This window comes from Carya illinoinensis, chromosome 5 (assembly GCF_018687715.1).
Source record: "Carya illinoinensis cultivar Pawnee chromosome 5, C.illinoinensisPawnee_v1, whole genome shotgun sequence".
NCBI lineage: Eukaryota > Viridiplantae > Streptophyta > Magnoliopsida > Fagales > Juglandaceae > Carya > Carya illinoinensis.
The window spans coordinates 13388395-13532573 of record NC_056756.1 but is presented as its reverse complement, the minus strand read 5'-3'; the positions used below and the strand labels follow the sequence as shown (position 1 = coordinate 13532573).

The window sequence follows — 144179 nt, the reverse complement described above, 5'->3', positions numbered from 1 at the left end:
AGGGAGTTTCAGTGACCTAGCTTGTCTTTCATGGCATAGTTCACGGTAAGCCAGAAGAGGAGGCAATCGGCAACATACCTCCTAATAGTGAAGTAACGAGACGGTGAAAGTCTGAAGTTGTACCTTTCCCAATTCAACCAAGAACTCGTGATCACAAACAACCAGGATGAGAAGATTACCTTGGCGGCCTTGCTGGGGGAATCTAGTCCGCAACTCGTTCATGGAAAAATAGCGTGAAAGACCCCCATAAATTTGAAGGAGTTCATGGACCAATCTGACGGGTTTATTAATGTCAAAGACACCCTTGAGGCCCTAATAGCTTTGCATCAGATCGAGATGGAGCAAGCAGATCAAAAGGCAATGAGGCAAAGAATGAGCCATGGTTGCCAAGGGGGAAATAGGGGAGCGCAGGATGCAAAAAAAAGAGGGCAATGCACCGGCTCGGCCACACAGCAGTCCCCAAGCCCAATCAAGTGTGGTGGTGGAAGGAGATCGCGAACCGAGCTCGTGGGGGGAACAAGGTCTAGCCAAGAAGAACGACCAGTATTGTGACTATCACATGAGGAGTCAGCATAGCGTCAAGAACTGGGCTACGCCCATAAGAGAAGAAGGGAGGAAGGCAAATGGAACCAAAAACTTTGGTTGGAGGATTGCCAAGACAAACACCAAGGCGGTCGACAAGGCACCCAGTGGGGTAAAAGTCCCGGGTGGCAGGGCACAAGGAGGAAGATCTGATGAAACCCGTGCCGCAGAATCCCCCCTTCCCCCGGGGCAGGGGCGAATACACCAATCAGAGAGATTCGCATAATCGACAGGGGTACCCAGGAGGAGAAACCATGTCTTCAGTCAGGAGGATGCACGCCTAGAAAGTCACTACGAGGAAGTGTTCACAGTTGGGAGGGCTCCGCCAAAGCTCGAAAATGATTCGGGAGTACCATTATAACATTTGGCGAGAAGGATGAGGTAGGCATCCGCCACCCCCACAACGATGCCCTGGAATAACAATGCAGGTTGCGAACTTTATGACCAGAAGGATCTTGGTAGACAATGGGAGTTTGGAGGACATCCTATTTCGGGAAGCCTTCGTAAAGATGGGGATCAGCCTCGACCAGTTGTGCCCGGCCCTCATGCCACTAACAGGACTCACATGTGACATTATTCAACCAATGGGGGCCATCACACTATCCATTTTGGCAGGGAAGGCCCCCAGAACGGCCATCACCATAGCTGATTTCCTGGTGGTGAAGGCACCCTTCTCGAACAACGCAATATTGGGGTGCCCCACCTAGAATAGTTTGAGGGCGGTAACTTTCACCTATTACCTCAAAATGAAGTTCCTAACCAACTTGGAGGTAAAAGAAGTTCATGGCGAATAGGTTATGACTTGGGAGTGCTACGCACAGGAGCTTATGCAAGAGGTCAAGGTAGTCGCGGCGATCAGAGAGGTCAGGCCATTGTTGCCTCCTATCCTGGCCGAATGGGATGAAGAGGTCCATGATGAGCAAGCTCTCCTATAGGCGGAACCAAATACACCCTTGAAGCTAGTTTCAGTTGGCAAACAGAGGCCCAAGCGGACAGTGTAGGTCGACACCAAGCTAGACATAGAATTTAGGCAATCTTTGAAACGCCTTCTCATTGAGCACCAGGACATATTCACTTGGAGCCACGAAGAAATGCCCAGGATGGACTACTCCATCATCCAACATTGACTCTTCGTCGAACTAGCTGCTCGGAAAGTCAAGCAAAAGTAACGGAGCTTTATTGCTAAGAAGTATATGGTAATAGCTGAAGAGGTGGTCATCTCCTGGCAGCTAAGTTCATTTGGAAGGCCCATCACCCACGCTTTCCAACGTGATCCTAGTAAAGAAGGCCAATGGAAAATGGCGTATGTGTGTCGCTTTCATCGACCTGAATAAAACCTGCCCAAAAGATAGCTTCCCTCTGCCGTGCATTGACCTGATCATGGACTCAACGACAGGACATCCTCTCCTTAGATCATGGACACCTACTCTAGATAAAATCAGATCAAGATGAGCTTGGAAGATGAATAAAAGATGGCATTCATCATAGACCAAAGGCTTTACTGTTACAAGGCCATATAGTTCGGCCATAAGAACGTTGGCGCCATTTACCAACACTTGGTCAATCGAATGTTCAAACAAAAATCAGTTGGAACATGGAGGTGTATGTGGATGACCTGGTGAAAAGCAAAAAGCCCAAGCATCATTTGGTGGATTTACATGAAACTTTCTCCATCCTCCAACGATACCAGATGAAGTTCAATTCGTCGAAATGCGCGTTCGAGGTAAAGTCAGAAAAATTCTTAAGGTTCATGGTCTCTGAGAGAGGGATTAAGGTGAACCCCGAGAAGGTTGAAGTAGTAGTAGGGATGCTCTCCCCTCGAAGCCTCCATGAAGTTCAGAGGTTGGCCGGCCGGGTAGCAGCCTTGAACTGCTTCATCGCCTAGTCGACCGATCGATGTCTTCCCTTCTTCAAAGTCCTAAGAAAGGCCCAAGAATGGGATGCCACCTACAAAGAAGCCTTTGCCAACATGAAAAAGTATTTGGCTCACCCATTGCTCCTAAGCCAAACAAAACCAGGTGGGGACATGATGGTGTATCTAGTTGTATCTCTGCATGCTGTGGCGGCAGTACTAGTTCAGGAAACTGATGGGGGGTAGGGGCTTTTCTACTACACGAGCTGGGCCTTCAGCGGAACCAAAGTTAGGTACCCACAAACTGAGATGTTGGTGTTCAAGCTAGTTGTCACCGTGAGGAGATTAAGGCCCTACTTCTAGGCCATCCGATGAAAGTTTCACCGATCTTCCCCTCAAGAAAGTCTTACAAAATCCGGACACTTTGGACTGGCTCGCTAAGTGGGCAATCAAGCTCAGTGAATTTGATATCGAGTACCTACCTCGAGCCACCATCAAGGGGCAAGTGTTGGTAGATTTCATCGCAGAATTTACCAGCTTCCCTGAAGAAATCCTGATTGCACCCTAAGGTAAGCTCTGGCAGGTCTACATAGATGGCTCATCCTGCCGGGTTGATGGAGGTGTGGGGGTGCATATAGTGATGAAACGGGGAGAAGAGCATGACTATGAGATCAAACTTGCCTTCAGGGCAACTAACAATGAGGCTGAGTACAAGGTGCTCTTGGCTAGGATGACAATTGCTCATTTGTTGGGAGTTGAGGAAGTGGAAGTAAGGGCCGACTCCCAAGTTGTTGTTAGCTAGGTGCTGGGACAGTTCGCCAGGAAGGGGAAAGGCTGAAAAGGTACCTCCAGCTTGTCTGCATTGACTGCAACCACTTTCGTTACTTTCAAATCCAACAAGTCTTGAGAGGAGAGAACCAGAAGGCAGATTGGCTAGTAAAGGCTGCACCAGGAGAGGAAGAGCTCCCTTTCCCAGAACAGACCGTCGTTAGGACGATCAACACCCCATCCATCGAGGCCAGCTTGTCACTGCCCCCGCAACCCCTGAATGGGCTGCAAACATCAAGGAGTTCCTACAGGAGGGCAAGTTGCCCAATGACGCGGAAGAGGAGATGAAGGTCGGAAACAGAGAAGCCCAATTCACATTTCTAGAAGGATCCTGTACAAGAGAGGCTTCTCCAAACCTCTTCTCAGATGCCTCTTTCCAAATGAGGCACAGTTTGTGTTAGTAGAGATCCATGAAGGAACTTGCAAAAGCCACACTAGAGGGAGGGCACTGGCCGTGAAGGTGACTTGAGCCAGATACTAATGGCCTCATTCACTCAGGGATGCCGAAGACTTCACAAGGAGATGCCCAAAGTGTCAAGAATACAGCCAGTCCCTCACTATGCCCCGAAGGAGCTAACATCGATCACTGCCACGTGGCCCTTCGCCTAATCGGGCTTGGATTTGATCGGCACGTTCCCGGTGGCCAAAGAAGGAGTCAAGTTCGTGATGGTGGCAGTTGACTACTTCACAAAGTAGGTCGAAGCAGAGGCCCTCGTGAGCATCATGACTCGGACCATCACAAAATTCCTGTGGAAGTCAATAGTATGTAGGTTCCTCAAAGCTTTGTATCAGACAATGGAAAATAGTTCAATTGTTCGCACTACCAGGAATGGTGCGCAGAGCTCGAGATTAAGGTGAAGTACTTCTCGTCAAGACACCCACAAGCAAGTGGCCAAGTCGAGGTGACCAACAAAACTCTCATCTCCACTCTCAAGAAAAAGCTCGAAACACATGAAGGGGCAATGGTTGAGGAGCTCGCAGGTGTACTATGGGCTTACCGAACGAATATATGGACTCCCATGGTGGAAATTCCCTTCGCCCGTACTTACGAGAGTGAAGTGGTAATTTCCATAGAAGTCAAAATGCCTACATTTCGCTTCAAGCATTTTGACCCAAGTGCCAAAGATAAGAAGCTAATAGAAGGGCTAGATCTCCAAGAAGAGAGAAGGGAAGATGCAGCAATACGAACGGCAAGCAACAAGCGAAAGGTAGAATAGTATTTTAACAAACGGGTCAGGCTGCTATCCTTCAGAGTGGGCAATCTTGTGCTGAAACAAATAGGGGTAACTACCTACAAAGAAGAAAAGCTAGGACTACAATGGGAAGGTCTATATGTGGTAACTACAAGTAACTGACCCGGCTTCTACTGTCTCAAGAGCAGTGAGGAAGTCAAGCTCCCCCACCTATGGAACGCTGAGTATCTGAAGAAATATTTCATGTAAGGACAAAGAGCAACATCCTATATGTAAACTCCAAATTTATGAATAAAAATGCATAAATGTTTGTCCCGGACTCTTTTTCACTTGAGACTAGAACCAAGCAAGTCCCTAGACTCGCTGCGGGGTAAGGTCAGGTCTCAAAGACTCTGCAACCCTTGTCCAACAAAGTCGATTCCCTTACTTGCCATGAAGACGAGTCCCTAGACTCCCAGTGGGGTAAAGCCAAGTTTTTTAGACTCGCCGACCCTTGTCCAACAAAATTGAGTCCTTAGACTCACCATGAAGATGAGTCTCTAGACTCAGGGCGGTGTAAGGCTAAGTCTTCGTTGACCTTATTCTAACAAATCTGAGTCCCTACACTCATTGCGGGGTAAGGCCAAGTCTCCTGAACATGCCAACCCCCTGCCCAACAAAGTCGAGTCTCTAAACTTACAGTAGTGTAAAGCCAAGTCTTCGAAATACGCCGACCTCCCACCCAACAAAGTTGAGTCCCTAGACTCACTATGAAGACGAGTCCTTAGACTCATTGCGAGGTAAGGCCAAGTTTTTGAGACTCGTTGACCCCCTGCCCAACAAAGCCTAGACTAGCTACAAAGATGAGTCCCTAGACTTGTTATAGGGTAAGGCCAATTCTCTGAGACTCATCGACCCCTCGCCCAACAAGATTGAGTCTCTAGACTCGCCATGAAGACGAGTCCTTAGACTCATTGCGGAGTATGGCCAAGTCTCCGAGACTCGCAGACCCCCCAACCAACAAAGTCTAGCTGATAGACTCACTGTGGGGTGAGGCTAGGACTTGCCGACCCCCCATTGCCAGGGCACTAACCCCAAGCAAAAAAAAAAAAAAAAAAAAAACAACAACAACAAAAGAGGGAGATAAAAAGGAGAATGAAAAGAGGAAAGCAGAAAGAGAGTCATAAACAAGACACAAGCAACTGAAAGAAAGGAACTTTCATTACAGTTTTGCACGGCATGCATTCTTTACAAAGTACAAGGATGAGAAATTTATACAGGAAATTCTATAAAAAATAAGGGAGCCTAGGCCCATCACTAAGGAGGCGGAGGAGGAGGAACGCAGGTCCAGGGTCCAGGGTTTGCAAGTTCAATTTGGGGTGCGCCAGCAAATGTTCGCGCAACCACTTGAGACCTTCCTTGTAGCCATAAGCCTAGGCCACGTACTGAATGGCGTTGCATTTCACAATCTAGGACCTTATCTCCTCAAAATGTTGATTGATGTCACCTAGTTAAGACCTCAGGCCTAAGATCTCACAATCTCGAGCCATAAGGTCGAGGTTTTTCTTGATCATTGCCTACACAAGCTCCCTGACCCACTCTTTGGCCTTTCGCAGCTGTTTCCTCCAGTGTTGGGCTACCTTGGTAAGGTTGAAGGTCCTGGACAACAGCTGCAAGCATTGCCTGGCTGTGTTGGCCAAGTCCCACTATACCTCCCGCAACTCAGTCCAAGAAGACTCCAGCTCCCCATCCTGAGTAACAAGGTCCCACTAGATTGCAGCATGAACCTCCTCGAGGCAACTGTAATGCTTTCCCCATCGACGGTTGTCTTCCTCAGCCTCATGCAGCACCCTCTTCAGCACCTTCTTCTTCTTCTTGGGCCTTAAGGTGGTCGTTGCTGAGTGTTGGATCTCCTTCCACATGTCCTTCGCCTCCTCCACCAGCCCCTTATTCTTAGTAGAAAGGGCCTCATTCTGTTGGACCGCTTGCTTCAGCTTATAGTACTCATAGTGAACTAGCGTCGCAAGCTGGTAATTAGCCTATGATAGCTCCCCCAACTCCCCACCAGTTGGTCTGTGACCCACATAAAGAGAATGCTGGGGAGTCAAAAGCTAAAGGAAGAGAAGACCCGACATAGTGAGTGGAGTACGGGAAGGCATACTTGGGCTAAGTAAGGGCATAGCTTTTAGGTTGTCTGCTTGATGGTCGTGGCCCGAGCCTTGTCAAGGTTTGAGTCAGGGGATTGGTTCTCCTCAGCCCCAGTGGAAGAGGAAGGGCCTGCAACTCCCAACGCTAAGGAGGGATCCACTCCCCCTGCTTTGGCTTTCCCCTCTTCAGGAAGGGGACCTCGCGAGGGACCTTACCAGTCGAGTTGTGAGAGGAAATAGAAAATCTCCCCTAAGAGTTGTTGTCATTGTGCAGCTTGACGATCGGGGTGGACTTTTGGGAATCTTCCGCGAGGTTTGGTCCTACAGAGGTGAGCCTAGGGGAGACAAACCTAGCGCTGGGAGAGGCAGACCCAGAAACCCCTCACGATCCCTGACCCTAGTAATGAGGGGAGGGGGAAAGGTGAGGAGGGGTCACTTGCCTAACCCCACTGCCCTCGACTCTAGCAGCGGTTTGGGGAGGCACTATAGGGAACTTGCTCTTCCTCTCTTTCTTCCTCTTCTCTTTCGTCTTCTTCTTCTTCTCCTCTCTCTCTCTCTCTCTCTCTCTCTCTCTCTCTCTTCTTCTTATTCTTCTCTTCCTTCTTCTTTCTCTTCTCTTTCTTTTTCTTCTTCTCCCTCAACTTGGGTTCTAGTCTCAAAGATGGTTTGGGAGACCTCAGGAGGAATGCCCGACTCTCCTCCCCTGCCTTAGGCTGCAAGGAGGTCTCGAGGCTTCGTGGATATGTACGGCCCAACCTCACAAGGAGCAAGGCGCACGAAAGCAATGAAGAAGGCAGCCTAGTAGTCACCCTCGTCATCTTTTTTTTCCAAGAAGGTAAATGGAACCCCAGCAAATGTGGTATGAGGGCCAATTGAAGAAGAAGTGCAGGTGGCGGAATGCGAGCAACTCAAAAACAACGTTGTACTTCCCCAAGTTGGTGACTCCGAGTCCTCTTGCCCACGAGCTTCCTGTGAAATCTCTTGGTGCGCGTCATGACTCACATTCGACCGCTTTCCCTTGCCCAGAAGAGTTCGAAGGGCGTTTTCGACCCTAGGGTGAGGGCCCAGGAAATCCCCACAAATCACATATGAACAATTGGGCGCGCACAGGTAGTCGCATATGTTAGTGTCGGTGCACTACTCCTTGGGACGGGCCTGCACCCCAGTAACCAAGTGGCGAGCCGAGCCTCTTCCCTTTGATTCAACTTAATGCTAAGGCACTAGGGGGGAGGAAAGCCAAAATGGGCAGAGCCGGGTACTCTTGGTAGACCTCCTCCTTTGCAAGATACTCCCACCTCAAGCCTGATACGAAAAAGAATTCCGATTCCACTCCTTGACGCTGCTCGAGGGCGACGATCTTTTTGTCAGGGGATCGGGCCTAAAAGCTACATATGCTCCCCTCAATGTGGTTCACTCAGTAGGCATATAGGAACTTCTGAGTAGTCAGGTCAGGATACCCCTTTGCGATTGAATAATGCAGTAGGATAATAGGATCTTCTAGGCATTGAGATTAGGCTGGGCAGGGGCCAAGCCTAGAAAATCAAGGACTTCGTGGACTGGGAGGCGAAAGGGGAGGCACATGCCATTTGCGAACATGAGGGGGGTAGAGTGCCACCCCAGACGCCATCCCATTAGCGTCCACTACATGCTGCCCTACCTTGGGAACTTCGATGACCTTGGAAGTGGGAAAATCGTACTTCAAGCAAATTGCTTGAAGATCCGCGAGCATGATGGACAATACCTAGTTTTTTTCCCCACAAAGTATGGAGTAGGAGTCTTGGAAGAGGTTTTGGGGCTATAGGAGTATTTGGAGGTGGCAGAAAAGGGGGAGGTGACAGGCGTAGTCGAAGAAGTGGGGGGAGGACAACGGCGGAGAAGAACCAGGGAAGTAGAAGGAAGAATGAGGCACTGTAGTAGGATGGGGCTCAAGGAGGAAACGCTTGAGATGTAGAGGTTCGAACGAAAGGGTATAGAGGTTGAGATGCATAAATGAGGGAGAAGAAGGAAGGTGGGGGGATTATATAGCAGAGGATGGTTAGGAATGGCATGAGAAACGGAGCGACGCTGACATTGATGATGCTAGCGAAATGGCGTGCGAACCCCAACAGGTGCGAATAGCAGCGGTTGTGTCATACGCGTGGGAAGTACGGGCCAATGCACCTCCCAAGACTTGGGAAGAGGAATGGTCAGCCCGTACCATCAACGGGGAACCCAAACGTCCTCCTCCTTGTCTGAAGCGTTAGTAGGCAACAAGCCACATGTTAGAGAGCAGCCTAGGACATAAGATATATTGAATTCCTACCACACCACTGTGATGAAAATTCGCGGGGTAATGTGAGGGAGAAAGAGCCCCAAGCCTAATAGTTCAAGGCCATAGGAAGCAATGAGGCCTCGGGCCCATGAAGTGGGAAACAAGGCAGCCTAAGGCAGAGGAATTGCACCACTCTTGTGAAACACCTCCCAGCTTGAAGGGGACCCATACCGTAGCCTGGGTCCATCAAAAAACCTACCACGAGCAATGATCGCCTAAGGCCTCGGTGGGGGATTGAGCCCTGCAGGAAGGTACATGTCAAGGAGTTGGCATAGAATCCCGACGACAAGGCATGGTTGATCGAGGGTGCTTCAGGCCAAGGACAAGCCACATTTAATGCATATCAAGGGGCTCGAGTATGCAACAACGTGCAACTTGAAACCCGTAGGACAGCACGACTACAACCTGACATGTCGTTGTGGCAGCAAGAGGGTAGTAGGTCTGACCAAAGCACGACCTAACACCCCACGATCTCCCTTGACAGTAGAGTTGAAGCTGGGTATAAATACCTTGATCCTACCCACAAGGAGAGATCTGATTTTCTTTCTCTTTTATTACTTTCTTAGCTTTCTCCATCACTAGATTCCTAACTAACTTTGGCATTGGAAGGTCCCCGGATCACACCGGAGCCTACTTTTATCCCCTTAAATAGGATCCCTAGGTTGGGTCTCTGTGGAACTGCCAGACCGCGAAATACAACATCAACAATATTATTGATTAGATATTTGTTTTAATCTTAGTATATATTATTAATTAGTTATTTGTTTTAATCTTAGTATTATTATTAATCACTTATTTGTATTAATGTTATTATATATTATTCATTACTCATTTGTTCAAAATATTAGTATAGATTATTAATTAGTTATTTGTTTTAACCTTAGTATTATTATTAATTAGTTATTTATTTTAATCTTAGCATGTTATTCTTATTCAAAATCTTAGTAATTATGCCATGAAAAATTAATTTATGTCATTTAATTTTGTATTCTTTACATGCTCAAGTGAAAATTAGAGCTAATCACAATATAATCACAAAAGTCACACATGCCAATCACAATATAATCTCACAAATCATAATATAATCACAATATAGTTACAAAAATCACAATATAATCTGCATATAATCCCTCAAGTGACAATATAATCCCACAATTAACAATATCAATTAACTAGTGTATATTATGTTAGTAATTTTTAATAAATAATTTTTATCTATTACGTTTTTTTTTTTTTTTTAAGTGATGATTGTTACTAACGGTTTTTTAAAAGTCCATTAACATTTTTACGTCTTTACTGACTCTTGTTAATAGTCTCTTAAGTTCCTACAGTTGGTTTTTACATTTAAATTTGGGCGATGATTGCTTTTGATGTTTCTTATATTAAAACATCAATTTATGGAAAATTCTAGTTGCAAGCCCCGTATACGGGACTGCAATACAGGCCTTAAATGAAACGGTGCGTTTCATTTATATTAAATGAAACTCACCGTTTCACTTAAGAAATAAATCAAACCCCCATAATCGATCTTCAAAACACAAACACCAGATATCTGCCCAGATATCACTGCCCATCAACGAACCACGGCCCTCCCCTCCCTAGCCCCATCACGGCACTGCCCAGATTTCGCCCGTCGCCGTCTCCACCTGGTACGTCGGTTTTCGTTCGCTCAAGGTTTAAAAATATGGTAAATCCTTTCGGGTATCCCTTCCCATTCCTGAAATTGTGGTATTGAATGTGAATCCGTGTGGATAGTAGATTTTGATTTCAAAAAATTTTTGAAATCTATGAGTATATTTAACAAAATTTGTAGATTTTGTGTATTGTTAATCTATGTTATTCTAGAAACACTTGGACTGGACATTGTTGTATAATGGGTGATTAGAGACTGCCGAATCCATCGATGCCCAAAATGTTACCGTAATGCATGCCAACTGTTTGTGTAAATGTTTAGTAGAGAGAATTTGTCTCAATCCAGCTGGGTTTACAGCTTTATCTGTACTGATCCTAGAGTTACAGCTTTATCTATTTATTTATTTATCATTAGTGATAATCTTGAAGGGGAATTTATTGTGGATTTCAGTTCAAAGGCTGTGGAAGTAAACAAAGAGCTTTCAATGGCACATGCCTTTGTTTAGTTGCTTGTTCTTATAATTGCATTATTTTACAACAAAGGCCAATTTATCCAAAATCCGCTGACTTATCTTTCATTAAAATTCTGATTTTCCACTTTTTATTTTTCTTTGCATCATTAAGATTTGGATGTTGGAGGCAGAGTTAGTCTGATTAATATTTTTAGATGTCGTACCTAAATGTTATGACCCACAACGAAAAAGAGATAGAAATATGCTTAAATGAGTTAGATAATATGCTTAAATATGCTTATTGTTATTCATGTACGTGAGTCCTGAGAGCAATATTAAATGTTCAAAACATATTAGAGGACACATTACATGTGTGTCTATCATATCTTGGATAAGTAATACAAACTTTTATTTCATAAGCTTGCCTCAGCACTCATGAGTCATGAGGAAGATCACAAAGAGGTCAATGAAACCCAGGAAGTTGAGTGTATGTCTGGCTTTGCTTCTGTAATTAACTTTATAGATACACATTCTATGTCCTGCAACAGTCTCGATATCAAGTTCATCATGATGTTTATCGATCTTAAAAAAAAATCCTGATAATGCATGTTTCCATGAGGAACCTTTAGCAGGCTCATTAAAGTGACTTCAGTTGATTCTCTAACTATTATCATTAAATTTTAATGCTGGAACTCACCTTCCAGCCAGTGGAGAATGTCCTAGCTTTGTCAAAGCACGCTCCACTTCTTCACTGACCTGTATTTATGAAAATAGCAGAATTAATGAGAAACCTCAACATAGTTGGGCCAATGTGGAAGTATTGATGCCTAAGAAAAGCTAGACTTAATTCACGTTGGTCTATACATGTGAATGTACAATCCATGGAAGAATATTATTGATTTAATGTGGTATATTCCTTGATCTGTTGTGGATGCTGTAAAATGATTAAGTAAAAGAGCAGCAACTGCTTTCTGTTCTTATGATTTGCCATTTCTTAGGGCTTAAAAGTAAAGAAACAAGCACGATATGAACAATTACCTGTTGGCTCCCGTCCATTAGGTGATTGATTGATAACTTTATGACTCACAATTTTGCGGAGAAGAGGCTCCAAAGATGAGCAAAGTCTTTGCAAACTATCTACCTTTTAATTCACCCTGACTATTTTAATTCACTTTTTCAGGGAAAAAAAGAACCAACAAACTGACTATTACTGTTGAAAACGATTACAAAAAACAATATATGCTGCCAAAAAAAATTAAAACCTAGTCCTACATACAAAATCTCCTAGTCCAAAAAACAAATCTTCAAAATTCTTTGGTATTTATTGAATGCTCTTATCAACATTGGTATTTTCTCTTAATTTGGATTTTCAAAGTTTTGATATGCAATGTCCTCATCACATGCTTCATCATCTTTGAACACCCCTCCAAAATGTTTATGCGGGGAGATGACACGTCTAAAATTGTCGAACACCCCTAGAAATCCAAGGCGACCTTTTTATTCGTGTCCCAATTACAATAGAGAGGTAAATACTACGTTTGTGCTATCTTTTTTCAGATATTGAACTTGATATTTTAATTCCCATAATTAATCCTCATAAGTTGTTTGCTGCTGCAGGGAAGGCCATATTGCGAGTACTTTTTATGGGCAGATATCGAAGTGGAAAATGAAGCTAAAGTTTCCTGTGAAAGAGAACGTCACCTCGAAGAGAAAAAAGAACAACTCCGAAAATGGGAGGAAGAACTCCAAAAAAGGGAAGAAGAACTCGCCTCCGATCGGGATGAGCTTCATGCTATAATAAACAATGATAACAATCCACGCATGCGACCGTGCGTGTATTGGGGACTTGCAATTATGTTATTTTGTTGTTGGATAGGATCAAGAACAATTGAAGATTAAGTAAAGTGTAACTTCAAGTGTAATGTTGTTAAGTAGGTTGTAATCGATTGGTTTGTCACCTTTTTGAATCCGTGTACAAAGGACAAACCCAGCAGTTATGTATGAAAATTTTATGATTTTGTGTTATCTAATGTGAACTTTGCACCATGTATTTTGGATTACTATATATTCAAGGGTAAAAATGTTTACCATGGCAAATAGTTCATGCCGAAAATTTGAAAATTTCCTGTAATTGGTTCTTATATCCAACGTCACAACAATACAAGAAGTGAGGCAAATCACCAAGCTAAAGAGACCATGCACTTTTAAACAACAAACAGACTTTGTGGAATCTAAGTCTTCAAATTTCATTAAATAAATCAAACCCATCAACAGTCTACAATGTAAATACACAATCCAAACCCATCAACAGTCTACAATGTAAATACACAGTGATCTATCCCATCAACAGTCTACAATGTAAATACACAATCCAAACCCATCAAATCTCATTAATACAAAAGTCTACATTGTCTTCTGCAGCAGTCTACAATGTCTTCCATTAATCAACCTGAGGGCCATGCATGTCGAAGTTCACCTACAAGAAGTTCATGCAATATTTAAAATCAACACTTTTGAGAATGATTTGTTTGAAAGACAATTGCAATAGGGAGTATGAAGCTAAAGTACCTGGAAAATAACACTTTGTTGTGTACCAGGCAGTTGCGATGGTACACTTTGTGGTGTACCAATTTGGTTTACTGAATCTGCGACGTTTAGTACATCTTTCAGTTGTGAAGTTGCCTACATTTAAATAGTCATTGGTTAAAATTCAGCTGATGCTTAAATGCTATAAAACTATATCAAAATCGTAACTGCTTTAAATCTTCTTACACTTTTTCTCTGTCGCTTGCCACCAACTTTATTCTTGGTTTGCAACTTCTCTATGGTAGGTTGTTTCCTCTTTGATGGGGGCCTACCTTTGCCTCTGACAACACGAGGACTCAACACTTTTTTCGAACTTCCAGTTTCAGCATTAGCGGAAATATGAGTGCTTGCAATAGTCGCTTGGGGCTTTGATTTAGTATAAATCAAATTCATTGCCTTAAGCTTCTCTGTCATATCCAGGGAATTTTCTTCGCTTTCACATGCATTTGTAGCAACTTCATAACATATTTTAATCAATCCAGAGTATCGAGTAGCGGCTGGTTTACCACTTAAGTCATCGTAACTGCTTCGAATGAGAACATATCTACGTTTAATGTCCTTCCTCCACCTCTCCATAATGTACTTCTCTGGCAACACTTGGACATCCCTTGCGGCGAATATTGAAAGCATGTGCCTACATATAATTCCTCTCATCTCAAATAACCCACACATGCACTTCGCCTCACACTCTTCTTCATTAAAGTACGCCTGCACAGTTGACTTCTTGATGCCGTCTTCAACCTGTCGACTGTCATTAACTTGATACGTGGTAATAGCCCCTTCTGTTTTTATGATAACACAGTGAGAGTAGATAATCCCCATTACCTCTGACTGCACTTCCTTAAATTTCGAATTCGTGTACACTGCCTGAAATTTTTTCTCCAATGGTAAATGAGATATACAAGGTACTGTGGCATTGAATGAGTGAAAATCCGCTGCCATCTCATTTTCTACTTTCTTCCTCAGTGCATTGTCGAATTGATCGACGAATTCTTTCAAAGTAGTCCCTGAATGTACATATCCATCAAAGAAGGCATTCATGCTCTCACTCCTCTGAGTTGTGCTCATCCCGGCCCAAAATGTATTTTTCAGATATACAGGAACCCAATACATTCGCTCACTATAGAGACTTTGAAGCCATGCATTTTCCTTCAAATTGTAGGTATCAGTGAATACCTCCCAAGACTTCTCAAACTCGTCAGAAGTCTGAGAATCATAAACACATCTCTGCAATCCACTTTTTAAACCAGACTTAAATTCAGCATGTGAACCCAACTTCTCTGGTAGTTTTCTCATTATGTGCCACAAACAGTATCTATGTCGAGAGTTTCGAAAGACTATTGCTATAGCATTTTTCATAGCCCTGTCTTGATCAGTAATGATAGCTTTTGGCGCCCTCCCATCCATACATTTCAACCAAGTGTCAAATAACCAAACAAATGTTTTAGTATTTTCACTTGATATCAAACCCGCTCCCAAAAGTATAGACTGACCATGGTGGTTAACACCAACAAACGGGGCAAATGGCATACCATATCGGTTTGTCAGGTATGTTGTATCAAATGTCACAACATCCCCAAAATACTCATACGTTGCTCTGCTGCGTGCATCGGCCCAGAAGACATTTTTTAATCGACCATCATCATCCAAATCCATTGATGAGTAAAACCCATCATTTTTATACTGCATTCTCTCGAAATAACCACGAAATGCATCAGCACCTCCTTTGCCAAGTCTAAGGTGTCGAGCTTTGTCAATATAATTCCGGGCATCTTTTTCAATAAATGGAAGTTTCTCAAAACCACCGGCCTCGACAACTAATGAGTTAAAACTTTTGGACATACCTATGCCTGCCTTATCGTTAATATCTAACTGCCTCTTTACGGAATCATCAATTGCGCGATTACATCTAAAAAATCTTGCCTTTTGTGGACTTAACCCATGGTTATGTGTATTGCAGACAGTAGTTATACGTAAGACACCATCAGCCAAAACTGCATTAATTCTTGCCTTACAATCAGTCTTCGTTGTTGGGCAGGGTTTAGAAATGTTGGTAATACGTTTTCTTGCCTTACCACCACGAGCACAACCAAGTGTTACATATCTAACACTCCCATCATCTTCCCTTTTACTTCTTTGTGTCATTATGCCGAATCCAGCCTGTCTCCCATATTGCTTGTAGTAGTAAATGAGTTCTTTCTCAGTTTTAAAAAACATCCCCGGCGTTGGCTCTGAAACCCCACCATCACCATCATCATTTCCCAGCGTTGGAAATGAAACCCCATCATCATCATTTCCCGGCGTTGGTTCTGAAACCCCATCATCATCATTTCCTGAGGTTGGCTCTGCTAAAATATCTTCTCTATCATTTCCCGGCATTGGCTGTAAAACCACCACATCATCATCATCATTCCCCAACACTACACCATGATTATCAATCACTACCTGATCATCCCCCGGCGTTGGCATATCCATATAATTACTGTTTTCCACTCCAAACAGCGATCGCCTAGCAGAAGTGCATTCTTCCCCTTTCTCCATCAAGAACAATTTTGATATATTTAAGCACAACATGAAAATGAAAAAATCAAAATAAAAAAAATTATAGTTCTCCACAACATTTAAAATCATTAGAATTCGAAAGGAAACTAAATGTCTATTTTATGAACTTCATGACATATCGTGACAACATATCCAATCTCATTAACCAAGCTTAATACACAATCATGTATACACTGTGTATATATAACACCCCTCAAAAAATCATGGCAAATAAGAATTGCAAAAACAACAACGGAAGAAAAACACATAACCTACCATGCATTAGTAGAAATGAAGCAAATTTTTAGCATATCTCGGAATTGTGAAAAAATATAAATAATTTGTTGCTTGCTCCTCCCATTATGCCGAATATATAAGCATAACATTTCCTTTCTTCAAAGATGAGAATACACATCATCTATGCACAAACCAATACCGTAAGTTTGACAAACCAACTATGAGACAATTGACTAGAAAAAGGGCAAATAGAAAGCCTATACAACATTCAAAGCAAAAAAAAAGATGTTGACAGTTTTAAGAACCCACTAACGACAATAAAAAACAGATGTTTTACCCAACCCACTAACCCACTAATCGGCTTCTGTTTTACCAAACACAGATTCATGCAAACATCCAAGTTTAAGAACCAAACTTTAGCCACTGCCTCCCACCCTCTCCCAAAATGACAATAAAAAAAATAAAAAGGAAGAAAAAGAAGAAAAAAGATGTTGAGAGTTTATGCTAGTAAAAAACGTTACAAAAATGACAAATTATTACAATGTAAATCAGTAAAACATGAGAAAACTACATTTTTACCAAGGAAGTAATCGGCAAACGATGGTGGAGCAGGTGGTGGTTCCATGTGCTGCCTTCAACAAATGGGTTCAGTTCAGTCACGCACAGGGGAGAGGAGGGAAATCTGTCCAGGAGTCAGTCACGCAGTACACGTTCAAATGCTCACTTTCATATTGGGTTTAGGTTGTAAGGGTAATATTGTAAATTTATGCTCAAAAGTAGGGATAATATAGACATTTAGCATGCTGGGACTGCAATTCAGTCCCCTAAAGGGGATTGTACGTAGCAGCACCCGTCATTTATTTTATGGCTTTGGTTTACCGAATCTCTAGAAAAACGGCTAATTTGTTTTTAAAATAAATTGAGGTTGGAGTCCAGAAAATAGTTTTGAATTACGAGAGATGTTATTTCACTGTTGGACGTAAGCATTGTGTTGTTTATTTTGAGAAAAAGAGAAAGAAAAATTGTGTATATTTTTGAGAGATTTTCTAGACAATAGAGATATTTTTTTGAGTGGAGTTTTGGGTTCAACCACTTGGGCTCGGGCTATACGACGATCAGTTGAGATATTGTATCCTGGATGAATCAAGTCAAGAAAAGTTTTGTTACACCGGTGAATTTGAGACTTTATACACTGCAAAGGGCTTAAATCTCCTTAACAAAAGTGAGATTTCCATGCCTCAGTCCAAACTGACTTCGTTTCAATTTTAATTTATTGTAATTTTCATTACATTATTATGTAATTTCACCAACATATTATTAACTAGTGATTTGTTTTAGTCTTATTATAGATTATTGTTTAGTTTTTTTTTTATTATAGTATAGATTATTATTTATTTATTTATTTTTTAAATTTTCATATATTATTAACTTGTTATTTTCCTTAATCTTAGTATATTGTTGTATATATTTTAAATGCATTTTCCCCCTTGAGAATATTTTTGACTAACTAACTAGTTGTATATTTATTAAATAAAGATTTATTCTTAAGTTCCTTCCTGTTAACAAAAATACGTAAAACAATATATTAACAAAATTTATGTTGAATTTCTAACTTCAATTATTTTGGCAATTTCACGTAGCAATTGCAAAATGATTTACCTTATTTTCTCCATTGTTTGGAAACTAAATTTTGGAAATTCCACAAATCACAATATATTTACAAAGAGTGAAGCTACAGGTCGGATGGGTGGTTTTCACATTTTTACACCCCCTAATGACCATAAGCCACGTAAGAGTTGCAGCTTGTAGCATTCTACACCTGCATGTATGATAAAATGTGACCAGAAACATTACCAATAAAAATCTTTCCCTCGAGTAGTGATATTTCCTTTTCCCCTCACGAAAATTTTTTTCACATCAGTTGAACACATTTTGTAACAGCCCGCTAGAAATTTAATTGTGAAATTTCTATTAACTTTAGGAACCTCGTGAAAACCTTATAAGTTTTCACGAATCCATTAATCGTATAGTTAGTGTTATTATTTACTATGGTATCATAAGTGTATTTTTGATTATTGGAGATAGTTAGAAGTGTCAAAATGTATTATGGTTTGTGTCATTAGACTCGGAGGATTATTTAAAGTTTTATGGCACAATAACATTTTTTCATATTTTCGGACAAAACGTCTGTTCAAAACTGTAGATATTATTGGATAAAAAGAAATATCTTGAGGTAATTTTCATGAATATTATTGGGTAAAAATATTTTGAGTTGATTTTTATAGATATTATTAGATAAAAATATCTTAAGTTGATTTTTTTTTTTAGATATTATTAGATAGAATATTATAAGATAATCATTTATAGATTTTTTTTTGGTAGGAGAAAACTACACTCAACTCTCAAGTCCAGCCTCATCTCTTCCATATGTCATCCATAAGTATCTCCAGCCACCTCTCCCCACGAAATTATCTTCATTTACACTTTCCATTAAAAGAATATCAAACACTCTCTCTCGGACAGCTTTTAGGAGGTCTTTTGTACACCCATTTCGAAGCTTTTGTAAGTGTTTTATCATAAAGTCTCCTTCATATAAGTTGTTCCTTTTTTAGTCTAGTTTACATGGATATCTTATTTGCCCCATTTGAAGATCATTTGGTCAGTAAACTATTGTGTAAACTATACAAAGGTCATTCTGGGAGATAAACTGGAGAATATGTTATAGTTTGGAGTTTTTGACCAAGCTAATGGATAGATATTGGTCCGAAATTTTTATGGAGTATTGTTAACATGTATATATGACTATTGGTTGAGGATTTTTGCATGATTAAAGGTTTTGATGAAATATTTTCTTAGATTTAGAAACTTAGAAACTGGAAGAGGAAAAACAGTTTCTGTTTTGAGAAAGTTTAACTCTTTGGTGGTCTAAACCTATTCTAATGATTTTGATAATTTTATTGGAGGATCCTAAACATCTTATATACATGTTATATTATTATTTTGAAGATATTTGATGTTAGTTTCAAAGATATGAAATTTTATGCAAAGAGATATTCAAATAAGCCAAAGTGTGGATATTCTTGGCTAAATTTATGTTTTGGTTAATTTCTAACCATGTGATCTTGAATTAGAAGCTTATATATGTTTTAGGACATCTTTTTAAACCATGTGATGGTTTGGTTTGAAGATCATATATTTATAAGTCATAGATCAAGAGATTTATCAAAACTAGTTGAGAAAAAAGTTTCTGTTTTTGGACTAAGTGTAAAACCAAAAACTCCAAATGTTATTTTGTGATTTTGGTGACTTTGGTTTGATGATTTAAAGCATGGTTGATGTTAGGATGATATTATGAATATGTTAGAAGTAAGATTTGATTTTTGAAACTCTTGGAGATGTTTTGATTCAAGGTCAAAACTTGTGATTCAAGTGCTTGGATCTTTTTACAGAAAAGTTTGGTGTTAATTATTAGCTTTTTCTAAATGGATGTTTTAAGTATGGTTTTGAACTTAGGATTGGAAGATATTTGTTGCAAAATTTTGGTTTAAGCATGAGTTTTGAAATTGGAAGGAATTGCAACAAAAATCAAGGGAAATGGCCTATGGATGTTTCGGCCATAGTGTGTTCTTCATAGTTGTGTTTTGTTTTAAATTTTTCTGAGTTGATATTTAAGTTTAGGACAAAATTTACATGAGGAATGTAAATTTTGAAAACTTTTGGAGTTAGTATGCAAAATCCTTAAGTTATGGGTAAAACGGTCATTTTCCTACATGTAGAGAGTAAACTGAAACTTTTACTCTTTAAGTTAGTATTTTCCATATTTCAAATTATTAGTGATTTAGTTCTAATTTTTAGAATCACTAATTACAGTTCCTCGTGATCGTACTTGAAGTTTTATAAGAAACGCGGAGATCGAGGTAAGTTAGCTTTTAACTTACTAGCAGTCTACTGTGTATGTGTGCTAAGTAAAAGAATTACAGTGTATGTATGTATGTGTCATGCCATGTCAAGTTATCATGTAATTGTCTATTATACAGAATTTATTCTGTCATAAATTTTTATCTGTTACATAATATATTCTGTTATGTATTACTGTACATTACAAGTACGTCATGCTAAGTATGTCATCTATTACATGTAAGTCAAGTCATGTAATATTCACTGTTGCAAGTATGTCATGTTAAATATGTTGTCTATTATATGTTATGCCATGTTACGAAATGTTTCTATCTCAAGTTGGTCATGTATTCTAAGTTATGTTCAAGTCACGTTATGTTACGTCAGGACTTCAGTCCTTTCGTATTCCAGTCACATTTCATCTTGAGTACATTATGATGTGTAGAATACATGGGGCCACAACAACTGTGGAGTATGTATTTAACTACAATTGTGATGCGTAAAATACATGGGGCCACAACAACTGTGGAGTATGTATTTTTCATGTTAAGTCAAGTTTGTGTAGAATACATGGGGCCACAACAACTGTGGAGTATGTATTTTTAATGTTAAGTCAAGTTTGTGTAGAATACATGGGGCCACAACAACTGTGGAGTATGTATTTACACGTAGAATACATGGGGCCACAACAACTGTGGAGTATGTATTTTTAATGTTAAGTCAAGTTTGTGTAGAATACATGGGGCCACAACAACTGTGGAGTATGTATTTTTAATGTTAAGTCAAGTTTGTGTAGAATACATGGGGCCACAACAACTGTGGAGTATGTATTTTTAATGTTAAGTCAAGTTTGTGTAGAATACATGGGGCCACAACAACTATGGAGTATGTATTTACACGTAGAATACATGGGGCCACAACAACTGTGGAGTATGTATTTTTAATGTTAAGTCAAGTTTGTGTAGAATACATGGGGCCACAACAACTGTGGAGTATGTATTTACACGTAGAATACATGGGGCCACAACAACTGTGGAGTATGTATTTTTCATGTTAATTCAAGTTTCAGAGCAAGTTCATGCTAAGTCAAGTTTCAGATCAAATTCATATCAAGTCAAGTTCAGTTCATGTTTCAATTTAAGTTATGTCAATTATGCTATGTTGTACGCTAAGTTATTCTTTAATTACTTATGAATTTGATTATGCATTTATGCTTTTACTGTCATCCATGCATCATTAGTCTGTGTGGAAGTTTTTTGTTAACTTGCTGAGATTTGTAATCAAATCTCACTGTGGTAGTCCCAACTACCATTCCTCCCGAATGGTAGATCTTGTTACAGGACCTGAAGGAGGATCAGAAGCTGACCAACTAGACACAGTCGACTGAACGACGGTGCGTCGTTAATGTTAATATAGTAGTTAAATTACTACTTGTACGATGGAGTTGCATCTCCAGTACTTTTGGATCATAACTATTTTGGAATAGTGCTGTGATCTTAGTTATTCAATGGATCTTTATGTATGAAGTATGTTTTAAGTATTGGGATATTTTCAGTTTGGTGCATAGTATTGCTAAAGAAAAAAATTATCCGCTGCGAATATTGCATAATGTTAGATGCATGTTAGGATTATTGCATCTTATATGTCATGAACGGGGGCAGGTAACCTTGTGTTGCATGTCTCGACGCTTCAAATGTCCGTCCGATCCCAAACGGAATTTGGGGGCGTCACACATTTCCCTCCATCCTCTCCCCATAATCGATTTCCTCTACCTAGTGAAAAAAATGGATGAAGCTAACTTATTGAAACTTGTATGCAGGGTATGGATGAAATGGATATATTGGTATGCAGGGGATGGATGCAAAATAAACAACCCAGCAAGAAAAAAAAAAAAACACAACCCAATGCAAAAACAACACAAATTTTCAACCAAAAAACAACACAATTAACTGGAAAACACAAGTAAATATAGAAGTCTCTTCTCCAAGCCCAGACCCTAAATCGCCAACAAGAGCCCCCCCAGTGGAGGAAGAGCAAGTGGCAGCATTTTTTCGTATTGGCGGCCGTAGCGGCGAGTCCATCGGAAATGAAGTTCAACATCACAAACTCAAGTACCGGGTGCCAAAAGAAGCTTGAAATAGATGACAATACCAAGCTGTAAGAACCATATGCTCTCTGTTTCTTTTTCTTTTTGGAACATCAATTTGCCTTTGCATTTTTAAGTTTTATAGTTGGTGTTGGAATCGATTTTTTTTTATCTGATATATACCATTGGTTCATACTTGTGATTATCAATTTGTTTCTTTACTTCCCGAATTATGGGTTGGTTGCTGTGGTGTTCCTTGGAAAGTTTGTATGTAAAACTGTTGTTAGTGACAGTCCAATGCAAACTTCCAAATGAACCATATCCCTTAAAAAAGAAAAAAAAATGGAAAAGACAATAAACCAACTACTCTAGCATGAGGAGAGAAATCGCTGTGCGAGGGAGGGAAAGTGTTCAGTTGATATGAAAAAAAATTTCGCGATGGAGGATAAAGAGGAAAGATAGCTGGGCAAAGAAGGGATTAGTCATTGGTGTAGAATTTCATGCATGCAGGTGTAGAATTTCACAAGCTACAACCCCTACGTGGTTTACGGTCATTGGTGGGTGTAAAGGTGTAAAAACCACTCGTTCGGCCTTGAGCTTTTCTCATTTACAAATCCTATAAATCACAATATAATCCCAAAAGTCCCACATGCTTAAGTGAACAAAAATATAATCATAAAATATATAATTCAACAATTCACAATATAATCACACAAATATATTCCAACAATGCAACAAATCATAATATAATCACACAATCAAGTTTAGAAATATACCTAGCTAAATCACAAACTTTTTTCTTCTCACAACCTTCAACAAACTCCAACAAATATTCCTTCAAAATAAACACAATATTAGTTAGTTCAAAGACAAACATAATAAATATATAAACACAACAAATATTCAAAAACAAAACTACATTTGGTGCAAGCACTCTCTCTCTCTCTCTCTCTCTCTCTCTCTCTCTCTCTCTCTCTCTCTCTCTGTTTTAAAGTAGCGAAATGGGGAATACCTCTTATTACACATTTCTTAAACATGCCCCGGACTTGTCTGGGTGTTATTATTAATTTTTTTGAAATTTTATACCTATTGCGGCTACTTTTGTTGCTACAATAGGTTAAACTAAACAGAACGACAACATTCTGTTTAGTAAATTAACCTTTTGCAGTGACTTTTTAAATGCAAAGTCGTTGCATCAAAGTGTTGCAACATTTGAATGCTTATAGTAAAAGTTTGACTATTTCGTAAAATTTTCCACTTTTGCTAAGTGTCTTGCCAAGTCTGCTTCCACAGATAATATTCTAACGTAACATTGTTGACATGTAAACGTAAATGAAATTACGTTCCCGTGTATGCCATAGAATTAATGCGGGAAAGGTCTTGCCAATTTTTTTTTATTATATAAACATTCGAATGTAGATAAATTTAGGTCCCTGCATATGCAATAGAATTAATGTGGGAAAAGACTCGCCAATTTTTTTTATGAACATTCAAACGTAACTATTTCACATTCGAACGTATAAAACTAACATTTGAACGTAATACAGCTCACATGCGAACGTAGATGAATTTAGGTCTAGTATATGCCATAAAAGTAACGCAGGAAAGGTCCTGCCAAATTTTTTTTTTTAAATGTTCAAACTTAAAGTACAAGACTAACATTCGAACTTAAAGTTGTTGACATGCGAACATATCTATTTATTAGGTCCCCGTATATAATAAGGTAATAAAATATAATAATATATATAGTAATCTAAATAGTAAGTAAGTTATAACATATAGTATATATAGTGTTAGGGGCTTTTTTCCCTTAGGGATAGGGTCCAGGAATGCAGGCCTAGCCACAAGAGGCCTAAGATAGCCAGATAAATCTCGGCCCATGGAGGGCCCTCAAGCCCAAATAAAGTGGAACAAGGGACACTCTGGTTCCCTGCGGTGCCATCTAACACTGAAGAGGTAGAATTGGCAAGTAGTCGATACAGGTCAAAGACTCATAATCCTCTGACAATAAGCAAAGAGGGAGGGGCGATCCAATGACACCTGCAACAGGTAGACGGGATAGGGGGCCACCCTACATTAAATGCGGCCCCCCAAAAGAACACACTGCATTAAATACGCATGGCTGAAGAAGCTGCAGAGGGGATGCCTCCCCCTACCGCAAGGCATAGGCTCATGGTCCCAGGGACCAGGTATAAAGACAACTCCTAGACACCTAGATAAGGGTTAGACTCTCTGAAGTCTCTCTACTCTTACTAGTCTCCCGCACATTTCCTATAAAGAATTTTACTGACTTTGGCATTGGAAGCTCCTCCAAGCACCACTTCTCAGTGCTTTTTTTTTTTTTTTTTTACAGGCTTAAGATCGAAAACCTGAGTTACTAAGAGTCCGGCCCAAAAGAGTACAAAGCACGATGTTAATATATAGTATATATAGTATAGTAATATATAACATAGTAATATATAATACAGTAATATATATAATAAGGTAATATATATAGTAATATACAATATATTAATATAATTAGTTACGTTCGAATATTACAACACACATTTGAATGGTATGAGAAAGTGTTGTGATGTTCGAACGTTATATATATATGTTGTGTGTCTGAACAACGAAAGACATTTCTATCCAAAACCAAAACTCGAACCATCACATCAACCATCTTCTTTGTTGCACGCCGCCATCAATTGCCACCACAACCGTCATAAAAGGATTAATGTCTATCCGACTACCATGAGTGGTCAATGGCCAACGTAGATAGTCTATACTCAGTATATACTTCATTTCTACGGTGGCTATTACAAGATTAAATATATATTTTAGGAAATCAAAAATGGCTGAGTTGATTCAGCCATTTCTAGGTTGAAACATTCGAATATCCCTTTGGAAACGTTTGAACGATTATCTTTACATTCTAACGTATATTAATCTACGTTAGAATGTACTGTTATGTTCAAACGTTTATACACTTAAACATTCAAACATAACATTTCTATAGTTTGAATGTTTAAGTATGCATTTGAACCTTACACACCAAACATTTGAATGTAAAGTCTCGTATGACGTTTTAGTTTTAAGGTTTAAAAGTATTCCTAGATAAGTTCGAACGGTAAGTTAAATAATCACGAATGAACTCGCATGTTTGAATGTAATGTTTCATGGGTTTTTTTACTCCTAACATTCGAATGTGGTAAACTAAATGTTCGAATGTTATTTTGTTACGTTTGAATGTTAAGTTCAACATTCAAATGTATTTAATTTAAAACAGATTTAATTTGTTTCATATATCTATTTACATTTTTTTTATTGCAGAATATGGATCATCCTTTGACAATTAGGAAACGGGGGAGGGAAGAAACCCAAGACACTTCTCTGATGGGCTATAAAATTGTTATGGCCGAATGCGAAATATATATCAACAAGTTCGAATAGCTGATGTGGGTGGGGGAGAGTTTGAGGTCCATCTTTGTTTCTAGAGATTAGACCAACATCTACGCATTGAGGGGGAGTATATACCCTCCCTCCATAGTCCATGAGTTTTATATAGAGATGTCATCCATGCCTCATGATTCATCATCTCACCTTGTAACTGTATGCGGTGTTTAGTTTGAGGTTTCAAAGGACATCATCACCTAGCTACTTGAGCTTCATCACGTATCTAAGGCATTGAGTATAGTTGATGCTTAGGCTGCGGCCGCACCAGATGTAGGCCCATCTACATCACCTACTGGCCCAATCGAATCTATGGCCAGAGATGTTGACCGGTCAGAGGATATAAAGGAGGATATACTCGACGTGAACACTCCTTTGATTGGAGGTGTGCCGTCATGCATTTTGGTTGATTCATCATAGCATGTCGGGAATAAAGAATGATATACTCAACGCAAACACTCCCTTGGTTAGGGGTGTGCCGTCATGCCTTTTGGTTGATACACTATAGCATGTCGCAAATAAAGGAGGATATACTTGATGTAATTTGTAAACACTCCATTGGATGCTGCCATGCCTTTTGGTTGATACATAGTTGAGTAAGCCAATCACAAACTCTACAAACGTGGAGCGCTATAAATTTAGACTGAACACAATTAGAGAAATTGATTTTTTTATCCATGGTCTTTTATGACTTTGACATTTAATTGGTTAGATTAAGTACTTTGTAAACCAATTATAACATTTATTACAAAGAAACAATTTTATTCTACAAAGAAATTTATAAAATAAATTTGCAAATTGAGGTAACATAAAATACTTACCCGGCACTCAAAATTAAGCCGAGAGGATTGAGTTTGCCATTCTTATTGGATGGGTTGGATCCTCAACGGGTTATTCTTTTCTTACATCTTCCACCAATCTGAACTTTCTTCTATGGACTCATTAAGCAGTCCAACCAAATTAGGTTGGTGGCATGGTTTATTTTCAGAAATCATCTAATTTTATTTAATTATTATAATTATTTTAAAAAATATAATAAAAATTTTATTTTTTTTAAATTTTAAAATAAAAATTATATTAATAATATTTTTATTTAATTTTCATTTCAACTTATCTCCTCTCAACTCGCTATCCAAATTCAATAGCCAAACCAAATCTTGTTTACAAGTAATTTCTAAGGCTTGTGTCGTAGTCCTTTGTCTTCCAAGAATCAAAGTAAGGAAGACTCCATCCTATTCAAGTTTAATTCATTGTCAGGCATCAGAAATTATGTTTGTTAAATATAGAAAAAAAAAAAATTCTTATGGAGAGAATAAGAATTTTAATTGAGTAATATTAAAGATAAGTCTCAAATATATAAGTTTTGTATAATATTTTTATTGAAAAAGTGGATCTCACTAATAAAAAATGAGTTTTTAACGCTTTTTTATAGTGTAATTAATTTTTTTATAAAATGCATACATGAAATTTATAAACTTATATATATTATTATTCATTTCAATTTAGGTCATTTTGCCGCTTAAAATCTCATTAATTAAACAAAAATGCAAACATAATTACGTGTTCTTTCTTTTTCTATTTATTTCCTATTGGTGTTAGGTTGTGAGGTATAAAATTATAAATGCGGGTGTTAAGTTGTGAGGTATAAAGTATTTGAATCATACATGCTGAACATATGTCTCTCTCGAAATAATATTAAAAAGAGAAATACTTTAGTTATAAAATGATTAGATAAAAGTAAATTTATAAATTTAAATTTAAATTATAAAATTATTTTTATCGTAAAATAAATCTAACAGATAATATGAAATTGCATTAATTTATAAATTTATTTTTATATAATTTTTGTACGTGTATTTTTTTATTAAAAAAATGTTACGGATATAATTAATATGGTTCTAGTATTGGGTAGAGTAATGTTATGCACCATACTCTTATCTTATTAAATAAAATGTGATATATTTATCATTATTGAATGATAAAGAAATATATAATAAATAATTATTTAATAGTAATAAATATATCATATTTTATTTAATAGAATGAAAATAAGATAACAGTATAGTGTATAGAATTTTTAAAAAATAGACGTTTAATATTTAAATAGTGAGATAATTTTAGATATTTTGTGAATAGTAATTAAAAAGTAATAATAAAATATTAAATAATAATAAAATAATAAATATGGTTGATTATTCTCATAAAAGATTGGATAAAAAAAAAGTTTTGAAATTACAATTGGGATATGACGGTGGTGAAGGACAAATGGCAAGTGGAATGAAAAAGTCGGTCAAATATTAAATACAATTCTGCTACGTACAGTCGCCGGATGTAGTCAATGCACAGTCGGCTGACGTAGCATAATGACACGTAAATTGCTATTAAAAAAATGAAAAAAAAAACTCAAAAAGAACAAAACAGAGTGCATTTTTGGATTCCCGCTTCTCTGGTGAGAGGTCTTCGAGCTCATCTTCGGCTTCGTGGTGTCATTGGTATGGTCTTCCTCTCCCACTGTACGTTCCCACTTGCAACAGCCACAAGAGTTGCAAAAGAAGCAATGATTCCAAACACAAGAACTCCATTAATAGCACCAATAAAGCGCTGGCTTCCGAAGTAATAAATGCATCCAAAAATCCATGAAAACAAAGTTGCACTTTCACATTTGCAACCATAATGTTGCTATCAACACAATGGAATGTTTAGAAAATTTGTCAAAACAAGCACTAGACAATGCCAATTCCAACTTCCGTCTTCCTCTTGAGCTCGTCTTCAGCTTCATGGTCTTCAAGCAAACAAAACCCATGTTAGTTTTCAACCTCATTCGACAAAACAAACAGGAAAATGAAAACCTTCACAAAATCGTACCCCCCCCCCCCCTTCCCCCCCAAATCAAAACCAAAAGAGACCAAGTTAAAGAATTGGAGAGAGACTTGGATAGTAAATAGCATGAAATCAAAGGCCCAAATCCTCACCTCAGTTACGAGCCCTCCCGTCTCCACATTCCTAAAACCCCAAAAAACTAAACTCTGCGCAAATAAAAATCAACACAGAGTTAGGATTTAGCAAGTGATAGAAAGCAAAGGAAGGCCAAATAAGGCAGAAAAACACAGAAAAAATAGAGGAATTATATACAAGAAAGAGGGAGGGAGGGACTTCGTGGAAAGATCTAGGGAGGAAACATAGAGAGGGAAGGAATTGCAAATGGAAACTGAGGAGTGAAGGGAGGAGAGCTCGTGGCTTCATTGTCCAAAACGGTTTTTGTTTTTTTCCACATCATCAGCTTCTTACGCAGCGCTTGCATGAGGCGACTAAACTAATCATTTTTCTATTAAATAACAACAGATTGGCCAAAGGGGGGCACCACAAATGACAAAACCTCCAAATTCCAATATTGATCTTTGATTGACCTTTCAAAACCCTGGAACATTTGAATCCTCCATTGTTTTCTCGGAGTACACATACACAAGGTGAAGCAAAGGCACAACTGGCACAGACATTGCTAGAGTGAACGGCTGTGGCCGATTTTCTGGAGAGGAAAACATGTACGTGACAAGGCCTCTTTCGATGTACATAAAGTCTCCAGAGGCCCTCTTGCTGCCTCCACCAGAGGGTCCCAGCTCTGGGATTTTGGTCATTCTTGATGAAGAAGCCGAGCCTACACGTTGTTTCAGCCTGTGCAAAACTGGTTACATCAAGGACCTTCCTTTGCCTCAGAACAAGAGTCTAGAGCATCGATACACAACTGGCATCGGATTCGAGAGGTATTTTCATTTCCAGAAAGTTTGTCTTCATTCCAGTCTTTGATCAGCCTCTGTCTTCCAATCACTACTACGCCATTCAACCCTATGGCAAGCATAGAGGGTATGCTCTCGATCTCAAACCACGGTCCCTTAGTGCCCATTGCCCAAGACTGATGCAGCTATGATCTCTGCAACCCCTTAAATTTCATGCTGGCTTGTTATGCAAGATGCCATCTTTAAGCCAAAACTTTAAATGGACTGGCCTTTTAGGATTTGTTAAAACAGATCTGTGTTTACTATGGATAACCTTGAGTTCTAGGTCCAGCATTCATTAACATGAATAATGAATTGATGAACATTGTTCAGTACCTTAAGGCAATAATATTATTGGTGACATGTTTGAAATTGCAGGGAAGCGTAAACAAATTTTGAGGAGCAGGAAATGCCAACCTGCTGTTTCGGCGATATGTCTGCGATGTAACACCACGACCGTTGGATCCCACTAACTTGAATCAGCAATTTATTATTTGTCGTAAAGGAGGAATCGTCAATAATTGGGGTGGATTTATTGCCAAGAGTTTTGCTACATACAATGACAGTCGCGCACTAATCTGTGTACCAACATTGATTTATTTATACTTAAAATTTAAATTAACATTGTTTTCAATAAAATCTACTTTTTGACCAATCACATCATATTAGTACACAGATTAGTACACAATTATGCTTGCAACTATACTTTTCCTATTGCTAAATCTTTAGCTCCAGATGGATTTCCTCCATTCTTTTTGGGAGTAAAAGGTGGAAAGTTTGTGCTGAGGCCTCCCCTGAATTTGAGTTTGGAGAAGCACAACGCCTGGACACTACCCTCCATGCCCGCTTACTAGAATTCAACTTTTCATTGACGAATACGACCTCCAATCCCGTGGTTCTGGGAAAGTGGTATTGTCCCTTTATATTTATTAAGGAAGGAACACCGAAATCATTGAAGGACAAAATGAGTAATTTGATATATTATGAGATAACGCTCCAGCAGAAATGGGAACAGATATTTGCTAGTGAGAATAACGATAGTCAAACTCAAGGCAACTCTGTGGCTGTGGATGCTCTTGTTAAGATAGAAGTGGTTAGAGTTGCCGGGTGGGAAGCTGTGATTGATGAGAGAAATGTGGCTAATGGGGTTTTGTGGTTCAGGAGTTGTAGCAATTTGGGAGAAGAAGCCAGTGTGGCGTTGGGTCTAGCAGTGATTGAAAGAATGAAGTGGAAGCAGGAAAGGGTAGGGTGGATTGGGGAAACATATGGAAAGCAAATGAGAATAGAGAGATTAGAGGGGTTTGGGGGAACAGGTGGGTGGAAGAGATTTGGTTGTTATGTTTTGGTGGAGAGTTTTGTGTTGAAACGACTGGATGGAACCTTGTTACTAACCTATGATTTCAAGCACACTCAGATCAGGAGCAAATGGGAATGAGAATTACTTTTGGAACATTCAAAAGGCAGGCCTACTTCACTCCCGTACTCATAAATTTGTGATTTCTGTTAGTTGTTAAAGGAAAGATTCCATTTGTTTATTTATTCTCCTCCTTTAGAATTGTGAAGATGCAAAGCGCTGGAAGGTGGTTCCTATTTTTGTCACAGTTCTGTACCCATTTTACTTTTACTTTTCCTCCCCCTTTCTCTTTGATGTAATTGCTTGTTTGGGAAAAATAAAACTAGCATTAACATCTACTTAAAAAATAATAATAACTTGCACTAACATCTAATAATCAAGTTTCATATTAAAGTCAAAATAATAATATAATATTACATATTTTAATAATAATATTTTTTTTCATATTTTGCAAAGACACTCCAATGCTAATTAATGTCCATATTTTATAAAACAAACATTAATTTATCTTACCTAAAATTATTATTGACAAATTTGGAATTGTCTTTACAATACTGTCCAATACATGCACAAAATTGTCCAATGGAATTTTTTTTGATAAGTTTTTTTATATTTTTTATTTTTCCATATGAAACACAGAATATTAAACAAAACTACATTAGACTACAAAGGATAAAAATACATGTAATCGGGCAAAATAATATATAATAAAAAGTCAGGATGATGGTTTATAGACAAAGTTTTGTGAAGACGTGCCATGGTGGGAATGAAGAATTATTAATTATTAATTATTTTATCATATATCTATAGATAAAATTATATATATTTTTAATTATTAATTATTTTATTTTATCATATTTTATTAATTATTAATTTATTTTAATTTTTCATATTAGTAAACCTACGGTAATGTTGTAGCTTGACATTGGGGAATCAAGTTTATTGAGATGGAAGTAGTAGTTGTGAGAAAGGAAAAAATAGTTTTGAAAATTACTATATTATTTGGAATTTAGCTAATCCAATGTGCATTGAATTTTATTCCAATAGCTCTCAACATCTATATTTTTGACATTTGGCTAATCCTTTACACTACTGTAAGAAAATACGATAGTTTGAATTTTTGTTATTTCTTCTCCATGCAAACTCTTATAAAAAAAATAAATTCTACCTAAAAAAATATAAGAAAATTATTCATTATTATTGAAATTCACTTTTTTAGAAAAATATATATATATATATATATATATAAAATTTATCTATTTAAAACTTATAACTAAAATTAAATCTTTGTTAGATGATTGTTTGTTAATAACCATAAGCGAAAAATTAAAATAACTAGTATAATCAATCATACTACGAGCTTTATGTAATCATTTGAACTGCCACGTACACAATCAGATCCCAGCACATGGCGTCCCAAACGTTGTCTCGTTGTAGTGTGATTTTTTATGATAAAATAATATTAAATAGAATAATGAATTTTACATACATCTGCATTCTATTTTAAAAGGAGGTAAAAAATAAAATTTAATTTCTTATATGAATCCGGTACTAGATCTCCATTGACCATTCAATACATTAGGCGCGTAAGCCACGTAAGAAAAACGAGTCAGTGGGGTCCATAGACTGGAAGCCCTAAAAGTCAAACTTCTCCGTAACGTGCTCGATCGGAGTCATCCACCCGGCATGGATTTCTTGTTCTTTACCCAATCTTAAAAACGCGAAAACTGTATAAATCATAAACCACGTATACAAAGAAAGTAGAGAGTTGCAGAGGCAAAGATATCCCGAGAACATCACCATGTATGTGACGAAGTTTCTTTCTCACTACCTAAAGGATCCTTCTTCCCTCTTCCTGCCACCCCCTGAAGGCCCAAACTCCGGTGTTCTGGTCATCCAAGATGAAGAAGCCGAGCCTACTTGTTGCTTCGGATTGTGCAAGAGTCATATGATCACGGACCTGCCTTTTCCTCAGAACAAGAAACTCACGCTCCAATATTCAACGGGAAGCGGCGAGCACCGTCATGTTGAGAACTTTTACGCTGCCTTGATTCCGGTTCTTAATCAGCCACTGTCTTCCAATCGGTACTATGCCATAAAGACACGCGGGAGGCATAAAGGGTATGTTTGCATGCATATAATTAATTTTCAATTGCCAAGATATATAATCAGACTGAATATATAGTTTTTCTCCCATATGTGATATGCCAGTATGTAGTTCCTTCTCAGTTTTCATGGATGCTTTTATCTTATCTGACATATATGGTGACTCAAAATTTTCATTTTGTAGTTAGAGCCCTGGATATTTTAAAACTTTTTCCATAAATTTGTGTTAGTCACTAGTTATTTGATTATTGATCGGATTATAGTATTCGAGTTAGTTAGATGGTATTGCTAGGTGGTGGTTGTGGTAGAACATTCATGGCTAGCTTGCAATATTATAAAATAAATGACTGCTAGAATGACTGCTAGCTCATTGGAACAAAGAAGGAAGACTATGATCTCTCTCTCTCTCTGTCTCTCATGAGTCTCTTTTTTCAGTCATTGCCCTTTCTTCATTAATATTGTGCCCTATCGTATCAGCTCTATATATCCTGATCTCTTCAACTTAAATCACTTCTTTGTTTTATTTCTCCACCTTAGCAGGTTTTTGTCTCTTCCTCTCTTCCTTCTAAGCATGGTGGCTTTTCAAGTGCAGTTTTAATATTGAGTTGAGATGAAAGTTGAATAAAATAGTGTTAAAATATTATTTTTAACATTATTATTGCTTTGATATTTATTGAATTGTTTATTATGTTTTATGTGAAAATTTAGAAAAGTTATAATAATGAGATGAAACAATTTTTGTATCAAAACAAAACCTTATTCTTTCGTGGGTTGGACTAATACTATCATTTTATCACAATTGATCCCCTACAAACTCAAAAGATTTAAATTAATTCACTAGCTAGCTATATATCTTGCTACAAAAAAGGTATATGTAATTAATTTTAATTCAATTTCGATTAATCTAATTAAGGGATTAAACTCAAATTAAGTTAAGTTTATCATGTAAGTTGATTCTGAATTGCTTTGTATAATTCGACACATGTACCATTCAAAATGGTCTTGTAGGGAAGCATATGCAAATTCCATGGAAGATGACAAGGGAACCTGTTGCTGCTTCAACTATATCAAGGATGTATAGCCAAAACCTCTGGATCCCAACGAGATGCACCAGCAATTCGAGATTCATTCCAATGAAACTTCTTGTGGAAGGTCTGGTTTTGTTGCCAAACCCATAGCTCCAGATGGATTCCTTCCACAGTTCCTCGCAAAAAGAGGGTGGCAAGTGCATACCTCAACTCCCCGAAATTTCAATTTAGGTGAAGCACTAGGCCTAGACACTACCCTCCGTGCTCGCCTTCCGGATTTCAACTTCCCGCTATCGTATAAGAGTTCTCAAAACGTGGTTGTAGGAATGTGGTATTCTCCTTTCATGTTTATAAAGGAAGGAACGCCGAAAGATCAAATGACCAGATCGATGTATTATGAGATAACCCTGGAGCAAAAATGGGAACAAGTATTTTCATGTGAAAACAGTGAGAGCCAAAGCAATGTTGTGGTTGTGGATGCTATTCTTCAGAGAGAAGAGGTCTTGATTGCTGGGATGGAAGTTGTAGATCTAAATGTGGTTGATGGGGTGATGTGGTTCAAGAGCTTTGGCAATGGAGGAGGAGAAGTCAGTGTTGGTTTGAGCATGTTAGTGGTTGAGAGGATGAAGTGGGAGCAGAAAAGGGTTGGATGGGTTGGGGGAAATGAGAGGCAAGTGGCACTGAAGAGAGTAGAGGAATTTGGAGGGTCAGCTCACTACAAGAAATCAGGGTTTTTGCAGCGCTTTTATAGCTGTTGGAAAAAAAGTCGCTGTAATAATATATTAATAGCAGCGATTTAGGTACGTTGTAATGTTTTTAAACAGTAAATTTAATTTTTGACTTTCTGCAACGATTGAATATCTTTTGCAACGAAAATATTCGCTGTAACAGAAAATCCCTGTTCACTGTCGAAATTGCAGCGATTATTTTAGTTATTACAACGATTTTGGATGTCGGGGTTAGGTTTTAATTTTAGCAGCGCTGTGTTCTTCGCTTCATTTGAGACTGCCGCGCCAAACATCTATTTCACTTTTAATTTCCCCCCAACTTTCTTTTCCTCATGTTTGCTCAGTCCGATAGAGTTTAGCAACCTAATTCTGCACTTCGATTGAAACCCACCAACACTTTTGAAACTCAATCCACCCCAACGAAGACAAAGTTATCGCGTTGGAGAGTGGCTTGAGCTCCTCCACCTCTAGGCACATTCGTGTTCCTCCCATTCGGTTTCTCCCATTCGTGCTCCTCCTGAACTCAATTGCAGTTTTTGATCTCCCAATCCTAAACCCTAGTGTGCACACGACCTTCCAGCTAGCAATATTTGGATCAGCTTTTTGTTTGGAAAAACGCAAGGACTACGTTCCCACCTTCGCTGTTTTGGACGAATCCAGCGCCTCCATTTCTAGTCCGAAGTTATCAGTCCTCTGTTCTCAAGCCAGATCAAAGGAGGCTCCAGGTATCTCCTGATTTCTTTTGAACTTATGAAACCCTTTACGAGTAGGTTGCATTAGAAAAGTTGTCATTTTTATCTGGACACTTGTATTATTTCGTGTTTATTGGAATTCATTATTTATTGATGCTGGAAACAAAGACAAATACATGAAATTTGGTTGGGGATGTGGCTGCTTGTTTAAATTACCACCAAACCTAAAAAAATATATGGACCAGAATATATGGACAGATTTAATGTATGTATCTAATGTGTTGGTCTGTGATTGGTTTATCTGAAGTTGTGAAGTGATGGGGATCATTGTGCAGTTGTGGTGTGGTTGGACGTCATGTGAAGTATCTGGATGAGCCATGCATGTAGTTTTAGGACGATGCAAAATGTAAAGTTTTTATAATTTTTTATTGGTTGATGTTTATAGTTTAAAAAGGCAGAATGTTCTAGCAAAAGAGATGAACATTAAATAACTTATGCTAAAAGGTTCCGCTCATACAGGTCCACCATCCAGTTTCCACAAAAAGAGTTCATGGATAAAACAATAATCCACAACGATTTTCATGCAAACCTGTCTTATTTCTCACGAGAGAAGTCCAGATCAAGACTTATTGTTGGGGAAATCTGAATGCTTTCTCCGCTTATAATGCCGTCTTTTTGGTGGAAAAAGAGACCTTATGTCACCAATAATATACCTTATGTCTCCCATGAAAGAAATTGGTGATCAAAGCGCTTCTTTTCACTAAGGTCATACTTTTTCCAACCACAGTCCCTCCCGGAAAAAGGCAGTATTTGCTGTAGTGTAATTAATTTATGAATAAAAATTGATTACTTAGAAATGAAGGGCATATTAATATTAATCATGTTGTCATAAAAGTTCCTTTCCGTTCCTTCTTATCAAACTTAATCATAATTTGAGTTATTTACCTTTCGTATCATGATTCTATTCTTTTTCATTCGTTATATTTATTCCAATATCGCACGCATTCATTTCTTTTTCTTTACTCGATCTATTACTTTGTTCATTCTATTACTTTACTTGTAGACTAATTTCTCATGGTTTTAACCAGAAAGCTTGAAGTTTGTAAGCACGAAAACAGCACCCTTTATATCTGCATTTACTGTTGGTGTTATAGTGCATTTTAGACGTTTCTCACACACACGAATATCTCCTAACAGCTCTGAGAAGGCTGGACCTTGATATTTTCAGAGCTTGTAGTAGGGGTTATCTTGGAAAGTTGTGAAACATGTGGTTGGTATTATTAGAAACCAGTAGTAATGGATTCCCTAACTTCAATCATCCTTCTCTCACTGTCTCAACATCTCCTTTTTATTTTGTTTTGTTGTACCATTATTTTTGTTTTTGAAGCTGGAAGATTTTACATATATACTATGTGATTTTATTTGGGGTAGGGACAAAGGGTTTTGGTTTACTGCTAAAGGCCTCGTCTATTTTTTTATGCCTAGGATTAGAAGTATACGAATGCCTTAAAGGCAAGGATCACCAAACCCTTAGCCAATAATTTGGGACTTTTTATGATGATCACTAAAAACTCCCATGCAGTAGAGTTTCTGCCACCTTTTCCCGTAGCTGAATAATATTTGAGGAATGAATGTGTTGAGTAAAGTGCTTCCTATTATACACTTATAAGATGAGCTGGAATTCCATTGCTATTTATACATTAACTTTAGTGCATTTCTCTTTTTTTTTTTGGAGCAATGAATGTCATTCCTTATATGTTCCTCTACATTTGTTTAATAGTAGTTTCCTATTTCAAATTACTAAATATTATATCGATAATATTAATTGCAGAGAAGTGGCCTTCCTCTACTATTTTCTGCATTCTACTAGCCTTTGTGACAGCTTGATCTACAAACTGTATCTGTTGTGTTGATTTTTTGGATGTGCTCTGGGATTTTAGTGCACATTACAGTTGTGGTTTTGTTTTGTGCATCTGAGTTGTGGTTCTTTTCTGTGCATTTGTATGGTGGGTTTGTTTTGGGGGTAGTTGGTTGCTGTCATTTGCCTGTTACCATGACTATTGACTTTCATTTTCTGTTCTTTTTCTTGGTTTTTTGTGATCTAATCTCTTTTCATACAGTTAATTTGAATTGATATTAATGCTTGTGGGGAATCAAACTCAAAAGCTTAATTTATGTAATTACGCATGAGTTAGATGGCAAGACAAACTATTTGTCTTGCCATCTTTTTGCATACTTATTATGCAGATCACTTAGAAATCCCCTGCAGTAAGAAGATGCCACACTCCAGGGACGAATAATATTATTCATATAACTGCATAATTTCTGAAAATTTCTATGTAGTATATTAGAAGAGCTTCCATGCAATAAGCAGATTATTGTGAATTTGTTTCTTCCTATACATTCATGTATTGGATGTATCAGACTCCACCCATTAATACAAAATAATCTCGGGTCTTTCCTTAGAGCTGAGATTAGTATTAAGAGCAATATTGACACTCTTAACTTGGACCTCCACTAACAGAACCTAAAATCCTCCAATTTTGGCAATCATGACTCGAGAACTCTAATTATACCAATCTGTCATATATGCATCAGAGCAAGACTTCATTCTAGAAAGGCTCAAAAATTGTCTTCCTTTCAAGTTAACTTAGAATTCATACTTTTTTTATCGCTATTACAATCTCTAGTTTTTCCTAAAATAATCCTGTTATTGCATGGATTTTAAATGAACTTCCAAATTGATTCCCGTGATCAAAGAAGATAATTAATGAAATGAGTAAAGCCTTTCGGCTTTCTGTGTGGGAAAAAAGTATTTCCTCATTTAAATCCTATAAGTAGGGGAAAGGCTTTATTATATTAGTAGCAAATGGAAAAATAAAAACCATTTAGTCTTAAAAGGGAAATTAAAAAATAAGCCCTTAGATTTTTGACATTGTAATGTTGGGCATTGTTGAGCTGCTCAACTCACAACCTAAATGATCAAGCCATTATGCATCCATTTTCCATCTCTCAAACCTACTTATTGTACCATAACTAGATTGTTTGAATGGAATTATTTCCATCGTTTGATGATCCCCATCATCAATCCAACAATTGCAGTTTAAATACGTCCCAGATCTACAGTTATCAATTACTGTAATTTCAAAAGATAACTGTAAGAAAAATTTGAATACCACTTTATGTCCTGACCTTTGTAGTCTTATCAACCTAAACCAGAAGTTTGATATGAAAAACCACTTTCATATCATACTAATCAGCCTCTAATTTACTATAGAAATGCTTGTTCTTTCTATATATATATATATAATACTTTTTGCTTTTTCTCAAGTTTAAGAATCCTGATAAAAGATTGGGAAAAAAAGAATTCCAGCACTTTTCCTAATGATGGTTGAAAAATGTAATCATTCCTTTTTTCAGTTGTCTTTGCCCAGGTTTTTGATTTGACATGGTCACCAAAACTTTGTTCCTAGATCAATTAGGCCTTGACCATAATCAAGTCTAAAACATGGCACGTCCCATGTACAGCCATGTTTTTTTTTTCACGTTTGATAGTGTTCCAAAACTGTATATCATTACCAGTTTTTGGCAATTACATGATGTCCCAAATGTTTGTCCAACCTTAACCACTTTCTCACTTTAGCAATGCTAAATACCCCTTGATACTTGCATACATGTGGAAGAACCATCCATGGTGATAATAATATTGACATGTTTTATTCTACTCAATCCCATGTAATCATCAGAACTCTACTGACTCCTTCAGTTACCCTAGGTAGCTGTCTGTCGCCATATCTAGCTTATACCATAAATGCTATATAACTGAGGTTTGCATCTTTTTCGGTCTATAAAAATTACTAAAAGTAGTTTGAATTGATAGTTCGGACTAGGTTCTTTTAAAACATTCAGGTGAGATGTGGCCTAGCGTGTGCCCATGAAAATCTTTGATTTCTGTGCAGCTCTATCCTGCCTGACAGCAGGTGGGTGCAATGTACAACTATGCATACGAGTCAGCAGTCTTGCCATACCCAGAATCTTAAACTTTTTAATTTTCAGATGTATAGTCTCCATTGGATATGCAGCAGGGGCATTTGTGATTGTCCCCAAATATCGCTTCTAGGGCACATTGGGTATTCGAGTAATTATGTGTAGCAAGGTCATAGACATAGAAAAATGCAATCTGTAATATGTAATTTTCACGTAGAATGGTAAATAGAGGGACATTTCAGTTGGAGACTTAGTGTAGCAATGTCTTGATGTCTGATGGGGTAGGGTCCAAACTCTTTCTTTTATTATATAGACAGTCTAATCTTTTTTTAATACCAATCTTGTTATCACCCTTGCTTGACATATATTATTGAACCCAACCTGCAGATTGGGTTGATTGTCAACAATTCTGCAACAATCATTGGACATGTTTAGAAGTTTCATACTATGATTTTAAACCAAACACATTCTATGACCAAACACATTCTATGACCAAAAAGGTTTTTCTTTACAAAAACCTGCACTTACATGCATGTTTTCTCGTGTAAACATGCATGTATATATCATTGACTTAAAGTTTTTTAGGTCTTAACTAGCGCATATAAGGCTTGGTGAAGTGAAATTTTAAATATATTAGAAATTTTGCCAATTCCATTACTTTGTTTTCATTACTTTGTTTGTTTCCATTATTGAGCATGTCAATAAGATGTAATTATTTTGACTCTGTTTCCATTACTGAGCATGCTGTTTGGTTGGGAAAGGGGGCAGGGAGGTTTATGGTAGTATGAGAATATAGCAGCATGGATGGTTTATGGTTTCATTGGTTTGAGTGGGTTACAAAACCAGGGGTGAAATATTTAATGGTGGAGTTATATATGAGAAGTGGGTGGAATTCCTGGGCTTTTTTTTATTCATCTGATGCTGTTATATGTTGGATTGTATACGTTGCTGTTAGTATTTTGTGAACTCCAGTAAGTCAATCCAATCTATATGCTACTGTTATATTTTGGTTTAATGTGGTAATAGTGGAACTGCTCCTTTGCCACTGTTGTTTTTCTCCCTTTGCATGTATTGTGATTTGATTTATAGTTGTCTTAGATTGGTTGTTTTGGGTTTCAAGTGGGAAGAAATCTTGTGTCCATACTGTTAAATCACTTCTCATAGAAAAATTGGAGCAGTTCGTATCCCTCTTAATGTGTTGTTTTTGGACGTGAGCTTTCCATACCTGATTGTTGGGTTGTTGTTGTTGTTTTTTTTTTTTTTTCTGTTTTTGTTCCATAACACAAAAACACTACCCTAATTCTTGAAGTTGTTTTCGACTGGAAGTTGTCCATTATTAAACTTAAAAACTCTCAACAATCTCACCAAATTCAATTCATTTAGATTTTGTGGTTGGCCAACCACATCTTAGCAAAATTTCTTTCTCTTTCCTATCTTTAATATTGTTGTCTATATATTTGTTTGTTGTATTAAAATTAGATTATTCGAAATATATAATGGCATTTTCTTTCCTCTTTGATTATTGCTTACAATTAGCTGTGTACTAAACAAATGATATGTCTACAATTAGGCCTTGTTAAAGGATGAGGTGACCAGGTTTCAAGAATTTGAGAGCAGGCAAGTAATTACAATTACTTTTGTGGGCCCTTTTGAGGTAATTACACTATACATAAATCCATGACATCAATTTTATTGACTTTCATATTTTTCTATATTTGAGTAACAAGCTACATTTGTGTGATTCAATTGTGCGTTGCTTGTCTTGGCCCCACATACTTGTTGAAGAATGGCCACCTTTACATGTATATGTTACTTTTATGTAAAGCACTTGGTTTTAAAACTTAGTTTTAAAACTATGTCTTCAAAATAAACATACCAAGAACTAATTGGTCTTACTTTGTATTACTAAGTTTTAAATACACAAGGGGAATACATAATGCGGTATGTTGACTTAAATATTTTGCTTGAATATTGATAATGTTTTCATAATTGTGGTAAGATTCACGTGTATACTTGAAGACTTGGTATTATGGTGTGTAAGTTTGTACACGAAGATATGTTTCATGGTTGGCATCATGTCAATTGAGGTTTCACTTGGTTTTGAAGCATGGGTTTTGCAATACATTACTCTTAGTGAAATGATTAGAATGAAATTCCAATTACATTCTATGTTTTCTGAACTTCGATTCGTGAGGCTTTATTATTAAGTGAAGCACCATTTAGAGTATATACAAGTAAAATTAGGAGTGTTGGTAATGTCGGTAGGTCACAGTGCAACTTCTCATGTTGGTTTATAGGTCCAATAGCAACGTCTAGGAATTAAAGTATATCACCATATTGGTTTTTTTAGAAGAAAATGTAGTGAATACATTTTCAACAATTGGTTGTATGAAAAACCCTCCCCCCACTATTACTATAAATTTTGGTAACTCCTCCAAAATTGGTTAGCCTCGTCTGATCTTATGGTTACCTCTTGCCATCTACCTATCCATGATCAATGCAGGGAAAATGCATGTCCATGAAAACAATGGTTCATTTTAAATTTACATATACAATAGTCCTTACTCGTCACACCATTAAACAATGCAACCACATCGAGAGAACCGTCCTTCCTTCTCACAACTTCCCTATTACTGCCCAAGCATCGTCATTTATAAGTCAAGAAAGAGTGAAAATTACGCAATTCATAATGCAACGACTACTATACCAACTACATTATTCCATAACCTTCAATAAATCGTACCAAATATTGTGTAGGTGGACCTTCTAGTTAGCATCTTTATATGCAATAGTCTGCCCTATACTAACAAATATCACATATGGGTGACCATTTTTAACATGATAACATATTCTGCAGCACTTCAATACTTCTGGCTTAAACACAATTTCCTGTTCAACACTACCTTCATCATTCCACAACGATCTGCAATATACAACTCCGGTTAGTATTGTTTTCTCCATCTTCTCTTGAGCTCCATTACCTGTTGTCCCGCCTCGGCTTCTTATTTGTTTGTTAGCCAATACACTATCTCAATTTCTTCACCCGTCCTCCCTACAACTTTAGTGATCACTATTATCCGCATCACTAATATATTGTTTTTTCCACGAATTTTAGATGGACAAAAGCTGGATGAACTTGACGGATAGATTTCGATCGCCTGCATACGCAGAGGGGGTTAACACTTTCCTCACCCTTGCACGAAACCATTCCCGAGGAAGTGATCGCATTCGGTGTCCATGCCGTTCATGTTGTAATATGATATTCTTACCTATCTATGATGTGGAGTCTCACTTGTTCATTAAAGGGATCAATCCAAATTATACCCAGTGGATCTTTCATGGGGAGGAGGAAACCCGGACTTTCAATGATCCCGACGATGATTGTGTTGCTGATTATGCTGACGAGTACATTGATGACATGGACCATATGTTAGATGACGTTCGGGCAAGCACATTCGTTGATGTTCCCCAAGATCATCACAATCCATTGCCAACTGGTGGATCAGTACCAGATCCTTATCCAAGTTCATCTTTTGATCAGTTACTAGAGGATGCCCGTCGTCCACTTTTTGCTGGTTGTACAAAGTTCTCAAAACTGTCATTTATTGTGAAGTTGTTACACATTAAGACAGTCGGTGGATGGTCAATAAAGTCCTTTGATATGCTAATTAACCTATTGATGTCTGCATTTCCTGATGCTGAATTGCCAAATTCATATGTGGAGTCAAGGTCATTGGTTAGGGGTTTGGGTTTCAATTACCACAAAATTCATGCATGTCCCAACGACTGCATCTTATTCTGGAAGGAAAATTCAGATCTTAATGAATGTCCTATTTGTAAGGCTTCAAGGTGGATGCCTAATACACACAGGACACGTCTTATACCTAAAAAGGTTTTGCGGCATTTTCCTTTGAAGCCAAGATTGCAACGTCTCTTCATGTCTGCACAGATAGCTGGAGATATGAGATGGCATAAAGAGCATCGGCCAAACGACAATGCTAGTATGAGACATCCTGCAGACTCAGAGTCATGGAAGAGATTTGATGATGAACATAGTTGGTTTGCTCAGGATGCTCGTAATGTAAGGCTTGGTTTGGCAAGTGACGGTTTCAATCCCTTTAACAATATGGCTAAACCGTATAGCATTTGGCCAGTAATCTTGGTTCCGTATAACTTGCCACCGTGGTTGTGTATGAAGGACCAATTTTTTATGACATCCCTCATTATTCCAGGGCCAAAATCTGCAGGTAATGATATTGATGTTTACTTGCAACCGTTAGTTGATGAGCTGCTTGAATTTTGGGAACATGGGGTACCTACGTATGATGCCTCCACAAAGGAAACATTCAAATTGCATGCTGTTTTAATGTGGACAATCAATGACTTTCCAGCGTATGGGAATCTTTCTGGCTGGTCAACAAAGGGAAAATTGGCATGTCCATCTTGTAACGAAGGCACAGACTCCAATTGGTTGACGTATGGCCGAAAATTTTGTTACATGGGACATCGGCGTTTCTTGCCACAAGATCACATGTGGAGACTGAGAAAACATTTGTTCAATGGTAAAGAAGATCATCGCATACCACCAAGAGTTTTAGAAGGAGCTGATATTGTAGCTCAACTACAGATGCTTGGGGATGTGCAATTTGGTAAATCTCGTCGAAAAAGGAAGCGCACTACTGAAGAGTTGAACTGGACTAAGTATAGCATTTTCTTTAAGCTACCGTATTGGTCAACACTGCATCTTCGACATAATCTAGATGTCATGCATATTGAAAAGAATATATTCGATAACATATTCTATACTTTAATGAACATCCCTGGTAGAACTAAGGATAATATCAATTCTCGACGTGACCTGGAGATCTTGGGCTTTAGAAAAGAATTACATTTGAAGCATGAAGGTGAACGTGTTACAATGCCACATGCATTGTACACATTAGCAGGATATGAAAAGAAGAAATTTTGTGAATGGTTGGCTGATGTGAAATTCCCAGATGGATTTGCTTCGAACATCTCGCATTGTGTTTCAGTACGTGATTGCAAAATCTCAGGATTGAAAAGCCATGACTGTCATGTTTTCATGCAAAGACTACTTCCTATTGCCGTTGCGGGGTTTTTACGGACTGATATTGCCTTGCCTTTGATTGAACTGTGCACGTTCTTTAAGGAGTTGTGTGCTCGAACCTTGGATGTTAGCCGACTATCCCAGCTCCAAGCTGATATCGTCACAATTCTTTGCAAATTGGAGATGATATTTCCTCCATCTTTTTTCGATGTCATGGTCCACTTAGCTGTCCACTTACCCCGTGAGGCCATACTTGGGGGTCCAGTACAATACAGGTGGATGTATCCATTTGAGAGGTATCTCGGCAAGTTCAAGCGGTATGTTAAGAATAAAGCCCGCCCAGAAGGCTCAATAGCCGAAGCCTACATACACATCGAATGCCTGACTTTTTGCTCAATGTATCTCCAAGATATTGAGACGAAGTTTACTCAAACGGACCGCAACATTGATGGTGGAGATCCCGAGAATATAGATGGATTCAAAATTTTCAACCAGAAAGTTCGTCCTATGGGTATAGCTTCCAACTTTCAATTATCAGATAAACTCCTAACAGAAGCAACCTGGTACGTCCTCAACAACTGCGCTGAGATTGGTCCCTACCTAGAGTAAGCATCCATTATCTCTCATATTCAAACGTTCTTTTATGATTTTATGGAGCAACCCATTTATGTTGTATGTCCATAGGAGTTAACTTAGGTATAAAGCTGAACGATTTTGCATACGCCTAATGCAGGGAGCACTATGAAAAATGTAAAGCGCATAGCCCAAATTGTGTCGATCGAACACATCAAACTGAGTTCCCAGCTTGGTTGAAGAAACGTGTAAGTTAGCTTGCTGCCTCCCTAGTTAGATGAACTCGGGCCTTTTTTCCCACTGTTCAAGAAACTATAAGTAATGACTATTTTTCAATATTGTTATAGGTTCAGGACCAGCGTATAACCAACCCACTTGATGTGACAGCTGATCTGTATGCGTTAGCTTGCGGGCCTGAACGGAACGTTGCATCATATGCTGCGTGCATTATAAATGGCAAAAGGTTCCATACGAGACAACGTGAATTTCGGCGGCGGACACAAAATTCAGGAGTGTTGGTGATTGGGGATGAAAGTACTAATAATGTTGACTTCTATGGTGTTATTACTGATATCATGGAGTTACACTACATGGGTTGGCGTCGGGTGTACTTGTTCATGTGTGATTGGTTTGACGTGGGTGATACAAGACGAGGGGTACGAGTTGATAACCATATGACCAGTATCAACATGGATAGGACTTGGTATAAGGATGAACCATTTGTGTTGGCATGCCAGGCTTCCCAGTGTTTCTACATTAGAGATATAAGGGCGAAAGGGAGATGGTTTGTGGTGCAGAAGTACATGAATAGGAATGTATACGACATTCCACCAGTCCCAAGGGTGTTAGGAGATATTGATGGATCATCAAGTGATGATGATGTCTATCAAGAAAATGAGGCATCATATGATTATGAACCATTACAGTGTGAAGAATGTCCAATGTCCACTCCATTGAATAGGAATGATGTCGAACCTATGTTCATTGATGCACAAGAAGTGACCAGTCCGGCTGGTCAAAACATACATGTAGCAGACTTTATTGACGATGACATGATTGCTTCTGGTTCCGGCTATGCTTCTGATGATGGGGAATATTCAGATGAGGATGACCTATCCACAGACGACGAGTCTAGGTCATCTTAGACAAGCAGCCCATTTGTTGACGCACTTTCTTGCCATCGTTTATCTTAGACATAAAGAGTATGTGAATATTATATATAACAAAGAAAAACATTTGACATATGTTCGTTTCAACAAGGGGCAACAGTTAGTTTTACTTGAGAAATTTGGGTCAAGTAATGAAGCATTTCTTAATCAATGTATTGTTCAATCTATATATCTTGAATGCCCCCATTATGCATATAGTTGTAATGATAGCTAATCCCGGTGTGCAGATTGGTTGCCTCTATTTATCCATATTGAGTCATACATTGGTTGGGAACATTTGACAATTTTAACTGGAAAAAGTGTTGTTAAAACTCAAATGAGCTTGTGATGTCTAAGTTCAAAATTAGGAGTTAACATTAACTATACATATGATATTCAACACTTTTGACGATTAAGTACTTGATAAAACCAGGTATTCCACCTAGATGTTTGCATGCATGCTGTTCTTATTTCATCATTTGGCGAAAAAAAAGATAGACCATGAATAAGTGAATGCATCACTACCTTGCTAATGTTAGAAATATAAAGGGGTTGATATATAGGTGTATTGCACAAAAAATCCTACAATCATCTGCAGTAGAGTTTAGTCAAATAATAACTGGGTATTCGAGTTATGTTTTTCATATATATGTTTGTGCTATGAAGAAATATTTATTGAGTAACACATATTTGTTACTTAAATGGTGGGTCGTACGAATGCAGGTTTTCCGATGGGAGAAAGTGCTCGAGGAAGAGGGTATAGACGAGGTATTCGTGCAAGACGATTTGCACCTTACCAGAGTAGAATACAGGGACCACGAGGAGCAAAAATCGCTTCATACCACAGCCACTCAGAGGCTGATCAGTCAGGTTCAGATGACTCAACGCAGCCTCCCAGTCATCCATGGGAGCCGCCATGTCCCAATCCATTGCCCCCACCTGAGCCGATTAGAGAGCCCCCACCTGAGACGCGTAGAGCACCCTCACCCGTAAGAGAACCCCCACCTGAGACGCGTAGAGCACCCTCAACCGTAAGAGAACCCCCACCTAACGGAGACAATACCGGTACAATAATTATTGTGGTTCTTTTCTCAAAACATTACTCATATAAGTGTACATAAAAAAGTTTTTATATTCAGACTTATACTGAATTTTTGTTTGCTGAGAATACAGATTTGACTATCCCCACGATGCCCAACGCAAACGAAGAACAGCCCAAACGGAGACGTGGGCCAGCTAAGTGTCTTGAGTTCGAGAAGTTGAGAAAGTATGGCCCCGTGATTTTGAAGATCAATGACGGTGAAACAGCGCCGTGCTGTTCGAACGCAGCGATGTTCACGGCACGGGTAACACAACTAATAAAACAGCATTGCGACATGAGCTATGCGAGATGGACTAATGTGCCGCAAGCACAGAAGGACGAGTTGATTGACCGTGTCAAAGTAAGAGATATTGCCTTTTATTTTGAGAAAAGGTAGTGGGTGTACACAACACAAGTTCAAAATAACGTGGATGTTCATCCATGCAGGGTGACTTCGTTTTAGATTGGGATCGGGAGAATCATAGACTGGCCGTCAGGAAGCAGTTGCGTAAGCGGTTCAATGCATTCCACCATGAATTACACAAAAAGTATGAATCATACGGTAGTCACGAGGAAGCATTGGATGCTGGGAGTATGATGGTTGGCTTGGAAGTCTGGGCTAAGTTGTGTGAGAGGTGGGGAACCGAGGAATTCAAGGTATATATTAGTTAAAGATATATCAATCTGTCAGAATTTAATTAGTCTATCCTTAGTGTGCAATTTGTGTAAGCTGATATTGGGTGTCACGTAATGCAGAAAATTGCAAGACAAAATCGAGAGAATAGAAAGGCGCAAATCATTAACCACACTGCAGGCCGCAAATCTTTTGTTAGGCTAATGGAGGAGAAGGTATAGTCTATTAGCTGATTTCACATTGGTCATGGTGTGGGTTGACGTTTAGTAGGGGTCCTCGTCTTGATTGGTCGTTGCTTTTGAATAAATATTGTGTAATATTTAATGTAACTGATAGAACATCTTACCTGCTACAATCATGGACATTTGTAGCGGGCTACTTCTGCGAATTTGGTGGAGTTCTATAAGGAGAGTCACTGGTCAAAGAAGAATGGTAAATTTGTCACCGCAGCAACTGAAAACACTTATGTGAGTATATGTATTTCTTGCTATTGTTTGTTGCATCAAGGATGGTACGACCATTTATCATTGAAACTGTAAGGATCACCTCTCAAACCTTGGTATTAACAAAACCCATTTTAAATATTACACGTGCAGAATGAGATGGTCAGGAAGATGGATGGTCTAGAGCCTGAGCAACGCAACGACGAGGCAGCAGCAAGTGTATTTAGAGAGGTGCTTGGGCATAGACCAGGATACGCGAGGGGGCTAGGAGAGATGGTCATTCCGGAGTCGACAAGACAACGGAACACCCAAAAAGAAAGAGAGTATCAAGCCTTAATTGAAAAACACAAGACAGATGCTGAGAATTACAAGAAAGATGCTGACCATTACAAGACGAAGCTTGATGAAGTGATGGGTCAAATGCAAGTTCTTCTTGAGAGGCAAAATGCTACTGATGCTTTGATGCAATCATTTTTTCGAAATTTCCAAAGTAACCCCGAGTCTCTCCAGGCTATCCAGTCTCTCCAGTCTCGTGGAGAGACTTAGTGAGCATGCTAGTAGTCTATTTATTTATTTTGGGCATATTTTTGGTCGTGGGAGATGGTGGGTGGCCAAATTATAAATGAAAACATATATATATATATATATAAATGGCTTTAAAGAGGATTTGCTTTTTGAGTTGTGGTTATTGTGGGAGGCATTTGGGCAGTGGGGGGATTTTTTGTGTACGGAATTTTCTGCTTGAATGTGGGCTTTCCTAGAATTGTAGCAGCTTGAACAGCCATGAAGAGAAGGTTCTTATTATCCGTGCAGGAGATGAAGACTCTATAGAAGTTATGTAATTGCTTGATCCGTTCTCATACTTTTAATTTACACAACAATTGTGCCTATTCCCACTATAGTTATTGTGGTTATATTTATATTACATTTTTTGATAAACTAACAGGCTGTATGAAACCGCTCAAACAATTGCAGGAGCTGTTATTATTGATGGAGTAGTTGGACCGCCATCATGGATGCACACCAGCTTAATGTGGGTGACCATTTGCTTTCATCTATATATATCGTTTTATGATGCTTGTTCATAAGCTTGGTGTGTTGTTATGTTTCTATGATATGTTGAACAATGATGCATAGGTTTCAGATAAATCCATAGTTTGGACAGTTAATGTTTCTGGCATTCAAGTTAAGGGTCATAGAAAAACATGTTACTAATATTTGCGAATCCAGTAAAGAAAGGAAAAAACATACAGCTGATCACCCATAATTATTAGTTCCCTGGAAACTGAACTGTTTGTTTCCCAAAACACAAGTCCTAGAGTGCCTTATGGATACTTCCCACATTTTCTCAGACATTCCAGGACCCAAAAACTGTTCCAAAAACAGTAAATAGAAAAATAATGAAAATGTTTTAGAATTATGTGGAAGTAGGAATTAAGATTAATATTCTGAGTTTTTGCCAATTTTTAGTAACCTCTGTTTTCATATAAATGCTTGATATAAAAACCATTTATATATATACATTGTGGAGGTACCTCTCTAAGCCTTTGATTGTCGACAACAGACAACAGGATTAGAAATCTTGAACTATGGTAAGGCCTTGAGAGCTCAGCTTCTCATGGAACTTGCCATGTCTTCCAATCTTCTCTAGACGCAGAACTTCGTCCTCCAACATTGGTGGATGAATAATCATCCACCAATGTTGGATGATTAATATATATATATATGACCAACAAATTTAAGTAGTCAGTCATGAACACCGCTTGCAAATAGAAGGACTCTACGTGTGGACAGTTGACTAGTACACTCAGGCCGGGTTAGACTAGAAGTAGCTGTTCCATTTTTCTCCACATTCAATTGAGACTTAAGATGCATTTAGCTGTTTGGTTTGATAGATGTGAAATATCTTAAGAGGTAATATTAAAGGCTTTGAGGATAACTTATAAGGACGAGCTTTTATAACATAAATTCTGTGGTTGAGTAATTTATTTGCTCTACTAGTTTCATTAGCATGTCGATCATCCCTACCTATTGTGCAGGTAGACTGTATAAACAAACTTATAACTGATATGTGGGCCACTGGTCATCAATAGCATCATAAGGCTGGAAATAAGATCCAGCCCCTTGGGCTCTGTTTAATGTTATTGTATACAGAGTTATATATGCATGCTCTCTATAGGTATATTGGTTTTTTTTTTTTCCCTTTAAAGCCTGCAATTACAAAGTAAATCAGAGTGTACTCGGTTTCGGGTTTTTTTTACCCGAATTCAAAACCATAATCCTCTGTTTCTCACCAATGGGTCTTTATGATATTTTTGCTAAATGCCAATGGATCGGACCCATAGAAGTGAATTTGGGGGGGCTGAATGTGGGTGAAAACTTACATTTGTGCAAGTTTGTGTTATGTTTGTATGCATATGTGTTGCTGATTTTGTTGATAATAGTAAAAAATATATACTATAACCCTATATGGTTAATATATTCATTTAATGTATGACAGAAGATTATAAATCAAACTATCAATTTTGGGTAGAACTCTACAGATGCACACAAAATGACGCATATGTTATTTCCAATCATTTTTGGGATCTTACCTAAACTGATGGATCAGATTTATTAATACTTTCATGGGTTATTGGTTTACACTTAATTGCAATGTAAGATGAAGAATTATGTTGTAAAAAATATTAGCATCTCACCAAATGCAGATTAAATTATCATTTAAGTTTTCATATTTTGTTGGAGACTTTTAGATTAAATAGAAAGTATGTTTTCAGCATGTATTATTAGGGTTCAGTGAAGGAGCATTCTTAGTGTTTATAGTCAGAATATGGTATAAGTTAAGCAGTATCGTGCATGACAAGTCTTTACTTTATTCATTCACAGATTGTTTGATGCGGCAGCAGCAGAAATTTTGGTATTAACAAACATAGTAAGGTGCCTTAAGATCCACCAACATCACATAAACATTTTGATTATCTAAGTTATATATATATAATAATATTGGATGCACGCTGGAAACATGGCATGCACATTGAATGAGACTTAGTGTAACTTGGTTTTGCAAGTCAATTGGGTTGTAAAATGGTCATTTGGTCGTATACCTCAATGAGTATGTCCTTATATGGCTTGGTGATTGAAACTAGTAGAATAAGCCATGTCCATGGAAAAAATACCCACTTGCAGAAATAACATGACAATGAAAAAACAAAGCCACATACAACTAAATGAAATTCCAATACTGTAAGAGGATTAGCAATCCATGGCAAGACATAAACAAACATCTTTTTCCTTCCATCGCTCATAAGCCACCTGTTGACTTAAATTAACATCCGGATGGTGTCATTTGCTCTATTACATGTTTAAGTAGACAGGGCTTGTTTACTTTCTAGCTATGGGAATTGTGATTGTCTAGCCATTATGCTACTCAATATTAATGCACGGAGAAAGGAACTGTAACCTGACTTTAGATTCAATCTTTTGGTTTGTTTGTACCATTATTGCAAAAGCTTAAGAGTCGTCATCATATGGTGTATTAGGATATAAATTATGGTGTAAAATGTACTTAACCTTGCTGTGCAGGAAATATTTTCCTGGGTGAAGGAAAATAGATAGCTGTGCAGCTGTATTGCCATACAGCAAAATAGATTGCTGTTCTGTGCAGGTGTATTGCCATACAGCAAAATAGAGACCTGTGTTGTGCAGGTGTATTTACTAGAACGATTTGGGTTCAGCAGATGTAGAAGAAAAATTGATTGCAAATGAAATCAATGCTGAAGATAATCAACATAGCTAATTTTAACATAAATCTGTACAGCTATACTGTTAAAATGTGACTACTGCATGTATACACATGTAATTGCTTGTAGATTAAAAATTAGTTTCAGATGCATATATATATAGATAGACTGGTTGTAAATCACAAGTAAAATATATAGAACTTGGGTGAAGTATCATACACATCATCTTTACAGTCTATGTAATTACAGGAAGCTTTATAAGCCAAAATTGCTATGGGCATTGTGAAGAGTGTTTTGCCTTCAATGACAGTTTAATTGATGACAGGGTGTTGTTTAGCATACTTTATGTTTGCCATTAAATTATTTGGCGATGATGAAGGAACATTAAAGTTAGTTTTCAAATAAAATCCATCTTTTTGTTTAAATGGAATGTTTGCTCTGAATAAATTAATCGGTTTAAGTAACATAGCTATTGACATTCATTGACAGCTAGGGGTTGGAGAGATTGAAAGGCGGACTAAAATGATTAGAGGATGAATCATCCCCCACATGATGCAGACGTGTTGAAGGTGTTCTACCCATGCCACGAAGCTCAGGTGCCCATTATACTATAGATGACATGAAGTAATTTTAGTCTATAGAGGAGCATTTCAGTTGGGAAATTCTGGATTTCATGTGTTTTAATCAAATGTGTAGTTTGTAAGTTGTAGGAAGAAATTGGTCCACCCGCAATGTATATAGCCCAAAACTAATGTGAATTTCCCACTGGGTTTAGAAGTATGAATGTGAATGATTTATAATATTCGATCAAAATGTTAGATTTAGCAATGAAAGTGCAAGCAGATTTTCCATAAATGTTTCCTATTTCTTAATTAGGTGTTTGATTTGCTATAAGTGCTATATAAATATGTGTGATCGTTTCATGTATGATCTTGGAAACTTGTGGTGATGCAGATGAATTAACATGCATTAAATGACTGAAATTATTGAAGTTAAAAAGTTATTTGATTATTTCGGGCCAAGTCAACAATTGATGTCTGCATGTGGTTAGTGATTGACATGAACAGGATAAATAAGAAACATATTTCAGATCACATATGTCTGCATTAATGATGGTTATTTATATAAAACCAGCATAACAAGCGGCATCGGAAAAAAAAAAAAAAAAAAAAAAAAAAAAAAAAAAAAAACCTCAATAAATTCTATTCCAGCGATTTTATAGTTCCATTGCGATTGATAATGCTGGAATAATACTTTAACAACAGTTCGTAAAATGATGGTAACCACATTTGCAACAGTTTATCCAATTCCAGCGCTTTTCTGTTATATTTTCAGCATCTTTATTACGCTGCAACATCATATTTGCAACACATTTTTAAAACATCGCTGCAATTGAGCCAATTTACTGCAGCACTTCTAACATCAATCGCTGCAATTTTATATTAATTGCAGCAGTTTTTAAACAAATCGCTGCAAGTATATCCATTAATACCAGCACTTCTTTAATAAATCGCTGGAATAAATAGTGGAATGGTTGACTTTTTTGTGCTGAAACCGCTGCAATTACAACACTTAATTCCAGCACTTTGTAAATAACTCGCTGGAAGATATAATTTAATTGCAACAGTTTTGTAATAAATCGCTGTAATTAAACAATCAATTCCAGCACTTTTTATGATAATTGCTGGAAATAAAGCTTTGATTGCAGCAGCTTTAAAAGGAATCGCTGCAATTAAACTATCAATTCCAGGAGTTTCTAAGTTAATCGCTGGAAATTCCAATTTAATTCCAGCACTTTTTAAGCTAATTCCAGCGCTTCTTAATGCTGCTATTTCGCTTTAACAACGATTTCCCATAGAGCGATGACAACAATTGCAACAGTTTAAATTCATTGCAGCGCTTTTCATTTTAATTCCGGCATTTACGGTACGCTGAAATGGCTTATTTCCAACACTTTTGAAATATATCGCTGTAATATCAATTTTTTTTGCAGCGATTATTAAGTAATTACAACGCTTCAATATGTTGGAGTTATACTTTAACAACGATTTTCGATAGTTGGCTGATGACAATTACAACAGTTTTTTGTAAAATTGCAGCGATTTTGGACATATTTTCAACATTCGTAGGACGCTGGAAAAAGTAATTTGCAACAATTTTAAAAAGCTTCGCTGGAAATATATACTATGTATTGCAGCGATTTTGGTATAATTTGCAAGGATTTCTGAGTGCTGTAATTAATTTTTCTCAGCGTTATATCTTTATTTCGCAGCGGATAATTACAGCGCTTTTGGGCGTACTACCAAGGAAAAAAAATCGCTGGTAATATGAGTTAATGCAGCGGAATTTTTTTTATCGCTGTTTGAGGCAAAAAAGACGCTATAATAACGGCGACCGTGCAAGGAAGTTAAAAACGCTGGAATTGAGTATATGCAGCAATTTAGTCGCTTATTTGCAACGAGTTTAAGCGCTGCAAAAACCCTAATTTCTTGTAGTGGCTGGGGAATGGATCAACTTTGGTTTTTATGTTCTAGTTGAGAGGTTTGTTGTGAGAAGAATGGATAGAAGCGTGGTATTGACCTATGATTTCAAGCACATTAATCAAACTCGGACCAAATGGGAATGAAAGTCACATTAGTTTGTTTTAGAACACTTTAAAACTCTATTGTTTGATACCTAGTTTGTTTATATTTGTGTATACTTTACTGATTGAAGTTTGTATTAATTTTGTGTGTGTGGAAAACTTGAAGCAGTTGAATCGATATTTGTTTTGATCACCTTTGTTTGCTTTCAACACCTATGTTTTGCTCATCTCATTGCTTTAGATATGCATTCAGATATTTCAAAACAATAAGAGATAGAAAAATAAGGCTAATATGAGCAACAAATTGTGTTGGTTTGATAGGATGGTTATGTAGCATTTGTTTTTTTAAAAGGAAGAAGATCAAGAAATTTTCATACATAACCATGCAAAAATGGGTCTGAGCAAGCCTCAGGACATCTCTAAAGGAAAAAAGCATCCTCATTCCTTGATAGAATAGAAATTCATTTATATCTCAAGCAAGCATTGCCCATCCAAGAATAGAAAAATTACATAATAGAAAAATATGCTTTGACGAGATATGCAGTTATCATTGCCATGAATCCATGCACTATCAATGCACCATATATGGTCTTACAACTACAATAGAATTCATTTATTGTGACGGTTGAAACCGTCACAAAAAAAGCCTGACAAAAAGTATTTTGTGATGGTTTACTATACAAACGTTACTAAAAGTTTTGTGTGTGTGTGTGACGATTGGAAGTTTGTCGTGAGATACAAGGTTCAAACACAGAGATTTTGTGACAGTCGAATTCCATCACGGAAAGTACGTTCGAATATAGTAAAATAACGTTCGAATGCTTGCCTAACCAATTAGAATTCGAATAATAAATATCTAATATTTGATTTTTTTCTTTCAAATGTTTGATTTTTACGTTCGAACACGTTCTATCGTTTGTGATTTGATGTTTGAATGTTGCATTTGCATGTTATTGAGTAATTGTTCAAACATAATAAATTAAACTTTTGCATGGTTAATATATATGTTCGAGCGTGAAGAAATTTCATTTGATCATAACAAAATGAGTTCGATTGTTTGGGTATAAACGTTCGAACATAATACTTTTCATTTGAACGTATTTATCGCACCTCTGTGTAATTATGTTTAAATGTCGATTCGAATGTAAAGCCATGTTCAAATGTTCTTTGTTTACGTTCGAACATACTGATCAAAACTAATAATTTCATAAAATTAAAAAGTATACAACTTATATCATATTGCACCACAAATAGTACTATCTGATAAAACTGTTTTAGAGAGTTGCAAAATTAGATGACAAAAGTTTTGAAGAATGATAGGATTTATTTCTTCTTTTTTCCTCACCCACTGCAATCCTGTTGCAGTGACATAACACGTTCCATCTGGGCCAGCATCTTCCTCTGTAGTTGTTCTTGAAACTCAATGCGTATTCTTTCCTTCTGGTGTCTTTGTCACTTCTGCAAACCCGTCTCTAAATCGGACTGTCACGATAGGAGAGTCTCCAACTCCTGTTGTCTCAACTTCACTTGCTAAATTTCTTGGCGTGTGGCATCCAAATCTTTAGTAAGAAAGATTATTAACTTTTGAAGTCGAGGATGAACCAACAAGCACTACAAGAAATTCAGCATTTTCCCACAATGACTTTTGTCGCAAATAGCAAGGAAAATTGCCGTAAATCTCCAATACTGACAAAAATTGATGGCCGAACGTTTGCAGATAATAAACTTCCAATTTTACTATCAAATTCGGCAAAAGTGTAATTTGTCACAAATGTAGACTTATTACAGCAAATCCAATTGTTGCATATAAGAAAAAAAATTGCCAAGAATTAGCCTATTAGATCATTCACCATCGCATGAGATACTTATTTGCTAAGATGATACATTGTACAAAAAGGCTTTTTTCGTTAAGAAATTATGTCAGTAGATATAGAATACTACAAATAGTTAGTGCCATGTATAGAAAATATTGGCAGTACATTGTCGCATGAGATACTTACTTGCTAAGATGATACATTGTAAAAAAATATTTTTTTCGTTAAGAAATTTTGTCACTAATTGTGCAATACGACAAATAGTTAGCACCATGTATAGAATATATTGGCAGTACATTGTGCCAATATAGAAGTATCATCATCAAAAGAAGCATCTAGCAATGAGAAGTGGTTGTTGTAAATTGGTTCTATTAACATTTTGGTACAGGTACTAAAACACAATTACGGCAATGGATAACATAAAAAAAAAAAAAATTATTGGAACTGAGTTATTGTGGGAAATAATTTTTTTGACGATCCAACCATGTCACTAAACAAGAATGTCTGCAAAGGAGCATAATGATTAATGTGTATTTCCAACAAAAACTTGTTTTGAAAATAAGCTATTGTCATGTTTATTTTATGCTAATAACAATGTATTTCCACAAACATACATCTTCAATACAAAATTAATTGAATGATAGGCTTATTAACCATAAGATGATTATTGAGTATGCAATATTGCTGCTAAAAGTCTCTTTCCACAAATTAGCATCACAAAAAATCTGGAAATTGACCAAAATGTATAATAATTTCCACAATTAGATGGCGTAAGAATTTGAGATTTGCGACTATAGTGAACGAAGTAACATTCAAGCATTAGCCCAGTACGTACATAAATTTGTTGTAAATTCCATCTTGCACTATTAGCTGCTTATAACATTGGCCTGCTCGATCCTATTTATGTATATATCTATATTTTGGTTGTTTGTAGTCAACATTATTATTTCTCTTTACATATTAGCTAAATTCCTGACACATAATGATCAGTATGCATGTGCATGGATGGCCATTAAAGACCCAAGATCTGTTATCAATTCACACAATGTAATAACAAATCTATGTATAAATACTGTTGCATAAATGCCATCATCATGATAAAATCTGATCAGTAATATAAACTCTATCAACCCCAAATTTCTGCGTAAAGTACTTCTATATGCACACATTTTATATATTACGTCTGCTATCATTAAACATGATCCACATAAACCATATAGAGCTGATCTATCAGCCATATAAATATCATCCTAAAACTGAAATTTCCAATAGTTAGGCAACTTTCGAAAGCAGTTCATACATCTAGATTCAAAAGAGACTGACTTATACTTTGATAAGTTATTAGACAAAAGCAGGTGTGGTCTTGGCTCAAAAAGCAAGTATTTGAACATTTCTGGAAGTGTCTCAGGCATGCAGCAGTCCTTTGTCTCTAGCAGTAGTCCCTTTCAGTCCCTTTGCTAATTGAGTCAAACAATGCTGCATAAAAATATCATGTTGATGGCTTGCAAAATTTCATATTGCAGATTTTACAAGTTCGCTCGAGCGGAGGCTTTTGGCCGCTCGAGCGAATTCAGGCAGATTCAAACGCTCGACTGCCGCTCGACAGGGAGCTCGAGCGGGTTGCTGAAAAACGAAGATCGCTCGAGCGGAGACATTTGCCGCTCGAGCGAAATCAGGCAGAGTCGAACGCTCGACGCGCGCTCGACACCCCGCTCGAGCGAATATCGTATTTTGACAGATTTTAGGTTTTCCGCCGTGGGACCATATAAAAGGCCATTCTTCACTCTAGAGCCGCGGTTTTTGACTGGAGAACACTCTTTGGGAGAGAAAAACATAGCTAGAGGGATTCAAATCATTTGTTTTGGAGACAGAATTCCAATTTATTGCACGTACGTTGGATTCATACACGAGCACGGACGGGAGAAAGGCGTTGAATCGTTCTCTTGAGCTTTTGACGACCAGTTGAGGCTGCAAGGAGGATTTTTCAGTGTTTATTTTCTTCTTCCCATCTTCTCAGAACAATTATGGTGAATTCGTTTATGTTGAATTCCAATTCTAGCATGAGCTAAATTTTCTTCTTTCTAGGAAAACGATGTAACCTAATTCCGAACTATGCTTGTTTGTCCATGCTAATTTAATGCAAATTCTCTCTTTGTTTATCTGATTTATTCTGAGTTTAATGCTTCTAATTAACTGGCCATTGATTAGATGATTATTAATCTTGTGATTTGCTATCGAAAGAGGGAATCATAGGGTAGATCTTGGATATTTCAGCATAGGTAAGTATAGAGCTCGAAAGACTTGTATGAACCTATGTAGTAATTAAATCATTGGTCTTATTGCGTTCTTGATTATTTAATTTGCATATTCTTGTGTGAATTGATAAACTAGAACCACTTCCAATTGACTATCGAAAGAGGCTTTTGGATGAATTAGAGATTTGCTAATAGACAAAAGAGGTTTAAGTTAAATTAGCTGGATGAGAAAAGCATAGTGAAGGATTATGGTGAAATCGGTTTCCTAGAAGTTTTCTTCCCTATTGAATTTGATCTTCAAACATCAGTTTTATATTCTAGCTTATTTCTCTTTGAGTTGATCTAGTTTTATTTGCTACTACAAAAACCTTAGCGATTCCTCTAGATAAAATTGAGATTAGCATAATTTTGGTATTTGGCAAGAGTAAGGTACCAATCCCTGAGGACGATACTCTTCTTATTACTTTACTATAAAACTACGATACTGTGCACTTGCAGTTTTGCACCGGTCACATGTTATCTAAAGTATTGCTATCATGGTATTAATAAAGTCTCCACAGAAATTCCTACATTGCAATTACAGCAGGAAGTATTAGGCTTAAATCACTCAGTAACTATCCACCTATATTACCATTTTTTGCAACTCATTTAATGATTCCTAGTTAGGTATCCAATGCCAAAAAATATTTCCAACAAAATATGCTATCTTAAAGTCCCAAAAACAAAACCCACCTTTTAAGCTAGCTAATAAATAATCTTGTTGGCTCTACTACTTGCACACTAAGGACATAAAGCTGCTACCAATAAGCTATGTAATAAATAAAAACGGACCAAGTTATTAAAGGGATGTATTATGCACCTGTCAATATGCATGTCTGGTATGACTTTCCTATCACTTCCAACCAATCCACATCCTAAGTTGCTCAACAAAAGTTGGAACTCACCACAATCATCCCCATCTACTGTCTAATCAACCCTCAACAGCAGTTCAAAAAACATTTCAAAAGTAGGGATGATTTTGGAAAACTAGCGATGGCTAGGCATCAATGGGAGTCCCGTGCTGAGACTCCCTCCGAGACTCATAACGAGACATCCGAGTGTTCATCACTTTCTCATAGTCTTTAAATTGGTTCTTGAATTCCAGTAAATCAGATCTCAATGCTTCTAACTGGTTCTTGTACAAATTTGCTTCATTCTTGTTCTTCTCGTTCTCCTCAACAACGCGTTGATAATCCCTATTGTTGAGCAATGAAGGAGATGGTTCAGGTATAACAGAGTGGCCTAGACCCGTTGCATAACCTGGTCGATATCCTAAAACCTCCTTAAACACTGCATTAGCTGTTTCATCCATGTTCCCATCCAACTCAGTCTCATTCAACCGCTCAAGCATCAGATTCTACATCCATAGATAATGCACACCATTATATAATATTTAAGAAATTTTAAATTAAATACTGCTTGAGATTTGGAAACTTACATAATTTTGTTCTGCAGTGTTGGTGATAAATCCACCTTTCTTTTTTGACCAATGCACTTCTTTGTAAAAAGCTACCAAGTTCGGGGCTTGTTCATTCTTTATAAGTAATTTTCATACATTGCTCTATGTAGTCGTTAAAATCAAGATCCATTGCTGTTCTATAAAATCAAACTGATAACCTGCTTATGTTGTAACAAAGCCTGAACTTGTTATACATTATTATTTACCTTGAAAAAATAAATAAATGCACATGGTTATCAGTTCAACATTCTATCACATGATCCCTACTGCTATTCTAGTAATAAAAACAGACTGTGTACCCTTTGTTGAATTAGAAAGAAAGAAATTTATATACATTAATATTTACCATTAACAATTAAATTTTCTAACATTTCTTCATGCCTCTATTTGCTATTAAGCCCTACTACTGTTCTAGTAATACAACATTCCTCTATGAATTGAGCTTTTAACAGAGAAATAACTTTAGATCCATTACTAGCAAATAGAAAGCAGTTTTGAAGATTGAGTCATTACTTCATCTTATCTATACAATTCTACCTACTGCATTAGCTTTAAAAAATCTGGAATAAACCATTATTCCAACTAACAAAGAAATAACGTACTACTAATTAACTTTGTACCTTGAATGGTTCACCCGACCACAATCCACATAAGTATTCCCAAACAGGGTTCTCCACCCAGGTTGTCCCGCCAGAAAGTGCGGCTTCATGTGAGGAATAGTCCAAGTATTGCTTGCGTAGTAGGTAGTGGAATGCATTGTATTTTCGATGGAGAGCATTTATCACACACTCACGATGGGAACTTTGTGTCCAATCTAATATAAAGTCAGCCTATGAAATAATGCATTAGTGAAATATCATAAAGCTGTAGAAGGTTTTACTAAAAATAAAAAATCTGACAAAACAGAAAAATAAAACTTGTATACTCGAACACGGTCAATTAGCTCCTCTTTCTCCTCTTTAGATACTTGTTTCCAGCTTGCATAGCGTATGTTTGCATGAAGTCTAACAATCGATGTCACTCGTCCAGAAAATATGTTGTAATTCTCACAAGATGGACCTCTTTGTCCATCCTTAATATTCAGAGATATTTTCCCAAATTTCCGAATGCGTTCAAAAAGCGTGTCTTTTGCTGGTCCCCGACCATGTTTTCAAGTTGGCAAATCTCCATTATCTGAAATTGCAAAACATTATCTCTATTAGGTCTCCCATGACAAAAGATAATAAGCGGAATTTAAAATCTACTATTATGAAATTACTTAGCTCGAATCTGTCAACTTACGTTCAGTGCTCACAACCCTTTCAGCCTCATTCCCTATAGCTTCCACTGTCTCATCACCACCAACATTTGGTGGTTGAGTTGGATCGTCCGAAGGTAGTTCGTGTTCCCTATCTTGTATATCACTCAAAAGTGGACGTTGTTGGACACGTATGCCTCCTGCTCTATGTATTCCACCTGGTCCCCGCCATCGTCCTCTTACCCATCTCACCATTGTCGATATATGGGTGCAATATATGTGCTGAAACTTATGACAATGAATGAAAAATGCATCAGACTGTGTATATTCTGTATTCAATCACAAGTAATTGAGACTATGTTACAGCTGAATTAACAAAGCAGTTTCTGCAATTTGGTTTATTGTCAAATCCCTTACCTTAAACTCTACAAGATCATTGCTAAATTTCTGATTGTGAAATGTGAAAATACTCAATGATTGCAACATTTATTCTTATTGGTACAATAACTTCCAGCATGGTTTTATTCATGCCCAGTTTTTAACCAAATGTCAAAATATTCCAACCTTTTCCCTATATATTCTGCCACAAGAAAATATAAAGTTAAAACACCTACTAGTAGTGACTCACTTTCTACTTGCAAGTCTCCAACGTTGCTGCTAGTCACTTAAACAAGTAGTTGATACATTAATCATTGATTTGCATGGGTGAGTAGGTAATAATTCTTCCTCTTACCCATCTCACATTTTGGGCAATATATGTGTGCAATATATGTGCTGAAGCTTATGACAATGAAGGGAAAATGCATCAGACTTTCCTGTATTCTGTATTCATACACAATGTGAGAATAATCCAATAGCTGAATTAACAAAGTAGGCAAGCATTTTTTAAATGTAAAACCCCTTACCATAAACTCTACGTGTCTCATTGCTTTAGCTAATGATTGTGAAGCGTGAAAAATACTCAGTCATGATGTCCATTTATTAATTTTTTTTATAAGTAATGTACATTTATTTTTAACAGTTTTAGAAGTTCCAGCATGGTTTTATTCATGCCCAGTTTTTAACCAAATGTCAAAATATTCCAACCTTTTCCCCTTTAGACTGCCACCAAAAAAAAAAATATGTACTTTAAACCACCTAATGGTAGTGACAGACTTTCTACTTGCAAGTCTTTCACTAAGCTGCTAAGCACTTAAATTTCCAGCTGATACCTTCTTCCTGATTTCCATGGGTGAGTAGGTAATAAAAAGCTTCAACCTTTTTACCTCCCATGAGCTAAGAAACATTTTTTTTTTTTAAACAAAAAAAAAAATCAAACTGGTCCAGCATGTTGGAGCATCGATGTGTGGTCATGCTTGATTCATGCTGTATACCAAATTTCTACTCCATTGTTACAAGCAAAGGCTGTTTTTTCCCCAGCCACAATGGCACACAAACTATAATGAAAAATACAAATGTTCCGATTACTATATGAAGAACCTGCCTTCTTAAAAAATAATATACCATATTTCAGTAACTTGACTCAAGAAATGCAGTTTTCTGCTAGAGAGTCAGAGTAGGAGAGGGAATTTGCAAAGCTAGAAAGTTGGATTACTAACCTGGTGTGTATTCCTGGATCTTTGTTACAGCCCACGTTGGAGTGCTTGAATAGCTTGTCTTCCTCTAAGGGAACCTTCCAGATCACCTCCCTTCTGTCCCACTTTCCCTCCACTCTACTGATCACTTGGAGCTTTCACTCTGATTGTGTATCTGTGGGATGATATTTACGTTCTCCTTAACCTAACCAATGTTAGGAATCTGTGGTATAGTTACTCAATTTCTTTATTTAGCCTTCAGATTTGAAAACATAATATTCTCTCTCTTAACCTGTGTTAATTTTTGGGCTTACTTTGCCTGCGTGAAAGATGTACTACTTCCCGCTCACAATTTACAATATTTTAATGGTAGCTACAATTTAACTAAATTTTATCATTTAATTGATTTTTTTTTTTACATCAATTTATCAACCTTTCTTTATGCGATATATATCCTGGTCTCATTTCTTTATGATCCATTCTAGCAACATCAATACGTTCCTCTTTAGTTCTGAATTGGTTCTCTCAATGTCACGTTATATTCTTTCTTTATTTACTATTAGCATATGGATTATTTCAAACAGCTAATTTGACAATTTCAATTTCTACCACAAGTGCTCTCCAAATTCTTTCTTGGCACTGTATTTTAGGAAATGCCATGCATCTCCCATGTTGCATCTCTTCAAATTTTGAGTATATGCAACTATATTGTTTATTCACCTTTCTTTTTGTATCCCACTCTTTATTCTCTATGTATTCTACTAATCATAATATCTTTTATCCTCTTTCATTATTATTTGTTTCTCTCACTTCACTTTATATTCTTTCTTTATATACTATTAAAAAATGATGATATTCTCAATACAAGTATCCTCATTTATTGTGAAACTTATACCCATATTGCTCCCCAAATTATAGATGAATGGGCCTCGCATTGCTGGGAATTTTATTCAGCTCCCATTGCATTTGTTATCACCAATAAAAAAAAGAATTTTTGAAGATTCTCTTTATTCACTTGTTGAAGATTAGACTGTATCTATTCTATTATTACCCTTTATGGTTTCTATGAATCACCAATATTTGAAACCATCATTATTATAATTTGTTGCTCTCACAGATACTTTAAATTCTGTCTTTATATACTATTAGAATTTAAGTTATTTCAATACAATATCAAGAATGATTTTGGATTGCCTTACAATTGCTCTCCAAATTTGGGAAGTGTAACTGTAATTGAGTCAATTCCATTCAGCTCTCATATGCCTAACTTAAATATGTATATATTGAACCCTAAAATACATCTTATAATTGTCATTAGGGAATGGGTTGCTGGTGCTCTTACTGTTATCCGAAGTTGAAATACATTATTCAGTTTTCAGCATGCTATGCTTATAATTTTTCTTATCACACTTGATTCAAAGAATTGAGTCTATATTCACAATGTTTGAATTCTAGCATAAAACTTACGTTCACATACAATTGTTGGAAATGACCCATAGACTAGTTTTGCAACTACATTGCTCAGCATGGATATGACCATATCCATCATTAATATTAGCAATGTAGAAAACACTATCAGCTCACCTTATATCATAATATGTTATAAATCAGACTGTGTGGGTAATGAAGCTAATTGAGCATAGAAGTATAATAAATAACATATAATCATGGATTTATAGCCAATGCTGATTAGCCCATTTTTTCAATTTTCATTTATTTGATTGTCATCACCCCTGTATTGTTAATCAACATTATACCCTAAATAGATCGTTTAAATGTTTTTCAGATTTACTAATCACTTGGCTTTTAATTTGTGGCATTTATAGGAGGCATGCATGTAGAAGGATAAGGTAGTCACCTGGGGCTAACAAGTTTATGTGTTCTTGTACTCCTTTTGACCTGTCAAACCATCTTAATTATATAAGAAACACATCAATACTGTATAGAAGTTTAACTTATAATAGTAAATTGAAATCTCAAAGTCTTGCTAGTTGCATATATAAGCAGCAGTACCCCTTCAATACAACCTAATCATATTAAGACATGCTCATAAGTTTGCCCTTAATAATTGAGGAAACAATCACACCCTGGGTATTTCATAGTAAATACCCAACTGGAAACCACCTTCGTTCAGGCATGTGGCTGCCACCAAGTAGCTTCATCTGCATATAAAAGTATATATTGTTCAGTCATTTCTTAATTCATGTATCTCTTGGCTTATTTTGCTCTGGATATATGCTCCTTCTATAGTATAATATTATTCAAAAGTTCATATTTTAATGTTGTCCATAAACCACATATTATAGGGACCATTTTACAATACACCATTAACTTTGCTGGTAAAGATGAACACTGGATGCAGTAAAAAAGTATGCCCAGATCTTGTTGTACATTCCTATACTGGATGGTGAATTGTCTTTTTGTATATGAATTAAGCTTCATATATGTGGTTTATGTCATGCTTGATCCTTACTTATTTGCTGAGGGACCTACCATGACATCAAAGTATATCTCACTACATTTATAGCCAGCTGAAATATAAACCACTCACATGCAACTACACAGCATGTGAGATCGAGTTTGTACTAAGTTTTATCATCTAAATAATTTAAAAAAAAAAAGATTTCAATCTCCAATTTTGGTGCTGCATACACCCACCCGAATGTCAGCCTAATTTGCTGCAACTATAAGAAGTTTATCACCATTTGACTCACTCTCAAACTGTTTCTATCCATTGTTTGATCAATAGCAGTTGTTATTGATGGCATTTATACTGTTCTATGTTCATGAGTTATATGTGAGACTAAACTCATACTCAAATCCCATCTAATGCAATCATAACATTTTGAGCTATCCCAAACCTAGGATAGCAGTATATGGTTATTCAAAATATGACCACACTGCAATTACCAGCCATGTTCCAAACACTGCCCTAAACATATATATAGTAGTATGAACATTCTGTAGTGCATTGAAACAATACTCAAAATAGCACTATCATGAGCATAGATGAGAACTTACACCAAGTTTGTCATCATGACCCCATTACCCCAACTCTGGTCCTTTACCTCCACATGTGGAACCTGCATAATGCTCAGAAAGTGGTATCAGTCTGACAATCATTAACTTTGCATTTTCTTATCCTTGGTTCAGTACATTATATTATGGTGTTATTAATGTAGTTTGCTTAATAAAGAAGTCAACATACACAATATGAGAACGCTGACTTTTAACAATAAATAATGACAAGAAGTCCTCATTTTCGAAATTCCCTATATATACATGATTATGAAAAACATACCGTCATCTGAATTTGATGTACTATCATCGGCAACTGCAATACTGTCTTCTTCACTATCCTCGCTATTAGCGGAGGCATCGTCAACTCCCAGCTCATCATCAACGACAGCATCCTCAACGTATTCCTCGTGGTCAGGTAGTTCAGATGGTTGCTGTTCTAGCATGATTGAAGGGTCAAGCAGCAATGGTTCTTCATCTACCCTGTTCAACGGAGTCATCAAGTCTGGGTCACTGCATTGGGCATACGGCACGTTTGTGGCAATGTTTTCATCCTCTTGTAAAGCGTCATCCTCACCAGAATCGGCACTATCATCCGCCTCCTCAGCTGTTGATACTAAAGGGATGTTGTATACATTTCTATTCGTTATCTTACGGACCACATACCAACTACACGCCACACTCACGTCTTTTACATAAAACACTTGTTGAGCCTAGCAAGCAAGAGCAAAAGGCTCATCTTTATACCATTTTCTAGACGTGTTCAGGCTGGTTAGATGGTCCCCAACGCGAATCCCTCTTCGTTTATCACCAACATCCCACCAATCACATTGAAACAAATACACCTTACGCCAACCCATATATCGTAATTCTATGATATCATTCAACGCCCCATAGAAGTCTATGGGATTTGATTGATGTTCACCTCGGACAACCAAACCGCTATTTTGCGTTCGCCGGTGCCTCTCTCGATCCTTTGTTTGAAACCTAATTCCATTCATTATACAACCAGCATATGACGCAACCCACTTGTCAGGACCACATGCAAGTGCATATATTTCATCTCGTACACTAGTTCGATCCATTGCACGCTTCTCTCGAATCTAGTGTCCAAGCAAACAACAATTCGAATCATGCTTAGCAAAATAGGAGATACAACTATCTGTTTTTAATAATATCTTAAAAGAATTTTTATTTTAGACAACGTGATTACAATCAATTAAAGTTTACAAACTTTTATGTCGGATTCAAATGTAATGCACGCCAACCGGGGTGTTTATCATGAAAAGGTTGTTTCTTCATTATGCAAGAGAAATACATACATGTTTCTTGAACCACCCGGGAAATTGAGCCTCGTGCCTGCGCGCAGTGTTGGTTGTGACTTCCCTTGTAATCAATGTTATAATGCTCACTGCAAAACAATGTCTTATAGTTACACGGTGTTTTGATGATGAGATGAACACTTCGGTAACTGCAAATAATTCACCACTTACTCGAGATAATGCTCGATCTGGCCACAATTATTTAGCACATACCAGTGGGCTCTTGCAAATAATTTCTCGGCTAGCATGTGAATGTTGGCTGCCCCGAGCGGACGTACCTTTTGTGAGAATACAGAGAAAAATTCTTCATTACTCTGTTCTGGAAGGTCTACGTTTCTTTCAACCCGTTGATATTTGGTCTTAATGTCATTGAGATACATTGAGCAAAACGTCAAACACTCAACATGAACATATGCTTCGGCAATTGAGCCCTCCGGGCGGGGTTTGTTCCGAACATAACGTTTGAAATTCCCTAGGTACCTCTCAAAAGGATACATCCACCTATATTGCACTGGTCCAACAAGCAATGCCTTGTCCGGTAAATGAATTGTGAGGTGCACCATTATATCAAAAAATGCAGGTGGGAAGATCATCTCAAGTTTACATAGGATGATAGAAATTTATGCCTGAAGCTGATGCAATGATTCATAAGTCAATGTTCAAGCACACAATTCTTTGAAAAATGTACTTAGCTCGATCAAGGCTAGCCGAATGTCAGGCCGCAGATAACCACCAATCACAACCGGAAGCAATTGTTGGAGGAAAATGTGGCAGTCATGACTTTTCATTCCTGAAATTTTTCCCTCACGAATATTCACACACCGAGCAATGTTAGAGGCGAAGCCATCTGGGAATTTAACTTGTGACACCCACTCACAGAAGGATATTCTTTCATTTTGGTTTAGGGTGTAACATGCAAGACTCATTCGGCAACGATCGCCATCCGGACGTAAGTGTAATTCCTTCCTCAGTCCTAGATGTTCCAAATCTATGCGCGCATTTGCAGTGTCCTTACTCTTTCCATCAATACTCAGCAAGGTGCCCAACACACTATCACAGATGTTTTTCTCAATATGCATTACATCTAGGTTATGCCTCAACTCTAAGTCTTGCTAGTATGGGAGATCGAAGAAGATGCTTTTCTTTGTCCAGTTTAATTCTTGTGGTGCCCGTTTCCTCTTCCGTGAACTTTTCCCGAATTGCACGTTCGGGACCACGGATAATGATTCAAATATAGCTTGGGCCGAAAGCTTTGCTGGCTGAATCTGAACCTCGTTGGCACCATTGAAAGCACGTTTTTTCTTTCTCCAAGGGTGGTCCAGATCCAACCATCGACGGTGGCCAATATAACAATGTTTACGCCCAAACGCCAACCACATAGAATCGGTATCAACATTACATACAGGACATGCTAACTTCCCCTTCGTGCTCCACCCAGAAAGATTGGCATATGCAGGGAAGTCATTTATAGTCCAAAGTAAAGATGCATTTAATCGGAAAACATCACAACTGAATGCATCATATGTCTCAATACCAACCTCCCATAATTCTTTCAACTCATCAACTAAAGGACGCAGGAAGACATCGATATCATTTCCGAGTGATTTAGGACCAGGTATCAAACAGGTCAACATAAAGTATGTGTCTTTCATGCAAGACCAAGGTGGCAAGTTGTAAGGTAGAAGTATTACTGGCCATATACTATAGGGCTTGCTCATGTTATTGAACGGGTTGAACCCATCACTGGCCAGTCCAAGACGGACATTACGAGAATCTTTGGCAAACCAATCATGTTGACTGTCAAAATCTTTCCAAACTTTGGAATCAGCTGGATGCCTCATACAGTTCAAATCATCAATACGGCCCTCTTTATGCCATCGCATGGCTTCTGCTGCCTTCTTTGATAGATAAAGGCGTTGCAACCTAGGCTTCAATGGAAAATAACGCATCACTTTCTGAGGTACCCGATGTTTACTCGTCATTGAGATCCACCTAGATGCGTTGCATTTAGGGCATTCATCTTTGTCTTCATCATCTTTCCAAAACAACATACAGTCATTTGGGCATGCATGGATTTTGGTGTAACTAAATCCCAACCCACGCTCTAGCTGACGTGCATCATTATAGTCTTCAGGTAAGATAGCACTCGGGAATGCAGACTTCAATAGCTTTAGCACCATGTTAAATGACTTCACGTTCCAACCCCCGATTGTCTTGATGTGAAGCAACTTCACTATAAATGATAGCTTTGAGTAGGTTGTACACGATGGATATAGTGGACGTCGTGCATCCTCGACGTACTGTTCAAACGTATGGTGTCTAGAAGTCCCAACGTTGGGCTGTGCATTATCATCATCACTGCCACTAGCATTTAAACCGATAATATCATCCACGAAGGATCCCACACGAATGTCATCTAACATCTCATCGACGTCATCAATGTACTCTCTAGTATCATCTCCATCATCCTCATCGTCTGACCGGTTGGCATGAAAAGGATCATCTTCTCCATGAAATATCCATTGAGTATAACTTCTATCAATCCCTCTCAAAAATAGATGATCCCTCACAATAGTAAATGGCTAGAAGAAGTTATTACGACAGTCCTGACAAGGACACCTAATTGAGTCACTGGAAGGAGCATTGGATTGAGCCATTGATAAGAATTGATTAATGTCTTCGGCATATTCATGAGACCGCAATCTATCTTCAATATGCATCCAAGATTTATCCATTTAAATCTTGGTAGCACAATAGTAGGCCACGGTAACTTTTCTCTTGATAAAAGTTAATATGAAGTGGACTCCATTAAGACCCTGATAGAGTTAAATGGATAGAACAACTTTTAGCAATGTAGTTTGTTAGCAAAGAATTGTATGAGAAGTTGAATGGGTGATGAAGATAGGAAAAATGCAGCTTGTTTCACACTGCAGTACATACTAAAAACATACTGGAATGAGTAAGAATGGGCATCCACATAATCATGCTTGCAGGCATGATTATATCTATTGGTTCAGTACATTACTTATAGAAAGCATATGACTTATAACTAAGAAGCAAGCAGATTCATGTACAAGCATCTAATCTAGTGTCAACACTTTATATGCATCGATTCTATAAATGAGTATTGTCTACTGTGTAATTTCAAAATCTGCTCCCAATAAATTAGAGGGAGGGCGCACGCAACGACATTAAAAAAGGCAGTCCAATTGTGTAGTATATGCATGGCCCTATAATTCCCAAATAACAAGTTTGTCACCTAGATGCTTGAATCATATCCTCAAAAGCAAAGAATTTTCATACCCTACTAACTTGTGTGGATTATGCATGCTAGCAAGGAAAAATAGAATGGAAAACACAAAATATTGAACCATAGAAAATATTAAAACAAAAGCTGAAAAAGGGAATGCTTTTTCAAAAATTCAAAACAAAGCAAAACAAAAAACAAACTGGAGACCAAATAGGATAAAACAAATCCAATGGCACCCAGGGGAAAAAACCTAATCACTAAATTGAGATGAGAAAAACAGTCTATTTAAACAAATAAAGCATCAGAAAGAACAAATTCACAGCAATACAGTCAACCACTTTGTTATACAGCCATAATAATTCCCTTACATGTAGACTAGTAAGAGATGTTTACTGCATACAACCACCCGCTTAAATACAGTATTGCTGCAGCAAACAAATAAGTTTATCATGTTTTGGAAACACAAATTGAATCCAAACAGTTTCGATAGAAGTAGGTGTAAAGGCATTGAATTGGTTAAGACTATGTTCATGAGTTAGATTAAAACCATAGGCATCTATAAAGACACTCACATGCCAAAGACTTATTCATCCGGTCCATTAAACAATATATAAAGTTTCTACAACAAATTTCCTGCTGAAAATCATACCAACAACAGTTTCATAACAGAGGGCCTACTGCATTACATTTCCACCCTGTTCAATGTCACACATTCAATTATGCATTCATCATTTGAATGTTATGGTTACAAGCTTCAAAGATAAAAAACCTAAGCTCCTGGAAACTGTACTAGTTCACCCGTTTCATACATGCTTGATCTCAAGTGCATTTGAAATAGAAGAGCTCTTGGAATGTGCTTCAACTAACAAAGCGACACCAGGTAAGAAAACAATGGAATAAAAGCCAAATTTAAATAATATATAATACATAAATAAATAAATAAAAAGGAAGAGAAAAAAGTATGCCTGGAAGTGAGAACTGAATGCTTGATCAAGCTAGAAAGGTGTTTTAACCCACAACTGGTTTTATTTCAGTTGGTAGAAACTGCCATAACCAAAAAGGGTCAGGGATTAAAAACATTTTTAGTAGTGGTACTGGAAAAAAGGACATTATTATGAGAATACGCATTTCTATGGAAGGAAGATATATTATATAATATATACAAAGAAGCCACTAACACTAACAGCGTCAAATGAGTTCATAGAAAGGTAAATATTACAAAAACAGACTTAGATAAAAAGAGCAAAGGGCTAGTTAGCAATGACAAGCTTCAATTGTTAAGCAGGGTTGCTTAACTCACAAATAAGAATGTCTAAATCAGAAAACCGTGGATAGAAGAAAAAAGACTCCAAAACTTAAAAAATTATCAAACTCCCAAAGCTTGCCGATGGGTGCAAAAGGAAAAAAAGGGAAGCAAGAATAATAGAGGGGAGATTAATATTCAGATATGGGTTGCATAGTGTGGTCTTGGCAACTATAGAAGGATAGCAGGAAATAAAGCTGCAGAAGGAATTGCCAAAGATGCAATGTCACTTAAAAATCCATTAATGGATAACGAAAATGTCCCTAAGTGTATTTCTGAAATTGTATTACAATAAGCTTTATATAGCATTTTTGCGCCAAGAAAAAAGGTATTCCTCTCACCCTCTAGCAATCATAAAGTACTTCAATTCAGTTTCCAAAAACATGCTATCTATAAAACCAAGTATTCTGAATCATATGATAAAGGTTCTACATCCATAGGTATTCAGCATCTAGTACCTGTGTGCTTCAGTAGCTCATATGTAAATACCAAACAGAAATATCCCTACTTAAGTAATCATGTTTATGTAAAAGTGCAGGTTTATTTGGCTGTCCATGTTGTGAAACTGATAAACATTCCAAACTTTCAACTTTACTTTCAGTTCCCTTTACTATTCTCCATGGCACCAAAACACCCATTGGATTAGTCTTAGATAATCAAAATAGTATATCTTCTTACAGCCTACTAAACCAATCGGTTAAACCACATAGGTTTTTAGTTAGATACGTCTAAAATTACTCAAAATATTATTTGAGCAATTGCATAAAGCTATGTAGTGCATGAAATGTAACTGTGACATGAGAAATAAGATTTTATAACAATTTAGTGCTGTGAAACTCACAACAATATTATTTCCTGGCACTTAACGAATGCCACACCAATTATGGACTATTAATGGATAAAAGAAAGTAAATGAACCTTTTTTCAGTAAATTACTACTGAAAATGTTATGCGGTTCATAGAGCAAATGTCATGGTGGCAAAACTATTCAGACTAACTCGAAGATTAGAATATCATGAAATCATAGATAGAAAGCAAAGTAATCTGTCTCAAAGTTCGAAGTCAACATAATTAAACTGAAAAGACTTCAGATATGGAGGGATGGCAACCTCTCTTTTGCATCTTCAGCAATGCAAAAAAGCCAAACAACATGCCTAATGAATCAACAACTCAAATCCCAGATAACATGGAAAAAGAAATGCTAGCATTAAGGCATTATGATAACAAGTTGGGAGGATAGTATTATTATTATTTTTTTGATAAGTGGGAGGATAGTATTATTCAGTTTAAGATTTGTACTAGTTACAGATTCATCTTTACAATAATTTTTCAGAATCATTCAGGAGCTTTTTTCTTTATCATCATCATCATCAAATGCACTATTATTATTTACTTTTTGGATTATCTGAATGGGGCCCAATGCAGAATGACCGGACTTCTTGCAAGCATTACATAATATATAAATGGAATGACATGTGTAAACATTCCTATTAATTAATGCTACAAAATTATTTAAGGTGATTGGCTCTAGCTAAGAGCCAAGACGTACGGGTGCTTTCACTAATTCGTGTCAACTCCAAAAGTCTTCTGTTTGGGAAATATAAGCAAACTTCTTCATACAATTTTATGCACATAGAACTTCATTAATTAGTAGCAAAAGTTTTGCAGCTGAACTAGTAGCAAAACTTGCAGTAGAGACTATAACAGAGCTTGCAGTTTTGAAGATTTCTAGATTAGAGACAGCTAAATTTAACACCAATGATGGGCTGATGAACTGGTTATCAAAACTGAATAGATTCCTTCTAGTCCAGAGTGGATTTCAGATTTCATATATCAGATCCAAACTGCCACTATCCAACCTGTCAAGAAAATCAGACCACAAACTTGCAAAATCAGCTTAACTCCCAAGCCATTTCTTAACAGGACTATCTCTATCCCCCCACACATCTGAAGCTACTGAACATTCCCACAATATATGTAAAACAGTAACTTCCTCCATATTATATATGGGACATTTAGAAGAACCTATAATTAGGAATTTCTTAACAAGGTTTGAGCATTGCAATTGCTAAATCACATTAAGTAGTGACTGCAGAGATGTCAATGTGCAGACAAAATAAAAGGGACTGGTGCAAAGTTGCCTTTGTGCAATAATATTAGTTCCTTCTCCCAAAAACTAATAAAAACAACACATTAGTTGACAATAATGTACATCGGCAAAGACCTCAATAAGATTTAATAAGTTGAGCTTTTTGAGCTGTCAAAGTGCATATCTGACTATAGGGGAAGCTAGTGTATAAAAATATTTAGCCAATTGCAATGGTTTTTAAAAAAGCCGAACCTCTTACACAAGTTTCTCTGGAGTGTTACTTCATGTCAAGGTCCATCATACCATACTCAACTTGGTGATCATTTTATAGTATTAGGCTAATGTTTCTGATATATAAATATCCAGTCTATATGTGCACACATACTTGTGATTTAAATGCTTAATTAATAGACCAAGCATTACTTTGAGGTGCACTTTCTATAGAGTCAGATACTGCATCAAAAGGAGAGTGCAACTGTATCTTCCAATGAATTCAGTCAGTCCTCTCAATGATAGCATTCCTTTGACATTTTCCAGCAAATGTTTTATGAAAAGAAAAAGTAAATAGAGGTGTTTAGAAGATAATGTGACTATTAGCATTATAAGGATGGTAAGCAATTACATGCACATTAATAAAAATGATGGTATGCAAATAGTGGAAGACTTGTATGTCTTCCCCAGCAATACCCCTAATTTCTTGTGAAGTGATGAGTGGAAACAAAATTAGGTAGATGATGATAAATAGATTCCATTAGCAAGTGTTGGCTAACAAATCTATATAGAACATGGACATTCTAGATAGATTTGTCAACATTGGACTACCTATCTTAAAGTCTAAATATTAATAAAATGAGCATAAGTTGCATGCATATTTGCTTCAATTTTTTTAATATGTTACAAATAGACTTCACATATTAGTTAATAAATTAGTTAAATAAATTAGTAGTTAACCAGCCAATAAAAACTGAAGTTTCTTTTTAATGATTGACATTGTTGCTCCAAATGAATCCAACATTTTCTCTAACTGGCTCTTTGAGTGGGTAGGTAAAAACATTTTGTAAGATTAGAAGGCTAATAAATTCAAGAAAAAACAACTGCCAACACAAAAATAAATGAAAATAGTAGGTAAAGGATATTAAATAGCATGCACTTAAAGTAGGACTAAAGGGCTCCCCTTTAGTGTGTATGCAGATGTGCAGACACACTTTAAGAACAAGTTAGGCTCCACAAATGCATTAGCATAATCTATAAAACAGTATCATCTTGGAAGTCATTATTTTATAAATTAATAAAAAGAATTAAGAGATAATGTCGACAAATGGAAGTTGCATTAACATGATACATTCAACACTCAATCATTGGCCAATTTGAAGTAAGAAATGGTTTAGAAGTCAAACAACAGAAGCATGCATGAGAGAACAAAACATGTAAATGGAAAATGCAAACAAAAGTGAAAGCAGATGGTGTTTTATAGCTACATGTGAAGGAGAGTCAAATCCACAATTAGAGTTATACCTGAGGCCATTATTTCTAAATTATATGCACAGTTGGTCCATTCTCAAACTCAAAATCATAATCAACATACATAGAAACCTCCTTTGTGCATTATGCCTACCAAAACAACATATGTATGCTGGAACATTTTGGAATGAATGTAGCTAATGATAGAATAGCATAAGTAATTATTGGCCTATTGCTGAAAAAGAAAACGTTCAAAAAACTTCAACGCTAACCCAATTAAGATGTGATAAATAAATGCAGTACTAGTGAGTAGCTCTCTTTAGCTAACATCCAAATTATTGGCCTTGATCCCCTTGGATCCCCTCTCTAAAATAATTAAAATCAAAAAGTCATTGAACATGGACTGGTTAGACAGGGAGAAAGAGAAAATAATTATCCTTGTTTTAATTTTTATTCAGTTGTTTAAGGCAAGGTACCCTATGTTGATAAGGTAATTTTAGTATACCAATATGATCCTAGTGTATAATCTTCTCTTTAGTGCTGTCAGTAGCATATTATGGGTGTCTAACCATGGTCATCTACAGCTCATTGGTCCCCACCTCCCAAATTTTAAAAAATAATGGATCGTTAAGGGATGATCTTGTAAAGTCTGTTCCCCTTTGAACATAAAATTGATTTTCAGTGTTTATGAAACTGAAGTCACTAGCTCATCACAAATGATTCTTTCTGGTTCATAATAATTTTTTCCACTTTCTAAAAACAAAGAAAAAAAATTGCACAAGAGTTTAAGCAATATATAATATAATTATTTCCACAGGCATCCTTTGTGTTTTTTCAAATCAACTAATCATGGTGACCATATACAGAATTCACAGCCTTTTGTACCCAAATGAATCACTCCCATAACTACAATTGAAAACTAGTGGGGTAACTAGATCACAGCTTTTCCATCTCATTACTAAAGTCTGAAACTAGCAAAAAAACCAGCAGGGGAATACTCAGCTTGTCTAAATACGCATGTCGAGTTTTGGGGCCAGGATGGGAAAAAAAAGTTTGGTAGTACCAATACCAGAGCAGCTTATTACACTTATCAGATATTAAGAGTCAGGTTAGGTTAATAAGTCTCTTTAATTTACCAAATGAGTTGCAAAAGAATAAAATGTTAGTAATATGAGAAATTAGGCCCTGCAGTCAAGTCTTCTCCACCCACAATACCATAACCAGCAACATCCCACGTCTCACACAATCCATATAGCAACCCAAACAGCCACACTACCAAGTTTTCTCCGCCCACAACACTCCAAATCAGAGGCTATTACACATCAACGTAACCAAGAAGTCAAAACACTAATGTTTCTTACACAACCAGAACCAAAGCAACTTTCTAAATGGTACTAATGTACAAGTCACAAAAACAATAGTATAAATACGAAACTGGTTAATGGACTTTCTTACCCAAATTTCCTTGTAGTGAATACAGTGAAATCAATAGTGAAAATAAGGGGACACTTACGACGGTTCCTAGATTTGTGATGGTGTGCACGATGGGGTAGACCGAATCGGGCAACTGGTGTGGCGGCTCGACAACTAGAACGAATGGGAGAGAGAGAGAGAGAGAGAGAGAGGTTTTGGGCAGCGTTCAACGGTGACACCCATGTGCGTCTGCTCGAGGTGGCTACTACTCACGGCGGCTCTATGGTCGCTGGCGGTGGTTGGTGAGAGAGACGGGGAGGGGGGAAGACAAGGCAGGGTCACGGGCAGGGGGCTTGGGGGTGTTTGCGCAGAAGTGGAAATAGGTTAGGGGCAAGGGAAAGAAGAAGGTAAAGGGAAAAAAAAAAAACAAAAAACAAAACGGGGAGAAGGTTATTCGGGGAAAGGGAAAAAAATAAAGGGGAGAAATTTAAGTTTTATATTTTGAACTTGTGTGTGGTGGAGTAAATTGTAGCAAATAATTAAATTTAACTCTATTAAAATTAGTGACAACTGAATGTCATTGTAAAATATTAAGAAAGTGTCGAAATTGACTTTTTTTGGTCTTAAAATATTTGTGGCAATATGCTTTTGTTGAAAAAAATTGATTTTAGTCACGATTGCATTAATTTTTTTTCGAAAGATTAATGTTGTTGGTAAATGTAAGTATTTACGGCAAGTTATAAGTTGCTGAAAAAATAGTCATAGCAAAAGGCCGAATATGTTGTAGTGAAGCTTGAAAGAATGTCACAAACCTCTTACCAAACCAGACTTGATCCTAAGGATTTGTGTAAATATGTTGATGTCACTAGAAGAAGATTCCTCAGAGGTTGACTGTAGCTCAATTATTTTTTGTTACAATAATTAGGAAAAAAATATACAATAAGTAACATATTAAATAAAATAGTAAGAAAACATAATACCCATTCATATGTTGGCATAATTTATTCACATAAAATGATCTCACTTATATAATTATCTTTGGCGACAAGATTAATCAACTTGCTGTGTGCATCAATGTGAGTAGCTGCATAGACATGAACGATGAAGAAATTTTCAAGATTATCGTATTTCTAGCAAAACCACAGTAGTAATTTTAAAAAATCATGTTAGTACTTAAATAAGGAATATGATAAAAAATACTGAATTTTAATAAGTAACTACTATTTTATAGGCAAGGCGTTGGAATGATCTTGAACCAGTGCAATGTGTGATTGTCAAATACGTTCTATTATGTGCATTGATATAATTTAAATGATGCAGGAGAAATTATAAATGTTAAATATAATCAGTGAAACCAATATTACTGTAAATAAGTTATAGGGAAAAAATCTAGAATACCTAATAATCCGAAATTGGAAAAAGATCACAACATTTCCTCTAATCGTCTAACTTCATTTTTTGAAAAGGGGATTGAGCAACCTCTTTCAACATCTCAAATTTGACATGGTCATGACATCGTCCTTTGTGGCACCGAAATAATGTAGTTATCAACTCATTCACAATTTGTACGTACTCGTGATGGTCAAAATTTAGAAACTCACTAGTACATGACTCCAAATGTGATTCTTAACTTCAGTCGGTACATCTCGTCAAGACCGCACATAAAATCATAAAATGGCACATAAGCTGAGATTAGTGTTCCAACATAGGAGGAAAGCAATACCGCACTATCATCCACACCCCCAGTGAAGTTATGAGGATGTTGACTTTGATTTTCCCATGCCTTCTATTTTTTTCTAGAGCCAAGTCATGTGTTAAGCCATGACCATGACGTGACAAGGCATCAGCTAATATATTTAAAATTATAAACCAATCTTCCCAAGTAATCAAATATAATTAATTATTAATAAGAATTTTCTTACCAGTAGGTGTGGACTGTCCATTTGCCTCTTGTGTATCAACTTGATCAGGACTGGAACCCTTAGTTGGGGAGTTTTCAACCGATTCAAGACTTAGCGGACGTAGCACATTTCTTCGTTGTCGTTTTGGTGGTATCCTTGGAAAACATTATTATTCTCAATGAAGTAATTTGGAAATAATTATAAAAAATATAATAGCCTAATCTATGTAAATAAAACATTTAGTACTTTTATTCTTCATCTATAGATGTATTTTCCATGCTTGTTTCCGAATATCCTTCAATAACATCTTCGTAACTTCCTTCCTCATCATCTTCTTCTTCATTTTCTTCATAAGTTCTTCTGACTCTTCTTCTTCTTGTTGTTTTGATTCTTCTGATTCAGCAAAATCTTCAACTGAATGATCATTTAATACGGATGGAACGTCATCTCTACATAAGGGTAATAGTTCGAGTGCACCAAGGTCAATAAATAATTAATAGCCTCCATCTTCCTGGTAGGTCTTTATAATCAGAGTGTCATTTTCATCTTTACTATAATTATGAGGAATAAACTTTCGTACGACTTGTCAAATTATCTCTCTACTAGCTTCATTGGCTCACTTCATTAGATCAATCAAGTAATAAACTTGGGTCACTTGACAAGTCAATTCAAACATAATGTTAGATACACATTGAGTCCCAAATGTACGTTGTAGTGTGATTTTTTATGATAAAATAATGTTAGATACATTCCTAATAATTTGCAAAAGTCTGCATTCTATTTTAAAAAAAAAAAAAAAACAAACAAAAAAAAAAAATTTATAAAAAAAATAATTTCTTATATGATCCGGTTCTAGATCTCCATTCAATACATTAGGCGTATAAGCCAAGAAAGAAGAACGCGCAGACAGGAAGAGCCCTAAAAGTCAATTCCTCCGTAACTTGGTCGGAGCCATTAGCTGTTCAACTCTGGACTCTTCTGCAAGTTCCAAAGTCTCCACGTTTTTAATAATAATAAAGGAAATGCTAGGATACCCTTCCCTGTGCCCCTCAAAGTGATAACTGGTTACAAAATTTTTTTTTTATAATTTTCTTTTTGTTTAGTGATTAAGGAAGTGATTTTAAGTGTATTGATATTTTTTTTATATTTTTTAAAAATATTTAAATATATTAAAAAAATCTAAAAAAAAAAAAAATTGACCGTGCGGTCAAATGAAGCGGTGCACTTTGGGCGGCAGAGTAGCACCGTCCTAATAATAATAAGCTGCCACATTGCCCATTGAATGGCATGCACGCGGCATGGATTTATTGTTTTTTACTTTGCTTAGCCACGGAACATTTTTAAATGAAAATTTTAAGTTTTAAAATTAAATATTAAAATATTATATTTTAATATTATTATTATATTGAGATTTAAAAAAATTAAAAAAAAGTTAAATTATTTATTATATTTTATATAAAAATTTAAAAAAATTATAATAATGAGATAAAAATTTTATATTTGAGATAAAAATTTATTGGACAAGCAGATAATACATGAAAAATCTATAAATCATCAACCACATATACAAAGAAAGTAGAGAGTTGCAGGGGGAAAGATATCCTGAGAACATCATCAATATGTATGTGACAAAGTTTCTTTCTGACCACCAAAAGGATCCTTCTTCCCTCTTCCTGCCACCCCCTGAAGGCCCAGACTCCGGTGTTCTGGTCATCCAAGATGAAGAAGCCGAGCCTACTTGTTGCTTCGGATTGTGCAAGAGTCATACGATCACGGACCTGCCTTTCCCTCAGAACAAGAAACTCACGCTCCGGTATTCAACAGGAAGCGGCCAGGACAGTCATGTTGAGCACTTTTACGCTGCCTTGATTCCGGTTCTTAATCAGCCACTGTCTTCCAATCGGTACTATGCCATAAAGACACGCGGGAGGCATAAAGGGTATGTTTGCATGCATGTAATTAATTTTCAATTGCCAAGATATGTAATCAGGCTGAATATATAGTTTTTCTCCCATATGTGATATGCTAGTACAAATACAGAAAGAGAAACAATCGAGAGAAAGGTTGATGAGGCAGAAACTTTCTGCTATCTTGAATTCATTGAATCAATCCTTTTACAGACTACTGCAGCTTTATACAAAAAAGGAAAAGGAATATTAACAAACCAAAAGAATCAGAAGAATTCTGTACAGCTACGTAACAAACTTTAAAATTACATAAAGATACATGACAGAATGGCAAAAAGAAGGTCCTTAGGGTAAATAAACACGGACTACAGCATGTATTCTGCACATTGGATGCAGATTGAGCCTGCATATCAGGATCCTTGAATTGTCCCCGATCAGCAAGTACTTCTTCATTATCTGAGCCTTGAGTCGTATGCTGTGTATGCTGCTATAATAGTTTTCATGGATGCTTTTATCTTATCTGACATATATGGTGACTCAAAATTTTCATTTTGTAGTTGGGGCCCTGGATATTTTAAAACCTTTTCCATAAATTTGTGTTAGTCACTGGTTATTTTATTATTGATCGGATTATAGTATTCGAGTTAATTAGATGGTATTGCTAGGTGGTGGTTGTGCTTGAACATTCATGGCTAGCTTGTAATATAAAATAAATGACTGCTAGCTCATTGATGCAACCTTCGTGGAGGAGGAAGCAGGAAGGAGGAAGAAGGAAGAAGAATATGATCTCTAGCAAAAGTCCACTCTCTCTCTCTCTCTCTCTCTCTCTCTCTCTCTCTCTCTCTCTCTCTCTCTCTCTCTCTCTCTCTCTCTCTCTCCTTTTTTTAGTCATTGCCCTTTCTTCCTTAATGTGCCCTATCGTATCAGCTTTATCCTCTCTTTTCAACTTTAAATCACTTCATTGTTTTATTTCTCCACCTTAGCAGGTTTTCGTCTCTTCCTCTTTACACTCTGGCTTTTTATTCTTTCATGGGTTGGACTAATTCTATCCTTTTATCAGAATTTATCCCCAAAAAACTTAAGAGATTTAAATTAATTCACTGGCTATAGCTATATATCAAGCTAGAACAAAGGTATATGTAATTTTAATTCAAGTTCGATTAATCTAATTAACGGATCAAACTCAAAGTTATGAATTTTATCATGTAAGTTGATCCTGAATTGCTTATGAATAATTCTCGTTCAAAATCGTCTTGTAGGGAAGCATATGCAAATTCCAAGGAAGATGACAAGGGAACCTGTTGCTGCTTCAACTATATTAAGGATGTACCGCCAAGACCTTTGGATCCCAACGAGATGCACCAGCAATTCGAGATTCATCCCAACGAAACTTCATGTGGAAGGTCTGGTTTTGTTGCCAAACCCATAGCTCCAGATGGATTCCTTCCACGGTTCCTCGCAAATAAAGGGTGGCAAGTGCATACCTCAACTCCCCAGAATTTCAGTTTAGGTGAAGCATCGGGCCTAGACACTACCCTCCGAGCTCGCCTCCCGGATTTCAGTTTCCCGCTATCGTATAAGAGTTCTCAAAACGTAGTTGTTGGAAGGTGGTATTCTCCTTTCATGTTTATAAGGGAAGGAACACCGAAAGATCAAATGACCAGATCGATGTACTACGAGATAAGCCTGGAGCAAAAATGGGAACAAGTATTTTCATGTGAAAAGAGTGAGAGCCAAGGCAATGCTGTGGTTGTGGAGACTGCTGTTCGATACCTCGTCTGTTTATATATTTTTGTGTATATCGTGGTGGTGCAATTCTAAAAAATAAAAGACATAATATTTCTAATGTAATGTTAAAGTGAAGTCAATCATTTTTTTATTAATGGGATTACCACCTAGTAATTAGTCTTAGAAAAATGAAACAAGCCTGCTTGCATACTAGGCTTGCTCTGTATACAAATATACAGATATAACATTAAGGAAAATGATACATATATAATTATTTTTATAATTCTATATACAATTATGTTTCAAATGATAGGTATTTTTATAAAATAACTTATAAAAATAATTTCAGAATATTATTATATAAAAAATTGTACGTGTATAGTTACACTCGTTAATATATCTATCTATTTTTTGAAATTATACCACTAATTGAACCATACAATTAGAAATAATTTATATTTGACTTTTTTTTTTTTTCTTTTAGACAATCAAGTTACCAGACTTGTTTTGTTATTTTTCGGCTTTTAAGAATGGACGAAGAGCACTCTGAGTGGTTCTTTTATCCTATCATTAAAAATATATTATTACAATCTATTTTTTTTTATTTTACATATTGACTTTTACAATAAATTATATATCAGTTTATCTATTTTTTTTACTATATCATTTAAATATTTTATTTATTTATTTTTAATAAAATATTTTTTTAATATTCTACCTTGCATCAACCGAGCCTTTGTCCACTCAGAATAAGTAACTCATGTCACTTTATTTTTGGCACTGAGTGCGGTGCACGGGCAAATGTTAGCAGACATATGCACCTTTCGTAGCCAAACAATTATTTGGTGGTTGGTGGCTGAAAGTACGATGAAAAAGAGGTTTTTAATTTTGAGATATTTTCTATAATTTTTCAAAGTTACCCAACAGAGCGATCTATAAAAAGTTTGAGCAATCTATAAATTCTTGTTTTATTGGTAGGTTCACCCACAATGGGGAAGTCCTTGATGAAATCATTTCCCCGCTTCGAGGATAAACGATTAGCATTAGCACTGGTATTTGAATTTGGAGGGAGGCGAGAACGATACACGAGGAATAGAGGACACGCTTAACAGCATTTTCATTAGATTATGCAAATACATATCTAATAGAGTATTTAGCTAATAGAGTTTCAAAATGTGTACCATTGGATTATACAAATGTAAAATGGATAACTTTTTGCTATAATAAATTAGTATTATGGATCAAATTTAATAGACACTGTAGTGTAATCAAAGATTCAAAGGGAATATTTTTTTCCTTCTTTTCACTCGATTTTGGCTTCTATCGATCTCTGTCTCTCTTTTTAATTTCTTCCTACGTGTTCTTCCCCTTTTTCGATATTCTTAATTTTTTTTTAGTTCTTTTTTTTCTTACTTCCTACCATGAATGGGTTACAAAAGTTTTTTGAGAATATTATTACTAATTAATATATAATCGGTAAGATGGTAAAATATGATAAAATTAAATAAAATAAAATTTAAAAAAAAAGAAATTAATATTATTTTATTATTATATAAATAATATGTAGATAATCCAATGTAGAGATTGGATATGAATAGAATAGACAAAGATAAATTCATGTTATATTAGCTAAAATTTAAGTTTGGCTTTGACTATTCTAATAAGAGGTTTTGACTAAATCCAAAGCCATTCAATATATTAATCCACATTGAACTATCCATTACAAAGTTAAAATAATAATATTATATTATGCATTTTAATAAAAAAATTTAATAATTTTTTTTTATATTTTGCAAATAAACTCCAATGTTAATTAATATCCATATTTTGCAAAATGGAGATCAATTTATCTTACCGAAAATTACTATTGAAAATTCTGTCTTCACAACACTATCCAATACATGCACAAAACTATCTAATGGGATATTTTTTGGATAAGGTTTTTAATTCTTTTTTTCATATGAAACATAGAATATTAAACAAAACTACAATGGACTACAAGCGCAAAAGATACATGTAGTCGGGTAAAAGAATATACAATAAGAATTCATGATGATGGTTTGTAGACAAAGTCTTGTGAAGACGTGCCATGGTGGGATGAAGAAATTTCTTAATAAAAAATAGCTTTTGGAGATGAACAATCATGTTGAGCTAATTGGTGAAGCTTTTGGAGTTACTGTAGTTAAAAAGTGGAGCTGAGGGCTTTTAACTAGTCCAATACAAACCATTTCAACAATAATTAGGTAAAATTTAAAGATACATTGGCATATGGCTTGGCCAATGCCATTGCTATAACAAAGTAGGATAGTTTGAATTTTTGTTATTTCTCCCCCTTAAAAGGGAAAGTGTTGCCTGAAATATTTTTTATATAGAATTACTTAAGGTAATACATTTTGTACAACTAAAAGGAAAGATTACAAGAAACTTAGGCGAAGTTTGATTTGGCAAACCTTTTATATCATCTTATTTTATATTACTTCATTTAAATATCTAAATGCCAATATAACTATTTTTTAGTTTCAAATTTTCAAATTTTTGACTTTTTCATTTAATCATTACTTAATCATTATAGTTTTTCTAAACTTTTAAACAAAATATAAAAAATAATTCAATTTTTTCAAATTTTAAAACAAAAATAATATTAAAAAATTATACTTTAACTTTCTTTCAGTTTTATAATTTTCTTATTCAACTTGTTTTCTCTCATTTTTCAAAATTCAATAAATAAATTATCTTACTATTCACATATTTTTCTTCTGATTTATGTAACCAAATGAAGACCTAATTTCTAGCCATTTGAGTGATTTTGAGAGTATGTTTTGGCATCTGGACAAGTGAAGGTATTGTAAAAAGATAAATGACTTGTACAAATCTCAAATAGATAAGCTCTTGTAAAAAAATAGATTTCACCTAAAAAAAAGTATAATAAAAATTATTCTCCCTTAGTGAGATCCCTTTTTCTACAAAGAGCTTGATTTGTCTACCTAGCATTACTCTAGCAAGAATCCTTGTTGGATGATTGTTTGTCAAGAACCATAAGAGAAAAATTAAAATAACAAATACAATCAATCATACATGACGATATAAGATTTATGTAATCATTTGAACTGTCACCCAACACATTGAGTCCCGAACGTACGTTGTAGTGTGATTTTTTATGATAAAATAATGTTAGATACATTCCTAATGATTTACGAAAGTCCGCATTCTATTTTAAAATATGGTTTATAAAAAATTTAATTTCTTTTATGATCCGGTTCCAGATCTCCATTCAATACATTAGGCACATAAGCCAGTAAGAAGAACGCGCACACAGGAAGTCCTAAGAGTCAATTCCTACGTAACTTGGTCGGAGTTAGCTGTTCAACTCTGGCGTCTTCTATAATTCCAAATTCTCCACGTTAGAGCACTGCTGTATCAAAAAAATAAAAAATTATATAAAAATAATAATTTATCCATTAGATCTGATTTTTATAATATGATAAATCACGTTAAACGACGTCTTATTTTATAAACTGCCTCATTGCCCATAGAATGGTATGCACGCGGCATGGATTTATTGTTCTTTACTTAATCTAAAATAATAAACGAAAACTCTGTATAAATCATCAACAACGTATACAAAGAAAGTAGAGAGTTGCAGAGGCAAAGATATCCCGCGAACATCATCAATATGTATGTGACGAAGTTTCTTTCTGACTACCAAAAGGATCCTTCTTCCCTCTTCCTGCCACCCCCTGAAGGCCCAAACTCCGGTGTTCTGGTCATCCAAGATGAAGAAGCCGAGCCTACTTGTTGCTTCGGATTATGCAAGAGTCATATGATCACGGACCTGCCTTTCCCTCAGAACAAGAAACTCACGCTCCGATATTCAACGGGAGTTGGCGATAAGAATCGTGTTGAGAGATTTTACGCTGCCTTGATTCCGGTTCTTAATCAGCCACTGTCTTCCAATCGGTACTATGCCATAAAGACACGCGGGAGGCATATAGGGTATGTTTGCATTCATGTAATTAATTTTCAATTGCCAAGATATAAAATCAGACTGAATATATATTTTTTCTCCCATATGTGATATGCTAGTACAAATACAGAAAGAGAACCAATCGAGAGAAAGGTTGATGAGGCAGAAACTTTCTGCTATCTTGAATTCATTGAATCAATCCTTTTACAGATCGACTACTGCAGCTTTATACAAAAAGGAAAAGGAATATTAACAAACCAAAAGAATCAGAAGAATTCTGTACAGCTACGTAACAAACTTTAAAATTACATAAAGATACATGACAGAATGGTAAAAAGAAGGTCCTTATGGTAAATAAACACGGACTACAACATGTATTCTGCACATTGGATGCAGATTAAGCCTGCATATCAGGATCCTTGAATTGTCCCCGATCAGCAAGTTCTTCATTATCTGAGCCTTGAGTAGTATGCTGTGTATGCTGCTGTAATAGTTTTCATGGATGCTTTTATCTTATCTGACATATATGGTGACTCAAAATTTTCATTTTGTAGTTGGGGCCCTGGATATTTTAAAACCTTTTCCATAAATTTGTGTTAGTCACTGGTTATTTTATTATTGATCGGATTATAGTATTCGAGTTAATTAGATGGTATTGCTAGGTGGTGGTTGTGCTTGAACATTCATGGCTAGCTTGCAATATAAAATAAATGACTGCTAGCTCATTGATGCAACCTTCGTGGAGGAGGAAGCAGCAAGGAGGAAGAAGGAAGAATATGATCTCTAGCAAAAGTCCTCTCTCTCTCTCTCTCTCTCTCTCTCTCTCTCTCTCTCTCTCTCTCTCTCTCTCTCTCTCTCTCTCTCTCTCTCCTTTTTTTAGTCATTGCCCTTTCTTCCTTAATGTGCCCTATCGTATCAGCTTTATCCTCTCTTTTCAACTTTAAATCACTTCATTGTTTTATTTCTCCACCTTAGCAGGTTTTCGTCTCTTCCTCTCTACGCTGTGGCTTTTTATTCTTTCATGGGTTGGACTAATTCTATCCTTTTATCACAATTTATCCCCTAAAAACTTAAGAGATTTAAATTAATTCACTGGCTACAGCTATATATCAAGCTAGAACAAAGGTATATGTAATTTTAATTGTTCGATTAATCTAATTAACGGATCAAACTCAAAGTTATGAATTTTATCATGTAAGTTGATCCTGAATTGCTTATGAATAATTCGACTCGTTCAAAATGGTCTTGTAGGGAAGCATATGCAAATTCCAAGGAAGATGACAAGGGAACCTGTTGCTGCTTCAACTATATTAAGGATGTACCGCCAAGACCTTTGGATCCCAACGAGATGCACCAGCAATTCGAGATTCATCCCAACGAAACTTCATGTGGAAGGTCTGGTTTTGTTGCCAAACCCATAGCTTCAGATGGATTCCTTCCACGGTTCCTCGCAAATAAAGGGTGGCAAGTGCATACCTCAACTCCCCAAAATTTCAGTTTAGGTGAAGCATCGGGCCTAGACACTACCCTCCGAGCTCGCCTCCCGGATTTCAGTTTCCCGCTATCGTGTAAGAGTTCTCAAAACGTAGTTGTTGGAATGTGGTATTCTCCTTTCATGTTTATAAGGGAAGAAACACCGAAAGATCAAATGACCAGATCGATGTACTACGAGATAAGCCTGGAGCAAAAATGGGAACAAGTATTTTCATGTGAAATGAGTGAGAGCCAAGGCAATGCTGTGGTTGTGGAGACTGTTGTTCAGAGAGAAGAGGTGTTGATTGCTGGGATGGAAGTTGTGGATGTGAATGTGGTTGATGGGGTGATGTGGTTCAAGAGCTTTGGCAATGGAGGAGGAGAAGTCAGTGTTGGTTTGAGCATGTTAGTGGTTGAGAGAATGAAGTGGGAGCAGACAAGGGTTGGATGGGTTGGGGGAAATGAGAGGCAAGTGGCACTGAAGAGAGTAGAGGAATTGGGAGGGTCAGCTGGGGAGTGGATCAAGTTTGGTCTTTATGTTCTGGTTGAGAGGTTTGTTGTGAAGAGAATGGATGGAAGCCTGGTATTGACCTATGATTTCAAGCACATTAATCAGGCTCGGGCCAAATGGGAATGAAAGTCACATTAGTTTGTTTTAAAACACTGTAAAACTCTGTTATTCGATACCTCGTTTGTTTATATATATTTGTGTATATCATGGTGCAGTGCGATTCTAACAAATAAAAACATAATATTTCTAATGTAATGTTAAAGTGAAATCAATCATCAATGGGATTACCATCAAGTAATTAGTCTTAGAAAAATGAAACAAGCCTACTTGCATACTAGGTTTGCTCTGTATACAAGTATACAGATATAACATTAAGTAAAATGATACATATATAATTTTTTTTTATAATTCTATATACAATTATGTTTCAAGTGAGATGTATTTTTATAAAAAACTTATAAAAATAATTTTAGAATATTATTTTTTTTTTTTTTTGAAAAAAGATAAATATCATTAAACTCAAAAGGGAATACATTCTTTGTCACTCAAAACAAAAGACATAATCTCACTTGGCCCCTCTTCCATCCAGACTGCTTCAGAGATTAGAAACTTGCCATATTGTGCAGTAGCATGAGCAGCATGATTTGCCTCTCTCTTTACAAACCTCACCCTCCAGGTAGTCTGCCTAGCTAGTAGAAACTGAATGTCTTCAATCAACTGTCTCTGCCACGAGCAGTCTACATGTTGTCCATTGATACTATCAATTACCTGCTTAGCATCACCCTCAAAAATAACATTTGATATCCTTAGATCATGGCATAATTCCATGACCCGAATAAGAGCATAACACTCTGCATGAAAAACAGAAGGAACATGTGCCCTTGGAGCAGAAAGCATAATCTCTGCTTCTCTCCTAGAATCTCTCAACACTCCTCCAATTCCTATAGTGTTGTTATTTTTATCAAATGCTACATCAAAGTTGAAATTATAGCAGTTTGCCCCAGCTGGTTCCCATAATACTCGGACCCTCTCTTGATTCTGCATTCCTGTATCAGCAACTTGCTGTTTCTGCAACAATCCTACCTGTTTGAATATTTCAAGCTCATCTGTAGCATGTTTGTAAATAATAGATGGACTTTGGAATTTGTTATCAAAGACCCACCTATTCCTTCTTTTCCATAACTGATACAACACTACAGCTATCTGGTCCAACTGCTCAGCCTCTAACCTTGTGGACAAATCCCTCCATAGGACAGAAAAGTCCTCATAGGCTATGTGCCATTTCTTCACAGGACTGATTGCTTCACCCCAAACATCTGTTGCGGCAGGACAAGACCAAAGGACATGCAAAATAGTCTCCACCTCTTTAGTGCAAACAGGACAAGACCCATCATTCACAATCTGTTTTCTAGCTAGTATACCTTTCGTAGGAATAATATCATTGAGAGCCCTCCATATAAATAACTTCACCTTTCCAGAAACCTACAAATGCCAAATTTTCCTCTATTGTCCATCCCCACCCCCATTATTGGAAGGCTGACCAAAAGGGTGCCTTCTCAGATCAGTATCCAAGAAATAGGCAGACTTAACAGAAAACCTCCCATTACACGAATTCACCCATATGAGCTTATCATTGTCTCCTCTAATACTAATAGGTAGACTAGCAATCAGTTCAGAATCTTCTTTATTAAACACAGCATCTAACATATTGGTCTGCCATGCTCTATTTTCCACATTAATTAAATCAACCACTTTGGCTTCAGAGTCTAGTAGGTTAATGGGAGTTTGCACCATCTAAGAAATAGGTCTAGGTAACCACCTATCATGCCAAATTCGAATAGTTTCCCCATTCCCAACTCTCCAAACAGAACCAGCCTTCACTAAGCCCAGAACAGACCATAAACTCCTCCAAATGTGAGAAGGAGAAGAACCAATCTTAGAGCCAAGTATAGTACTATGATTATAGTACTTATGTTTGAAAACTTGAGATACCAAAGAGGTGGGTTCCTGTATAAGTCTCCATACTTGCTTAGCTAGCAAAGCTTTATTAAAGCTTACTAAATTTCTGAACCCCAAACCCCCCTTATCTTTCACTTGGCCTAACTTTTCCCAGCTCCTCCAATGGATACCCTTCCCAGGTTTATTGTGGTCCCACCAGAACCGAGATAACATTGCTTCTATCTCCTTTAACAACATACAAGGCATTTTGAACACACTCATGGCATAAGCTGGGATAGCTTGTAGCACACTTTTTATTAAAATCTCTTTTCCTACTGTAGACAGTAGAACAGATTTCCAACTACATATTCTTCTCCATATCTTTTCCTTAAGGCCACGAAAAGTATTGTATTTTGACCTTCCAATCATAGTTGGTAAGCCCAAATACTTATTGTAGTTCCCACAAACCACACCATTAGTAGACTGTGTAATAAGATCTTTAGCTGCTGAATTTGTGTTACTACTAAATAACAGAGAAGTCTTCTGTTTATTAAGAAACTGACCAGATGCACATTCATACTTCCATAATATCTACTCCACATTGAACCATTCTTCTTGTTTGGCCTTACAAAAGATGACACAATCATCAGTAAAGAGAAGATGAATAATCCTCAAACCTCCCCTAGAAGCAGCTACTCCTCTCAAGATTCCATTTCTTTCTGCTTGTTGCATTAAAGAACTCAAACCCTCAGCACAGATGAGAAATAAATATGGTGATAATGGATCTCCTTGTTGAAGCCCTCTTGAAGGATAAATACTGTCTCCTGCAGCCCCATTAACTTTGACTGAATAACTCACTGTTTTGACACAGGCCATAAGTAAACCAGTCCATCTCTCACCAAACCCCAACTTAAGTAGCATAGCCTCCAAGTAGTCCCACTCCACCCTATCATATGCCTTGGACATATCTAATTTAATGGCCATACTTCCCACCTTACTTTTTTGCCTTGACTGTATTGTATGTAACATCTCATAAGCAACCATAATATTATCAGTAATAAGTCTTCCTGGTAAAAAGGCACTTTGGTTCCAAGAAATAATCTTAGAAAGCACCCCTTTCAATCTATTTGCTAATACTTTAGAGATCAGCTTATATAAAACATTACACAAGCTTATAGGTCTGAAATCATGCATAGAAGTAGGAGAGGTTACCTTAGGAACCAAAGCAATGTGAGTATGGTTAAGACCAGAAGGCAACATACCACTGCTCAGAAATTCAAGAACAGCTTGAGACACTTCATCTCCAACCACCTCCCAATGGTCTTGGTAGAAACCAGCACTAAAGCCATCGGGACCAGGTGCCTTAAAAGGTGACATTTGCTTCAAAGGCACATCAACCTCCTCCCTCAGGAATTCCTTATTCAAGTTTAATAGCATGTCATCTGAGATTCTGTTTTCCACTCCACTCAGGACCTAATCAATCATCATTCTTGTAGGAGTAGTCGAAAGGAACACTTTGGAAAAGTGCAACCAAAACCCGTGTGCAATATCACTATTCTTTGTCAGCATCATCTCATCTTCACCTTTAATCTATTTGATAGTATTTTTCTTCCTTCTTTGATTAACACACGCATGATAGAACTTGGTATTCCTATCTCCTTTCTCAAGCCAATGCCTTTTAGCTCTTTGTTTCCATTTATTATCTTCTTGTTCCAACAGAAATTCTATCTCCATTTGCAATTGTTTCTGACTCTGCATGTTGCTAGGTCCCTCATCTCTTTGAAGCTGATTAATGAGTCTTGTCTTTTCCTTAATTGCTTGTAATATGTCCTGGTCAATATGCCTGCTCCACTGCCTTAGTTTCTTACTGCAGGCTTCTAGCTTAGCTTGTACACTAGCTAGCTTAGACCCACTCCCCATCTGCTTCTGCCATTCAGTAGCTACTAGATTACTGCACCCTTCTTCTCGGCTCCAAGTAGCTTCATATTTAAAGCTACGAGGTGCAAATGTTTGTTCACTATTTGCAAAAAGGCAAGAAAGCAAAACTGGCTTATGGTCTGAACAAATAGCAGGAAGAATGTCCACCTGGTAATTGACAAAACCCTCCATCCATTGTTGATTAGCTAACACTCTATCAAGCCTCTCTTTAGTAAAAGATTCATTTTCATGACGATTAGACCATGTGAACTTGTCCCTTCTCCATCCTAAATCAAAAAGAGAACCCTTAACAAGAACCTGTCTAAACAAGTCCATTTGACCCTCACTCCTTACTCTTCCTCCAACTTTTTCATTATTAGTAAGAATTTCATTATAGTCCCCAATGACACAGCACCCCATATCAGTAGGTTTGAAAGAATTCAATAATTCAAAACTACCCTTTCTCTGACTAACCTCAGGATTACCATAAAAACAAGTAAGAAGCCACCGAGAGCCACCTGGTTCATCAGTAATAAAGACATTAATATGTCTTTGGGAATAATTCAGTAATTCCACTTTGACATCCTGCTTCCATAACAGAAGAAGCCCACCACTTCTACCAATAGCCTCAACTACAAGGCACCCTTCATAATTAAGCTTCTTTGCCACCAAGTGAGCCCGTTTATACCATAACTTTGTTTCCATTAAAAACACCACCTCGGGACCTTTTGCCTTGGTTAGAAGGCCAAGACTTTGAATTGTTCGGGGGTTCCCAAGCTCCCGACAGTTCCAACTTAGAATTTTCATAATAATTGGCGGGGCTGGAAACCAGCCTCCGCCAATACTTTAAGAAGATAAGCATCACCCTTGCCTCTCTTTGAAACCACCAACTTAGCTAAAACCTCATCATCCTCATCAACCAACCTCTTCTGACCAGGCAAGTTATCTAGACAAGAGGCAGCTTGTCCTTTGGAGCGAGCTCGTCTCTTCCACTTGTGTGTTCCTTTAGCCGAGGTAGAAAGCTCAGCAGCTTCTTTAGTAGGCACTGCAGGTTGCCTTAAGGCAGAGTGGGTACATGTGGCCAGCAACGTGACATTCTACTCAAGACTATGCATGGAGGCCTCATTCTCATAAACAGGCCCAACCGACATCCCACTATGGCCCACAAGCCCATCCCAGCCCACCACTCCTCCTATACCTCCCTTTTATGTTACAGGGTTAATTTAAAAATCATCTCCCGCTGGCTCAATTGGATTTTGTAGCTCCATAAAGGTCGCAACTAACTTCCTTGATTCTTGCTACTCTTCAATAGTTTGAACTCTCACAGTTGAGTTTTTAACAGTATCTATCTTATCATGAAAATTTGAGTTCGAGCCTCTAATCTCGCTATTATCATAACTGCCACCTTCCTCCATATTTTGTGCCAAGTTTTCCTCAGGTACTAGCAGCCGTTCACCAGCATTTGTACTGCCCATAGAACCTTTCTCCCGATGAGCTGCCGCCGTATGTGCCTGCTTTTCCCCTGCACTGTCATAGCTGGAGGCAACAGATGATCTCCGTTTGAATCCAGGCTCAGCACGAAGCCATGCACCAAACTGCATGGCTGTCTCCCCTTCAATCTCCACCCCTGAACCTTCTTTCTGACAGGCCATATCGACATGACTTAAACATCCGCATTTAAAACAAATACGAGGAAGTTTTTCATATTGAAATTGTACCCATAACTTCCTGCCATATGAGTTAACAAACCGTCCCCGAGCAATCGGTTTGTGTAAGGAAACCTCTAACTTCACCCTCAGGAATTTTCCCCACCCTACGCCATCTTCTGCAGTATCAACTTCAATCACTCTTCCCACTGATTGCCCAATTAGCAATCCATAATCCCTTGTCATTTGTCCCAACGCCAGGTTGTGAAACTGAACCCAAAAAACTTCAGACTCGAAAGTGATATGTGAGGGTTGTACAGTCCTATCATACTGTCGAAGTGCAAATAGGCCATTGTCAAACAGCCATGGTCTACCCTCCAGGATTCTATCTTTGTCTGCATGAGTAGCAAAGGTCAACACGAATGTGTTTTTTGCTACTTCCTGAAATTCTGCACACTGGCTAATCTTCCATATTTTCCCCATAGAATGACTGACTATCTCCTTCCCTACTGCACGATCCAGACAAATCCTTTCTATTAGACTCCGTTCACCCTTTCTTTGCACATCCTCAGCCTCCCCGAAAGGGATATCCAGAACCACCTCTTCCTCCTCGGACAACCGTAATTTATTCCAACGATTTTCCAACTCATCCATAATGACACTCACTCAGCACGCTCACAGAAGCAATACTCCAAACTCCACCTCTGAGATCGCCTAGCAACTAGGAAACTCAGAGAAAAGACTGTCTTTCACACAATTTTAGAATATTATTATATAAAAAATTGTACGTGTATCGTTACACTTTTAATATATCTGTCTATTTTTTGAGATTATACCGACTAATTGAACCATAGAATTAGGAATAATTTATATTTGACTTTTTTTTTTCCTTTTAGATAATCAAGTTACCAGACTTGTTTTGTTATTTTTCGGTTTTTAGAAATGGACAAAGAGCACTTTCAATGGTTCTTTTATCCTATTATTCAAAATACATCATTAAAATCTATTTTTTTATTTTATATATTAATTTTTATAATAAATTATACATCAGTTTATCTATTTTTTTTTATAATATCATTTGAATATTTTTTTAATTTATTTTTAATAAAATATTTTTTAATATTCTACCTTACATCAACCGAGCCTTTGTCCACACAGAATAAGTAAGTCATGTCATTTTAGTTTTGGCATTGCGTGCGGTGCACGAGCACCTTTCGTAGCTAAACAATTATTTGGTGGCTGAAAGTACGATGAAAAAGAGGTTTTTAATTTTGAGACATTTTCTATAATTTTCGGCGATCTATAAAAAGTTTGAGCAATCTATAAATTCTTACTTTTTCTTGTTTTGTTGGTAGGTTCACCCACAATGGAGAAGTCCTTGTTCTTGTCCTTAGGTATTTGACTGGAATTACAGGTAAAATGTAAACTATGAAAGCTATTGGGAGAGAGAAAATAATTAAAAATATTTTAAGGGTGTGAACAATATTGTCTATATTTAGAAGATTATTATAGTAAAATATAAAATAAAAATGAAAATACAAAATCTATTAAAATGTACTTTGACCAATTTTATTTTTATTATGCAGAAAATTATATTTTATAAGAGTTATTGAGAATGTTTTTAGATTTAAGCTAGTAAGTTGAAATGAGATGAAAATTAAATAAAATATTATTTTTTTGATATTTATAAAAATTAAATTATTTATTATATTTTATATAAAAATTTATAAAATTTATAATAATAAAATAAAATAAAATGAGATGATCGATACAAACTGAGTCTCACAGTCTTCAGGAAGAGGAGGATCTCTGTTCCACGCGATCTGATAAATAAAAATAAAGAAAACAAAAATAAATAAATAAAATCATCATCTATTATTTAATATTATTAATAAATTAATGACTTATTTATTATGAATTTTGGACATCGATCGCCCCCTATAAATAGTTCACACATACTCCAAGGCGCTGTCCTTTCTAACCCCCCCTCTTCGTCGGTTTTCAACGCAGAGCGGGAAAACGGAACGTAGAGAAGGTGCCCAAGCGGAAGGGAGTAAGCCTTCACATTCTTGGAAGTTTGGCAGAGAGAGCGAGCAAGAGCAAAACAGTTGTTGGTGTATTAGGTCTTTGGTATTGGCTATGATGACCAATGTGATCGATAAAGATCAGCAATGGCTGCTCAACTGCTTGTCCGCCACTCTCGATCCGAACCAGGAGCTCCGCTCCTTCGCTGAAGCTTCCCTTCATCAGGCCTCTCTTCAACCAGGTTCCACTCTCTCCCTCTCTTGCCCATTTTGTTCTCGTTATTGTTGGGTTACCTTTAAAACCCTCGCAGATTCGTCCCTCTATGGACTTTTATTGACGCTCATCTTCCTCTGCCTATTTTCTTTTGGTATAATGTATTTCTAATTAGGCTTCAACATATGTGTTCTCATGCAGTGGCTTTCTAGATTAACAAAACACTTCTTAGGAAGTATAGCAAAATACGTGGTTGGGATCCATCCACAATCACGCGTTCTCATAGTGCTATATCTAGTTCTGGTTTTCCTGGCAGTTTTGGGTGCTGCTAAATCATGAAAAACCTTGTTTTGACATTATTTTAGCTCGAATTAGGTGATTTAGGTGGCCCGGTGGGGGATCAATCGGCAATTGAAGTATTGATAAGCATATCACGTTGATCAAGAGTTTGAAATCCCACTTGGCCAGCTATCCAGGTCCAACATTTTTCTGTAATGTGCGGGATGAGAAGATTGCACATGCTTGAGGGACTTGTTGGGGAAAAGCTCCGGATACTTTTGTTAGAGACAAAGATGGAATGTTAATAATGAGAGGGAAAGCGGTGGCGGGTTGATTCATGAGGTCATATTGGGGAAAGATTGTTCTTTGTCATTTCAATCGGGTTTTGGTTGAATAGAAAATGACTGAACCCTACCAGTGACTTGTTTAGTTATTCTGTTTTGTTGGGTCCAACGATTCTTGAGTGGAAATTTGTAGAAGCTCATTTTGGTTTATGTAGGTGTCGACTGTGAAAAGGAGAAAACCATACATATTACGTTAAGATTTAAATTACTTTTACATACAACAAACTTTCTGTGTAGCTGATTGGGATTTTTTTCAATAAATACTTGCGAAGGAGAAATCTTGATCAATACCTAAAAGAGTCTTTATGGTTATATTGAAATCTCCTAGCCCAAATTTTAATAATTTATAAAGAACTGCTACATCGTCTTTTTCGCTGTTCTAACCAATTCATTTTCCTATTGTTGCCTATAATTTTTTGCTTATTATTTCTCTATTCATGTGAGATTTATGAGTTATCTTGTTTGCGACTTTCCTAATTGCAATTCTTGGTTATGACAGTGGTAGATGTTTTATTGCCCCATCCGATATAAGCTTTTACCTTCATTATCTGCCTTTCTGGTATTCAAGGGCAGTACATGCTGTAGATGAAAAGTAACACAATTAATGATTTGATAATTGTCCATGAAGGTTTTGGAACTGCACTATCCAAGGTTGCTTCAAACAGGGAGCTTCCGCTGGGGTTGCGCCAGATATCCTTTCGTTACAGTTGAACTGATATTGCAACATATATATAAAATATGTTCATGGTCATTATCTTCTTCCTTTTCCCCTCGTCCTCCACATTGGTTAAAGATTTACCTTACTACATTTAACATTCTTCTATCAAGCTGACGTCTTTCTGAAGCAGTTCATTAAGAAACACTGGATCTACATCCTGCTTGCTGGGTTCTTTTTCTAATGATTAGAGGAAAAGAGTTACTTAAACCTACTTTTCATGTGTTTAACCTCTCAAAATTTCTCCTATGTTTGGAAGCTTTAACATACTTTTACCTAGCTGCCGTCCTTCTGAAGCAGTTCATTAAGAAACACTGGGAGGAGGGTGATGACTCTTTTGAACATCCTGCTGTTTCAAGTGATGAAAAGGTATATATGACATTGACATTGACATTGCTGACTGCATTCGGTGGAAGGGATTAAAGCTTTCTTTTTTAATACTTTGTTGCTTTGGCCTTCGGTTATTTTTTTTTATAGGTAAAAGAAGTTTATTGATTCACGTAAATAGGCAAAGCCCGAGTACACAAGAAATATACGAGAAAGAGCCTAATTACAAAAATTACGTCCTACTGATTGTAGCGTACACATCGTTTAGACTCATTCCATTCCATACAATAGAAGAGGCCCACAACAACAAAGTATGAAAGAAAAAGTCCCTAAAACTGTATGGGGAACGTTCCCTATCCTCGAAGCAGCGGCCGTTTCTTTCATTCCATGTGCACCACATTAAGCATAGAGGTGCCATCTTCCATACTGTAGTGATCTGACGGTTGCCCCTAATCCCTTACCAACAAGACAATAGATCTATCACCCTCTTAGGCATGACCCAAGCAATACTGAGTCTCGAGAAGATTGCATCCCACACTACCTTTACTACTATGCAGTGAAGAAGAAGGTGGTCTGTTGATTCACCATTACATTTGCACATGTAGCACCAATCCGTTATGTAGAGTCCGCACTTTCTTAGTTTGTCGATTGTTAAGATTTTACTATAGGAGGCCACCCACCCAAAGAAAGCTACTTTGAGGGGAACATTGCTCCTCCATATGGACTTCCAAGGGAAGTCAATGGCGGAGGGAATCGACAAGGCTTTGTGATAGGAACGAACTGAAAATTTCTTGTTCCCTGTGTAGGTCTAGAGTAATTTGTCCTCCCTTTCTAACTTGGCTTCAGCGCATATTGCATCCTGTAAAAATTAGTAATATCTCCCAACTCCCAATCCTGTAGAGCTCTAGTGAATCTTACAGGCCAAGTAATGGAATCAAAATTGTTGCACATATTATCCGCCACGGAAGAGCCTTGATCCAGTGCAATCCTATAAAGAGAGGGGAAAGCGTTTTTCAAGGCCACGTCCCCACACCAAATATCATGCCAAAATTTGATCCTCGTGTCCCTTCCCACCTCAAATCTGCAGTTGCCGAGCAAATCATCCCATCCCTTCTGGATAAGTTTTCAAACTCCAACGCCATGAGGCCCTCTGACTTCATTAGAACACCAGCCTCCCCATAGACTCCCATATTTGACCTTTAGAATATTTTTCCAAAGAGAGTCCTCCTCAAGGTGAAAGCGCCATAACCATTTACCGAGGAGTGCCTTGTTGAAAGTTCTCAAGCTTCTTAAGCCCAACCCGTCGCAAGACAATGGGGTGCATACTTTGTCCCATTTGATCAAATGGAATTTCTTTGTATCCTTTAGTCATTTCCATAAGAAATCGCGGAAAATCTTTTCCAGTCTATTCGACACCCCTGCAGGCACTAGAAATAAGGAAAGGAAATTGGTTGGAAGATTGGATAATGTGCTCTTAATAAGGGTGATTCTCCTACCTTTCGACATGTAAATTCTCTTCCATCCCGCCAATTTGTCTTCAATTTTCTCAAGGATCCCTTCCCACATTACCTTAAACTTATGAGGGGCTCCCAAAGGGAGTCCAAGGTACTTCATTGGCAAGGATGTGACCTTGCATTCCATGATGGCAGTCACCTCCCCTAAGTTGTTGACCAAGCCGATAGGTACTACTTCTGACTTGGATAAGTTCACCTTAAGGCCAATTACCGCTTCAAAGCAAAGTAGGAGTGCTCTGAGAGAGCGAATCTGATCCAAATCTGGGTCACAAAGAATCAGCGTATCATCGGCGAAAATGAGATGGGAAACCGCCAAGTTTCCCTGATTAGAACCCTCCACCGAGTAACCTGAGATGAAACCCATATCTACCACCCTTTTCAACATTCTGCTTAACACTTCCATGACAAGAATAAATAAGAGTGGGGATAATGGATCCCCTTGCCTCAAACCCCGAGAGCTGTTAAGAAATTTTTCAGGAGTGCCATTGACCAACACAGAGAATCTGACAGTTGTAATATAGTGTTTGATCCACTGACACCATCTTGCCCCAAAACCATACCTGCCAAGAATGTACAACAAAAAGTCCCAGTTCACATGATCAAATGCCTTTTCCATATCTAGTTTACATAAGATACCTAGAATACCGGATCTGACTCTACTCTCCAGACATTTGTTGGCAATGAGGACCGAGTCTAAAATTTGCCTACCTTTCACAAAGGCATTTTGTGACTTCGAGATGATCTTACCCATGACTGCACTTAACTGCTTCACTAGAACTTTAGAGATTATCTTGTAAACCCCACTTATCAATCTTATGGGCTGGAAATTTTTCACTTCCACCGACCTTGCCTTCTTGGAGATAAGTGTGATGAAAGAGATGTTAAGGCTCTTATCAAATTTCATAAAGGAGTGAAATTCTGAGAAAACCTTCATTATGTCCTCTTTAACAATGTCCCAACAGGTGTGAAAAAAAGCCTTGGAAAGCCATCTGGTCCTAGAGTTTTATCTTTGTTCATACCTTTTAACACACCGAACACCTCTTCTTCTTCAAAAGGCCTCTCCAACCAAGCCTCACTTGTGTGTTCAATGGAGTCAAAAGCTAATCCGTCCATCTTGGGCCTCCAAAAGTATTGTTCTGTCAAAAACTTGTTGTAGAAATGAACAGTATGGTCCTTAATAACATTTCGGCCTGATAAAATTCTGCTTTCCTCATAAAGGACCTATATGGCGTTGTTCCTTCTATGAGAGTTTGCAACCCTATGAAAAAACTTTGTGCTCTTGTCCCCTTCCTTCAACCAAAGAGACCGTGATTTTTGCCTCCACGAGATTTCCTCCATTAGAGTATTTTTTCCAGCTCTGCAACTACTATAAATCTTCTTGTCCTATCCTCAGTTGATAGATCCCTTTCCGTTTTTCTCTCATCAATTTGTGGCAACTCCGCAAAAAGCTTGTCCCGTCGTTGATGTTCCCAAAGAATTCCAAATTCCATTTTCTGATATCATTCTTCAACGCTTTTAGCTTCATTTTAGAATAAAATTAGGAGTGCCTATGAGTTGATATGAGGCCCACCACGAGCAAACTTTTTCGACAAACCCATCCACCTTTAGCCACATGTTCTCAAACTCAAAGTATCTCCGTCTCTCCTGAAGGCTACCACAATCTAGCAGTACGGGAAAATGATCCGAACAAAGGCGAGGAAGCCGTTTTTGACACAAATTGGGAAAGTGAGTCTCCCAAGAAGGGGAGACAACGAACCTATCCAGCCTCGACTAGGCCCTTCCATTTGACCAAGTGAAGTCTCCCCTGGCTAAAGGGAGATCCACCAAATCTAAATCAAATAAAAGAGTTGAGAAGTCCGCCATAGCTGAGCCCAAGCTAGAAGTCCCTGAACGTTCGCTCGAAAAGCGAGTGATATTGAAATCTCCTCTGATACACCATGGAATATCCCACCACCCACATAAGCCAGCTATCTCGTCTCATAGAAGTTTTATGCTACTATCATAATTTGGCCCGTAAACTCCTGCAAAATCCCAAATAAAGTCATCATCTACATTCGAGAAGGAGCATGCTAACGAAAATTCCCCGACGTAATCTTCCACACAGTTAGTTGCTCTCTTGTCTCACATTACTAGGATGCCCCTTGAAGCACCCTTGGAGGTGAGGGTAGTCCAACCTGCATAAGGGCAATTCCATAAACTCCTGATGATGTGTCTATCGATGAGTTTTAATTTTGTCTCCTACAAACATATGACATCTGCTTTCCAATCCCGTAATAAGTTCTTCACTTTGAAGCGCTTGTTTGGGTCATTCAAACCACGAACATTCTATGAAAGAATTTTGGGTTTCATGGATCACCAAGATTCAACCTATCCTTATGTCGACTCCTGCTCGTGCTACCCTCCCGTGCATCACAATTTATGGAGCATGCAAGTCTCTTAAGCTCCCTATCCTTCTTCATCACTGACTTGGCCAGTATAGGTTGGCCTGCCTTTATTGCGATGAGGAGAGCTTGCAGCTGATCTTCATAACCCTCACAAGACATCCCTATACAATGGCTCATTTCCTTAACCTTCTGAAAAATCTAATCTATTTGCGGATCAGTTCAAGGGACTGTTGGTGGCAACGAACACAAAGGACTGGGTGCATCATCGGGTTCATACATATTTGTTATAGGTGTGTCCGCCCCAAGCTCCTGACAAACTAGTTGTAGGTCTGACCCATAGATAGTCCCTTCATCCGATGAACCCCCATCTAGAGAAGTGTCAATAACCTCTTCCAATTTAGAACATGAGACCCTAGAAATAGATTCAGGCAAGCCCAACAGTGACGGTGTGGTATCGGGAGCATCTCCCGTGGTTGGCCCAAGAGGAAACCTGTCATCGGTGACAGGTATTGGTTCCAAGAGAGAAGCCGATTGGTTGTCGGCGACTGTCGGCCCTTTCTGTGGCAGCGGTGAGGAGACGATGGTAGGAGAACCGAGTGCGTCATCCATTCCGTGAGTCTTCTTTGAGCAACGCAGCTCGGTTAGGGACTTAGGAGGCTGCCCACCCACAATCGAAGGGTCTCTGTTGACCGTCGGCGGCCTTTGTGTCGGCGAGGTGGCCAGAGAAACCACCGGGTTGCAAAGAATCGGACCAGAGTTTGCAGAAGCCGAAATATCGGCCTGTCTGCTTTCGCGATGTTGAGTTCCCCGTGACCGTGGACGTGGGCTCGTAGCATCTTGGATTGGGCTCGCAGCCCTTGAGCTTGAGGCCTGTTGGCCTGAACGGGAGGTAAGGTTATGTGGGCTCATAGCTCGTGAGCTTGAGGCTCGCTGAGATAAAGCCCGTAAGCTATTAGAAAGGGCAGGTATTGTTTTTAGGCTGATATTTGATGGCTTCGAAAGGTATGGGCCCAAGCCCGGCCCACCCTTTGGCCCGCCCAACATATCCAGCCCCTTACTCCCACTTACCTTTTCCCTTAAAGACCCGTTTCCCCACTTTAGGAAAGGTTGCTTCAGAAAAAGGCAGAGCTGAGGTTGACGTTGAAGCAGTGGGTGCCGTAGTCTCCTTGCCCAGTCCCATCACCATACTTAGCCCCAAATCAACTTTTTGCACCAGTAAGGAAACTTCTTCTAGCACGCCAGAAAGTTGTGCTCTGACAGCCCATAACACATCCTCTACCTCCCCCAACTTTTTGCCACTGACATGAGGCGTCCCCGTGTCCCCTGGGTAAGGACCAATTGCTTCCTCCTTCATTTCCGTGGCAGAGTTGTAAGCTGCCTCAGAACCAACCACCATGGCGTAGGATTTCGGGGCCTGGACAGACTTGCCGTCCCTTTGCGAAACTAGTTGCACCACTGTGTGTTCAGCAGCTTTTTTTAGATTATAGGCAAAGCCCTCCCAGCCGCTGCCCTTTAAACCTTTGGGGATGATCACATAACCTCTTCTCCTGCCATTGTTAAACTCCTCCAAGAGAAGGTAATGTCCTCTAGAATTTCAAAGAAGCTGTATGGTAAACATCCCCGTTACCCACCCTCTGCTTTTTGAAGAAGTCTTCATGCCACCTGATTTTGATGGCTTCTCCCACCATTTTTACCACCCAAGCAGCCGTCGAACCATTTAATAGAAGGAACAAAGACATCCTTCTGCTTTTCTCGGTGATACGGAAATTATTGGCACCCTCTTTCGCAAAAATGAAAGTTTTCGATTCTACGGAAAAACGTCTTAAGTTCTTCCATCATAAAGTAAACGGGGAAAAGAAAAATATAAAGAAGGGGAGGGATGTGAAAATTGTGAGAAGAAAAGGGAGAAAAAAGGAAATCAGCTCTGGCGACGAGTGCTAGAGTGGGAGTTGTGTGCAAACATGCAGGCACAGCAGGTTACTGTACGGAGAGCACAGTAGACTTCAAATCCCAACATAGAAATAAACAGAAAAAACTAAATTTGGCCTTTGGTTATTGTAATGGATGGGAATAGTCTTGATGACTTTTGTACCCTTTTCAGGGTTAGCCTGTAATTAGGTGTCTTTCTCTTGTACACTTCCTGTGCATTTGGGCTATGCCTAATTACATGATTTAATAAGCTTCTTACTTATATATATAAAAGAAAAATTATATTTATGTTACTTGTACATTCCAAAAATTATAATGTAACCATCTAAAAACTCTGAATTCCAAATTTGGGAAGTGACAATTCTCTCCGTTGTCAGGTTGAACTTTCCATGGGCAGGAAAAAAAAATCCGTTGTGACAAAACCTGATAGAAAACTGTTGAAAATAGATAGCATAATAAAACTCTAACCATCCCCAATAGTGATGATATCACAAAACTAATAACTCCTCCAAATACCATAACCAATCAATGTCTGCAAAATAGTGCTTAGAAAAAGTAATTCCAAGTCTGTTAAACTTATTATTCCAGGTATAAGTGCTCGAACGTAAGAAAAATACAATTTGGAATGGCATCATGATTAATGAATTGGTGAAGTTTGCATATAATCCTAAGGCTTACCATAGAGAAGCTTTAGCGACTCAGTCACCTGTTTGTTAGTACATTATGCGTGGAAAATTTCTATTGTTTTTATCAGTCCCTTTTATGATCTGTCTTGATTAACTTGCATGATCATTGTTTGACAGTTAACATTGTCAGTTAATTAATTTTTTTTTTAATTTTTTTTATAAGTAAAAATTTTATTCAATGAATGAAATAGGTGAAGCCCATGTATACAGGAAGTATAAAAAAGAAACACCTAAGAACATTCAAGTACTAAAACAGCGAAAACAAAAACTCATGGACTGCCCCACCATTAAGAACAATGGCTGAAAACCAAGAAAACAGGGAAAACGTAAAAAATTTCCAAAGATCATCTACAGAACCTTCCCTATCATTAAAACACCTCTCATTCCTTTCCATCCAGATGCACCACATAATATCCAAAGGAATCATCTTCCACGCCGCTGCAAGCCTGCAACTTGAGAACAAGAATGAATTCTAGGCCAGCATGCAAGTATTTCTGTCACTGATTTTGGCATAACCCAGGCCAGCCCAATTCTTATAAACACCCCTTCCCATAACCCTTTTGCCGCATCACAGTGAATAAGAATATGATCCACTGATTCTCCAGCTTTCTTACACATGAAACACCACTCCATAACCATCATTCCATGCTTTCTCAAATTGTCAATAGTCTGAATGTTTCCAATTGCTGCAGTCCAAACAAAGAAAGCAACTTTTGATGGAACACAAACCTTCCAGATATTCTTCCAAGGAAAAGAAAAATTTTGCTGACCATTCATCGTCTTATAAAAAGATCTAACAGAAAACTTATTGGTCTCTGTACTTTTCCAGAGAAAATGATCCCTTTCATGTCTTCTAATGGCCACTGAATACAGCATCTTGAAAAAATCAGTAACCTCCTCAATTTCCCAGTCCTGAACAGATCTGAAAAAACAGACATTCCAATGCACCTCTTCATTAGAAAAACTCATCATCTCAGAAATGGAAGCCTGCTGATTAACAGCCGGTCTGAAGACATTCGGAAAAGCTCTAAGCAAAGCGGACTCACCACACCAAACATCAAACCAGAAATGAATTCTTGAGCCATCGCCTACCCCAAAATAAACTTGTTTCACAAAATTATCCCAACTTTTCTAATGAATTTCCATAAGCTTACCCCATAAGTGCCCATGCTCTCCTTAGTACACCAACCCCCCCAATCACTACCATACTTATGAACAATCACCCCTCTCCACATTGCATCCTCTTCCTTATTAAATCTCCACAACCACTTCCCCAGTAATGCCTTATTGAAACTACACAAGTTATGAACACCCAATCCACCAACATCAATAGGACAGCATACTTTTTTCCAATTAACTAAAGGCATTTTTGTCTCCTCCCCCAAACATCCCCACAAAAAGGCTCTATACAGTTTTTCAATACGATTAGCCACACCAACTGGTAAAGGGAATAAAGAAAGGAAATATGAATATGTTGGAATATTCGAAAGGGTACTCTTAATAAGGGTGATTCTACCCCCTTTAGATAAATACATCCTTTTCCAAGCCTCCAACCTTTTCTCAATCTTCTCAACCACCCCGTCCCAAATATAATTTGTCTTGAACGATGCCCCCAACGGGAGGCCGAGATATTTCATGGGCAAAGAAGAAACTCTACAACCCAAAAACGATGCTAAATCATTAATATTATGAACAACTCCTACCAGGACCAACTCCGATTTGCCCAAGTTCACTTTTAACCCAGTAATGGCTTGAAAACACAACAGTACAGCCCTCAATGCTTTAATCTGATCCTCAACAGCATCACAGCATCACATAATATTAGTGTATCATCAGCAAAAAGTTAGTGCGATACGGAAGTAAAGCCATTAGAAGAAGAACCCACTGAAAAACCTGAAATAAATCCACCCCCTACAGTAGCCTCCACCATACGACTAAAAGCCTCCATAACAAGAATAAAGAAGAAAGGAGATAACGGATCTCCTTGTCTCAAGCCTCTTGAACTCATAGAAAAACCACAAGGCTGACCATAACTAAAACGATGCTAAATAATCCTTGACTCCTTGTCAGTTCATTGATGTACCAGAGATTAAATCATACATGTAATTACTGTTAACTTTCCTTTTTATGCTTTAATAGTTAATTGTGTATAAATGTTGATGAGTCTTCATCTTTTATTACGATGCAGCATTTCTCTCTTGTGAATAATTTGATTTTAAATATTCTTTTGCTTGTATCTGATGAATGAAATCCTGGTTACATTATCAGGCAGTCATTCGCAGACTTCTTTTATTTTCATTGGATGACTCTCACAAAAAAATTTGCACAGCAATTAGTATGGCTGTGGCATCCATTGCAGTCTATGAGTGGCCAGAGAATTGGCCTGACTTATTGCCGTTCATGCTGAAGTTGATAAGTGATCAAACTAATATGAATGGTGGTGAGTCTTTCATACATTCGTGTTCTGGTTTACCTGATGAAAATTTTTCTTCCTTATGTATATATCTTCTCGAACATTATTTTTTTATTATGTCATGAGACTTTATCCCTTTTATTTACATTGTCAAAAAATTTCCTACGTCTGTGGTATTACCAAAGTTTGATAGGAGTTTTAGATGATTGCAAATAATTATTCACTTGGCAGCCCCAAGTTGTGGACTGGTAATTTACTTTGCGAGTGATTAAATAATATGGATTAGACTCATTGGCCACACTGTACATTACCCATATAGATAATGTGTTGGTAAAGAACCTTAAAAGAATAATGTCCCGCTTAAAAAAAAAAAAAAAAAGACCTATAAAAAGAATAATGTCCCAGTGAAAGAAAAATGTAAAAAGGGCTCTAATGTGCTAGGTCTTCAATAGAAATCACAGTTCATTTCATCAAGCTTGTTTTTTTTTTTCAATTCATATCTGTTTTGCGTTTTAAACTTTCTCCTAGGCTTATTATTATACTATTTTCATGGAGCATTTTGAGCTAATTCATGTTGGGGTGCTTTATTTTCCTTTTATGTTCTTAAGTTCTTTGAGCTTGTTTATGTCCAGATATTGAAGTCAGTAAAAATTGTTTGATAGCATGATCTTGTTTAGTTTTGCTTTGTTTTGTTTTTTGTCTTTTTGTTTTTGAGTTTATTATATTTTGCCCTTTTGAGTTCCATGAAAGAGAAGAGGGTGTTAGGTAGAAGATGTCATTTTTGTACAAAACCTTCCAGTAGACATTGAGATGTAATGCTGAAGTTAACAAAGCGAGGAAAAAAACTATGCAGATATTTTTCTAAGTCTCATCTACAAGAGGTGAAGATCAGCTGCATCTGACCCTGTGAACACACACACACTTTAATTCTCATCCATCTTCATCGATTAAAAAAAATATACTCTCCTTCAGTCAACTTAAACACCCTATTCTATTGATATGAGGGTTACATAAAATTACCTCAGATTTATGTGGAAGAGGTACAGCGGTCGTGTGGTTGCTGTGCAACACAAAACAGTCATATCAAATGGTGGGAAACAGAGAAACAGAGGGAGGGAGAGTAGGGATTATCAGAGTCTTTGATGACGTGCGGTTTTCAGCGATGGCTTCTGCTTTCCTTGGTTCATTATGCTAGTTGCCTGTTTTGGACATTTTTTTTTAAAATCTCGCCACCCCATTAGTGGGGTAAAAAATCTGCCCATTATCCTTTCAGGTTTGGAGAGCTTGACCTGTTGAGCACTCCTGTGCTTTATAGTGGAATTAAAAAAAAATATATTTTTTAATTAGTAAAGACAATTTTTTAATAGAATGGCCCCTGCAGGTTGATTATTTTTTTGCTCGGTGAACAAAATTATATTGAGCATACAATAGACAAAGGCCCGAGTGTACGAGACATATACAAGAGTGTTGCTTATACGATACAAGGAAGTCATGAAAAGACATGCAATTAAAATCAATTACGATTGACCAATGGAGTAAAGTATTGAAAAATAAGCTTTTAAAATGCGTAACTAGTTAACGAGTAATTGCATTCACATTCCTACTTCATTATTTCAGGAATGTGGATATGCTTGGATGTTTTTTATGATTGTTTCTCTTGCCTGTTTCGTGCTGGTGCCGATCGATGCATTTTGCTTCAAATGAATTTATATTGTCAAGAATTTTGTAGTTCATGGAGCTCTAAGGTGCTTAGCTCTTCTATCTGGAGACTTGGATGATAAAATGGTGCCAGCACTTGTTCCGGTTTTGTTCCCATGCTTGCTTACAATTGTGTCATCTCATCAGGTTAGTTTTAATTAGTTGTGTCCATTCTTATTTTTATATTTTGATAAGTAGTTATAAAAGCTTTTCTTAAAAACTGATTGTTCTTTTTTTTTTTTAATTAAAATTTTCAGATGAGCATTAGCATTATATTGCATTAGCTTGTGGTTGGGGGTGTAAATGAACAGGGCTATTTGATAAGCACCTTGAACTTAGTATGATTAAAGTCGAACTTGGCTCGATTCGATTATTAAATAAGTCATTTGTGAACATGAAACTATGATTAATTATTAAATGATACAAATTTGTATAAAACTCACTCTGCTCGATTAATTTTCATGAACGAGGCTCTTTTTATGAAGTTATTACCATGCAACAAAGGCTCAATTTTCTGTGGAATAACATTTGGAGAAGCAAAGCCCCCACCAAGGCCGCATTCTTTGTATGGACAGTAGCACTAGGGAAGATTATAACCATTGATAATATTAGAAGACGTGGCCTTATAATTATGGATTTATGCTGTTTGTGTAGAAATAATGGTGAAGCGGTGGATCACATACTCCTACATTGTGAGTTTTGCTTGTGAGATATGGAACTACTTTTTCAGCAAAATGGGAATGCCGGGTAGGGTGGTAGATCTTTTAGCAAGCTAGAGAGAGATCACTGGGACATCACAGATCGCAGAGGTGTGGAAGATGGCTCCAATTTGTATCTTTTGATGTATTTGGAGCGAAAGACACACGAGACTTTTTGAGGATCATGAACGTTTCTCAGAAGAGTTTCCAACTAAGAATCTAATCTCATCTCATCTCTCAACTCATCATTATAATTTTTTCAAATCCTCATATAAAATATAACAAACAATTTAACTTTTTCAAATCCCAATATAAAATTAATATTAAAAAATTATATTATAATAATATTTTGTTCATTACTATTCAAAACATCTGATCTCATCTCATCTGTATAACCAAACGGGGCATTTGTCTTTGTGGGCCATTGCTTTAATAACTATTACATAATATTTTTTTTTTTTTTTATAGGTAAACGATTATATTTTATTAATAAGAATAAGCTTAGCCCAGGTATAGAGGGGGTATAACAAGCACCTATTTAAGAGGGAGAGAGAGAAATAAGAAAATCGTGAAAGTCTAGGTCGTTAAAATCTACAGCTTTGGCCCAAAGACATGGAGTACTAACAAACAATGATCTAATCTCCAATTATCTCTCTCTGTCTTCGAAGGCCCGGTCATTGCCCTCCTACCAAATGCACCAAAGAATAATAGAGGAATCATCTTCCACACAGCTGAAATTTGTGGAACACCACCCATACTCAACCAACATGCCAGAAGTTTGACCACTATTGCAGGCATAACCTAGGCTAATCTACCCTTCTGAATGCATTGATCTATAATGCTCTAGCAATCTCACAGTGTAGAAGAAGATGATCCATTGTCTCACCACATTGTTTGCACATGCAGTACTATTCCACCACCATCACCCTGTGTCTCCCTGGATTATCCGTCTTCAAGATCTTTCCTAGTGATGTTGTCCATGCAAAAAATGCCGCCCTAGGAGGGGCCTTATTTCTCCAAATTCTTCTCCATGGGAAATGATTATTCTGCAATTGTGTGAGGGCCTTATAGAATGAAGGAATTGAATATATTCCTTTTCTAGCAGGTGACCACCACAATTGTATGGTTCAGATTTCTAATTCCTGAACCACCAAAAGAGATGGGGGAGCATACCTTATCCCACTTGATGAAATGGAATTTGAATTCATCCCTAAGGCCACTTCATAGGAAATCACACTGCAGTTTCTCAATATGTGTTGCCACACTTGTAGGACTTGGAAACAATGATAACAAATATGTAAGTAGATTAGAGAGAGTACTTTTGATTAAAGAAATCCTTCCACCCTTCGAGAGATACAAACACTTCCAACCTACCATTATTTGTTCTATATTCTCAATTACTGCATCCCAGATAGATTTAGCCCTGGAGACGGCCCCTAATGGAAGGCCAAGATAATTCATAGGGAGAGAGGAGACCTTACAACCAAGGATATTAGCCAACATCCAGATGTTATGAACATTGCCAACTGGAACCAACTTTGACTTGGATAAGTTCACTTTCAATCCCAATACCGCCTCAAAGTAAGGCAGTGTCATCTGCAAACAACAAATGTGAGATGTGAATAGTACCTCAATGTCTATCACCCACCAAAAATACCTCCAAGAGCCCCATATTAACTAGCGCTGAAATCATTCTTCTACACACCTCCATCACTATGACAAAGAGAAGTGGGGACAATGGATCTCTTTGTCTTAAACCTCAGGAGCTGCTGAAAAAACCAACTGGGCAACCATTCACTAAAACTGAGAACCGTGCCGTTGATATGCACACACCTAATCCATGCACACCACCTCTCCCCAAAACCACATCTCCCGAGCAAATACAATAAGAAATCCCAGTTGACATGATCATAAGCTTTCTCCATGTCCAACTTACACATGAGACCCATATTACCAGCTTTTAATCTACTATCTAAACATTCGTTAGCAATGAGTGCTGAGTCCAAAATCTGTCTTCCCCGTACAAAGGCATTTTGAGGTTTTGTAATGATCCGCCTCAATGCTCCTCCCATTCGATTAGCACCTTGGAAATAATCTTATACACCCCCGTTCACAAGGCTAATAGGGCGGTAATCCTGAACCTCTAATGCCCCCACCTTCTTGGGAATTAGTGAAATAAAAGTGGCATTGAGACTTTTTTCAAATTTTCCAACCGAACAAAATTCATGAAATACTTTCATCAAGTCATCCTTCATCACTTCCCAATAAGATTGGAAGAAGCCTATAGAAAATCCATCTAGTCCCAATGCTTTGTCTTTTACCATCTTCCTCACTACTTCATGAACCTCAGTCTCCTAAAATGGCCTCTCTAGACAAATGGCATATTGTTGCTCAATGGACTCAAAAGCTAGTCTATCAATCTTTGGCCTCCACCCAATTGGCTCGGTAAGCAACTACTCAAAATAACCAGCGACATGTTGTTGGATCTTAGGGCTATCTGTGGAAACAACTCTGCCAACATTCATCATTTCAATGGCATTGGTTCTATTATGGGAATTTTCCATTCAATGAAAAACAATTTGTGCTCCGGTCTCCTTCTTTTAGCCACAATGCTTGAGATTTTTGTGGCCAAGAGATCTCTTCCACTAGTGTAACCCTCTCTAGTTCTGAAACTAGTTCTGTCCGTTGAGCAACTTCCTCCAATGAAAAGGGTTGTCCCTCCTGTGGCCTCTCTAGGTCATGGAGCTCCTCTAATAGTGACTTCTTGCGGTTACCTATATCTCCGAAGGATTGCGTATTCAAAAGCTTTAAATCTATTTTTAAACCTTTCAATTTACCTGCAAGAATGAAACTAGGGATATCTTGGATCTAATAGGAGGGCCACCATTGCCTTACCTGTTACACAAAGCCTTCAGTTTTTAACCACATATTTTTGAACTTGAAGTACCTCCTTCTGCCTTGTATACCTCCACAATCCAACAAAATAGGGAAATGGTCCTAACATAGGCGAGGCTTTCTTTTTTGACATACTTCTGGGTGATGTAATTCCTACTCTGGGGAGACTAAAAATCTATCTAATCTAGACCGTGCCTGGTTATTGGACCATGTAAATGTGCCACCCATAAGAGATATGTCTGCCAATCCCAACTCGAAGATACAATCTGAAAAACTCGACATTGCTGTCCGCAACTTGCTATCTCCCCATCTCTCACTTGGGATTTTGACAACATTAAATTCCTCTCCTGTACACCAAGGAATGTCCCACGAGCTATGCAGCCCGGCTAGCTCTTCCCATAGAAGATGTCTATTGCTGTCTAAGGTCAGCCAGTATATTCTAGCAAAAGTCCATCTAAAACGATCCTCCACATTTTGAAAAGAATAAGCCACTGTGTATTCCTCGATATACTCCATTTTTTCCACCACTCTTATATCCCACATTAGTAGTACTCCACCAAATGTCCCCATCAAAGCAAGAAAGACCTAGTCAAAATATGGACAATTCCACAAGCTTCCAATAACATTCCTTGGAATATTTTCCATCATGGTTTCTTGCAAGCATATACAATATCCGCCTTCCACTCTTGGAGCAAATTTTTTATCCGTAGGCGCTTATGAATCTCATTAAGCCCTCAAACGTTCCAGGAAATAATCTTAGGCTTCATATAGACAATATCGACCCCCTCCCTTTGGATCTTTCTCTACTTGAGCTATTCTCATAGTTAATAGACCAAGTCAACCTCTTGAGCTCCCTGCATTTCTTTGCACCAGATTTCTTAGTCTGAATATTGCCATCTTCAGTGGCAGTTAACAAAGACATAAATTGTTCTTCAAAGTCATCACACTTAATTCCCACACAACATTGTATTTCCTTCACGTTTTCCACCACCCAGTTTGAAGCAGTGTGCTGATATGGAGGTAGAGTGGAGGTAGAGCCTGCAGTGGTATAGGGGGAGTCCATCTCAACCCCTTCCTTTGATGCCCAAGGCGATGCCAATAATAGCCCTGTCGCCTCCTCAGCAAAAGAGGACCTGCATCACTTCTCAGGAGATTCACGCAGAAAATCTGTAGATTCCAGAGCAATATCAACAACTTCATCATTGACCACCCCGACACCCTCACCCAAGGCAAGCTGCATTTCTTTTTCGTCTTTGATACTCCTCAGCCCCTTCTGTCCACCCACTGCATGCTCACTACCAGCCAACGTTAAAGGAAAAGAATTTCCCGTGTTCAATATAGATGGATCCACCACGAGCATACCCGCCGGAAGGGATGTTGCTGGGAATGCCACCCCCCCTTCAACAAAACTTCCCGTTGGTCCTTTCTATGGACTTCGTACCTTGGAACTGAAGGCTGATGGCAACGGGGTTTGAAAAACCGTGTTTGATGCCAAGATTACCATCTCAGTTGACTCCACTACCTTTGTAGCCTCCCTCTCCTCCGTAACCGGAGGTTCCACTACCTGTTGCGAGATCGCCAGAGTCTTCTCCAACGACGTTGACTGGTACCAGCTCGACGATGGGCCTGGGTTAGTTGGTTTTTGTCTCCTCCAAATCGGGCCCTCCTGTTTTTGTTATTAAACTTTCCCATGGGCTGATGCCAGGCCCAAAGCTAGGATATCATAAGTATAAAGTAAATGTATACATAATTTATATAAATCTACTTATATTTATGAGTTAATCTAATAACCGGTCGGGCTGAACTCCACAAAAAAACAGCCCTCCAATATTTCATGACACATAGGCTTCCCATTTACAAGACAGTGGAACCGCACCACAGAAAGAAACAACTCACATTCGCAGCCCCGCAGCCCATCCCAGCCCAACACCCACCTCTCAGAACCTTCTTCAGTGAGCTCCCTCTCAACCTTCACAGTCCGACAATTTGTATTTTTGAATGTTTGCTCTTCAATGTGATTGGTGTCAGTCCATCGGGTCATTCTTCCACGAGAAAAGCGTCACGCTTAGCAGCCTAATTGGAGTTTTTAGCATTTTAGAGCTTTCACGAAGATCGATGAGGGGAAGAGCTTTCACAAAACTCAACCCAAAATATATCTAAAAGTTTTTTCAAGAATTATGAAAAATTATCACTTATTAAACAAGTTCTAGTCTCATCAACCGTCTTCTCCCAATTATCACTTGCCAAAGTCAACACTTATCTTATTGGTACCTATCCAAAAAAAAAAAAAAAACAACCATCTTATTTGTGCTGTTATCTTATGGTTTAGATAGTCATCCAGTTTTGTCAAGGAAAGGAATAACTTCTATAGTCCTTGTAAAATATTCTTTGGGACTATTCTTTGTAGTCATATTCTATGCTGTGTATCGAGTTGTCCTTATTTAAAAAAAAAAGCTTTTCAACAACATTGATCAGACACTTGGCATGCATTTTAATGAACAAGTTCCTTGGGTTTTGAGATGCTTTTTAGAAAAGTTTAGTCCTTCATACTCATGCCATTTCTGTTTTAGATATTTGAACAGGTTGATCTTGTAGTTCATCAATCATTGGACCTGATGCAGTCTCTGTCTGAAAACTTTTCTCCATTTTGGGTGGATTTATCACCTATATCTATAATCATACTTTATTTAAAATCCTTATAATTTATAGTAAAAAATAGTCTATATAATCTTGGTTTTTTAAGGGTGAAAAATTATTGATAATCTGCTTTTGTTTACACTGATTGTGGAATTATTCTGTATCTTTTATGTGCAGGTCTATGACAAATACGTACGGGCAAAAGCCACTTCAATAGTTTATTCTTGTGCCTCTGTGCTGGGGGCAATGGGTGGTGTATACAAGGTATTTTCCTGGAATCAGATCTTCATCATATAATTTCATAGTATGAGTGGATTTAGCTTGTTTTATATGATTAACAGATCGGGATGTTTATGTTCAGACAGAAAGCACTGCATTAATAGGGCCAATGCTTAAATCATGGATGGATCAGTTTTCTATTATTTTAGAAGAGCCTGTGCAACCTGAAGATCCTGATGATTGGAGTCTAAGGATGGAGGTTGGTTTAGTTCTTTGATCAAAATCTGCATCAACATGCATGTACTCATTTTCGATCACTCATAATTAGATGTTGTATATAATTATTGTTTCCTTCTTTATCATTAGGTTTTGAAGTGTTTGAATCAGTTTGCTCAGAATTTTCCTAGCCTTACTGAAAGTCAATTTATGGGTAAGTTCGTGAAAATAGTGAGACTAATATCTTACTTAGGCTGCATTTGTTTCGGCAGAAGAAGTTTTTACAGAAATGCTTTCAAATTTTCGCGTGTTTGGTGGGGGCATAAATTCTGGTTAGTGGAGGAAATTAAATTGGTCATCATAAAAACTAAGCCTTTTGGATTTGAAACAGTCATTCCTCCCAAGAGGTGTAAGTCTGTTTCTGGACCGCTTCTTTTCTCTGTGCTCGAACACTACAACTGGGCTTGTTGACCCCTTGTAGAGCATCCCAACCTTCTCCACTCCCCATTGGCAGTACCTTTCCACTTTCACAACCCCTGCTGACTGCCATCCTTCTGTTCTAATGCAACCAAGCCCCTTATTATAGAATCTGACCCTCCTATGGAAGTTCAAGACTTGGTAGTGGCAATTGGGATTGGGGTGGTATCTAACAGTTTTTTGGTCATTGTGGAATGTGTAATGGGCTGCATGGTAGTGTTTGGCAGAAGAGGCTTGTAAATAATTTTCATACTAATCAAATGCTGAAAAGTGTTTTGGGGACCTTTTTTTAGTCTCCATGAAACCATGGAAAACAAATGACTTTCTCTGAAAATATTTTTGATTGAAAAGATTTTCTTATATTCCTTATTTCATGCCAAAATAAATGCAGCCTTATTTTCAGTTCTTTCAATTGATATTTCCTTTTACTGGTAGAAATATATTATGTCCCTCTAACACACTGTCTCTTCCAGTAATTGTCAGACCATTGTGGAAAACATTTGAATCATCTCTTAGGGTATATGTGAGATCATCTATTGAAGGTACAGAAGATTCATATGAGGGAAGATACGACTCTGATGGTGCAGAGAAGAGCCTTGATTCATTTGTCATCCAGGTGATAATTCTGATGGCTTAACAACTTATTTGAAGATATTTAATAACTGAGAATTTTTTTGATAGGTATATAATGAGTGATAAATATTGTTAAGAAGTGCCTGAAATGGAGGCAAGCCAAGCACATAGGGACTCTATAAAGGGCATTAAAAAGATTGAAAAGGAAAGAAGACAAAACACAAGAAAATTACAAATAAAATCCAAAAATTGTGAATCGATGAAATTTTGAAAAAGAAATTGAATATCTAGAATCATAATAGTTCTGGATTCTGTTTTAATAGCTAATGAATTAAATCGGGTGAGTCGGATATTTTATGTAAGCTTGATATGGAGAAGACTTACAATCATGTCAATTGGAATTTTCTGTTTTGTCTTCTAGGGAGATGTGGTTTTGGGGGGAGGTGGTGTAATTGGATCAAACATTGTGTTTCGGCTGCTAGTTTCTTAGTGTTAGTTGATGGTTCCCCTATGGGTTTTTTCAATAGTTCCTTTGGATTGAGACAAGGGGATCCGTTGTCTCCCTTCCTTTTTGTTATCGTGATGGATGCTCTTAGCCGTATGCTGGGGGTCATGGTTGATGGTAATTTGTTGACAGGTTTCTCCGTGGGAGGGTCTCATAACGGCTTGATTAATGTTTCTCATCTTTTTTTCGCTGCTGATATGGCTAGAATGGTTTTGGATGGGGTGATTAAGAAGGTAGAGAGAAGGCTAGAAGGATGAAAGAGGTTGTATTTGTCAAAAGAGGGAAAAATCACCCTTATAAAAAAACACTTTGTCTAATCTCATACCTATTTTCTATCTTTGTTTCCCATTCCAATTGGAGTGGCAAATAGGATTGGGAGATAAGTAGCATTGCAGATTTCTACAGTTTCATATATTCCATAAGACTAAACAGTCAGCAAAAGGATGTCATGTGGTGGACTCCAGCAAGAAAAGGTATTTTTTCCATTCGTTCTTTCTATAAAGCCCTTACTCCAAGTCCAATACTCAGTTCCATTGGAGAAAGATATGGAGTCACAAGGCTTCACCCAAAGCCTCGTTCTTTGTCTAGACCGCCTCCTTGGGTAAGATTCTTACCACTGACAATCTAAGGAAAAGAAGGATTATTAAGATTCTTACCACTAACAATCTAAGGAAAAGAAGGATTATTATCGCAGACTGGTGTTGCATGTGTAAAGGAGGGGGAGAGTCGGTAGATCATCTTCTATTGCATTGTGATTTAGCAAGGGTTCTATGGAATGAGGTTTTCGCTCATTTGCCGATGGCCTGGGTGATGCCAAAAACTGTGGAGGCAGTGTTGGCTAGTTGGCCAAGCATAAGAGGCAGACAACAGATTAAAACTATGTGAAAGATGATCCCTATTTGCATTATGTGGTGTTTGTGACGGGAGAGTAATGAGCGGACTTTCGAAGACCAGGAAAGATCGTTGGAGGAGCTTGAACTTTTACTTTTTTTAACTCTTTGTAGATGGGCCATGGCTGTAGATTTTAATGGCATGGCCTTTCAAGATTTTCTTGCCTCTAATGTGCCTACCTAGGTGGGGCATCAGAGTTGTAATTCAAGCTTTGCCATTCTTTGATCAATAAAATTGTTTATTTATCCAAAAAAAGGATGGAGAAGTTATTTCGAGACTTCTTGTGGGGAGGTATTGAGGAGGAAGCCAAGTTTCACTTGATTAGTTGGGAGAAGATTTGTACCCCTTTTTCGTGTGGTGGATTGGGGGTGAAGTGGAGAACATTTAATAAAGCCCTTCTTGGGCAGTGGTTATGGAGGTATCATCAGGATTGTAAAACCTTGCGGGGGGCTTTGATGATTCTAAATATGGGAGTGCTTGGGGGGGAATGGTGCTCTAATGAGGTAGGTGGTACTTTCGGTGTGGGGTGTGGAGAAATATTAGGAGTGGTTGGGATGTTTTCGCAAAACATGTTAATTTTGTGGTAGGTGATGGCTCCAGAATTTGTTTTTGGCACTATCCATTGTGTGGTGGTTGGGTTCTTAGTGCTATTTTTCTAGGCCATTTTCGAATTACTCAGATCCAGATGCTTCAGTGGCTGAGGTTTTGGACTGTTCTTGTGGTTCACCCCATCGGAATGTCCACTTTACTAGAGCTGTGAATGATTGGGAAATGGACATAGTTTCTGATTTGTTTGGCTTGTTGTATGCTACACAGCTTGGTCAAGCTAAGAGGGATTGATACTTGTAATAAGAAGTTTTCAGTTCGTTCCTTGTATAGGATGTTGTCTAGCCTGAATGTGGTACACTCCTCTCCTTGGAAGAGTATTTGGAAGAGTAGGTGCCCTCAAAGGTTGCTTTCTTTGATTTGTTTGCTTCCTTAGGGAAAATTCTGACCTTGGATGATCTTTTTTTTGATGACGAGGTATCCGAGAACTTTTACTGTCCTAGATAAGGCTTTGGTTCTCGACTAATCCCCGAGGTAAAAGACGTCTCTGCCAACAAATTTGTCACCTTCACTGTGGTGCCTTGTTCACAAGGATCAAAGATCAGCCAGGAGCAACCCACCTGTAGGGTCTCCTTTCGATGCCTTCCTCACCCAGATTGGGGTCTCTGGGGAGCCTTTTAACCTCCTGCTCAGGAGGGTGACCTTGGATGATCTTATGATCTTAAGAGGCGTGGATTAATTATTATGGATTGGTGTTTCTTATGTAAAAGGTTTGGCAAATCGGTGGGTCATTTGTTTCTTCATTGTGAGGTGGCAAGGGTGTTATGGTATGAAGTGTTTAATAGGATTGGAGTGGAATGGGTGATGCCAAATAGGGTGGTGAATCTTTTTGCTTGTTGGAGAGGTTTAAGGGGTAACTCTCAAATTGCCGTTGTTTGGAATATGATTCCTTTATGTCTTGTGCGGTGTATATGGGGTTGAGAGGAATGGTCGATGCTTTGAAGATAAGGAACACTTAGTGGATGAACTTATGTTTTATTTTTAATACCTTATTTCTGTGGGCTTTGGCTATTGTCTTTAATGGAACTAGTGTGATTTTCTTGTTTCTTTTTCTAGTTCCTGACTTGTAATTAGGTTTCAGCATTTGTATACTTCCTGTGTACTTGGGCTTTGCCTTGTTACTTGTCTTAATAAGATTTTCTTATTTATAAAATAATAATAATTAGTAACCTAATCAGTTGAGGACTTTAGAAAGCCCTTTCCAATAACTTATTGACTACTGAGCTTGGTGTTGTGGGATTAAATTCAAGGATGGAAAACCAATGACCAAAGTGGGAAAATGTCATTCCATGATCTGTGGAGTCTCCATCAGTTCTGCACGAACATATATGATTCTATTGTTATTGATGGTTGGCCATCACTTGTCATTGAGATGGACTTGGTTCTGAAAATGGACCTCTAGCAGTTCACCTAAATGACAATTCTTCTGAATCTTGGAGGCTGGGCTGCATTATACATATTAGTTTGTTCATAATTTTTATACATATTGTTCATCCACTATGGCCAGTGGCTTTACTGCTAGGTGCATATAACTTGAGATTGTATTAGTTCAAATGATTGAGTTCTTACATGTACTTTGAATATACAGATGTTGGAGTTTCTTCTGACCGTTGTTGGTAGTGCAAAATTGGTAAAGGTACCGTTCAAAACTTTTGTAACTGTTTTTGCCTCATATTTTTTTCTCGTTCTTTATACTAAAAAAGGCTTTATTCATGTAGTTTGTTGCAAATAGCGTCAAGGAGGTGGTGTATCATACCATTGCTTTTCTGCAAATGACAGAACAGCAGGTAATTTTGGAGTTGGTCATAATAACACAGATCTTCATAAACTTGTAATTATTTTGAATTCGCACCGTGGTTTAGGTCTGTTCAGTATTGCAAAACACCATGTACTCCGACATAAGAAAGCAGAGTATGCCCTATATGATCTCCTCATGTTATCCATATATCCATACTCATGGCCCTCTATCCTGTGGCAGTTACAAGATGAATTTTGGGGTGCTATAATATGGCTAGTTTTAGGGCTTCATATTACGAGTGATCTGCAATGAATGCTTTTGTGCTGAAATAACTAATAAGATGGTGTAATTTACTAAGTTGAAGAAATAGTGGAAGGAATACTTGTTGATCTATTCATTCGGTCCAATATAGGCTTGTCTTTTTAACCCATATCTGATAGGAATATTCATCAGTTTTGTGATGTTCTACCACTTTGGACTGAAGATGTGTTTTGTTTTTTATTCATCCAGTTAAATCTTTTCATCCATCTGTGTTACTGTTAATTAAAATGTTCAACTAGAGCATTCTTTTTATTAATATATATTTATTTCCCCCAAAAATAACTTTTCTTTAGGTGCATACTTGGTCAGTGGATGCTAACCAATTTGTTGCTGATGAGGATGATGTCACTTATAGCTGTCGTGTTTCTGGTATGACAAGTATTCCTGTTGTTACTTCATTGTTCCAAACCCACATGCGCACACATATTGCTGTAATCATTTTGGAAATGGAGACAAGATAAAAGCAAACTTTGAGAAGATAGTAGAAGCTATTATGACATGTTGAAATCATGAAGAATGTAGAATTATCTTGAAAATGAAACATGCTGACAAGACATTATTTCACAGATAAATCTCAAGGAGATTTAGAACAAAAGAGGGCTTTTTATGTTTTTAATTTTATTAATAGCGGAAAAAGAGTGGGCGGTGGCCCCAACATAAAACTCATTAGAAAAATGCTTCACTTGTATTTGTTGGCTTCACTCATATTTTGATTTGCTTGTTATGCTTGGGTACCACAACAAAAAGGGGTGTGTTTTTTAGGTTGTAGTGGGGCTGCTGTTGGAGACATTCACTTTATGCGCCTTAGATAGAGAAGTATGTCAACATCAGTCTTAGAGGAATACAATAAGATAGGGAGATAGGTGAAATCAGACCAATTGGATGTTGGGTGGCACTTGGAGCACACAACATGATGTAGCAGCTTGTATACCTCATGTGCTGGTAAGATGGGTGATGATGGTTGAATCTGGTAGATTTGAGGTCGGTGAACCAAATGAAATGGCCCATGTAACTTTGGGACTGGTAGGTTTGAAGACACAACAGCTCCTGAGATCCACATGCCTCTTGGGGGGAATGTGAAGTTCACACTTCTATCTGATTGATATTCTGCTTCATTGGAACTGTCAATCTGATGTCCCAAAATCTAGTGGTGTGGTGTTTGTACCCACAGTGGTGTTCAATGAGTGAGAAGTGGAGAGTCAGTGGATCACCTTCTACTGCATTGTGTGGTGGCTATTGCATTGTGGAATGGTCTTTTCAGTTGGGTGGGTTGTAGCTTGGGTCATGGTTTGAAGCATTGTGGACCCTTTGTAACTCTGGGAGAGAATTAAGTGGTAGCCCACAAATTTCAATCGTGTGGAAAATGATTCCGACATGCCTCATATGGTGTATTTGGATAAAAATGAATGGTGTAAATCCCAAGGACTGCAAATGGAGGTTTCTTTTTCAACACTCATCCTTTGGATAGCTTCTATAGATTATAATGGCCTTAATTTCCATGAGTTTGTTGTATATTTTTCTCTTTTTAGCTAGATGACTTTATTGTACAAATCTCGTTTTACTTGGATTCTACCTTTTGCACTTTCCCGTCTTCTTATTACTTAATAAAAAAGTTATGGTGGTAGCTTCTAACAATGCGAATGGTATGGGGGAGTTTTTGAAACATATTACTTTTAAGGTGGGAGAAGGGAAGAGCATTCTTTTTTGGCATGACATTTGGTGTGGGGAATCATCTCTTAAAAATGATTTTCCCTCTCTTTATAGGATTGCAAGGGATCAAAATGCTGCTGTGGCAGATTATCTCCAATGTACGGATACTAATATTCTGTGGTATGTTGATTTTATTAGAGATACAAATGATTGGGAAACGAATGTTGTTTCTTCTTTTTGGGAAGAATTTATAGTTCAAAAGGGATGCAGGGAAAAGAGGACAGTTTAATGTGGGACCATGCTGGAAATTCCAGGTTATCAGTTAGATCTTTTTATAAGGTGCTTATATGTCAGTCTGGCTGTGCTTCCCTTGGAAAAGCATTTGGAGGGTGAAGGTACCTACTAAGGTGGCGTTCTTCAGCTGGGTGGTTGCTCTAGGGAGAGTATTGACCACGGATAACCTTAGAAAACTTGGTTTGTGTATAGATGATTGGTGTGTCATGTCCTAGAAGGATGGTGAATCTGTAAATCATCTCTTTCTTCATTGTCAGGTGCCAAAGACTTTGTGGAATGAGGTTTTTGGTAGGACAGGTATATATTGGGTGATGCCTAAGGAAGTTGTGGATCTTCTTGCATGTTGGTGAGGTTTTGAGGAAAAGCAAAGTGTAGCTGCCAGATGGAAAATGATTCCCTTGTGTTTAATGTTGTCTTTGGCTGGAAAGGAATGGGAGATGTTTTGAAGACTAAGAGCCTTCTTTGGGTGTACTTTGGAATTTTTTCTTTTCTACTTTGTGTTTGTGGGCTAAGATTTTTGTAAGGAATGATGATAATGTACTGAATCTGTGTTAGCCTTTTTTCCTGCTTTCTAGAGTGTAGTAGGTATTTCCTTTGTATACATCATGTGTACTTGGGCTGTGCCTATTCTTGGTAATAAAATTTCTTATTAATTATTAAAAAAAAAAAAAAAAAAAAGGCTTCTAACAATGCGAAGATTTTTAATTGTTTTATGAAAATTTCTTGTAGTTGTGCCCATATAAAATTACTTATCAAAAATAAAATTTCTAGCACTTATAAAAAAGTAAAATTACTTATTGCAGGATCACTTTTACTCGAAGAGATTGTTAATACTTGCGGTGGAGAAGGAATAGATGCAATCATGGATGCGGCAAAAAAGCGATTTAACGAGTCACAACAACAAAAAGCTTCTGGTTCTACGGTTTGGTGGAGGGTAAGAATAAAATGTGTTTGTGTGCGTATGCGCATATTAACGGTTATGAAATTATCTTTTAATCGTCTCGATTACTTGTAAAGAAAAAGAAGAAAGAAATCTTTAATCACTTTTTAAAAGAGCCACCTATTCTGTGTGTTCTCATACTTTGCATGTTGAATTTCACAGATAAGGGAGGCTACTCTATTTGCGCTGGCATCTGTTTCCGAACAACTGGTTGAATTACAGGTTTGTGCTTTTTATGTTATCCTCCATCACAAGGCTAGTTTTGTGCTCTGGTGTGGATCGTGTCCAGCGATAATCTTTTGTTTTTTAATACGTGCAACTTCTTTTCTCCATGTGATCTGCTTGGTAAATTTATTTAATAAATTTATTATACTATTCAGGTGTTGGAAGTGACAAGAGTTGATGTAGGAAACCTTTTGGAGCAAATAATCACCGAAGACATTGGGATTGGTTAACTCTCTCTCCCCCTCTCCCTATAGTGGATTCAAATTTTTCCATTGCTGAACTCAATTTGTTACTATTGTTTTGTTGTGCAGGGGTACATGAATGTCCCTTTCTTTATGCTCGTATTTTTACGTCAATTGCTAAGTTCACCTCTGTGGTAACTATTTAATACTCCCTTACCTTTAGGTCATGTCTTTTAGAAAATTCTTCTAAAATTCTGATTTTTTGTACAGATCAGTCATGGAGTTCTTGAGCAGTTACTCAATGCTGCTATCAGGGCAATTGGCATGGATGTGTAAGCATGCGTACTGTATTATATATTTAATAATTGCAAGTAGAATAAAGGCCTGCTGACAGTGTTCTGTGAACAGGCCTCCACCTGTAAAAGTAGGCACCTGCAGGGCACTTTCCCAGCTTCTACCTGAAGCAAACAAGGAAACTATTCGACCCCAAATGATGGGTTTATTTTCATCACTTGTTGATCTTCTTAACCAAGTAATGTACTTCCATTATGTCATTGGGTACCATAGAAGCTCTATTCGTTAGCTGTTCTAATTCTGCTTTTCAGGCATCTGATGAGACCTTGCACCTGGTGCTTGAAACACTGCAAGCTGCAATTAGGGCTGGTGGGTTTAAGCACAGTGGTTTTAAACATTAATTGTAGGAATTCTATTGAAGTCCATAGTGAACATCACATTTTTATCGTGGGCTGGTGTAATTAATTCTCATTTTTGTGCTGGTTACTTATCTACATGCTCTGTATTGTCCTCATCTAGACAATGAATCATCGGCATCCATGGAGCCCATCATCTCTCCTGTAATCCTTAATGTGTGGGCATTGCATGTCTCAGATCCTTTTATCAGCATTGATGCACTTGATGTTCTGGAGGTAAGAATGTCTAGCATTGTTGATGATTATCATGATAGATTGAGATAAATGTGTGCATTTTGACTGATCATGCTTGCTATATTTCCCTTGTAATTCTTTTTCTGTAACTATCAGTTATTGAGATTCGAAGAAAAACATTCATGAAGTGAATACTTTTTTGTTACATTGTGACCTGGAATTTTCTCCTCTCGATGATTTTATGCTTTGTTTCAGAATTTATATTGCTTATAATTACCTAGAAAAAAAAAATTATGTTGGTTCTAATTGGATATTGGGATATACAATTCCTATCTTTATTAGTTATGGGTGGTGAACCTTTTATCAAAAGCTTCACATTCCATGACCTTAGCCATCTCTGATATCATAAGGCCACAAGTAAACAAATAAAGGTTCAGTGTCTGTCGATATTCTGTACCTTTTAATCACGAATAATGTTAGATACAATCATGAGTTGTGCAACCGCCGTGCACTCATTTTGAAAAAGAGTGAGGTCTACTGTTAAAAAATTAATTTTTTCATGTGTCCCATATTTACTCATTTTTTTCAAAAGGAGTGCGTGGCGCTTGCGTAATCTATAACTGTATCTAGCACTACTCATTAATCACAGTGAGTTTAAAAAAATAAATACATGAACACATGCATTTTGTAAGTGTGCAACAAAGGCCCATAAATGGATAGGACAAGAGAGTAACTATATTAATGAGAATATGCATAATAGGAAAAATGGAGACAGAATTGTTGTGGGTGAAAATTACAAGGGAAGACAGTTCTTAGAGTGATTACTCGGTGCAGGGCCCTTAAGTAGGCTGGCTGGAATAAGCGATACATGAAATTACCCTAGTTAGTTGGATTAAGGCTTATTTTCAGTATATAGAGAGGCTAGGTGGCATATGGAACTTTTCGGAGATACAACTTCCCTCGTAAATTTTTCCACCATTACATTTAAGAATAAAAGGAAGAGTTGACAATGATCCTACTGCCTTATGGTATTTATTGCCTCTGTCGTGGGAGATGTCCAGGAATTGAGCCCCACATCACCAATCCCTTATAAAAAGAGAATAAAAGGAAGAGGTGGAACCCTCAAAGCTTTAGGTCAATCTTTTACCCCATGTTGACAATGGAGTTTAGTGAAGACTGTTCAGGAGACATGAAGCACAAAAAAATATATAGTAAAGAGTTTACTGGGCCATTCTAAGCAGAGCTGTAATGTTTGACAATGTGTGTAGCTGACAGTGTATAAAAACTGAAGCTAGTTGGGCCAGTGTTTTTTAAGATAGGTTAATTGAATTTATAGAGCTGCACCATTTCTCACCACTTTTCATTTGTACCTTGCTTTTCTAAATATATTATGTGCTGCTTGATGCTTCCAATTATAGTCCTAAAAAGCTTGGTTTTGTTAGTTAAGTTTCTACCTTTTCCAAAGTGTTTTTTTGGATCATAAACCAGCCTCGAGACTCAACTGCAATGACAGTTTTGTATAAAATTTGGACATGGAGTCTGTCTAATGTTCACCATACTAATTTATGATGGCCATTTTGAATGGTCTCAGCTTCCATGATTTCCTTGTAACAGTTTCTAGTTCTTAAATAGGTGTATTTACATGTATACTTCTGGTGTACCTGGCTTACGCCTATCTTTATATCAATAAAATTTCTTATTATTTATCAAAAAAATTTATGATGGCCATTTTTGCTAGTACAACCTAGAAAAAGCTTATTAAAGGAGTTTTGTTAACCATGAATTGTATATTTACTTCTCTTAATTTTAATTTTTTTTTTCCCAGGCATTAAAAAATTCTTCTGGTTGTATACATCCACTGGTATCCCGAGTCTTGCCATATATTGGGCCAATTTTAGACAAAGTACGGCTTGTAAGAGTTATCTCAATTCAAATTGGTCTCTTCTTGTCCAACTTTTGTTAAGGTATCTGTTTCTTATACATACTGTTTGTTACTGTCAGCCCCAACAACAGCCTGATGGATTAATAGCGGGGTCATTGGATCTGATGACTATGCTCTTGAAGGCAAGTTATATTTGGCAAGATAGTTTGCTTTATTTCCTTTCACTATTAGATTTCTAGCTTTTGAATTTAAAATGGAAATATAATTTTGGTATAATAGCATTCGCAGATTTTGCTGACTATCTTCATGATAGTTTTGTACAGGATTCTCCTAGTGATGTAGTGAAAGCCATCTATGATGTCTGTTTTGGAGCTGTTGTCCGGATAGTTCTTCAAAGTGATGATCATAGTGAAATGCAGGTTGTCTAAATTTTCTTGGTTCTTCATTTTCCTTTTGTAAAATGTTGGAATGACTCCCATGCTGCATCTATATTGGCCAGAATGCAACTGAATGTTTGGCTGCTTTTGTATCTGGGGGAAGACAAGAAATGATCACTTGGGGTGGTGATTCTGGATTTACCATGAGAAGTTTACTCGATGCAGCTTCGAGGTAATAAGCTACCAGTTTGCTTTTAAAAAATAATAATAATAATAATAATAATAATAATAATAATAATCCTACTGTAGTGCTTATAACCTCTTGCTTAACTTTGTAGAAATTTTTAAAAATTGTGCTGCACTACCTTGAAGAAACAGAAAAAGCTTTTCTAATTGACTAGGAGAATTTAGATAATTTCGGTCATAATTAATTATTCTGCATCTGAACGCTTTCATGTTTTAGTTTAGTTGCAATGTAAATGTAACTTTCGGGATATGATTTTGGTTTTTGCTTTGTGTGTTGTGGTGGAGTGTAAGGTGCTCTGGGGATGAAATGTGAGGGATGAAATCATGTGAGTTTTCCTATGTGGTTCTGACTTAATTGTTGGTTTAGACAAAGGGAGCAAGTTTAAATTGAAACTTTAATTAGGAATAGATGAAGTAATCTAAAGTTCGGTGGTGTATTTAAGAATGTGTTGGTTGATTGGAAGAGTTATATGCGCATTTGTATCATTGAATATCTTAAAATTACAAAAAATCTGTGTCTAGAATATTCTAGCATTACAGGATAATCTAAAAAGATTTTAAAAAGGCAAGACGATCCCAGATTCGATAATTTATACATAATCACTTGTGTTAGGGGCCTGAAAATGACTCAATCTTTGCAATTATTTGTCAAACCATTTCCACATTCTTATAGCATTTCGGAGAAAATTAGTTTTTATTTTTGGTGTGCTCATGTTTGATTTTGAGTTGTGAAAATATAATGTATTGATTACCTCTTGTTTTTTTAATAGGTAGACTCATTGATTACCTCTAGTTTTCCCCTTCAATGTGTTCTTTTTTAATCATTTGCGAAGTGAAATATTGAGATTTTCCATCCCATTGCTTCACCTCTTTTTCTGAATGCTTATCTTTCTAGTAACCGGGGTTCTTCATTGCTCATTTAGGAGTTAGTATTAGTCTTTGTGGAGTGAGAGTTGAAATCTCTGAACAGGAAAGGATATGATATATCTTTCTTGGTGAAGTGATGGAGTAGTTTGGGGTTGTGTTCTTTTTAAAATGATTGTTGTGGTTTATTTTTTATTTATTTTATATTTTTATTTCTAACTTCAGCATTCATATACCTGATAATTTATGGTCATCAATATTTATAATATTCTCATTACCTTTAAAAAAATACTTAAAATATTCTTATAGATACTGATATTTGGGAAATTCGCATGCAGGCTTCTGGACCCCGAATTGGAAAGCTCTGGTTCTCTTTTCGTTGGGACCTACATTCTGCAGCTTATACTGCATTTGTCATCTGAAATGTCACAGCATATTCGAAACCTGGTTGCTGCTCTTGTTAGACGGATGCAATCTGTTCAAATAGTGGGATTGAGAAGTTCATTGTTACTTATTTTCGCTAGACTAGTAATGTCCTTTATCTTTTTAGCTTCATTATGAGTTAACTAGCTTATTTTGGCAACCTTCTTTTTAGCTTTATCTGCTGACGTTGTTTAGAATGACCGAACCTTGTAACTATTTTCTTTCTGTATTGTTTCACACATAACACATACTATTCTCTGGTAGTTGCATGTATAGCTCAAAGCCCGTTGGAGATCCCCGCGCCCCCCGGGGGGGGGTTTAAAAAAAAAAAATTTCATAAGAGAACTCTAAAACTGAAATTCCTTGCTATTCACATCCATTCTTTGCTGTACTGGTTTTTTAAGTTGCTGAAATTTGGTTACACTTATATTTTGAGGTTTCTACCTTATTGGTGAAGTTGCTTTTCAAATTTCCTCAACGTCGCCTGATTACTGGTCGTTGAGAAGTTAGGCGCCCCCCTCATATTTTCTATGGATTGAGTTTGGAATGTTTTCTTCCTTTAAAATGCAGGTTCATATGAGTTCCCCAAATGTTGAGCAATTTATTGCTTTGCTGGTCAGCATCCCAGCTGAAGGCTATGATAATTCCTTTGCTTATGTAATGTCAGAATGGACGAAGCAGCAAGGTAAGTACACCTTATGCCTTGGTCCTTTTTCAGCAACGTATTCAAGCAACACTGAGTAATCACATATATAATGAGGCTTTGATGATGAATCTGTCATTCAGAAAGGGTTTCATAATGCCTTAGTGTTAGAAAAACAGTTGATCCGATTAGCAAAAAAGAAAACGGTTATTAGGGTCAATTCAGGTTAGTCAAGTCACCGGTCAGTCAGGTCAACTCATGATCCAATTGACCTGCTATATATTTTTAATTAGATATTGAATTTTAAATTGAAAATTATAGCTCTTTGAAATATTTTCTTAAATTCTTCTTGTATATAGCCTTTGGCTTGTTATATAGTAGGAATGGTCAAGTATTTGTGAATATTTCTCATTTTTCCTTTTTTTTGGGTTTTTATTTTCAAACAGGTCCTGTCGGGTTCGACCTGAATAAATAAATGTGTCAAATGGGGTGGGTTGGGTCAACCCGTGAAATGATCATGCGGATTCAGCCAGACTAAAAATGACCCAAACCTGAATGACCTGACCTGACATGTTTGAAAGCCTTGTGTTTTACTGCTAATTGGGTTTGGGTGTTGAGAAGTGTTGGGGTATGTTGTGAATAGTAGTAAAAAGTAATAATAAAATATTGAATAGTAGTAAAAAGTAATGAATAGTATTAAAAAAATATGTAAAAAGTAATAATAAAATAATGAATAGTAACTTATCAAAAAAATAATGAATAGTAGTGGAATATGTTGAGAAGTGTTGAAAGTATCTCAACACCCAAACACACATTATATATAGGTGTTTCATTGTGCATGGGTGATGAAAAGGATGAGATAATTAGTAAGATATTACATATACATTTTTTTTTATTGGCACTGGGTATCTAGGAACAGTCCCAACTAATCTCAGGGTGCATAGTCCCTCAGTAAGGAATTTTTCCTTGAATTACCCTAGGTGCATTTAAGGGAAATTTCCCCAGTCCAATGGCCCCTAGAAATTGTTTGCACCCAAGGGGTTCGAACCTTAAGACCTAGAGGGAGCATACCACCAAGACTAGACTAAGGCCCTTACCACTAGGGTTCGTTGCAAACCTTAGTCCAATGGCCACTTGTCATATACGTTTGACAAGGCCAGAAGTACAAAATATGAAAAACTAAGGATTTTAAAGGGGAGAGACATTGAAAAGCTCCCGCCCTTTTCTTATGATATTTAGTCAGACATACAGGGATGTGGGGTTAATGATATATCAAATAGAAGTTGAATCCCTGTCAATACAGATAAGATTTGGCTTCGTCACATGTGCAGGGCTTTGTGAAAGTGCAGCCTTGCAGTGGCAATTTCTTGTATTAATATCGTTTTGATCGATGGGAAAATGAAGAAAAGTGGGTTTTGAAATCTACCCACCTTTCTTCCCAATTATTCAATCCTATTTCCTTGAATTGGGGTGTGCAATTCTTGAGTTAATTATGATAGCTGTTGTTACAATTAATTTTGAAGGTGATTGTTTGTTCTGTATAAGGAATGGAGTTGGATTTTGTGAAACTTAATGGTATGAAAGAGGCTAACCAGTCTAGTAGGAGGATCCCTTTTCCCCAACTTGTGCCCTTGAATGATGGAACAAGATAGAAGTACAACCATTTAGCTCCCCTTCCCTTTCCAAATGTTACTAAAGCTAGAATCTATTTTTTGAAACATTTGTGGCTAATTCATTTTAATATCAGGTAGTAGTTTATAGCAATTGAAACCTTTTTTTTTTTTAAATGAATAAGATCTTCATTAGACTGAAAAAAGGAAGATACAAAATAAGGGGGTAGAAAGCCTGACAAAACATTTAGTTACAATCAATACAGCACATAGACATAAACACAAAAAATGGGTCAATGGAGCTAACATGGTCTGGGCCCATGTTCCACGGCTAGACCACAGAAAGGACTGCCAAACACTGTTTTTGATGTTATGCTGAATGCCACAACAAATAAGGATGCACTGTAGTCGACTGCTTGTAGATATCCTGCAGAGACTTCCATACCCTCGTCCTCCATATCCTCAGGAAGGGAGATTTCCATACCAATTGAAACCTGGATGTGAATGCCTGGAGATATTTGAAATCATTTGAAAGTAGAAGATAGTTAAAAGCCTTAAAGCTCCAGTCAAATGCAAATATCTTAAATGATAATTTGGTGGTGATTTGTCTCAAATGCACAGGCAGATGGAAAACAGCTGCATGACTTCACAGCAATGATGTACCCAGAGACTCTCCATATTATTTGTCATGTGCCTTAAATTCTACACGCATGCTTATAATGTGCATACTTGCAGAATTTCCTTATTTGCGTTGAACTTATAATTCTTAGTTTAAAAAAATTAACTAAATGAATATACTAGTCTTATAGGCAGCTTTGATAATTTGTTGCTCTTCATAGCCTTTACTAAAGCACTACTCATATGGGTCAATTTCACTATGAACCACAATGATGATTGGCCAAAAGCTCGCTAGAGGATACAAGTCGATTAAAATTATCATCCATACCAATTTCTACTTGAGTGCAGGTGAGATTCAGGGAGCCTACCAAATTAAAGTGACTACCAGTGCTTTGGCATTGTTGCTTAGTACCAGGCATGTTGAATTAGCCAAAATCAATGTCCAACACCATCTAATTAAGGTCTGCATATAATTTTAAATGCATTTTCATTTTGTATGTGCACTGTTCATTTTTTAAAAATTCATTTGTATTTCTTGGAAAAGACTGCTCCTGGAATAACCACGCGCTCCAGAGCTAAATTTGCTCCAGATCAGTGGACAGTGGTGCCACTTCCTGTAAAGGTATTTCTACATTGCATTTCATCTCTTTAAAATGATTTTTGGATGTACAGAATCTTTTTGCTGGCCCAAGGTCCAAGACATGTATGCCTTTCTAAGCCAGATGAGTAAGTCTTCTGGGGAAATATTGAAGGTGGTACTTTCTATTTCCTTTCATATTGCTTCTGAACATCGTTAGAATTACTCTTGATATACCAGTCAGGGTGCAGCTGGTGATCAGGGTGGGTTGGGATGAGCTGTAAATTCAGATATCTTGGGTTTGATTCTACACTAGAACTTCCCCTGGATTATGTGATACATTGTCTTGTGGGTGGGGTTGCGTATTTGGAGCTTACTCCCTAATGTGGGTGGGTTTGAAGCCCCCCCACCCTTGGTGAGATTCCATGTCATCAGGAAAAGAAGTTTGTTATACGGTTTATTGTACAAAAATTCTCTCATTCTATGCTGAAAGCCTGTCATCTGTTTGCCAACATTTTCCCTTTCTATATTAGAAATGACGTGTTCAAATTGAACAACCTTGCAAATCCTTTTCCCCTTTTCCCTCGGTGATGCAGATGTTGGCGCTGTTGGCAGATGTATTAGTTGAAATCCAAGAACAAGATTTGGCAGATGATGATGAGGCGGTGAGTTTTATAATCTGATTTCTAGGTCCAGGTCCTTTTTTTTGGGGGGGGGGGGGGGGGGGGGGGGGGGGGGGGGGGGGGGGGGGTTAAGTTGTTCAGGTCCAGATTATAACTCTTAGTTGGAGCTAAAAGGGTTGAACCAATTGTGTATCAGGATAGTGACTGGGAAGAGGTTCAAACTGAGGATATAGAAACTGATAAAGATTTGCTTGATTCACTGTGTACTACATCATCCGGTAGACCAACATATGGACATCTTGAAGCAATGGAAAAAATATTTAACAAGGTTTGGAAGGAACTGGATCACTTTCCTGTTGTCCAATATATGTGTGAAATTTTATTTCTCCTCGTTTGGATTTATATATATTTTTCTGGTATTTCCGGTTAAATTGCTTGAACATTTACAGGATCAAGACGATGACTATGAAGATGACCAACTAAGAGTCGTGGATCCCCTTAATCAGGTGGTCTATATATTCAATGTTTCTGTTCTTTTTCAAATATTATCGAGGTTAAGCATTTCAAATATTTTCAACTACTCAATTGCACCTCACAGATCAATCTGGCTCACTATCTGGGAGACTTCTTTGTGAATTTTTGTCAGCAGGACAGACAGCTGTTTGAGAAACTTTGCCAGGTGCTTTAAATTGTCACTCGAGCAGTGGCACACATCTATAACTGTGAAGTCCCCTCCCCTCCATTGTTGTCTTCTTGTATATAACTAACTTAAAATATGTGGTCCTTTTTTTTCCCCTTCACTATTACAGAATTTGACGCAGTCTGAAAGGGATGCCATTCAGATGGTGCTGCATCGCTAAGGACTTTATTTGGTATGCTTGGATTATTGGGTGCTGTTCCATTCATTGGTTGATCGAAAAGAAGGGAAAAAAAAATCTCAGTTGCAAGGGATGAAAGGCTAGAGGTTGAGTTTGTAAAGTATGAGGTTTTATTTTCCTGGAGTTTCTGCAATTTTTGGATTTAGCGTTAGTGTTGAGTGGTGATTGAGAAAATGTAATTTCTTACAGGATTGAAAATTTTGTTGCCATTATTGTTGAGAAATAGTTGTCATATCCGGTACGAGCCAAGGTCGATGGGCTTCATTATTCTAAGCCATAGATGAGTGTGGTCAAGGAAATACGAGTGTGTTGGTCGTGATGAGAACTTGAAAAGGAACTCCTCGTCTGCAATTCCTCCCTCCATAGAGCACAGGAAGAGTCTGGCCTCTCCCCTAAAATATCCAATCCTCCCATCTCCTCTTAATTTACCCCATTGACTCTCCTTATTTTTTCCAACACATCATAATGACTGCACGATTAATTGTTACATGACAACTGCCTAGCTAGCTACTAACGTCATTTACTGTGATCATTAATTATCCAATCCATTACACGTACGTACGAAGTGGGAGCACTTTAATCGTCCTTAACTTGTGTGTGAAATAGACGCTACAAGAATCATGATCCACATGATGAAGGCTTACCACGCGGTCATGATAAATTGGCGGAAAGATACCAACTTGTGGGCTGGTTGGGGGATTGCATGGTGGTCATGTGTGGCATCATCATGCACCCCACCCCTACAAGACATCAAAATATTAATTGAACGTAGACCATAACCATATAAATATATATATTTTTCCTATGTATGGTATATATAGCTAGGTCGTGTTCCATCCATCCCCAAAACACACGCTACATATAGTACCATGTGTTTATCAAGACTCCATTGAGTCTTCCTTTTTAAGATCAGGTTGGAATAATGATGTACAACAACCGTGCACCCTTTTTTTTTTTTTTCTTTCTTTTTCTTCTATTTTGTCCAAAGAATTCATCACGAGATCTATCTTGATCTATATATGCATATATCATGAAAAAATGGACACAAATTCCTTAATTATTAGTTAGTATCGAAAAAATACAGGTAAGAAAGAGTGTTCACCTAAGACCATCGAAATAAGAAGTCATGTTTTCGAATTTAGAAGGCATTCAACTAGTGTTTAACACTGCACGTACAGTACTCACATGGGGGCAGAGAAGATTTTCTAATATATTTACATGAGTTTTGCTACTCATAAGCCTCACACACCACAAATCTCACTTTTTTTATTTTTAAAAATTTTTTTTAAACTTTTTTTGAATTTATTTTTTTTAAACTAATTCAAATTTGCTATTTATTATATATCAAACATTTGGTAAAAGCAAAAAAATTAAAAAAATTGAAAAAATGGTTGGTGTGTGGTGTATGGGCTTATAATTTATTAATAGAATTTTTCTATTTACATGGATCGATGCAGATCATCATGATAGATTCAACAATCTCATGCAATTATATTAGCAGTACTTGATAAGCCAAAAATAATTATTTTGAAAAAAAAATAAAATAAAAAATAATAAAAGAAGAAGCACAGTAATTCTTAATATTGAACTACGTACGATATTATCTGCATGCAAGAGTACTGCGTAAACTACCTCTGAATCGGAGAACAAATTATCTCTAATTAAATACATAATATAATCGTAAGATGATCAGGACCATGATTTGGTACTGCGCCATGCAGCATCATCAATTTTAAGTTAAGACTTTTAAAATAATATATACTTATCACATATTTAATGAATACTAATTAATTGTCTTATTTATAAATGGATTCGAAAATATTCTATCCACATTCAAATTGTATTTACATATTTTTGTGCAATTAAATACATATATGCATATATATATATATATATATATATTTCTATAGAAAGAAAACTAGCAAGCAAGTCTACCTCCCATGCGCCCCAATATATATATATATATATATATACATATAAAAAGGCTACTTGCCACCCATTTGTTACCGTTCCATTTGACTACTCGTCAATTTTTTTTTTTTTAGTTAATGATTAAAAAAGTGATTTACTTAATGATTAAAAAAGTGATTTTTAATATTTTTTTATGTTTTTTAAAAGCATTTAAATATATTAAAAATATGAAAGATAAAAAAAAATCAAAATATCCAAATATCCAAATATGCTAACAGTCAAACGGAGCGGTATTACACAGGAGGCAAAATAGTACCACTCATATATATGTATGTCTGTATATATATATATATATATATATGTGTGTGGGCGCGCGCGCGCGCGCGTACATATATCTATGTATTTGTATGTACGAGATTTACATTTAAACTGCACCACCTAGCCGTGATGCTTGGTAAAATTTTCCGATAAAGTCGAAAATTAATGAAACAAATAAGAAAAAAGGATATGGTAGAATTATATTATTATATTATTATGGATAAATATTCTTAATTGGTAAAATATATATATATATATATATATCTATGACAATATTTAGGAATATTTTACATGCATGCATGCATGCTTCTTGATCATCAATTCATGGTTTTCCGATGATTCAGCTGCATGCTAGCTAGCTATCGTAGCCACCATGTCTCGCGCCGGTGACCGGAAGAACTCAAACAGCAATATTTAAAATGCAGCAATTCCAGTTCCACCCCAAGTTCAGCAATACTGCAGACAGTTTTACGCAGAAATAGGGAATCACGACAAAGGGGACAGGTTACGCCCTTGTATCCAATCCATCTGTCTAAGCAAATTCTATGAAAATGATGCTCACATCTCAGCTCTCTCATCTCTTCTCCTTCCTCAATCTTGCTCAGACACACTGTACATTCTTCTTCTACTTCCCTACTAGAACGTCCCCCCGCCGCCGGCTTCCACTCGTAAACGCCGATCGCTGGTTCTGGATCAGTAGTACTACTATTGCTGCTATCTGCCAATATATCATCATGATCATGCTCGTACGACCCTTTGGAGAAGGAGTCGTAAAGCAAGATCACAAAATCCCAAATGATGGAGGAGCGAATTAGCTTGTAAAAAAGCTTACACAAACTGAACATGATGGGAATTAGAATGAAAAAGAGCGAGATCACATGAGTGGTAGAAAAAATTGGCAAAGTGGTTGAGTTTTCTAAGTGGATCATGGCAGATCGATCCATCAGAAAGGAGCTGGAAATGAAACAAAAGTTGAAGTGCATGCCCTCCCTCTCCGGCGGCCAGTAGGGTCCCAGCAAGCAGAGAATTATTAAAGCGGTGAAGACTGAAGAGTGAAGATGATCGAGAGCAGGGGGCCGGGCAGACCTGGTTATAGTGGACGTTCTGAGTTCATACACGTCGACAGCTAGCTAGCATGAGTACTTGAAAACTTTATGGGTCAATGTTAGGTACTAGGCAGCAGTTCTGTTCCTACTTCTAGAAGAGCTATTCATCATGACGTCATTTCACATTATATATTTTAATCTTATTTTATTTTATTCTTATTATATTAATTAAATTGTCTTACTTATAATTTATATACCATATATTTATTAAAAATAATTAAAATAAATATAATATTAAATATGTGGGAATGATAAGTACATTTAATTTTTAAAATAAAAATAGATACAAATTTTACCTATAAATATTAAATATTGTGTAGTTTTCTTTTATAAAAAATGGATCTTTTAATGAAAATGATTTTTTTATAGGATCTATTTTTTTTTTTATAAAAGATAACATTTAAGGCTTGTCTATAATATTACTCATATATTTAAGAAATAGAGTTATATATTTATTATTTTACAATGATATATATATATATATATTTCTAGTGCAGAAATTGATTTAATTTTTAAGAAAAATGATGAAAAAGAAGGGAAATTTATAGCTTTAAGTTCTATGACAACTTACTTTATAAAGTCCGTGCCACAAGTTAAACAGTTTAAAGTTTCGTAACGTGAAAGTAACACGTAATTAGTAATAAATGAGAAATGAAAAGGTAAGTAGGAAAATTCAAATACGACTCAAGGGGTAATTCAGTTGGTACAGCTTGTATTTTATGACTTCAAGACCATAAGTTTGATTTAGGACATAAATTAAAATTACCTATAATAATAAAGTTTGATATTTGGATTATAGAATAGACTTTAAATCAGTTGGATATTTGAGACAGCTATGGTAACGGGCTCGTCTTTCTTATGGTACTCATGACTCAAACTGAATATTCTGTAGTGAGAAGAGACTCTTATAATCTTTGACACGTGGGAGGGATATCAAGGTGGGACCCTTTTCTGCATCATTTTAACTAATGACTGTGTGTATGGACAACTAGGCAGGTAATGACGATGAGAACGTTCAATTTCTTTTAGAGTTTTGCTATATATAAGCATAGTCGCGTACTAATATGTGTACCAATACTGATTCATTTATACTTAAAATTTAAATTAACACTGTTTTCAATAAAATCTACTTTTTAACTAATCACATCACATTAAAATACAAATTAATATACAATTATACTTGTAATTATATTTTTTCTTTCTTTTAACACTATTGTCCAAATTGATTTATTTCTTTACCAATACGAATGATTTATTAATTTTTTGAAACCTGTGTTGCAATATTTTGCAATATTTTGAAGATAGGGTAGATTGTCTTGTATGAAACAATGAAAATGTATTAAAAAAATAAAATTTTGTAAATTAATTGAATGGAATAGATAAGATTTGAGAGAGAGAGAGAGAGAGAGAGATCCATGAATAAAAAAGATTTTTAATTTTAGATAGTTTCTTGTTTTCTAAACAAAAAAATTACCAGAAAAAGTAGGTGTAATGAATTATAAAAGAAAGAGAAATTATATTTATCATATTCTACATTATATACGAATTTTTGATTTTTGATTTTTTTCATTCTATTTAAACATATATATTGATGTATAAATATGTATATTTACACATCAATGATAAAAATAATAAATCACATATCGATATGTCATGTAGGATTAATGATGAGTAATATTTTTTTAGAAAAAAATCTTTTTAAATAAAAAAAATTATTTTAAATCTAACAGATAATTTTTAAATTGACTCAAATATTTTAAAATCTTCAGAACATTTTAAAACTCTAAAATCATTTTAAATGAAGTATTTACAGTGTTATTGAACTTTCAATTATAAAAAAGGGACTCTTGTTTAATTAGGACAATCAAGAACATAGGGCCTAGGGGCAAGGGAAATCTAGCGACATGCTTGTGCTATACTGTCGAGTTTTGGTATAGAAGTAAATTGATTCTCACCGATAATCCTAGACACTTTTATTTTGTTTTATTTTATTTAGTAATTAAGTAAATATTCTTTTATTAATGTTGTGAATTATTTTAAAAAATATTTAAGAATATTTTAAAATTATATAATATAAAAGGCAAAAAAAAAAAAAGTTTTTTTACACTTATTGGCACCCAAATTTGGGTCTAAAATGGTGGTTGTAGAGCCACTCTTGTAGATATTTGTGTAATATTCTTTTGGTAGCAGAGGCATTTTTTGTATTTTATTGCATAGTCTACTGTTTTTTCATTGGGATCATCGCATAAGGTAATATGATATGTAAACGATGGATTTGAGGAATGAATAAATCTTCTCATCAACTACTGTGCCAAACCCCACACCCCACAACCTAAGTGTCAACCAATTATGCATTTTCAGTTTGAAATATTATTGGGAGTAGCCCCTGTTTGAGAGCAGCCGGTGCACACTACACGTGGCAGGGGTGAAATGACTAAACTCTCCCCAAGTTCCATTCCCTCCCTCAGTTTTGGAAAACATTTGATTTTTGGAAAACAAGCTCGAGCTCTGTAGCTGCATTCCCTCCCTCATTACGTCCCCCTACCAGTGATTGAGTTGAATTATTACATTTTTAATGCTTTTGGAACTAATATATATTAATTCTTTCATTACTTTATTATTGGTTTTATATGGAAAAATGAATAAATCAAAGTTGTGATTTTAATTGATTAAAAGCATGAATTTCTACTCTAATTTTATCAACTGCCAATTAATATGGATTATGGTACATTTCGCTCGAGCGGCGGCTTCTGGCCGCTCGAGCGAGATGAGGGAAAAGAAATCGCTCGAGTGGAGGCATTTGGCCGCTCGAGCAAATTCAGGCAGAGTCGAACGCTCGATGTTCGCTCGATAGGCCGCTCGAGCGAACTTAGGCAGAGTCGAACGCTCGATGTTCGCTCGACACTCTGCTCGAGCGAATATCGCATTTTTACAGATCAGGGTTCATTCCGCCGTCAGAGTATATATATATATATATATATTTTTTACATCTTAGGACGACTCTTGGGCTGGAAAACTCGATTTTTGAGTAGAGAAACACTTAGAATTCATTTTTCCTTTGATTTTCGTTCAGATTCGAAGAGGATGATTCATTCAATCAATCATTCACGCAGCTACACAATTTCTACTGGATCATTCACTCACACTGCAGCAGATTGAAGAACTCCTTGAGGGGTCCAATTGCCACTGCAGCTCAGCCTCCTTCACTGCTTCAAATCTTCATCTCCATTCAACTGGCTTGATCTTTTCAATTCTCTACTTGCTATTTCATTTCAGTTTTGAGTTTCTGAATTATTTTAGAGAATTTTGATTTAGACGTTTGAGAAATTTATTTGTTATTCATTCAATTCATGTTATTTATTTTTATCGTTTCGTTAAACTTTCATTTTAGTAGTGATTACAATTACAGTGGTTTAATTTGAGAATTTATGATTTGAACATAATGATGAACCCTAGAACATTGATTTTGGGGCTTTTCAATTTCAGTGCATGTTTTGTCAATTACTTCCTAATTTAGTTTAATTCTTAATTTAGTTTTATCAATTTCTGAGTTTAATCTATTAGTCATTTACATTCCGATCCGACAATCAAAATCTAAAAATATGAATCTAGTCCAAGACTAGTGTCCTCTCTCATCCATTGCACATACCATCATTTTATTTTCTCTTTGTGAAGTTTTTCACCTTTTTCAACGAGTTTGATTTCTAAGTAACTTTCCCTGAGGAGACGATCTAGGAATTTATTCCTAATTATTACACGACATCCTCCTGCACTTGGGATAACTTTAGTGGTACTCATTTTGTTGTGAGTCAAGTTTTTGGCGCCGTTGCCGGGGAAAGTATTTTAACTTAAATTTAAACTCATTATTTTTATTATGCTCTTTAAACTGATGTTTCATGTCATGGGTGAGGGAGAGTTCAAATAGGTTGCATAGAGTCACATCGAGTGTTGAGAGTAGTATACACAGTTTGGAGATAGATAACTCTTCTATCTTTTCTATTAGTGAGTCAGGTGAGGAAATTGCAATTGAACCAGAAAACATGGCTGCACCTGCACCACGCACTCTTAAGGATTATTTGCAACCCACTCGCACCACTACACCTTCATGCATTGTTTTACCTGAAAATGCATCTAATTTCTCTATTAAGTATGGCATGATGTCAGTGATACCCCAGTTTTACGGGATGGATTCTGAGAGTCCTTACCAGCACTTGAGAGATTTTGAGTTAGCTTGTACTACTTTTATCACTAGGGCTATTACTGAGGAATTCATTAGACTTCGTTTATTTCCTTTATCTTTAAAGGATAAAGCGAAGATTTGGTTTAATTCTTTGAGGCCTAATTCTATTTCTAGTTGGTCTGATATGCAGCGTGAATTCTTACAAAAAATTTTTCCTTTTCAGAGAACTCAGTTTTTGCAAGAGCAAATTAGTCAGTTCAGTCAGAGACCTGATGAGACCTTTCAGGCCAGTTGGGAAAAATTTAAGGATTTGATGAACATCTGTCCACATCATGGTTTTGAATCTTGGAGGTTGGTGAGCTATTTTTACACTGGTCTTACTCCAGAATGCAAGCAGTTTGTTCAGACAATGTGCAATGGGGAGTTCTTCAGCAAGGAACCTGATGAAGCACTATCATTTTTTGACTACCTTGCTGAGAGCGCACAACAGTGGAACATTCGTACTGATCGAGTTCCATTAGCAGCACAGCCACTGAGGGCTATTTCTGGAGGGGGTAGATATGAGCTTAAAGAAGACACCGATGTTCAGGCCCGAATAGCTGCATTGACTAGAAGACTAGAGGTCATGGAAATGGAAAAAGTGAAGGTCGTGAAGGTGGTAGAGGCATGTTCTATATGTGCTGATTCAAACCATAAGACCCAAGACTGCCCGATTATGCCAGTATTTCAAGAAGGTGGGTCTGAGCAGATGCAATCAGCTAACTGGGTTAATAAAGCACAGAATCAGCCTTTCTCCAACACATATAATCCGGGGTGGAGGAATCACCCAAATTTCTCATGGAGAAATGATCAGCCTGGTCGGTCCCCACCACCTCAGCAGCAGCCATTTAATCAGGGTGCTCCTCAGCACCAGTATCCACCATATCAGAATCCTCAGAGCTATCCTTATGTAGCTCATCTTGGATTTCAGCCTCATGTAGCTGCACAGAGTTCTCAGCCTTCATCATCTGCAAAGAAGACTCTAGATGACAGTATGGCTCAGATGGCCAATACACTTCAGCAATTCATGCAGATTCAGGCCACCACAAATAATCACAACACTCAGGCCATAAATGAGTTGCGAGGCACTATTAATAAGATGAGCACAACCTTGAGCACCCTAGAGAAAGGGAAATTTCCAGCACAACCTCAGCCTAATCCTCAAGTGTACAGGCAGCAACAACAGCAAGTGCATAATGTTTCAGGGGATATTATTGAGACAGCAAAGGCAGTTCTTACTTTGAGAAGTGGGAAGGAAGTTCCCCAACCAGAGATGCCTATAGACACACAGGTAGTTGGCCCTATACCTGAAGATGTAACAGAGACTGATGAAGTTGAGAAAGAACCAGAGGCAGTGAGACCAGAGCTGAAGGAGCCTGTGAGTGCAGATGTTGAGACTAGTAAGGGATACCAACCTGTGGTTCCCTATCCTCAGAGATTGGCAGCTGGCCAAAAGAACAAGTATCACACAGAGATTCAAGAGATTTTCAAGCAAGTGAAGATCAATATTCCACTCTTGGATACCATACAACAAGTGCCTTCATATGCAAAATTTTTAAAGGACTTGTGCACAGTGAAAGGAAGCTGAATGTGAAGAAGAAAGCTTTCCTAACGGAGCAAGTTAGTGCATTGATATTGATCGAGACTCCTCAGAAGTTTGGAGATCCTGGCTCTCCCAACATTTTCATTATGATTGGTGAATCACGCATTGGGAGAGCTTTACTTGATTTGGGGAGTAGTGTGAACTTGCTACCGTTCTCAGTATATGAGCAGTTGGGATTGGGTGAGCTGAAAAAGACATCCATCATGCTACAGCTGGCTGACAGATCCGTTAAGGTACCGAGGGGCATTGTAGAGGACGTGTTGGTCCAGGTGGACAAATTCTACTACCCAATGGATTTTGTGGTTCTTGACATGCAGCAACCGGTCTCCACTATTTATCAAGCTCCTGTCATCCTAGGAAGACCATTTCTAGCTACATCAAATGCATTGATCAATTGCAGAAGTGGAGTTTTGAAGCTTACCTTTGGGAACATGGCACTTGAGTTGAACGTTTTCAACGCTTGCAAGATGCCAGCACATTTTGATGACACAAGCGATCTGAATGCTGTGGAGAGTTTGACACCAACAGATTTTATTTGCTCAACTTCTCCATTCTCTGATGATGATTATATTTTTCAGACACCTGAATTTTTACTTGATGAGAAAATTGATCATATCAATGAAGATGACTTTGATTTTTTTGATTGTTTTGCAGATTCATCTTTACCACTTGAAGTACAATTTGCGGGAGCAAGATGGAAACCCCAATTTGAAGCTCTACCACCACCAGACATGCTTAAATCTTCAGAGGAAGAAGTTCCCTAGTTGGAACTGAAACCACTTCCTCAAGATTTAAAGTATGTGTTCCTTGGTCCTGAAGAAGACACTTTTCCGGTGGTGATTTCCTCAAAGCTAAATCAGAAGGATGAAACCCAGTTGATTGAAGTATTAAGGAAGCATCGAGGTGCAATTGGTTGGACAATAGCTGACATCAAAGGCATTGATGCCGCTGTATGTACTCACAGAATCCATCTTGAAGACGATGCTAGACCGGTTCGTGATGCTCAACGTAGGCTCAATCCTACCATGAAGGAAGTTGTGAAAGGGGAGGTGCTTAAGCTACTCGCAGTGGGTATCATTTATCCCATCTCAGACAATAAGTGGGTAAGTCCAACTCAAGTGGTACCAAAGAAATCTGGTTTGACTGTCATAAAAAATGATAAAAATGAGTTGATTCCAACTAGAATGGTTACTAGCTGGAGAATGTGCATTGACTATAGAAAACTTAACTCAGCCAGTAGGAATGATCATTTTCCTTTACCATTCTTGGATCAAATTTTGGAAAGAGTAGCTGGTAATGCATATTATTGTTTCTTGGATGGCTATTCTGGTTATTATCAAATTGTTGTAGCACCTGAGGATCAGGAGAAAACCACTTTCACCTGTCCTTTTGGCACTTTTGCTTTTACTAGAATGCCTTTTGGTTTGTGTAATGCTCCAGCTACTTTTCAGAGATGCATGATGAGTATTTTTTCTGATATGATTGATGACATTTGTGAAATATTCATGGATGATTTCTCTGTTTTTGGAAAATCCTTTGAGAGTTGTTTGCATAATTTGGCACGTATTCTCCAGAGATGTGAGGAAAAAAATCTTTTACTTAATTGGGAGAAATGCCAATTTATGGTCACTCAGGGCATTGTATTGGGACATATTGTTTCTTCTAAGGGTATAAAGGTTGACAAGGCAAAAATTGAATTAATATCTAAACTTCCTATTCCTAGGACAGTTAGGGATATTCGTTCTTTTCTTGGTCATGCTGACTTTTATAGGCGGTTTATTCAAGGGTTTAGTTCTATTGCAAAACCTTTGTGCACTCTTTTACAAAATGATATTGAATTTGTTTGGACTGATGAGTGCCAAAAATCTTTTGATACCCTTAAGAAAT

At 37.1% G+C, this 144179-nt stretch overlaps 9 protein-coding genes across 23 annotated transcripts; 5 read left to right on the top strand and 4 right to left on the bottom strand.

The window, feature by feature from the left end:
* Window positions 1-13416: 13416 nt before the first annotated feature.
* LOC122310104 (protein FAR1-RELATED SEQUENCE 5-like) lies at window positions 13417-16103 on the bottom strand. The gene is made up of 3 exons (XM_043123990.1): window positions 13749-16103; window positions 13545-13658; window positions 13417-13452 (listed from the first exon to the last, which is right to left on the bottom strand). Exons 1-3 carry the CDS (start codon window positions 16101-16103, stop codon window positions 13417-13419), a joined length of 2505 nt encoding a protein of 834 aa, XP_042979924.1.
* A 13195-nt stretch (window positions 16104-29298) lies between these two features.
* Window positions 29299-30966, top strand: LOC122310103. Its single transcript, XM_043123988.1, has 2 exons — window positions 29299-29519; window positions 30261-30966. The coding sequence occupies exons 1-2, from the start codon at window positions 29299-29301 to the stop codon at window positions 30964-30966; spliced, it is 927 nt and encodes a 308-aa protein (XP_042979922.1).
* Window positions 30967-32564: 1598 nt separating this feature from the next.
* LOC122309296 lies at window positions 32565-34729 on the top strand. Its single transcript, XM_043122722.1, has 2 exons — window positions 32565-33006; window positions 34000-34729. Exons 1-2 carry the CDS (start codon window positions 32687-32689, stop codon window positions 34070-34072), a joined length of 393 nt encoding a protein of 130 aa, XP_042978656.1. The 5' UTR covers window positions 32565-32686; the 3' UTR covers window positions 34073-34729.
* A 12099-nt stretch (window positions 34730-46828) lies between these two features.
* Window positions 46829-52946, top strand: LOC122309295. Of its 2 annotated transcripts, XM_043122720.1 has the most exons (6): window positions 46829-47280; window positions 47389-47953; window positions 48053-48145; window positions 48302-48397; window positions 48527-49406; window positions 52603-52946. In XM_043122720.1, the coding sequence occupies exons 2-5, from the start codon at window positions 47738-47740 to the stop codon at window positions 48917-48919; spliced, it is 798 nt and encodes a 265-aa protein (XP_042978654.1). In that variant the 5' UTR covers window positions 46829-47280; window positions 47389-47737; the 3' UTR covers window positions 48920-49406; window positions 52603-52946. The 2 variants fall into 2 exon arrangements, with proteins under 2 accessions (XP_042978654.1, XP_042978655.1); XM_043122721.1 differs by having other exon boundaries at window positions 46829-47953.
* A 15581-nt stretch (window positions 52947-68527) lies between these two features.
* Window positions 68528-70150, bottom strand: LOC122310102. The gene is made up of 2 exons (XM_043123987.1): window positions 70015-70150; window positions 68528-69918 (listed from the first exon to the last, which is right to left on the bottom strand). Exons 1-2 carry the CDS (start codon window positions 70148-70150, stop codon window positions 68528-68530), a joined length of 1527 nt encoding a protein of 508 aa, XP_042979921.1.
* Window positions 70151-80398: 10248 nt separating this feature from the next.
* LOC122311419 lies at window positions 80399-88629 on the top strand. 2 transcript variants are annotated; one of them, XM_043125973.1, is made up of 3 exons: window positions 80399-80771; window positions 81999-82488; window positions 88173-88629. In XM_043125973.1, the coding sequence occupies exons 1-3, from the start codon at window positions 80452-80454 to the stop codon at window positions 88539-88541; spliced, it is 1179 nt and encodes a 392-aa protein (XP_042981907.1). In that variant the 5' UTR covers window positions 80399-80451; the 3' UTR covers window positions 88542-88629. The 2 variants fall into 2 exon arrangements, with proteins under 2 accessions (XP_042981907.1, XP_042981908.1); XM_043125974.1 differs by lacking the exons at window positions 80399-80771; window positions 81999-82488 and adding an exon at window positions 86046-86460 and having other exon boundaries at window positions 87683-88629.
* Window positions 88630-88934: 305 nt separating this feature from the next.
* Window positions 88935-90209, bottom strand: LOC122310101. The gene is made up of 2 exons (XM_043123986.1): window positions 89957-90209; window positions 88935-89836 (listed from the first exon to the last, which is right to left on the bottom strand). The coding sequence occupies exons 1-2, from the start codon at window positions 90207-90209 to the stop codon at window positions 88935-88937; spliced, it is 1155 nt and encodes a 384-aa protein (XP_042979920.1).
* A 1734-nt stretch (window positions 90210-91943) lies between these two features.
* LOC122310099 lies at window positions 91944-93077 on the bottom strand. The gene has a single exon (XM_043123985.1). The coding sequence runs from the start codon at window positions 93075-93077 to the stop codon at window positions 91944-91946; it is 1134 nt and encodes a 377-aa protein (XP_042979919.1).
* Window positions 93078-95878: 2801 nt separating this feature from the next.
* On the top strand, window positions 95879-133434 carry LOC122309863 (importin-9). Of its 13 annotated transcripts, XR_006242539.1 has the most exons (35): window positions 95880-96182; window positions 97406-97467; window positions 97769-97861; window positions 106601-106772; window positions 108475-108590; window positions 114851-114937; window positions 115035-115151; window positions 115259-115322; window positions 116059-116201; window positions 119749-119796; window positions 119879-119947; window positions 120513-120588; window positions 121984-122049; window positions 122967-123097; window positions 123266-123325; window positions 123484-123553; window positions 123640-123704; window positions 123781-123842; window positions 123919-124042; window positions 124116-124173; window positions 124324-124436; window positions 126220-126306; window positions 126396-126458; window positions 126600-126695; window positions 126776-126885; window positions 128102-128291; window positions 128757-128871; window positions 131406-131518; window positions 131602-131679; window positions 132231-132299; window positions 132454-132585; window positions 132707-132763; window positions 132856-132936; window positions 133067-133235; window positions 133325-133434. XR_006242539.1 is itself a non-coding variant. In XM_043123584.1 (34 exons), exons 1-34 carry the CDS (start codon window positions 96056-96058, stop codon window positions 133115-133117), a joined length of 3156 nt encoding a protein of 1051 aa, XP_042979518.1. In that variant the 5' UTR covers window positions 95880-96055; the 3' UTR covers window positions 133118-133434. The 13 variants fall into 13 exon arrangements, 9 of the variants coding, with proteins under 9 accessions (XP_042979521.1, XP_042979524.1, XP_042979526.1 ...); XM_043123584.1 differs by having other exon boundaries at window positions 126220-126297; window positions 133067-133434; XM_043123583.1 differs by having other exon boundaries at window positions 133067-133434.
* The last annotated feature ends 10745 nt before the right edge of the window (window positions 133435-144179 follow it).

Bases quoted from the DNA above. Each gene is read 5' to 3' on its own strand.
- LOC122310099 (XM_043123985.1), bottom strand. From the start codon at position 93,077: ATGAAAATTCTAAGTTGGAACTGTCGGGAGCTTGGGAACCCCCGAACA.
- LOC122310102 (XM_043123987.1), bottom strand. From the start codon at position 70,150: ATGGATAAATCTTGGATGCATATTGAAGATAGATTGCGGTCTCATGAA. The intron at 69,919-70,014 runs GTAATAACTTCT...TTCATGGAGAAG, and splicing joins GTGTCCTTGTCAGGACTGTC to ATGATCCTTTTCATGCCAAC.
- LOC122311419 (XM_043125973.1), top strand. From the start codon at position 80,452: ATGTATGTGACAAAGTTTCTTTCTGACCACCAAAAGGATCCTTCTTCC. The intron at 80,772-81,998 runs GTATGTTTGCAT...ATCGTCTTGTAG, and splicing joins ACACGCGGGAGGCATAAAGG to GGAAGCATATGCAAATTCCA. The intron at 82,489-88,172 runs GTTGTGGAGACT...GGCAATGCTGTG, and splicing joins AGAGCCAAGGCAATGCTGTG to GTTGTGGAGACTGTTGTTCA.
- LOC122310101 (XM_043123986.1), bottom strand. From the start codon at position 90,209: ATGGTGCAAACTCCCATTAACCTACTAGACTCTGAAGCCAAAGTGGTT. The intron at 89,837-89,956 runs GTCAGCCTTCCA...TTCCTACGAAAG, and splicing joins TCTGAGAAGGCACCCTTTTG to GTATACTAGCTAGAAAACAG.
- LOC122310104 (XM_043123990.1), bottom strand. From the start codon at position 16,103: ATGGAGAAAGGGGAAGAATGCACTTCTGCTAGGCGATCGCTGTTTGGA. The intron at 13,659-13,748 runs GTAAGAAGATTT...ATTTAAATGTAG, and splicing joins GCAAGCGACAGAGAAAAAGT to GCAACTTCACAACTGAAAGA. The intron at 13,453-13,544 runs GTACTTTAGCTT...AACTTCTTGTAG, and splicing joins AACAAAGTGTTATTTTCCAG to GTGAACTTCGACATGCATGG.
- LOC122310103 (XM_043123988.1), top strand. From the start codon at position 29,299: ATGTACGTGACAAGGCCTCTTTCGATGTACATAAAGTCTCCAGAGGCC. The intron at 29,520-30,260 runs GTATTTTCATTT...CTAAATCTTTAG, and splicing joins ACTGGCATCGGATTCGAGAG to CTCCAGATGGATTTCCTCCA.
- LOC122309863 (XM_043123583.1), top strand. From the start codon at position 96,056: ATGATGACCAATGTGATCGATAAAGATCAGCAATGGCTGCTCAACTGC. The intron at 124,437-126,219 runs GTAAGAATGTCT...TTTTTTTCCCAG, and splicing joins ATGCACTTGATGTTCTGGAG to GCATTAAAAAATTCTTCTGG. The intron at 132,764-132,855 runs GTGGTCTATATA...TGCACCTCACAG, and splicing joins TCGTGGATCCCCTTAATCAG to ATCAATCTGGCTCACTATCT.
- LOC122309296 (XM_043122722.1), top strand. From the start codon at position 32,687: ATGTATGTGACGAAGTTTCTTTCTCACTACCTAAAGGATCCTTCTTCC. The intron at 33,007-33,999 runs GTATGTTTGCAT...ATGGTCTTGTAG, and splicing joins ACACGCGGGAGGCATAAAGG to GGAAGCATATGCAAATTCCA.
- LOC122309295 (XM_043122720.1), top strand. From the start codon at position 47,738: ATGCAGGGTGACTTCGTTTTAGATTGGGATCGGGAGAATCATAGACTG. The intron at 48,146-48,301 runs GTATAGTCTATT...GGACATTTGTAG, and splicing joins TTAGGCTAATGGAGGAGAAG to CGGGCTACTTCTGCGAATTT. The intron at 48,398-48,526 runs GTGAGTATATGT...TTACACGTGCAG, and splicing joins CAGCAACTGAAAACACTTAT to AATGAGATGGTCAGGAAGAT.